The sequence below is a fragment of the Crassostrea angulata genome, chromosome 4, assembly GCF_025612915.1.
Source record: "Crassostrea angulata isolate pt1a10 chromosome 4, ASM2561291v2, whole genome shotgun sequence".
NCBI classification, from domain to species: Eukaryota; Metazoa; Mollusca; class Bivalvia; order Ostreida; family Ostreidae; genus Magallana; species Magallana angulata.
This window is the reverse complement of record NC_069114.1, coordinates 36,314,466-36,436,893: the sequence shown is the minus strand read 5'-3', so window position 1 is coordinate 36,436,893 and position 122,428 is coordinate 36,314,466. Positions and strand designations below refer to the sequence as shown.

General features: G+C 33.5%; 6 protein-coding genes, 1 long non-coding RNA gene and 3 pseudogenes across 10 annotated transcripts; 2 read left to right on the top strand and 8 right to left on the bottom strand.

Annotated features, from left to right (window-relative positions):
- Positions 1 to 4,349: 4,349 nt before the first annotated feature.
- Positions 4,350 to 43,021, top strand: LOC128180137 (uncharacterized). Of its 3 annotated transcripts, none has more exons than XR_008243191.1 (7): positions 4,350 to 4,682; positions 32,706 to 33,346; positions 33,662 to 34,213; positions 34,399 to 35,222; positions 41,903 to 42,005; positions 42,201 to 42,331; positions 42,700 to 43,021. XR_008243191.1 is itself a non-coding variant. In XM_052848020.1 (5 exons), the coding sequence occupies exons 2-4, from the start codon at positions 32,707 to 32,709 to the stop codon at positions 35,190 to 35,192; spliced, it is 1,986 nt and encodes a 661-aa protein (XP_052703980.1). In that variant the 5' UTR covers positions 4,350 to 4,682; position 32,706; the 3' UTR covers positions 35,193 to 35,222; positions 41,903 to 42,115. The 3 variants fall into 3 exon arrangements, 1 of the variants encoding a protein (XP_052703980.1); XR_008243190.1 differs by having other exon boundaries at positions 41,903 to 42,040; XM_052848020.1 differs by lacking the exons at positions 42,201 to 42,331; positions 42,700 to 43,021 and having other exon boundaries at positions 41,903 to 42,115.
- On the bottom strand, positions 35,199 to 41,148 carry LOC128180138 (uncharacterized). The gene is made up of 4 exons (XM_052848021.1): positions 39,891 to 41,148; positions 37,391 to 37,530; positions 37,104 to 37,150; positions 35,199 to 36,765 (listed from the first exon to the last, which is right to left on the bottom strand). Exons 1-4 carry the CDS (start codon positions 40,101 to 40,103, stop codon positions 36,734 to 36,736), a joined length of 432 nt encoding a protein of 143 aa, XP_052703981.1. The 5' UTR covers positions 40,104 to 41,148; the 3' UTR covers positions 35,199 to 36,733.
- Positions 43,022 to 44,144: 1,123 nt separating the features above from the next.
- LOC128180139 (uncharacterized) lies at positions 44,145 to 47,569 on the bottom strand (annotated as a pseudogene).
- A 3,284-nt stretch (positions 47,570 to 50,853) lies between these two features.
- Positions 50,854 to 61,931, top strand: LOC128181164 (uncharacterized; annotated as a pseudogene).
- Positions 53,836 to 54,369, bottom strand: LOC128181165 (uncharacterized). The gene has a single exon (XM_052849459.1). The coding sequence runs from the start codon at positions 54,367 to 54,369 to the stop codon at positions 53,836 to 53,838; it is 534 nt and encodes a 177-aa protein (XP_052705419.1).
- LOC128181163 (uncharacterized) lies at positions 55,137 to 57,818 on the bottom strand (annotated as a pseudogene).
- Positions 61,932 to 68,594: 6,663 nt separating the features above from the next.
- Positions 68,595 to 70,635, bottom strand: LOC128182566 (uncharacterized). The gene is made up of 3 exons (XR_008243436.1): positions 70,586 to 70,635; positions 70,340 to 70,405; positions 68,595 to 69,721 (listed from the first exon to the last, which is right to left on the bottom strand). It is a non-coding gene; the product is annotated as an uncharacterized LOC128182566 (long non-coding RNA).
- A 3,981-nt stretch (positions 70,636 to 74,616) lies between these two features.
- On the bottom strand, positions 74,617 to 86,042 carry LOC128182565 (uncharacterized). 2 transcript variants are annotated; one of them, XM_052851280.1, is made up of 6 exons: positions 85,982 to 86,042; positions 84,196 to 84,258; positions 79,917 to 80,118; positions 79,407 to 79,771; positions 79,106 to 79,296; positions 74,617 to 74,996 (listed from the first exon to the last, which is right to left on the bottom strand). In XM_052851280.1, exons 1-6 carry the CDS (start codon positions 85,986 to 85,988, stop codon positions 74,700 to 74,702), a joined length of 1,125 nt encoding a protein of 374 aa, XP_052707240.1. In that variant the 5' UTR covers positions 85,989 to 86,042; the 3' UTR covers positions 74,617 to 74,699. The 2 variants fall into 2 exon arrangements, with proteins under 2 accessions (XP_052707240.1, XP_052707241.1); XM_052851281.1 differs by having other exon boundaries at positions 74,968 to 78,939.
- Positions 86,043 to 91,323: 5,281 nt separating this feature from the next.
- Positions 91,324 to 102,116, bottom strand: LOC128181630 (uncharacterized). Its single transcript, XM_052850103.1, has 6 exons — positions 102,060 to 102,116; positions 97,361 to 97,423; positions 93,271 to 93,475; positions 92,725 to 93,071; positions 92,424 to 92,611; positions 91,324 to 92,200 (listed from the first exon to the last, which is right to left on the bottom strand). Exons 1-6 carry the CDS (start codon positions 102,064 to 102,066, stop codon positions 92,069 to 92,071), a joined length of 942 nt encoding a protein of 313 aa, XP_052706063.1. The 5' UTR covers positions 102,067 to 102,116; the 3' UTR covers positions 91,324 to 92,068.
- Positions 102,117 to 113,590: 11,474 nt separating this feature from the next.
- Positions 113,591 to 119,363, bottom strand: LOC128182250 (uncharacterized). The gene is made up of 3 exons (XM_052850841.1): positions 118,885 to 119,363; positions 116,131 to 118,551; positions 113,591 to 116,036 (listed from the first exon to the last, which is right to left on the bottom strand). The coding sequence occupies exons 1-3, from the start codon at positions 119,361 to 119,363 to the stop codon at positions 113,591 to 113,593; spliced, it is 5,346 nt and encodes a 1,781-aa protein (XP_052706801.1).
- Between the last annotated feature and the right edge of the window lie 3,065 nt (positions 119,364 to 122,428).

Genomic DNA, 122,428 nt, shown 5'->3' with positions numbered 1-122,428 from the left:
ATCTGCCAGTCTGTTTCCCACTGTAGTAAACTATTGAGATCTTCTTGTAGTTTAACAGTGTCTGTGTTGGTACAGATGTGGCGATAAAGTACGCAATCATCAGCGAAAAGTCTCACATTGGAGTGATGGACATATTCCGGGAGGTCATTTATGAAGAGGAGGAACATCAGCGGACCAAGAACGCTCCCTTGAGGGACTCCTGACTGGACGGGGGCATTGTTGGAGCTCTTCCCATCAACTATTACTCGCTGGTTCCTTCCACTAAGGAAGTCCCTAATCCATTGGAGTGTGGACCCTCTTACTCCGTAATACATTGCCTTGTATAGTAATCGCTCGTGAGGGACCTTGTCGAAGGCTTTGGAAAAGTCCAAAAGGATAAGGTCTGTCTGTTTTCCGAGATCCATACTCTTGGCTAGATCCTGGACTGTCAGGATCAATTGGGACTCGCATGATCTGTTCTTTCGAAATCCATGCTGGGCATCAGTGAGAAGTCCATGTTTTTCCAGATGTTTGGAGATGATACTGCAAATTATGTGCTCTAGGATCTTGCATGTGACTACTGTGAGAGAGACAGGTCTGTAGTTGGCAGCTTTACACTTTTCTCCTTTTTTAAAGATTGGAACTACGTTTGCCTCTTTCCAGTCTGATGGTAATTTTCTTTGTGTAATGGAGGCCTGAAAGAATGTTGTAAAAATTGGAGCTTGTTCTTTAATAAGTCGAGTTGGTATTTCATCTGGGCCACTTGCTTTATGGATGTTTAAGTTACGTAGCAGTTTGCACACTCCGTTCTCTGTCACTGTGATGTTATCCATGGCAGGGTGTGGACTTGGCCCTTTATTTGGAATGGTACTTACATCTTCATCACTGTTCAAGAATCGCTTTGGGTCGTTTGTTAGCTCAGGGCTGATCATGTCCTCGATGTAGTTCTTATAGGCTGTTTTACGCTCTTTTTCTGTTATTTTTTTAGGCGTTGGTATCTTTTGATGTCGGCCGTATTGTTGGTGTTACGTGCTTTGATGAAGCTCCTTTTCTTTCGTCTTGATAATCTCTTAATATCTCTCGTTATCCATGCCTGGTGAAATCTGGTTGACGAGAGTTTTGATGGTACACTATCCTCTAAGATATTTAGTAGGTTCTTTTTAATGAAATCCCACATTTCCTGGATAGGGCTCAATACTACAGACGGGAATACTACATTCTGTATCAATAACTATTGACAAATAATGTATATTATCATCATGTCCTTATCAAACTATGCAAAAACTCTTTTTTAGTTTATTCCAAGCTAAATCTAATATGATAATGTTAAATGATTGACATAGAGGAAATTCGAGCTCTAGCACCTGCATTTCCAGTCATGTAAGCGTGGCCCTGCCGATTTTTCGGTGATTTTGATTAGTGAATAGCTTAGGTAAACTTGTCAACTCATTTAGAAAGTTAAACCATCCTTGGTTAAATAATTATAGATCGATATTTAATTCGGGGGGTATGTAAACATTTCGTTTTGTTTCTATTTAGTTTCGCATTTAACAGGTACCACAAATGACGAAAAGAGTCAATAAAATTTTCACTTGCAAGATTACACGTATTTTCTCTAATACGCAAAAAACATTCATCAGTTCATAGGTCAAAAATTCACGTCACAATGAACATTGCGCGATCTTATTGATCGTCTGATAAAGAATATTCATGATTTTATTGAACATTTCAAATTGCTTTCTTAGAAAATGCAAAATGTTCGGAATAGGTGTGTGACAGTTTAACAGACTAACACACCTTTCTCAAGGGAAATAGTCTGTTTGGCAGGAAAATAGTCTTTTTTTCAGGAAATCAGCAAAATTTATCGATTTACTTTGATAAAGTGAAACATAAGTAGAGGTATAATAATATACAGTTAACGTATACTGGTGAGGGAGTCAGCAAGATTCCAGTTCCCAGAAAGCAAGTCTTTTTAATTTATAACATTGTTTCATTTTCTCATTTAATTAGAAAAGGAAATGTTGTGCAATACCCTTAACTGCAAATCGTAATCTGCAGACATGACCCTCATATCAAGACCCATCGTCGGAACCCACGGGTTTTCTATCCGTTACACTGTTGAAACCGTGGGTTCCGACGATGATCAAGACCCTACTTGGGTCAAATCCTTTATGAATGTGGTAATCTTTGAGATAAATTTTCTTTTTACCAAGGCATCTGTTCACAGATCTATTCGTTGTGAATTTATCTTAACTACCACCACAGAGGTGGGGGGGGGGGGTGTACCTGAACGTCTTTTACACGCAACATTATTCAATGAAGCCAGAAAAGTTTAATACAGTGATATCATTTTTTTATGCATAATTCACTCAATTATGCTAAGGTCGCCCCAACTTTATTTAATTTTACGTCAAATACCGATTGATGAGATGTACACTAACTGTGTCAACCATTGTTGTGGTGTCGTGTTGGGTACCGGATGATTTTGAAGTCGTCTGTGACACACAATACCATTTCAAAAAAGTGTTTAAATCATCATTGATTTTTTTTAAAAGGTAAATGTACGATGTATGCCTACTCGCATATCCTAGGTCGACTTGGGTCAGACGCCCACTGTGTCAATCATTGCTTATTGGGTTACTTGAATGTGTGCATTTAAAAATGTTAACCTCGAATTTACACATGTGCTTGAAAATCAATCCCGGGCCTTTAAATTTCACCTCCCTCCAGAAACGGTGTCTTCCCACTTAGCTAAAATTCTGAATTTTTTCTGGGTGACTGATTTTAGCTAAGTGGGAATGGTGCACAGGTAAGGGTGTCAAAGAACAAAGGAAATTAATTACAGGTGAACTATAGTCTGTTCAATTATTGACCTTAAATAAAAAAAAAATACCAGGCAATTTTTTAAGATTTTGTTCAAAATTTTAAAAACTTACATACATGTAATAGAAGTAAATTTTGATTATTAAAAGGGTTTGTTTTATGATGGATAGTAGCTAAATTTTATTGTATGTAAAATTACTCAATATTCATTCTTTTGAGGAGAGGGGAAACAGACATAGTTGCATCAAAGTTTATTTTAAATACATGTACAATCACAGTCAACAACAAACTCTGTTTAGCAGTTATAACTTATTTTGAATATCATATACATGTACATAAATATTTTAGCATGTTAGTTACTTATAATTTACTTTTTTATTGCAAATATCCTGGGGTGGATTGAAGCTTATCTTACCGATAGACAATTAACATAGAGTGAATTTAGAAGGTTTTTCATCTACTTATAAAACTATACATGCTGGGATAATTGTTATTTGATTAGAAAATCTCTTTTTTAGAAATGTTTATGTATTACATAGTCTCTTTATACCATTGTAAAGGGGTTTTGAGATTGAAATTAATGATATGGGATACCACAAGGGCCAGTATCAGTGCTTGACCCTTTTTTGATTTTGACATATATTAATGATACTGCTGATGGCATATTAAATAACATTAGATTTTTTGCTGATGATACATTTCTGTTTGCCATTGTTGATAATGACATTTTTACCCCTTCTATGCCCCTTAATATTGAGGATCTTGAAAAAAATAAAAATTATATGGTCCAAATTTTGGGGTGTTGATTCTAATAGCGGAAAAACAATTAATGTTAATTTTACAAGATAGCAGAGAAATTATCACATCATACAGGATACACCATGGCTACGGTGGTGATTATATAAAAAAAAATCAAATTCTCATGTACATTTAGGAATGCATTTTCAGGCTGATGGAACTTTGACTTATCATATACTATTGTAACAAATATACATGAAAAGGCTTGTAAGAGGCTGAATATACTTACAATACTGAAACGTGTCATAGATAGAAATTTGTTTATGAAAATCTATTTTGCTTTTATATATGCTTCAAAAAGATCATGTTTGTATGATGGACTGGGCTGGGAACCTTTACATTTTAGAAGAACACACATAAACTACATTTAATGTACATGTATGATAGTTAATGGTATAGCATTTAATGAAATTTAATGGCATTTAAATCAAGCATTAGTTTGATTGAAGTTTCATATGATCTAATTAAACCATCAATTTCTGTGGTGTGTTGTTTATTTACGCAATTGCTTGCCAGGCCTATAAAATTTATTTTATTTTTTCTTAAATTTATTCTATTTTTTCAATTTATAAATATTTAACCTTTCAATAATTGATAGATCTTAAATCAAAATTAATGTTTATTGTCAAGAATATATACATGTAACTATATATCACAGGTGATTTCTATACAGGTAGTTCACACCTAAAACAGACTATACACAATGCTCACTCAGGTGTGAAAATCACAATTTTAGCTAGGTGGGAATAAGAATTTCATATTTTTAGCTACGTGGGAATAAACCCCAGAAACAACACGCTTCAAAAATTCAAATGACCTCGCATTATTACAAAATCGGGATAGTTAAATTAGACCTCTTACACATTGTTTTTCATCTCATAAAAAAATCGGCTCCTCTCTCGAGCGGAAACGCCCCAAATTCAAAGGAAAATTCGGAATTATTTTGCCTCAGCCATACTGTAGTGACACATGTATCATAACCATTGCAAGTCAGCCATCTTATGCAAACAACGTATGCCAAAATGGCCGATTTGATATGAACTTTTGATTTGTTTCTTCTGATTTAGATTTACAAAAATAAGGTAAGTAGACATATAATTTATCTACAGTTATGAATGTCTGTTAATGCGAATATGTAAGAAGGTAGCATATTCAGAATGTCAGGAGTCATCGGTCCACTTGAAGCGTTTTCTAATTTTAGTGAAGTAAACGGGTGCGGTTAGAACAGTAAAAAAGGTTTTAAAAATCACATTTAGTCCAGCTTAACGAAAAAAGAATTGTATGGTGTAATTCTTTCTTTGTATTGTATAATTTTCCATTTGTATTGTAACAAGAGGCCCATGGGGCCACATCGCTCACCTGAGCAACAATGGGCGTTCAAAAGATATTGTGCCATATGGTTCATCGGTAGAATAACAAAAAATAAATATTGTAAAGTATTCGAATTTTACACTTATTTTTGCATACACGTAATCTGTGACATTGAACCTTCATAAAATACTAATTTTTACCAGAATAAGAAAATTCTACGCAAGATATAAAACTAAACATTTGGTAGGGGTACACTGTTAGGTTGTTAACTTCCAATTCCCTATATTTTCGTCCTGCCCCCCCCCCCCCACTTTGTAAAGCGATCAAAATATATGAGAGCATATAGGTACATTTTTTTCATCAACTACTTACTAGTTATTGTATTTAAAAAAATATATAATAGTTATTGTTTTTTTATTTTAAAAATCCTACATGTATAGATGTGAAGAAGAAAATTGTACCTCAATGTGTTCAATTCCTCAAATTAAAAACATTCAAAAATTTTATTTGTCTTCTCCATTATAATTAAATGACTGTTATTTACTTTGCGTTCAAACCAGGATAATTTTTCGCTGTGATATTTTCTTAGGAATAGCGATAATTACTTTATCCCCGCAACAGAAATGTGTCAGAACTATGAAAACTGTTTTAAAGATGTCGTTTTTATTTACTCGTGTATGAAAAACTATCAAAATTAATGTAGATTTCACATTATTTATTGTATAAAGAGGGGGCCCCAGAGAGTAGGTATATACAGAATATCATTCTTTTATTTTGTTTGTACAAGTATTTAACATACTCTAATTCATATAGAATTTCTAATGTTCAACCAAAATTTCAGCGTCAATCGTAGAATTATAAGCAAGATACAAAGCTCATAGTTCGCCTAGGTTTGAGTCATATTTTGTTCACATGAGTTTATTACATTCAGCTTAAGATTTTTAACTTGGTATTTCCTATTCAGCATTTAAAATGGAAAAAAAGAATGGCCTTAGATTTTCAATTCTTTTATTCACTCAAGACCATTTCACTGGTATTTGAGCTTCAAAATCAGTTTATACCAATGAACACAAACACAGTCAAGGATCACATGTACAGTAGGAGTAATAATGACGAAAAAAGGTTAAGTTTACAATACAATTAGTTTTTAAAGTTGGTTTCTGGAAGAACAGACTTTGAAAATTTTCTTAATAAATATTGACCAATTTTTTTACTTTTTTAATCTTTAGTTTTTAAGATCTGTGTACAAACATAGAATTGTGAGCAAATCTCTATATCTTGCTTATAATTCGAAGCTTAACACTCAAATATGGTTAGTAAATAGAAATTGTAAACAATTAAACACAAAAAACATGCACTATAAGAAATAAAGAACACAATTTATTTTTTCGAAATGAATCATATATATACATGTATATACCTACATATTTCCGTCAGCGATATCAAACTCTATTTAAACTGAATAAACTCGAGAAAATGCCGAGCATCTCAACAAAACCTACTGCATTAATCTACCATTACGCTAAAGATAATGCCGAATTACCGATAGTATTTCAGTACTTTTTTGATACATCAGATTTTGCTTAATTTGCGCAGGTAAACAGTTAACTGTTTGATTTACCGAAGTCTCTGTTTGATTTGATACGTAAAAATCACGAAATACAGACGATAGTTCCCAGGTTACAAAGCATAAATAATGAAAACGAAACGAAAATCAGAATTCGAACAAGCTAACACCAACGTCATGTGTGAAAACTGTCAACGCATTGAAATATTTAGCCTCAATTTACTTCACAAAATCGGCACCAATATATTTTGCATGTTTCAAAAATTTCCCTTCATACGCGAACTGTTGCATAGCAAGCGAATTCATCATAGTCAGATCGACCCTTTTTCGTTTAATGTCATGGCTGCTTTAAACAAAGAACCTCGTTTTAGAAGTATGGAATACGAGTCTTGGTAAAATGGGTATTCAAACCCGGGCCGTGGCAAAATAAAAGCCAGGGAAGATCGGCAATCGTCAATTCCAAATACGCATTATTTTGCAGCAATATTTACAGCGAATACAAATATACTGGTCCATCAAATATCCTGAAATTTTAATGAGATTGGCAGATTAATACCTGCCAATATTTTGTTTTGCTCAGGCCAAGTCTTGCCTACCCATTTTATCGTATGCCGAACCCGAAGCTATTAAACTGATTGAAACACGCCTTTCCTTTATTATTATTTTCGTAATAACTCAGATTTGAAACAGAATTAGCACTTAATTTGTGCAATTTATATTTTCCTTCCCATAAGGATAATTTATGCTAAACTACGTTGAATTAGACTCGGTAGTTCTTGAGAAGAAGATTTTTAAAAATGCACCCCCCTTTTTCTACAGTTTCAAGGTTTTCTCCGCTTTGAATACAGATCGGACTTTTAATATTTGCCCTCCCATAAGGATGCTTTGTGCCAAATTTGGTTGAAATTGGATAAGCGGTTTTAGAGAAGAAGTTCAAAATGTAAAAAGTTTACAGACGGACAGACAGACGGACGGACGGACGGACGACGGACAAAATGTGATCAGAATAGCTCACTTGAGCTTTCAGCTCAGGTGAGCTAAAAACTCTTAGTTGTATTCTATATTTTCCATTTGTATTGTATAATGCTTATTTGTATTGTATAATAATAATGAACGAAAATTCCTCAAAAAATTCCGGAAATCATTTATAATATTTTTGGATTTTACAATCTTGCGCATGCATTGGAATTTTTTTCATCTGTTCATCAAAGAAAATACGGGAGATAACTCTAACACAGGACATTTACTAAATAAAATCCTGAGAGTTTTGAATGTCAACATGGTCTGTAAACACTGGTAAAAACGTTGTTGAAGAAATATTGAATTCTGCAATTATAGAATTACACTTTTCGAAGAAAGGTATTTACAGCTTCAAAATGATTTTGTTATGAACAATTTGATTGTTATTTTAAATGCAACTTTATTAATTTTCTTCAAAATCGTTTAGGGGCGATTCTGCAATTTTCTGTTACATTACGGATACACATGAAAGGCATTTTAACTGTGGTGAAGGCCTTTCCCCAGACACAGTTACATTATTCAAACTCAGCAGAGTGTAGTGAAATTAGTAGATTATTGTAGGCTTAAAACTTGGTTCTGCAAATGTCGACAACATACGGTGTATCGATGTATAGATTTCGTAAATGTCTGATATCATATGCTATGTCAACCCGTGCACGCACGGGTTAAAATCTAGTACTAGCAAAGTTCTACAATGAAAAAGAAAATAACATTCCAATGCATATTTATGAAGGACTGCCATTATTACTGGATCTGAGAATGTGCGCGGCAAAGGTATTCAAGAGAGGAAAAGGGTACATAAAGGGCAAGCAGGTTTGATTTTAAAAAAGTCGTAGGAAATTATTTTCATATTATGTAAATATTTACTGTCATTTAAATATAAAACCTTACACCATTCAATACAAAAGGATTGGTAACAAAAAGAAAAAGAATATATATATATACCCGAGTTCATAAATTTTAAAACAAGATAAGATGTCGGACTAGCCAAAATTACCCTTTTCCTGGCCCCTCAACGACAGTCAACCAAATCCATTGTTGTGCGACTGACTTGTTTAGTAAGGAACTCGCGCCTAAATTAGATGGTCCATTGTTATGCTATCATTATTTTTTTGCTCGCACTACGTACACTGTCGTTTTCTTTCTTTTGTATCCCCGAATGCTGCTACCAACATTTCGTCCTTCTAAACTCAGGTCACGTGCTCATAAATAATTCAAGTAGGGGCATTTAGGTGGCAGGAGACATTTTTTTGGATACAATTCATTGTAGCCAAGGGGTGCATGTCTTCGGAACTCTGTAAATAGAATTTCCCCAGGTCCCATTCAGCACAAATATCTTTAATTCACTCTTTATAACGCCAATAACTAATTTCTGATAAAAATTACTAGTCAAAACCTGTAAAATTCTCTACATACTGGTTTTTATGAGATTTTGACCCTTTCATATTTTGCTAATATTTCATGATTTTTCAGCTTTTGAGACCTCCCCCAGTTAATTTCCTGCAGAGGGTTGACCTTCCGTACCACATGCATGTTGCACTATCACATGTCAGAAACTTACCGGTGTTGTATAGCAGTTTTTCCCCCATAGTAGCTTCTCCCCCCGGAAAACCTACTATATAGTAGCTTTTCCCCCATAGTAGGGTTTCTCCCTCACGTTTTTGGTTCAGATTTTATAAAAAAAAATATTGATGGAAATCCAGTAAGGATTATAATTAATGTTTCTACACTCCAAGGTTGCATACATGTATAACTGCATTCATCTATAAAGGTTAAGTTTCGTTTTGCCGATTTTTTATTTTTATAGGCTATGCTGAAAATTGAACATGTGTGTAATGGAATTACACATGAAACTTAATTTTAGTAATTAATTAAAAAAAAAATACTTATTTTACAAGTTAAACACTTATATGCATAATTCTGTGTTCTGAAATTGTACTAAGCGAAAATGTTTTAAGAATGTTTTGATAAATCTATCAGACTGTCTGCCTGTTTGTGAAAATTTCATCCAGGCTAAACCTCTGTTTTAGAGAGATTTTGTTTCCAATGTTTCAGAGCCCGATTTTTAAAATCCTATTATAATGATTATAGTGCATATTCTTAAGGGTTCAATGTCTCATAAACTAGAGATGACCATATCACCATATTTTCATAGTGGCAGTGGTTTACCACTTGTAGATGACTCTGAAAATTTCAGCCCTCAGGGTAGGGGCCCTTGATGTTTCAGGGCCCGATGTTTAAAACCTCATTATAATGATTGAATAGTGTTCTATAAGTGGGGATCCGAATCTCATATTCTAGAGATGACCACTTAACCATATTTTCACAGTGATAGTGTTATACCACTAGTAGATGACACTGAAAATTTTAGCCACCATGCAGGGTAGGGACCTTTGTTGTTTCCGAGTCCGATGTTTGAAATCCAATTATAAAGAAAATGTATTTTTTAGGGCCCCATGTCTCAAAAACTCAAGATGACCACATGAACATATTTTTACGGTCATTTAAAAGTAAAAACATCATTTAAAAATACACAATCGCTCATATATTTCCTTATCAAAATGATTGAAAATTACGTTTAATTCTGCTTTTCTTTTTTAAGAACTATATATAATATGATTTAAATTTGGCCCCCATAATTCGCAATTTTTGTGTTTCGGGTACAATAAAATGTTATGTTTTTTTTAGAACAGTTGATTTAAAATATATTTTTTACCTATTCATTGATTTATTTGCACTCACTTGCAGTATATGGCGTTAGAAGTTACGCTATTACTACAATTCAATCAAAATCGGTCAAAAATTGACATTTTTCTTATCCGTTTACGAATGGAAAATATAGAGCGCATGCTTGAACAAAGATATTTTTTTGTTACTTATTAGTCTTGGCTATATATATATCTCTGATTAATCTATTTTGTTTGTTCAAGCATGCGCTCTATGTTTTCTGAGAGAAAAACTACTTGAAAAGAAGCTGTTTTATGCTAAAATTGCAAAATTGGCGGGAAAAGGTTGTCTTTACGATGTCATATTTCTTAAATGTGAGCACTTGAATCAAAATGAACATTATGTATAAACATCACATATAAATCTGTACAAAGAAAAAAAAGAATTGAAGTAAAACGACGATGTAGGGGACCATCTTAGGCGCCCATATCATATATAGTCCAAAGTTTACGAACAAAATTTTTTAAAAAGGTACGCGGGTAAATTCATTATTTTTCAAAACATTTAATCAATTCATAAGATGACTAATGATATAATAGATAACTAGATAAATAAATCAATAAACTTTTATTCATAAAAGGAGCAACCGAAAATCAAAAATAAATAACCAACCTAAGCGCATACATGTATACGACTTTTTTTACTTGTTAGTTGATTAGAAGACCAAGCTTATATTTAAAAAAAAAATAAGTCAGCTCATCACAATAGATGTGTTGGTTTTTTGGGGGTTTTGGTTTTTTTTAAATAACCCTTGTTTCATTGTTCGAAGCAATAATATGGTACACAAGTAAATCTTTATTGCAAAAATATGAAACAAATAGAATTATACGATTTTTAGGTAAGTGAATCGTATATCTTGATTTATATGGCATCGTTTTCAAAATTGTATATTTATAAATCACGTTGCAAACTTAAAATGAAAAAATTAGCAAATAGTGAGTGTAAATATATACATAAGGTTAGTTCAGGCTCCATTTCACATTTTCCAAAGTAACCAGCAAAGATACCGACATTGTTCTGGTTGTGAAGACATTTCATATTTTTAAACAAAATGTTTACATCATAAAATCTCGAGTTTCGTAAAAAATGTGCTAAAAATATGAATATGCGTAACTTTAAAACAAAATTTTAAAACTTTTCACAGGCTTTTAATATATAATCAATTAAAATACCCTTACCCATGATTTAGAACCCCACACTGGATGAAATATCTGGTTTCAGCGCTGCGGAAACCCTTTGGAAACTCTGTGGAAACTTAAGGTTACTTTAAGTTTCCGACAGGTTTCAGCACGGAAACTTCAAGTTTCATTAAGTTTCCGCAGTGCTGAAACTTAGGCTGTCCATGAATCCAAATGGTTTCCGCAACGGAAACTTACTGAAACTTGAAGTTTCTGCATAGTTTCAATCTCCATATACGTTTGGGATACATATTGTTTACAAATGGTTTCCGCAACGGAAACTTACTGAAACTTGAAGTTTCTGCATAGTTTCAACGTCCATATTCAATTGGGAAACATATTGTTTACACAGGGTTTCCGCAACTGAAACTTACTGAAACTTTTCTATATGTTTGCTTTCACAAAAGCTGAGCAAGGTTTCTACTTTATGTAAAAACAAAACAATTTCAAACAGTTCCAAATTTATTTTGTTCAAAAATCTGAAATTGTTTCCAATAATAAATAAAATACAGCCAAGATACAATAATGGAGAAACATCCATATGGCAATTCCCTTATTATGGACTTTTATTTAAAAAATGATAAAATTGCACAAGAAAAAAAAACTCCCATAGAAATCTTTACATTTGTATTTTTTTTCATCTCGATTAAATGCCTATCAAATCTCCCTTTGAAAATGCAACAAAGATCTTACTTTTTTAAAAATATGAATGCAATTTACAAAATAACTGCACGTACATGAATAAACAAAGAAAACTTCACTGTTACATGAACATGATACACTTGTCTCAATTTCTTTTGAACTACAATGAATATGTACACCATAAAATATTTTTGAAAAGTCTAAAGTATCTATCTTTAAAAAAAAAAAAAATACACTACAAGATAGTAGTTGACTATAAAGGTATGACCAAGATTTGATTTGAATATGTATGTCATAAATTCCAAAATGAGGTCAAAGTGATCCACTTACAAGTTGGGATAAACCTTTTCTTTGTTAGTAATATAATCTAATTTTTACAATAGAACAGGATTTGATATCATTTTTTTGATAATCCATTAAGTCCAAAGTGAACTTTTCATTTCCACCCATGATGTACCAACTGATCAGATTTTAATATCATAAGCCTGTCAGTATTTAATAGATGACCCAGAGGGAGATATGAAAAGCTTGTTGGCCAATAAAAAGCTAACAATGGAGCAGTCTGTCAAATCATGTGCAAAAATATGATGTACACATTTAATTAATTATGCTGATTGCAACACACTTCATTCCTGATGAATATTCTTCTTTACACACGGTTTACCTTCCTACATTTCACTACTTTACCTACATTAATATTTTTAAATCCAAGACATGAAGTAAAATATACATTGTTTATATATGACAAGTATTACTACATGTACATGTACTTGCTTTTTGTAGCATGAATGTATAAAATACAAAGTATCACACAGATCATTCACCTTACAATTCTCATCAATACCAGCATTTTACTTATGATATAAAAGCTAATTCCAATTATATATTAGTTACATAACACAGATTAAAATAAAACCTACATGGAAACAACTTTCCATCCAAGTAATGTTGTTATATAAAAATTGTAATACATGGGGTATATGTTGTCTTTATATATTTTCATATATGACATAATTGAATATTGTTTGGTGTATTTTATCATTTCTATGACCCATGCATTCATCTCCTAATGCAGTGTTTTTACATTTAAGATTGGTTTCTTAATTTTCCATATATTGCTGCAAATAAAAACTAAGTTATCAATAAATGTTTAAACAAAGAAAATGGAAAAAAAAGTAGATAACACTTATCAACTTGGAGGTGTGAGGATATATGTTACATGGAGTCTACTATTTTATGCAATATTTGCAAATATAACAAATTATTTAAGAAAATGAAAGTTAATATCTGCAAGGTCTAATCAATCATTTAATAAGTCTAAACCATGTGATTTTCTAAGATTCTAGCTTACAGACAGACATTGTAATATACTGGTATTTGATCATATAAGAAAAGTACTTTTATAGTTTATAGGTTTTTTGAAATGAGAATACTTTACAGTTAAAAAGTCTTGTTCTGCAGAGGTTTAGTCGGGTCGTAGAGATGTGTCCATTCGAATCAATAAGGAGTGTCCTAAATAGCTGTTGTTGGTGTAACCCGAGTCGTAGTTTATGGAAATAGGCCTTTTGGGGGGACTTTCGAGCATTGTCCAGACCGGTTAAGCACTCATATGATCACATCATGGCTACAGCAGACTTAGTAGTTCTGGACAGTGGTAGCATTAAAGTTCTTCTTCTTGCGATGAACTTGTTCCTTTCACTGGGCTGTACTTTATGTCTGTTCTATTTATCTTAAACATGAATAATAAAGTTTCATTTAGATTTTTAAATAATTAACATAAGTCATTCAGCCTAACATGTAATAAAAGCATCCTGAATAAAATTCTGAATACAGAAGCTACTATGCAGTTGCCAGTTGCTGTTTAAGCTATGTCATATAATGACTACAGTAGTATCTGGTCTAAAATGTTTCATTTTATGTTTGAAGCTATGTTATTTTCATTTTGATTCAATTATTGTTTGTTGAACAATGGAAAAACTTATCAACAATAAGTGTGTCCCACACCCCCCCCCCCCCCCCCCCATCAACCTCCTTTTCAAAAACTTAGACCTGGATTTCCCAAAAATTACTACAGTAAATTATAGCGAGCGCAGCTCGCCGGCGCGCAGCGCCGGCGAGCGAAGCGAGCTCTAAGAACCAGTGTGCGCGGGAAAAAGAACGAGCTAAACCTACAGTTCATCAAACAAAATTTTTTGTCTACGTCCCATAATGCTCTCTAATGTTTTCACCCGTGGTGCTATGCCAAAAATGGCCGACTTTTAACTCGTAATTTACAGTGACTTAAAGTTTGAAGACACGTTTTGAGTACCGCATATGCTTTGGCGAGACTCAAAAGATTTGTTACATGCTTCCATACCTCCGTAATGAGTCGAGAAACGTAAACAAAGACGAACAAAGTCATGGATGACGTCACAGTGCACTCGCGCTATATTTCCCGCGATAAATTTAGAGGTGGATCAAACATCTGTAATGCGTGTACTAGCTATTTCAGTACAGACTGCGATACCTGCCTCATTGACGTATGATTTGTTTTTAATTTTTTTTAATATAGAGATTTTATGTATATATATTAGCAAGAGCCATACTTTACTGTCATATCGATCCATTTTTAAGCTAATTGTGCATGAATGAGTAGGGAGGAAATAAACAATAGGACATTTTGAAATAAATCAAAAAGGAATAAAATAAAAAAAATAAACAGTTAAAAAAATTATGTAGATATGGGATATAGTCAGACCATTAAATTTAAAAGTGGGAAATTACACACCTACAAACAGGTACCGGTCTTTCTCTCTCTCTCTCTCTCTCTCTCTCTCTCTCTCTCTCTCTCTCTCTCTCTCTCTCTCTCTGGGAAGTGGGTTGCGCTGTATGTATCATAACCATTAAAATTAGTACCTTTGGCATACTTATTGTAGAGCAATATACTCTCTCAAAAATTCTTTGACGTTCGTTGATACCTAAATAAAACTTTATAAGTTGACAATGATGCAAGGTATGTGTATAATTCTTGCTGCGCTCGCCAGAACGGTAGCACCGTAAAACATAATATATAAACGGTGTGACCGTTGGATCGAGCGCAGATTTAACACAGTGCAGATAAAATCTATTTAAAACGCAAAAAGTAGGATCCGCCAGCATGGTTGCCTACTCAAATCATTCGTCAAAGTTTAACTAAACGTCGCGTGCTAGTCTACATTATGACGTCATATTTCAGACGTAAAAGGTTCAAGTTTTGTCTTCGGAAATAGCCGAAGAGAGTTACGTGATTCCGATTTTTTTTATTTCTTCTTTTATTGTTCATCAATTTAATTCATATGAATGCCAATGTAATAAAATTGAATACTTTATTTAGTATCAAAAAGATCAGTTCCTTGACGTTAATGTTTTTATTTTCCATCTGATATTTTGATAAGACATACATAGATCAAGTCGTGTTTACCTTATTGAAGCGCTACTGAAACTTATCTGGTTTCCTTTTTAATTTCTTTTAATTCAAATTACCTTCTATTGAAACACTGGAACTTATTTAATCGAATTTAGGGGCAATAAACATCGATAAGTTCCAGTCAATCAATGATCAAACTAACTTTTTAAAAACAAAATGGCTGCCAATATGGCGGCGCCCAGGGCTGGAAGAAATTTTTTTTGGCCTTAGTACCCCTGATTTAACTTTCATTTATCACTGATTTTCTTATATATATACGTGTTACCATTAATCCTCGCTTCGCGAGGCGGGCTTCGCCCGCCTCTCGCTGCGCTCGGTATTACCGAGCGCAGCGAGAGGCGGGCGAAGCCCGCCTCGCGAAGCGAGGATTAATGGTAACACGTATATATGAAAAAATCAGTGAAAAATGAAAGTTGAATCAGGGGTACTAAGGCCAAAAAAAAATTCTTCCAGCTCTGGGCGCCGCCATCTTGGCAGCCATTTTGTTTTTAAAAAGTTAGTTCGATCATTGATTGAGTGGTACTTATCGATGTTTATTGCCCCATAACTCGATTAAATAAGTCCAGTGCTTCAATAGAAGGTAATTTGAATTAAAAGAAATTAAAAAGGATACCAGAAAAGTTCCAATAGTGCTTCAATCAAGAAACACGACTTGTTCTATGTATGTCTTATCAAATTATCAGATGGAAAATAAAAACATTAAACGTCAAGAAACGGATCTTTTAGATTCTGAATAAAGTATTAAATTTTATTACATTGGCATTCATATGAATTAAATTGATGAACAATGAAAGAAGAAATTTAAAAAAATTCGGAATCACGTTACTCTCTTCGGCTATTTCCGAAGACAAAACTCGAACGTTTTACGTCTGAAATATGACGTCATAATGTAGACTGAGCACGCGACGTTTAGTTTAACTTTGACGAATGATTTGAGTAGGCAACCATGCTGGCGGATCCTACTTTGTGCGTTTTAAATAGATTTTATTATACAAAAATCAAACTGCACTGTGTTAAATCTGCGCTCGGTCCAACGGTCACACCGTTTACATATTAAACATCCAACACATGTATAAGTTAATGGTGAAAATAATCAATTTCAAAGCAATACCTTGCGTTCACATCGTCCAGCTGGTCAAAACATTCACCCGAATCACCGAACAGAGGATGCAACTAATCACCGGAAACATTGACTTTGTATGCTGTCAATGCTGAAAAAGAAAAACGTATAAGATTTCATTTTCCGGATTTAATTAATAAATTTTGTTCGTTACATTTAGAGTTTGTAAATTGTATAATGTGCGAAAGATTCATTGTTCGTCTTGTTTACCAACCAAGCATTCATATATTAGGGACGTTTATATAATTATATATGTGTATACCCTGGATAATCTTGATTATCATGCATATAAAGTTGGTTAATGGTTAACTTGGTCAAAACGTATATTTAAAAGAGATACGGTAATAAAAATTAAAACGCCGAACCAAGTTTGAAAAAATGACGCCATCTTGATTTGATGGCGCCAGATCTCGTTTACAAAAGAGAGATAAATTAAAGCCTTGAAAATGTTATTGGGAGTATCTATATTGTGAATTAAGTTACCTTGACATGAGTTCTTCGTTCCTGCATTATCTCCTTGTTGTAGAGGCTATTAATGCTTCTCAATTCTCCATTTTACAACAGCACCTTCTTGTCCATTTTAAACTTCGCTCGGAATCATAAAGTGCGCCAATACTGACCAATCAGAGCCCGCTAAATCTTGGAAAAGTGCATCTTGGGATAGTTTAAAATGAATAATGTTTAATTAAAATTATCATTTTTTACCGAAAAGTATACTTTTTACATGTATATTTATTTAAAATAAGAACTGTCGGAGTCAGTATTTCCTGGTTAAATACGACAAAGTATTGGAATTGTATTTGTAACACGTGATTAACAAAAAAAAAAAAAATGGCCGACCGTTTGTTTACAAATTTTTTATGAAATTAAACAAGTTTTAATGAGACATATGTATCAGATTTTGTCTTTAACTATATTTTATATGCATGTACTGATGATTTTGCCAAACTAAATATGATATAGCCATATATAGTTTTCTGACAAGTTAGTCTTGACTTGTCCAATTTTCACCGCGATTCTAAGCACGGTCATATTCTTATTCAAAATAAAGACGTGTGAAAATATTATGTTCATCATAGAGCAGGTTCTGCATGAACACACAGAAATCACAAATATAATTAGAAGCCGATCAATTAACGGGGTCCGGTGTTATATAGTGCCTTTTCCCCCTAGCCATCTTTCCCCCCGGAAAAATGGCTATATAGCAGTTCTTCCCCCCGGAAAAATGGCTATATAGCAGTTTTTCCCCCAGGGAAAGCTGACTATATAGTGGGCTTTCCCCCTTTTTATAGCCAGATTACCCCTACGGAAAACCTACTATATAGTGGATTTTCCCCCATTTTTTACATTCCGGCCATGTATATGGCGGACCATTCGTGGTAATAACTTGCAATAATTGATATGATATTAATTTCTCATGAAAAGGATAGTTATGGCATTTATTAATACATAGACTAAAATAGTATTACATGGTTTTTTAACCCCAAAAAAGAACTAAGGCACGCGCCTCCATAACATTCATGTGTCATCATCGTTTATTTCACCTGTTCTTACACCTTTTTGGAACACCTTTTACACGGATTTCGGAATACCTCGAATCATTTTCATCTAATCGATGCTGATCTACAGTTTCGACTTCGACGTTAAGAACACGTGAGAATACATTTGAGTAAAAATATGCTGGTTTGGAACTTTAATTTTCCAATGTATTACCATCTCTGTATAAGCTTCTCCGAGGGAACTAACTGACCAATCTTGACTTAATCTTGTAGAGGAAGGGAATAAAAGTGGAAATGTATTACTCCCTTCGTCAAAAAGGCTATCAATTTTAAATTAATACCGTTCGAATTGACGATCTTAAAAACAATTATATATTTCTTCTTCTAAATATCAAATGGGAGACAGGGTGCAATGATATGATGAGAACTGAAATGTTTTAGTTTTATTTTGATTGATGGGGTTCTAAATCATGGGTAAGGGGTATTTTAATTGATTATATATTAAAAGCAAGTGAAAAGTTTTACAATTTTGTTTTAAAGTTACGCATATTCATATTTTTAGCACATTTTTTACGAAACTCGAGATTTTATGATGTAAACATTTTGTTTAAAAAAATGAAATGTCTTCACAACCAGAATAATGTCGGTATCTTTGCTGGTTACTTTGGAAAATGTGAAATGGAGCCTGAACTAACCTTATGTATATATTTACACTCACTATTTGCTAATTTTTCCACTTTTAAGTTTGCAACGTGATTTATAAATATACAATTTTGAAAACGATGCCATATAAATCAAGATATACGATTCACTTACCTAAAATCGTATAATTCTATTTGTTTCATATTTTTGCAATAAAGATTTACTTGTGTACCATATTATTTCTTTGAACAATGAAACAAGGGTTATTTAAAAAAAACCAAAACCCCCCCAAAACCAACACATCTATTGTGATGAGCTGACTTATTTTTTTTTTAAATATAAGCTTGGTCTTCTAATCAACTAACAAGTAAAAAAAGTTGTATACATGTATGCGCTTAGGTTGGTTATTTATTTTTGATTTTCGGTTGCTCCTTTTATGAATAAAAGTTTATTGATTTATTTATCTAGTTATCTATTATATCATTAGTCATCTTATGAATTGATTAAATGTTTTGAAGAATAATGAATTTACCCGCGTACCTTTTTAAAATATTTTATTCGTAAACTTTGGACTATATATGATATGGGCGCCTAAGATGGTCCCCTAAAATGAACATCGTCGTTTTACTTCAATTCTTTTTTTTCTTTGTACAGATTTATATCTGATGTTAATACATAATGTTCATTTTGATTCAAGTGCTCACATTTAAGAAATATGACATCGTAAAGACAACCTTTTCCCGCCAATTTTGGAATTTTAGCATAAAACAGCTTGTTTTCAAGCAGTTTTTCTTTCAGAAAACATAGAGCGCATGTTTGAACAAACAAAATAGTTTAATCAGATATAAATATATATAGCCAAGACTAATAAGTAACAAAAAAATATCTTTGTTCAAACATGCGCTCTATATTTCCTATTCGTAAACGGATAAGAAAAATGTCAATTTTTGACCGATTTTGATTGAATTGTAGTAATAGCGTAACTTCTGACGTCATATACTGCAAGTGAGTGCAAATAAATCAAATGAATAGGTAAAAAATATATTTTAAATCAACTCTTCTAAAAAATAACATAACATTTTATTGTACCCGAAACACAAAAATTGCAAATTATGGGGGCCAAATTTAAATCATATTATATATAGTTCTTAAAAAAGAAAAGCAGAATTAAACGTAATTTTCAATCATTTTGATAAGGAAATATATGAGCGATTGTGTGTTTTTAAATTATGTTTTTACTTTTAAATGACCGTAAAAATATGTTCATGTGGTCATCTTTAGTTTTTGAGATATGGGGCCCTAAAAATACATTTTCTTTATAATTGGATTCAAACATCGGACTCGAAAACAACAAAGGTCCCTACCCTGCATGGGGGCTAAAATTTTCAGTGTCATCTACTAGTGGTATAACACTATCACTGTGAAAATATGGTTAAGTGGTCATCTCTAGAATATGAGATCGGATCACCACTTATAGAACACTATTCAATCATTATAGTGAGGTTTTAAACATCGGGCCCTGAAACATCAAGGGCCCCTACCCTGAGGGCTGAAATTTTCAGAGTCATCTACAAGTGGTAAACCACTGCCACTATGAAAATATGGTGATATGGTCATCTCTAGTTTATGAGACATTGGATCCTAAAGAATATGCACTATAATCATTATAATAGGATTTTAAAAATCGGGCTCTGAAACATTGGAAACAAAATCTCTCTAAAACAGAGGTTTAGCCTGGATGAAATTTTCACAAACAGGCAGACAGTCTGATAGATTTATCAAAAATTTTCTAAAACATTCTCGCTTAGTACAATTTCAGAACACAGAATTATGCATATAAGTGTATAACTTGTAAAACAAGTATTTTTTTTTTCAATTAATTACTAAAATTAAGTTTCATGTGTAATTCCATTACACACATGTTCAATTTTCAGCATAGCCTATAAAAATCGGCAAAACGAAACTTAACCTTTATAGATGAATGCAGTTATACATGTATGCAACCTGGGAGTGTAGAAACATTAATTATAATCCTTACTGGATTTCCATCAATATTTTTTATAAAATCTGAACCAAAAACGTGAGGGAGAAACCCTACTATGGGGGAAAAGCTACTATATAGTAGCTTTTCCCCCCAGGGGGAAAGGCTACTATATAGTAGGTTTTCCGGGGGGACAAGCTACTATGGGGGAAAAACTGCTATACAACACCGGTTAACAGCGTTCACCCGTACGGTGAATTTACAACTACGATGAATTGATGGCAATTATTTTACAGTTACACATGTGCACTGATTGGTCATGCGATGAACAGTACGTTAAGAATACTTATAAAATTAAAATACAAACGCGTTAAACAAGCCGGGAAGTAAGACGTACACGTCGGACTGATATATAAACAAAATATAATTTTAATTATTTGGTATACTTTCTACATCAAATGTATACGAATGTATAATCAAATTTTAAAAATGGGATTAAAATCACGTGCACCACATGGCTAGTGCTGGATTTTAAACTGATTTTGTAAATATACGTATAACTTCAGTAAAATTATAAATAATGCTTATTATCTTATAACAGAAACATGTGCATGTTTCATAAACATGTATCAATATCTGTGTTTACAGTACAGAAAGTAAATACAAAGTATAGAAATGCACGAATCACATAGGCGTCGAACCGGGGGGGGGGGGGGCGCTTAGTGCAAAGTTAGACTTAACCAATAGGCATATAGCCCCCCCCCCCCCCCCACTTTTTCTCGCCGGAAATGTAATTGTTCCTAAATTTACCTTGAAAGATTGAGAAGTTGGAGTAATAGGCATACTAGCCCCCCCCCCCCCCCCCCCCCGACACGGATTTGGAATTTCATGATTTTGGGAAAAAAAATTTGGGTAGGGAAATTTATTTTCGGAAGTATATAGTATAGGTATAACACCCCCCCCCCCCCGGATTAAGATTTTCATGATTTTGGGAATTAGGGTTTTTTAGGGTTTCTCCTCAATATTTCTGAGGATTAGTCTAGCCCCCCCCCCCCCACTTTCAATTTGCTTCCGACGCCAGTGAATCATGATACAGTCATACATGCAGTAAAGTCTGAAATGCATGTAAATAATTAAACAATTATTATATTAGACTCAAACTCCAAGTGGGTTTTACTTGTTATTATCAACTGTAGAATTTTAAAAAAAAAATTCCTGTGTACATGTGTTGGCGTGGTATTAAAAAAGAAATGAATTAGCTCTAATCTTCAGGTTGTACGAATATTTGGTACGATTTGTAAAAATTTACAACGACTTTACCTTAATTTGTTTGCTTAATTAGTTACTGTACCTCAAGGTTCATTCAAATGATAACTAAATGATTTAAGAAGGAGTCTTACAAAATAGGTATATTAATTTATTTTACTAAATAATTATAATTTACTTATCAGTTTTACTAACTCAGGTACACACATATTGAAAAAAAATTCCCGCCGGGCTCCAGTTACAAACTCACGCTTCGCACTGTGTATATGTTATGTAACAGTCTTTTGTTCACTCCTGACAGAAAAAACCCTGCAATCCACACAGAATATACAGGAAAATCACAGAGGAGGTCACCTGGACAAAGAATGTATACACATGTATACACGTGCCCGAGTACCTCAGATTTATGATTTCATCATATGCATTAAACAAGATCAGACATCAGTTTTTCTTTTCAAATTCAATTAATTACTTAGTAAGGTTCTTAATCGCCTTATTTGCCACATTTGAAGATAGTTACATGTATACATATAGTTTCAGTCACGCTGAAACCTTACTATACATTTTAGTATGTACGGATTCATTATCATTAGGCTAGAATTAAACTTAAACCTGTTGAAAATAAATGATATCACTATTAAACTCAAATTAATTTTAGTAATAGTTTCAGCAATGCGTAAACCATTTGGAATCTTAACTTAAAGTTTCAGCATACTGAAACCTAGCGGAAATGTTCTGAAACTGATTGATATTTCCATAATAATTTACACAACTTTTCACATGATTCAAATTTAGTTTCCGCATTGCGGAAACCATCAGGAATCTTAACTTAAAGTTTCAGCATACTGAAACCTAGCGGAAATGTTCTGAAACCGATTGATATTTCCATAATAATTTACACAACTATTCACACGATTCAAATTTAGTTTCCGCATTGCGGAAACCATCAGGAATCTTAGACTAAAGTTTCTGCTGACTGAAACCTAACGGATACTTGCTGAATCGATATAATGGTTTCCGCATTGCGGAAACTATACATGAAACTTCAACTTCAAGTTTCAGCAAGGTTTCCATATAGTTTCAGTTTTGCTGAAACTTGATTTTTCATCCAGTGCCATCAATCAAAATAAAACTTAAACATTTCAGTTATCATCATATCATTGCACCCTGTCTCCCGTTTGATATTTAGAAGAAGAAATATATAATTGTTTTTAAGATCGTCAATTCGAACGGTATTAATTTAAAATTGATAGCCTTTTGGACGAAGGGAGTAATACATTTCCACTTTTTATTCCCTTCCTCTACAAAATTAGGTCAAGATTGGTCAGTTAGTTCCCTCGGAGAAGCTTATACAGAGATGGTAATACATTGGAAAATTAAAGTTCCAAACCAGCGTATTTTTACTCAAATGTATTCTCACGTGTTCTTAACATCGAAGTCGGAACTGTAGATAAGCATCGATTAGATGAAAAAGATTCGAGGTATTCCGAAATCCGTGTAAAAGGTGTTCCAAAAAGGTGTAAGAACAGGTGAAATAAACGATGATGACACATGAATGTTATGGAGGCGCGTGCCTTAGTTCAAATTTGGGGTTAAAAAAACCATGTAATACTATTTTATTCTATGTATTAATAAATGCCATAACTATCCTTTTTATGAGAAATTAATATCATATCAATTATTGCAAATTATTACCACGAATGGTCCGCCATATGGGTATAGTCCACTAATGCATTTTCCATAGGCGGTAATGTAAACGTTAGGGTTCATAGCTCCGGCCCTAATTTTCGTTCAGCAACGAGGGACCTCTTGAATGAAAGCTCATCAAATTGTCTCTTTCCTGTTAAAATTTCGTGGTTTGAAGTCAGATTCGTTTTCCGGCAAATTGCGTCTGTATTGAAAAACTCAGTTTTGGAAAGGGTGTACATCAAACAATTTCAATTCTTTTCTTCAAATGATAATTCAGTTTTGACACTTGTTTTTTAAATTGAAAATCCTCTTTTCTGACATGTGTCAAGCATTCTGATTTAAAATGTCCCAATAAATGTATATACACTCTGCAAGTATAGGGACTATTTTGCTTAAAGGCACTACTTTGTTGTCCTACCGATTCTTAATATAGTTATAGTCTGTCCCAAGATATTTATGCTGCATATTTGAACGATTTTTAATAAAAATACACATACCTGTGACTGAAGTGCAATTAAAATCGATGAAAGGGAAAATTCCCAAGATAACTTCATTCACACATTATCATTTTTCCCTCGTAAAAATTCACAGGAACGAAAACAGATTTCCTACGGAGATTTATAATGGGGAATGTTGACATCTTTTCTCCATTCGGAAATACTCGGGACACCTCGTGCAATTTTTCAACGTTATCATCCGGGCGTCTTCATCTCCTTGGCAATGAAAAAACCTCGTAGACTTTTTATTTTTAGCCGTGTACTGATACCCGACAAGCTAGAGGGGGCATTTCAAAGGGGAAATCTTGGGATTTTTTCATACTATTTAATGAACATCGTCTGAACCAAGAGGTATTTTTAAATATTGAATAATTTAAGAAAATATGCGGCAAAAATATCTTGGGACAGACTACGAACTATACTCTGTCCCGAGTTTTTGCTTCCACCACTTTTTGCATGATATTTCAATAATAGTAAATACCTTTGTGCTCAAACTAAGTGCATCCACTAATATAAAAAATGTCCAGATTATCTGTTTTGAAACGCCCCCTCTACCGCTTCAGGTTTCAATACACATTCCGAAATTGAAAGTCTACGGAGATTTTGCATTGCAACAGCCATTAATAAGCCCGGATGATAACGTTAAAAAATTGCGCGATGTATTCCGAGTGTATTCCGAATGGAGAAAAGATGTAAACATTCCCCATTATAAATCTCCGTAAGGAATCTGTTTTCGTTCCTGTGAGTTTTTCTGAGTGGAAAGGGATAATTGTTCAATGAAGATATCTTGGATATATTCCCTTTTAACGATTTCAACTGTATTTCTTTCACAGGTATGTGTAATTTTATTAAAAATCATCAAAAAGCGATGGAAGCAATAACTTGGGACAGACTATAGAGGGATATACCCATATACATGGCCAGAATGTAAAAAAGGGGGAAAATCCACTATATAGTAGGTTTACCGTGGGGGTAATCTGGCTATAAAAAGGGGGGAGCCCACTATATAGTCAGCTTTCCCTGGGGGAAAAACTGCTATATAGCCATTTTTCCGGGGGGAAAGATGGCTAGGGCATGTAGGGGGAAAAGGCACTATATAACACCTCCCGTCTGTAACTTGCAATTTCATTGTGTAAAATCAACACAACAGTCATAGCCGCAGGTTTCGCATTGTACTTCGGATTCTCATGTACCTAAAATTTGGGGCCTACAGATTGCATATCAATTTCAACAAGAGACATCCCTCTAAGTAATGATAATCATTAAAAATCATTTCATGAATTTTAGCAACACTCATAAGCCTTTAAGTACAGCAACTCTAAATTTTACAAAAATATTGAAGCTGTCCCTTGCTACCTTTACTTGCCGACTCGGCAAATAAATAATTATTACCAATAAATCTTTCATTTCTTTTTAACGTGATTGATGGGAAATGTATAATTTACAGAGAGTTAATAACTTATATGGCTTGATTTAAAAACCGATATATTTCTCTGTTTGAAAATGCCAAAATAAATCGGACCATATAGCTTTAATCTAATCATATATCGAAATTGGTCATGCCCGAGGTGCTCCGGGAAATTTACACGTGTTACTCAGTCAATCGCTATCGACTATAAAAATATGACTGTGTTCGATAAGTAAATATGCTCTAAAAGTATATATGCTCTAGACGCCTTACGCCAAAACTGGAGGGTGTGCCACTAAGTTCCAGATTCCTGGGGAGGGGGGTGTCCCATCACGGACCCCATTCCGAAATCTGATCAACACCGTTTCATGGTGCAAGTAACGCCTATATAGTGCTGTATATGCTGTATTTCAATGTTAGGTAACATTATTTGGGGGGTAAATATTTAATTAATATTTAATATACTTTATTGTTTATCTCAATAGGAAGCCTACATCACAAAATGCACCACCTTAACGCTGTTATTTACCTAATAAAATAGTGCAAGTGGATTTGAAGAATTGGTCATGAAAATACATGCATGTTATAAATAACTGATCCTTGTCTGAAATTACGTACACAACACAGATCTGCGGGTCTCATCAGCGGGTACTAGTTTTACCCAGCTCTTCGATTAGATGGCCGGTTCACGTGTATACATATATGTATGTGTTTTCCATATGCAGAAAAGGATTTAAGTTAAGATCAGCTAAAGGAATTCATTATTGTGTTTTAATTGGATTATCATTATGATGTTGACCAATATAGGTAAGCATAATACATGTAGTAGCAGTAGCACAATATAATGAGATGCCAGCTAGCATACATAAGTTCTACTTTCACTTTCTAAATGTGATCTCCCTTTGACAGCATACTGTATCATCATCTTTTAATATTTAAATAAGCTTATCATCGTTACCTATCCTACCGCATTTGTAAAGTTTCTGTCATTTTAGTTGCAAAAGTTATTTTTTTCATTTAAATGTCAGACTTGCACTATTGAGTTGACCCCATATTGACCCGGTATAAATAATTACGTATTAAATTTGTATATTACATGTAAGTAAGTGTAGACACTTATCATTTTTATATGAGTTATAATAGGAAGGAAGGAGTATTTCTTTCTTAATGTATTATAATGCATCAAATACAATGTAGGTCATGACCCTATGGGACTGTTCTGACCCCACCAAACAGGAAAATACAAAATATCTTGTAATGTCATTTTGATGCATCATATGGTGTAAAATACATTAATGACCCCAAGGTGTTGTCTTTAACACCCCCCCCCCCCAGCCTTTATGAAATAGGAAATGATGATACACTGTATATTTTGTTAACTTCTGAGATCTGAGATCCTCATCCCTAATTAAACCATATCATTTATTCTTGCTCTTTGTGTCATTACACTTAAAATTGTATATAGATTATGCCCCCATGGAGACACTCTGACATTCTATAACTAGAAATAATAAAATATTTTATCTTATTCATATGTAGTGTTTGATCCATGTGGGTAATTCCTAGCCTAATGATGACACGGCTTTGTTTAGGAGACTTTACAATTGCCCCAAATAGGCGAATACACATGCATATAACATTTTGTTTATAAATCTTAAAAATTGAATTAAGCAATTTCCAAAATGTTAATGTGCATCAGGAGAGAAAAAGCAATCAAGAGATGATTTAAAATTTGCTACTGTACACATGTAAGAATGTATTAAGAAGACTGAATCTTTAGAACCAGGTTAGATGGGGGGGGGGGGGGTGAATGTTGAGTATAAACATTTATAATTTGAATCATTTATTGTTATTAATTTTAACTTGTCAATGAATACTAGTTATTGATCCCAAGGTAGAAATATGACCTCTGATCATATCTCAATAGATCATTTGTCAATTATGCAAGGTGTATATAATTTTTTTTTAAAAATAACATTTTTTACCGGTTTATGAAAGTTTTTAGACACGCTAATTATATTTTGATTTTAATAGATCATTCGACAATTAAGGGGGTGGGGGATGAACAGTTTATATTTGAGTTTGTTTGGGGGTGGGGGTTCCAAGTCATATATTTGACAATTTTTTTAATGTAATTTAAAATAAGACTAAGCCATACTACAGTCATGAACATGAATAGTATAGAACAAAACACAAACTTATACATGTATATATACATAGGAAGTATTACAAAACATAGTGATTGATCTATATCTGGGTTCTTAAATTGAATCATATATCATGTACATATTATATTATTGTTTCTTTGTTCAAGACATTTCAGATGGTATGTAGGTCATGATCCCAAGTGCACTTCCTGAAATTAACAAATATCATAAAAACCATTGAGATCCCCACCTCAATCCAAAGATATTATTCCTCCTTAGGTCATATCGCATCAGATCATTAGGCATGTAAGTCATGACCCTAAGGGGTCATCCTGACCCCCTTAGAATCAGAGATTGTCAATCATCTTTAAATTATTGATGTTTGATGATCCTATCTCTATTTAATCTTTATTATTAAGTCTCCCGAATGAAATTTTGAGACTTATTGTTTTTGTACGGTTCTTAATACATGTATTATTATTCTTCGTCTTCTTCTTTTTCTTCTTTCCTGCTCTGAACTTGTTTCTCAGAGATGGCTGACCAGAAGTGTACAAAACTCTAGGATATGATAGGCCTGCATATCTAGTTGTGCACCCTGGTTTGATTTTTCTCATTTTGAGGTTAGACAACCACTTTTCCGGGGGGGGGGGGGGGGGTCAAAAGGGGGGAGGGGTCTAACATTGAACCTTGTAGGAAGAATCGTAGACTTTATTGTAAATATATAAATATATGATGTGTCCTCCATTAAATCATAAGAGGAGCTCTTGGATCAATGTTTGATTTTTTAGTGATAAACGTCAATTTCCTGCTACTATTTGACTCTCTGGATGAAATTTAACTTTTTAAAACCTTATTGCACATCTATAGGACAGCCCAAATTATATCCTAAGAGATGACGTAGCTACTCCAAAAGCTGTAAGAGGAGTTTTTGGAACCATACTTTTTTTGCAAAAAAACATCACTTTTTGTTGCCCACTGATCCCCTTAATTAAAAAAAAAAAAATCTGGAACCTGATCACACTTCAATATGACACCACCAATTATATTCTAGAAGATCATTTGGCTAATGCCAAAAAAAAAAATGACATTTTTGAAACCAGTTTTTTTGTTAAAAAAACCGTCATTTTTCAGCCATTAAATGACCCCCTGGACAAAATTGAAAATTCCGAAATCTTACTGCGCATCTATAGGATACCCTAAAACATATTCCAAGAGATGATTTGTCTACTGTTGAAAATGTTCGAGGAAGAAGGGTTTTTTTTTTAAAAAACGTCATTTTTTACCAATTATTTGACCCCCAGGACTAACAGAGAATTTTTAAAACCTTTTTACAAAACAACATGATACCCCAAATATATCAAACACCAAGAGTTGAGTTTGCTTATTTATAAGATGTAAGAGCAGTTTGAGAAAGTAAAACGTGACAAACGGACGGACGGACAGACAGACGGATGGACGGAACAGGGTAATAACAATATACCCGAACTTTCTTTAGAAAGTGCGGGTATAATTATATCATAGAATTGAAAAATTATACAATACAAATCAAAAATATAAAATACAAATGAAAATTATACAATACAAATAAAAAATATAGAATACAATTTAAAATTATACAATACAAATCGAAAAGATAGAATATAAATAAAAAACTAGACACGATCTCGTTGCGAGCAACGAGGAGGTCTTCCGCCTGATTCTAGAACTTGAGATTTATGTTCGATCTTGATTTTGCTATTTAATAGCTAAATATGATTTAGAACAGGAAAACACGGTCTACATTCTAAGGACCAGATCCTATTTTGTTTCAGGTGTACGAGCTGTGCTCAAAATGTGTTTTAAAAAATCCGTCACCGTTTTTGAGATATCTGTGCAAAACGTGGTAGGGGTCGGTCCCTTATTTTCTTATTTGGGCCGCTGAACCAATATTAAAGGTTGCATGTTGTTAAGTACATCATTTTGAGCATCTTTTCTTTGATACTACATTTTTTTGAGATATAGGTGATCAAAGTTTTGGACTTTTGACCCCTAAAAATTCCTAATTACATAACACATAAGGAAATCATTATAGTACTGTTACTAAATATTCCTTGGTAAAGAACTATAGGAATAACAATTTAGAGCTCTCTAGGTCCCTAATTTTAGGGCCCAGCCCCTTTTTCTTGGTATCAAATGGAAGGTCGCTTGATTTTAAAGACATTTTGTTCAACAATTGTTTAATATTTTTTTTCCATTCTTGAGATATTTGAGAAAGAATGTTTTAGAGGCAAGTCCCTTTTCTCCTTATTGGGGCTGCTGAACCAAATTTTGAAGTCTGCATGTTGTTGAGTACATTATTTTGAACATCTTCTCTTCTATACTGCATTTCAAAATATTTTTCCTTTTTGAGATATAGGTGATCAAAGTTTTGGACTTTTGACCCCTAAAACCCCTAATTACGTTACACATGAGAAATTCATGATACTGATAGGCTACATAACTGTAAAATAAACATATTCGCTTCTGTAATCTATTACAAAATATCCCTCGATGAGAGCTAAAGGAAAAAGACTTTAGAGCCATCTAGATCCCTAATTTGAGGGGCCAGCCCCTTTTTCTTGTTATCAAATGGAAGGTCATTTGATTTTAAAGACATTTTGCTCAACAATTATTTAAAAATCCGTTACCATTCTTGAGATAACTGAGAAAGAATGTTTTAGGGGCCAGTCCCTTATCTCTTTATTGGAGCCGCTGAACCAAATTTTGAAGGTTGCATGTTGTTAAGTACATCATTTTGAGCATCTTTTCTTTGATACTGCATTTCAAAATATTTTCCTTTTTGAGATATAGGTGATATACGTTTTGGACTTTTGACCCCTAAAAAACCCTAATTACGTAACACATAAGAAAATCGTTATACTGTTGGGCTTCATAGCTGTAAGGTAAACATATTCGCTTCTATAATCTATTACAAAATATCCCTCGATGAAGAGCTATGGGTAAAAGACTTCAGAGCCCTTTAGGTCTCTAAATTGAGGGACCAGCCCCTTTTTCTTGATAAAAGCTGAAAAGTCTTTTAAATTTAAACTTTTTTACTTTACATGTTGTAAAAAATATTTTCCAGAAAAAATTAAAGAAAGAAAAGCACAAAAATTCATGACGCTTTTTTTAATCTCAATTTTCGAGCCCTAGCGAGCTTTGGCGCCAGTAGTGCTAGACATATAAGACCATAATCATGCAAAACTTCAATCTTTCCTTTAGCAACCGTAGATATTTTAGCTTAGGCTAACGAGACCGAGTTAAGAACGAGTACGCACGCTTTCGAACAGCGTTTCATTTGTATTGTGACGTCATCTTTTTGCTTTGTTGATGCCATGGCGTGAGAGTTTCAACTGCAGATATTCAGCGTAATTTGTTGAAAATAGCTCGTTTGATGCGTAAAACTGATATTATATTGTAGAATAAACATAAATGTCTCGAAGTATGAGCTATATTTGGGCTCGGGTTGAAAACGTGAAGAGGGTTCAGCAAGCCTAGCCCTCTGTCACGTTTTCTTTACCCGCCTAAATATAGCTTAATTCATATATTTCAAAACAGTCACCATGTATTTTATATAAATGACCTTAAATATGTGATGTTATATATTTATTTATTACTAAAATATGTCTTAATGTTTGAAAAATACTATAAAGATCACCATTTTTGTCTTTGTCAAATAAAAAATAGCCATTATCTGACAAACTGGGAAATTGGGCATACAAAAAACAACTTTGATAAGATCCCTGGAACAAACCAGGAGGTAAAAGGTTTATTTTTATTTGAACATTTGATGCATTTTAGCAAAAACTTTAATATGTAGAACAGAAAAAGAAATCCCTAGGGCATAAGTTTAAGAAAACTGTAAAAAAAAATGTGCAAAATTGATCCATATCAAGCAAAATCCTATAGGCTCCTATGTTGAAAATTAACAAACTTTGAGATGATCCCCTAAACAAACGGTGTGGTAAATGTTTTTTTTTTAATCTTAAAATAATAACTGTATCAGTAGAAATTCATGTAAAAAATTTCATCTTTAAAAAATCTAGGGCCGAAAAAATATGACCCGGCCTTGTCAATATCTTAATATTTTAGAATAATGACAGAAAACAAAATACCCATATAAAAATAAGAAAAATCTTAATATCTCAAAAACGGATGTGACGTCATCAATACAAAAAACTTGCTATCATGTTCAGACCAATATCTATCACATCTGAAAATTTAGTGGAGATCGGCTGAGCTGTTTCTAAGAAATCCCGTGCACAAAAATTGGTAGAAAAAACTAATTACAATAATAGGAAAAAAGGAAACATAGCAATAACAATAAGGTCTTCCGTTGGAAACAGAAGGCCTTAATTATACATTACAAATGGAAAAATAAAAACGTTTACAATACAAATGGAAATTTATACAATACAAATAAAGAGCATACAATACAAATGGAATATATAGAATACAAGTGGACAAATATACAATACAAATGGATTACTATACAATACAAATAGAAAAGATTGAATATTGCAACATTTGACATGCCATAATTTATTTATCAAAATACTTTTTTTCAAAGTATTGTAAAAATACCAAAATTTCGAGCATTATTATGAAACCCCAATCAGCATTATATGGTGACTTGTTTCTGCAATTTCTTCTTTTCGCCCCGAAAAAACGAAAAGACGGAACGACGCAAATTTGCTGCGATGCAAAAAAACGAAAACGCAGGTCGCAAAACTGCGAGCCAAAAAGACGAAAAGATGCAAAACTGCGAGGCGAAAGACGAAAAGACGAGATTTTACGTCGCAGTTTTGCGGCTTCTGTTTCTCATCTTTTCGCCTTCATTTTGTCGTCTTTTCCTGTCTTTTCGGGGCAAAATGACAAAAAAAAAAAACACACCAAAAAACCCTAAATTTAATTGTACCATTTCATTAGCTCTTTTTAATATTATCAGAATGGCCATGAGTAAAGCAGAACCTGATGAGGACAGAACAAGATTTTGCAGATTAAGTTTAGTTATTGTTGAAGAATTACCACTGATATTACAAGATGTACTGTATAGAGAAGTATCTCCTAATTTGTTACTTCATATGGTTATGAAACATAAAAAAGGTCTTGAACATTTAGGACCACATCAGATAATTCAAGTGAACAATGCAAAGGCCAGTGGTTACAGTGAGTTTGATATCACGCTGCTGTATACCCTTTTACGCAACTACTTCAAAAAAAGTATTCAACCTCCCACCAAGGGTTGGGGAAAACAAGAAATGCCAGAACAGGGACAGGAAACAGAAGGTGATGACATAGAGCGCATTCGTCTTATTAGAAACAAACATAACCACAGTGTGATGGTCTCCATTCCTGCAATATCCGAAACTGAATTTAATGAAAAATGGGGAATAATTCACGCTGTTTGTGCACGAATGCAGACTAGGTTACCAAATATTCAGCACAATTATGTCCAAATGCTGGAAGAGTCCAAAATAAGAACAATTGATTCAGACATGGAAAAAACATATATTGACAAGATTAAAGAACTTGCTAAAGAAGAAATGTCTGTCAAAACATTACTACTGGAACTTGTCAAAGAAAAAGGTAGTTCTTATTCTCATAGATTGTGAACATCCAACTATTATTAATTTTTAGGGTTTTTCCCCCATAATTACACAAATTATGTCATTTATATATGAATCATTGATGGAGTCACATTTGCTCATTAGAAATGACTATACAAAGCAAATAATTACCTCAACTTTGAAAATACAAGATTGTTTTCTTATGGAAATTATTGTTAACATTTTTAAATAATTGATATTAGAAAAGAACAGACGCCTTCAATACAAAAAGTTTGACCTATATAAAAGTTGTGTGTACAGACTAACTTTACAGTATATATTCTTCTTTAAATAGACCTTACATCTAAAGAGAAGATCACAATTCAAGCCAGGAAAGACCATAAGAAAGATGTTGTGAAATCATTTACTGATGTTTCTATTCGTATTTTTAATGAAATGGTGGATCCGACTTACAGATTGACATCAAAATCAGAATTAGAGAAACTATATAAAGCAACACAAAAATTCCTAAAGGAACACAAAAAGGACATTGAAGATGATCAACTACAAGTTTTGTTAAAAAGACTGGAAGAAAAAATTAAGGCTTATGCAAACCTGGATGAGAAGAACAGAACAAATATTTTGAGCAAATTTTTAAACTTTAACCTAAAAATGAAGAAAAAATACGGTGCCAGTATGTCTTGCTCAAATGGGAGCATTATCCTTTCAGTAACATTTTCCTCAAAGGAATGTTATAGCCACTACAAAAAAGACCTTGATAGAGGAATCATTGGAGAAGAAATTCTGCAGATCATTCTATATCCGCCTTATCTAGCCAGTTTTGATTTAACAGCCGAAGATTTGATTGTATGTTTGAATGACCATGAACTTACAGAGGATAACAGAGGTATGCAAGAAAAGATAGATTTTACAAACAAATAAATTCACAAAACAGAATAATTTTCAAACGTAATGCAAATTAATTTTTTGATGTTCACTTAGCGTTTAATTGCACACCCACTTTAACAGTATTTTTTTTAATCAGTTGTTTAAAAGACAGTTAACTTCGTAATTTAAAATCCATTGTTTCAGGTGACAAGTCAGCATACAGTTTATCATCTGACCTTGAGACATGTGCCAACCATCCAGACCAGTACTACACGTTGGCATGTCAGCAATGCCAACTTCCTGTCTGTGTGTTATGTATTGAAATATCTGAACACAAAAATCACAGCTTTATCGGCCTCAATGTTATGTTGCAGGACAAATTGTCCTGGATTAATGATGAAATCAAACGGGGTCACACATTTGAAGAACAAATGAAGTTGGAAAAAAGCACTTTAGTCAAACATATCAGCGATATAGAGTTAAGAATGAAAGTAAAACACCAATCTCTAAAAGATCAGCTTGATGACGTTTTAAAAAGGAATGTAGAAGGACTTAAGAAACATCAAGAATCACACGTGGATGTGATTGATGAACATCTTAATGATGCAGAGCAACATGTCTCTTTTTTAGAGAAAAATCTAATTGATGCCGCTAAATGCCAACCTGCACAGGCACTCATTCTTTTGAGTTCATCACGCAGCTCTCTTGAAAAGGATTTGTTCAAAACATACAAGGTCGACAAACCAAGTTTTGATGAAAGGAAAAAAGAATTCAGAACAATTAGCAACATTTTTGGAAAGCTCTCTGCCTTTTCTAGCGAAGAAAGCGGATCTAGTGATGATGAGGAAGATTCAGATTTTGAATATTCAAAACACACCAGGTCCAAAGATTCGGCTATTGTAATGGACGATCGGTTTATAAGGAGCAAAAGGTTTTCCGATCCCCTTTCTCCTTTTTCTTCCATGGTAGACAAACTAGACGATTCTTTTGACGATTAGAAGAGATTAGTTCAGAACGGGTTAGCTGAGGTCAGAAGCAGTGATGTAATTTAACAGAAATTCTAACATTGTCGAAAAATAACCTCACATTGTCTAAGAAGCTTTGAATCATTAAAATTACATTACTATTATTAATGATGTCAATCATGGGCACATTGAAAACTATGGCCTATCGTGCTAACATTGTCAATTTATGCATATAATAGTGCACAATGCTGCATGCATAATGTGTCTGAGTGCTTTTATGAATATTACGTATTTTATGTATTTTCATTTCTTAATTTTTAAAGGGAAGTTCCTTTCTGTAAACATATTTTGGTGGGTAGCAAGCAGGTAGCACGCAGCTAAACTCAGCGAGATTCGTCAAGACTGAAAATTCTAATCTGACGTCTCTCCGAATCTCAGACGAGTGTCACACAATGATTCGGAAAAATAATCACAAACTTCGCCCAGCGATTTTGATAAAAAAAAAAATTATTTACCTGCTTTACCCTTTCACATTAGACATCCTTCTAACATCCTAGCACAAACTTGATTTGTTCTTTTCTTGGTTAAATCCAACAATATGCATTGTATGAACGTTTTGATTTTTCAGTAATTTATTGTCGCCATTTTAACCTCCGATGCTAGGGGTTCCAGTTTAGTTGAATACTTTTGCATTGAAATTTTTATTTTTTTTTTACTTAATGAAAAATTTGTTTAATTTTATCCAATGAGATTTATGGTTTACTTTACTGACACTTTATGTGCAAAATACCATGAATATGTAAGAAAATGTGAACTGTTGTATTGATACTCTTTACCATCGGAGGTTACTGATTTTTATAAAGAGAAATTGACAAGCGCCTGCGTTCTACAACTGCGTTCATCTTACAGTTAATTTTACCTAAAAAGTTTACCGCGTTCATCAGATATTCTGGTCACTAGGGCTCGGGAGTAGGCGCACAGAATATACATAATATGTAACAGATGTTAATTCAATGTTTCTATAACCAAGACAAATTTAGTATTTTTTGTGTCGGGAGTGGGGTGGGTGGTTGCCAGACTGGGATATTAAATGCTTGATGTGGAACTTTGGATAGTTTTTTGTTTGATGATTTGCATTTGCAGATATTTCATTTAAAAGAAATAAATTTCCTGACTTTGAGATAACAATACAAATGTTTCTCAAATACATCAAAAGACTAGATCTCGTTACGAGTAACGAGTAGGTCTTCCGTCCGATTATGTTTTCATATGAGACGATGAAATTGAAGATTTTATGAAGGCGCTTTAGCGCCTAATATGAAATATAGATGTTACGAAGAAAAGTCATAAGATATAACAATGCAATAGCTTCCAATAATAGCTCTAAAAATAAGAAAATCAGCTGTTTGTAGCCTGTATACCCCTATAGAAAATTTAGACTCGCCCACTCTCAGGTAACACACCTGAGTGACCAAATCGATTGCTTTCAATTTTTTTTAATGAATAACATCGGAAATAAATCTTATACAACCATTTATTTTCAGTTTATATACAAAATAATTCCAGGAATCCTTTTAAGGCGGAAAACCGGCTGCATCCACATCATCTAAAAGCATACAAAAGTAATTGTTTTAAACTTATATATATATATATATATATATATATATATATATATATATATATATATATATATATATATATATGTATATATATATATATATATATATATATATATATATATATATATATATTGTATATTACAAAGTCAAGAGTGTATATAAGGGTTTGGGTGTGGCGGGATTGCAATGTTATATCTTATGACTTTTCTTCGTATAATCTATATTTTATATCAGGCGCTAAAGCGCCTTCATAAAATCTTCAGAAAAGTCATAAGATATAACATTGCACGTTCAAAGCTCACAATTTATAAATTTGTGCACTCACCACACGATAATACTGCATTCCCATATGAACCTGCAGATGAGACTGGTCTGCAATAAAAAAAAATTGAAAGATGATACATTTGTCCAATCAGCCATATCCAAAATCTCATTTAAAGAAACTCCTTTGTTATTAGCCTTACTAGTGGACGCCCCTCTCGCAGAGTGCGCCTGAAACTTTGCAGTATCTATTCCAGATAAAGTCATAATGTTTTTTATCCAGTTTGAAATTGTGTTTGGTGTTAATCCTTTATGAGGCTTGACTACTGCACGAAGCAAAGGATCGCTTACCTCAGCATTGTCCCCATTCCTGAAACCTTTTGTGGCTTCCAAATAGACACATAAACACTCCAGAACACAGATGCGTTCGTCAGAAAATCTGTGATAGGTGACTTCTTTAGCGTTGCAGTCCCTCTGGGTTTTTGATATACCTGGTAAACGAAAAACAACATACTCGGGTGTTAATTTCATAAAACGTATATCTAAACGTGCCAATTCAGAGACACGTTTTGGGGCTGCAATAGCTAACAATATAGCTAATTTTTTGGAGAATACTTTTAAAGATAAATCTTTGTTATCTGGCAAGTCCTTTAAATATGAAAGTACAAGATCTACATCCCACAAAACGGATGAAATAGCGGACCTATGAACGTTAATTGTACGATACTGATAACCGCTATGATGTAACCAGCTCAAGAATTCTAACACGGAACTTATAGATACCGAAAAGGGATCAGTTTGCCTTTCCAGACACCAGAGTGTCCACTTATTCCAGGCTGAGTCGTAAGAACTGTTTGTTCCTTTTGACCAGGAACTGAAAAGTAGTTTTTCAGTGTCCTCTGATAGCGAATACGATTTAAGATTATTCCTGAAACAACCCAGCCTACTAGTTGTAGGGATTCGTTCTGAAGAACTGGGTGAGTCTGACCGTCCGGGGCTATCAAAGTTTGCGGGTGGACCGGGAGGAGAACTGGGTCCTGTACAGACATCTCTAGGAGAGTTGCGTACCATGGTTGTGTTGTCCAAGCAGGGGCGATTAATAGAATCGTCGTCTTTTCCATTCTCGTCTTTTTGAGACAACGAGCTATAAGACAAAACGGGGGAAAGGCATATCCCTTGATATTGTTCCATGGATGGAGAAGAGCATCGTACGCTACTGCATGGGGATCTGGGAGCCAGCTCATGTAAGTCGGTAGTTGAGCGTTTGTTCGATCGGCAAAAAGGTCCACATTGCAATCTATGGTCATTTGACAAAGTGTCTGAAACAATTGTGGGTTCAACATCCAACTGCTCGAATCCAAATGATGCCTCGATTCCCAGTCTGCTATAAGATTTTGGTGACCTGGTATATTATCTGCTCTTATTATTATGTTTCTTTGAAGACACCATTCCCAGAGATAGAGGGCAATTTGATTGCATTGAGCGGATTGGGTTCCCCCCCATTTTGTTTATATACGTCATAGCGGTCTTGTTGTCGGTTTGAACTAGAACTTGCAGATCCGATTTTTCTTTTAAAAATGCTTTCACCGCGTACGTTACCGCTAAAAGTTCCAAAACGTTTATATGGTTTTGAGACTCCCCTGACAGCCAAATCCCTCCTATGCACATTTTCTCGCATACTGCACCCCACCCCTTTTTGCTTGCGTCGCTTTGAATTATAACTGCGGGATTGGGATTTATAAGGGACTTTCTGTTCCACACCTCTACCTGATTTACCCACCAGTTTACCTCTTTTATGGCTTGATCGGATAACGTCACAATTGTGTTGTATCCCCCACCCTGTCTTAGGACCATGTTCTTCTCTGATTGCAAGTGGCGATAATGCAACGAAGCCAGGAATATCGCTTGAATTGACGCAGTTAAATTCCCTATCAGTTTGGACAGAAAACGTATCGACACATGATTGCTTTGAATAACTTGTCGACTCAGCTCCTTTATCTTTTGAATTTTTTGCTTTGGAAGTGACAGAGTCATATCTATTGTATTTACTGTAAATCCTAGATATTCCATCACACTGGATGGGACTAACACTGACTTTTCGTAATTTACATCAAAACCCAGGCTTTCCAATACATTTATCGCGCACTTGCAATCGGTCAGAACTCCTTGTTTCGACTGATTCATAATGAGGATATCGTCCAGATAAACGACCAGACGAACACCCATTTTTCTCAAGCAACTGATTGGAACCTTCATCATTTTTGTGAAAACAAGGGGTGCTACCGATATTCCAAATGGAAGGCATGTAAATTCGTAAATTTCTTCTTTCCATCTGAATTGCAGAAAGTTCTGAAAATTTTTGTGAATCGGTATTGTGAAATATGCATCTTTTAGATCCAATTACACAAGCCAATCTTTCTCCTGTATTATATCCGGTCCTTTACTAAATGAATGCCTTCCATCTTGAAATGTTGGTATTTCAGAAACCCGTTTAATTCCTTTAGATTCACAACAGGGCGTTGCCCCCCCCCCCCCCTCCTTTTTTCTGTACCAGAAATAGATAGCTTAAGAAACCCTTTTGATCTTTTACTACTTTTATTGCTCTTTTCTCTAACATTGATTTTATTTCTTGGTCGACTAGATCCGTTTTGATCTGATTGAAAGATGGTTCAAAAGGGGGGTGGGTTTGAACTGGGGTTTGAACAAAGTCCAAAGTTAAGCCTTGGACTAAATGCAATACCCATTGGTCTCTCGTAAGAACTTTCCAATTCTGATAGAAATATTCTATTCTCCTTGCGATTGGCACTGATGATTGTTCTGGGTTTTGGGGAAATAAACAAGCTTTTCTTACCTGTATTAGTTCTTGATCGTTCTTGTCTGGTTCTGATCTCGTGGCCAATACTTTCTCTGATATCGGCCTCTGCTGGTCTGGCCCCCAAACCGAAAGTTGTTGCTTGGGGGCCCGTAACGAAAAAACTGCTGTTGTTGCTACTTGTTCTCTGAGCTGTAATGAGACTTTTGACCGAAATAAACATTTCTGTACCCGTTTGCGTTGGGGAATCATCTCGTACAGTTCTTTGTAATCTTTTCCATCATTTGTCAAAATCTTAATAATTTTTTGACTTTAATAAGGCTTTCTTAGCCATGCTGTCGTCAACTAAATCTACACAGTCTGGTAAGATTCTACTCAAAAGACCCTTTCTTCTATCGGTCATGAAAACAAAATGGGCATTCCCAATTAAAACTAAGGCACATTGAACAATATTGATGACATCAACGGGATCAACGCCTTTGTCCCGTTTTTTTAATTTTTCAGCTTCATTCCATAAAATCGCCAAAGGGCATGTTGCGTCTAAAATTCATGACTGAGTTTTGATAATAGTTCTTTCTTTCTTATCTGATAGAGGCTGATTAAACTTTTTTCTAAATATTTTCTTTACAAATCTGTCTGTTTGCTTAGGTTGTAATTGTTTACTATTTGGAATTCCACAGTTTTTAGTGACTTCCTGTCGGATCTTTTTTGAGATACCTTGATTTGCATACTTAGCAATGTATTTTGTGATTTTTTTTAGGAACCTTGGAACCTTTTTCTATAATGCTGGAAGGATCAAAATTAGTGTCCGAATCAAGACCCGAATTGGAGTCGCTAGAATTATTCGATTCTGATGATGATAAGTTATCTGAACTTTCGTCACTGGATTCCTTGTACTTACGTTTGCGTTTAGTTCTCAAACGTTCACGTTCTGGACTTTCAGACGAGCTTCTTACCCCAATGTCTGTATTGTTTCTAGTGCCCTGAACAGGCGATTTTCTCGTGCCCCGAAACGGCGTGTTTTTACTTGTGCCCATAACTGGCGAACGTGTTTTAGTGCCCTTTCTTGGCGTGTAAGTACTTTCGTTCCCTGAAATTTCATTTTCTGTCTCCATTTGTTCAGATTCAGAAACATCAACTCGTAATTGGTTCCGAGGAGTCTGCCTTCCCTCGGCGTATGGCGACGATAGCTGTGATTGAGCCATCAAACGCGCACGAAAAACACATCGACTTCACACCTCGAGAGCTAAAATTGAAAGCAATCGATTTGGTCACTCAGGTGTGTTACCTGAGAGTGGGTGAGTCTAAATTTTCTATAGGGGAATACAGGCTACAAACAGCTGATTTTCTAATTTTTAGAGCTATTATTGGAAGCTATTGCAATGTTATATCTTATGACTTTTCTGAAGTATAATATCGATATAGGGTCTGTAAGTCTCGTTTGGTTTCACTTTCGTTTTACAACTTCCGGGTACATCAGCGTTCGTAGTAACACAATGGTATACTGCTTCGCGACTTGTAGTTTGTTTAGATTCCCACCCGATGCCAAAGAAAAGAAAAAATGAATAGAACGATGCATGTAGGTAATAAAATTGTGATATTCATTAGATTAGAATGTTTATGTCACTGAATCTGCAATGTTTCTTTAGAGGTCACAGAGAGGATATGCTCGTAAACAAAGTTGTTGGCATATATTAAGTTTATTCAGGGAACATTTTTTTCTACAAATCTCTAGCAGCTTTATTTTGACCATATTTTATTGTACTGACATAATAATATCAGTCAAAATAGTTGTCCTTTTTTCGTTATATCATGTAACCCCCCCCCCCCCTTTTTTTGTCAACAAAATAATTATTCAACTTTTAAAAAAAGCCCCGGAACCCTGTTTATAAGATTTTCAAAAATTCAATGGCGAATATTATAAACACCAATTTTATGAAGTACCATTCATTTCTAAATTGTTAAATTTTTATTCTCTATTTAAGTAATTAAATAGCATGATACTACTTTTAAAATCTAAATTTCAAATGTTTAAAAAAATTGTATTTCAGACGAGCAGACAGGGAATGGAATACCAATGACAGGATATGTAGCTGCCATTTCCAAGATGGAAACAAGGAGTTGGGCCCTACTGTTTTTTCATACAGCAAGATTGTAGGTCATTTCCCAGAGATACTAACAACAAAAAGGTAGCTAAAAATCAAGTTTGTTAAAACCATCTCAATACAGTTTATAAAATAAATTAAATTGGTTTATCATTTTGTACGTTGAGACATATCTAAATTTTAAGATATTTGACACAACCAAAATAGTTTAAATTATATATATGTACTTGTAACATACTTTCAGGAAACGGTTAAGCAGTTCTTTAAACCCCCCTGAAACAACTACATGTACTCCCCTTGATCCAGTTCTAGATCACAGCTATTGTGACACAAGTGCTGACTGCCAAGCACACTCCAAGGATCAGTCTAAAGAAGGTAGTCAACATAAGTGTTTATCTTGTGACATTGTTTACATCATCTGTTGCCAATTGAAATTGTTTTATAACATTATGGCTCAGTGTTTGTGGATTTCCTTTAACTACAAATATCTTCCCTAAAATAATGAGACTAAGTTTTTATACAATATACTGAATGCATTGAAATCCCACAAAAGCACAAAAAAGTATTTAATACATAAAAACTGTTCTACATGAATTAATGACTTCACAGAACTTAGCCTTTAATACAATTTATCTTTAATACAATGAAATTTATTTAACATGTTCACATTCGATAATGAAACAATTAAAGGAGAAGAACCGACAACACATGATTACAATTATATGTAGAAATTAAAATTACAGTATCAGTCTTGGAGAAGCAGATTGCTAAGCTACAAGAAGAAGTTACACGATTAAAGCTACAGAAGCCAAAAATGTCGATTAGCGACATAATAGATCATACTGAAAAGGTGAGTTACATAAATGTGGATATATTAGTAAATATAGACTTTACAACATGTTCAATTAGTGTGCTGATAATGAAACATGTTATTATGCTTAATTAACACAATATCTCCTTGTACATAAATATTTGAACCTGAAGGGATACCAATACATTTAATCTTTGTTTTATATTAAATATAAAGATTTACAAATAAAGAAAGATAAAAACTCATATTTAGTGTTTTGTTTTTTGTCACATTTGTGGTGGAAATGATGAACTAGTTTAATAACAATAGGTTTATCTTCTATATTGATCACAGTTTCCTACTAAGTACCAATTTATGTATTAACACACTGGTCAAATGGAATGGTCAAGAAGTGTCTGGAATGTTTTTCTGCTTTGACATATGTAACAGGAAATGAAAGCGAACACACCGAACATTTTCCTATGTGCTTTAATTCAATTGTAGATGTTGCTCTACACCTCCTTCCCAGCTGATGTTTTCAATGTCATTGTCTGTATGCTCAGTAGAATGGCGCCGTTTAATTATTATGCTGGTTGGGCCGTGACCTGCTTTTCTATTGAGGACCAGCTCCTGATAACACTTATGAAGCTGAGGCTGAATTACCGTGACATGGATTTGGCAGTGAGGTTTGGGACAAGCCGTGCTACTGTTTCAAACATTATAAACACATATGTGTCAGTACTTCATGAAATCTTCTTTGACGGTGTTCTCAAAGAAGTAGGAATGCCTAGTCAGCTTAAATGTAAGGGGTCTTTGCCGAAGTCTTTTGAGGAGTTTGCTTCTGCCCGCATTGCTATGGATGCAACAGAGGTTATCCAGGACGTTCCCTCAGACATGAATTGCCAGTCGCTTTCATACAGCAGCTATAAAAGTAGACACACTGTGAAGGCTGTTACATGAGTGGCTCCAAATGGTGCTCTAGTGTTTTCCTCCGAGTTGTATCCAGGCTCAACATCTGACTCTGCTATTGTGGACCACTGTGGTGTGTTGAACCAGCTTCATGCAGGTGATTTGATATTAGCAGACAAAGGTTTTAATATCTTTGACAAGCTGCCGTCTGGTGTCTCCTTGAACATACCCCCATTCTTATCAAACAAGGCACATTTCACGAAGGAGGAGGCAAAGCTGTGCTACAAAATTGGAAAAGCAAGGATCCATGTAGAGAGGGCTAATGAGCGAATTAAAAACTATGACATACTAAATCACATTCCAGCTCAGTATAGACACTTGTCAACAAAAATTTTTCAGCTGTGTTGTTGTCTTATTAACCTTCAAGAAACTTTGTAAAGTAAAAGTCCAGAATGGTTGCAATGTTGCTGATCCAAGTCTTGTCCTTCAGTATTCTTATGATCTGAAGGTCCTTGGTGGTCCATACCACAAGATCACAGCACTCAGTTCCGGTGAGGAAAAGTTGACCCTGTATTTAGTGCCAGTAGTCATGTGTCATCTTTAAGGACAATCCTCCGACATCTTTTACTGAAAAATAATACCTAAGGGTTACACATCGGAGTTTCCACATGATATATTTCTTAATATTAAAAAGTTATTAATTTTATTTCACATGCAAATAATGGCTTTTACAAGTTAATACAAAAATATAAATTTGTTTGTCATATCTCTCTGAATTTACCATACCTAAGTAAAAGTCCTTGATAGATGAACAAGCCTCGGCAATTGTCAAGTCTTTTGCTGTGAAAGAACATTTCACCTCAATGATGGCTGGAAGTGTCGGGGGTTGATTCTTCTGCTGATGATGAACAATGGGAGATTTTAAAAAATCTCCCTGCACAAAACCATCAGGAGATGCTCCTAAGACACCAGATTCATGGAGCCATATACCTAATTATAGTAATGATATGTTTATAGATATACAGAAAACTTGATATAATAGCAATGATTTTTCTACACTTTCATATCGAACTATAAAAAGTAATAAGTATATAAATAACCAAAAGAAAGATCTATTTCTATATCCCAAAAGTTATTTTCCAGTGTCTTTAAGTGTTTAAAATAAAAAAGTTAACACATCAATGTAAATTTAATATACATGAACCTACATGTATTTGAATGAAGTACAAAAAATGCAAATGATACTGCCAAAAATAGCACCACTTGCCTGTTGGCAACACTGTTACTCCACCTGCTTTACAGTATTCACTCACACCAACTCTCTCATGTGTAATGCCCCATTGTATCAGCGTTCTTCTCTCTAAATTGTAGGTACTCAAAATTCTCTTCTTCAAAGACTCTGTCAATCTACAGAAATATTAAATTTATATAGTTTTATATGTAAAGATTGGATGTAATACTTTAATAGCACTGCATATTAAAATTTCCTGAAAAATTAAGTAAATGTCATTAAAAATTACAGAAAATTACTTTTTAGCCAGGTAAAAAGTCTTTGAATTTTTTCAGGTTTTTTTTAACAAGAAAGATGAAATTTTATATCTTAGTTAACACTTGAAATAATTTATTCAATATTTGGATATGGAAATACCTATTGCGTTTTGCAGCTCCAATAATCTGCCCAAAGTTGGATGCTGTAAACCTAAGTTTTCTAATGGCAGCCCACAAAGCATTTTCCCTCTGTCCAGAAGAGATAAACGCAGCTTCCAGTATCATTTCTGGAGAAAGAATGAGGTTCTTCCGCAGCCATGTGTTTGGGTCTTCACTTGAGATGTACTCTGTACTCATGAGCAAGTCCTCAATCAGAGGCACTGGACTAGTCTGTGCTTTCGGTTCTTCAGAGAGAATCCAATGTAAAGCTGTAATCAATAATAAATACATAATATATAGGGTCTCTCATGATTTGCAATGGTATATGATTTTCATCTAAAAAGTTGTGTGTTCTCTATCCCCGAGCCTTGGTGTGGGGATAGAAAACACACGAGTTGGATAAAAATCATATATTGAAGATAACAACTAACCAATTCATTTTCAAACATATTTTTATCAAATCATGAAAAATAATAAAACAGCACAAAATGCATTACAATTACAACATCACACTTTTTAACTTAATTATATTTGTACTTTTTCATTCTACATCCATCAACAGCCTAAAACTAGGTAATGTTTAATTATGTTGTAATGTTGAATAACAATACACAGTGTAATATCAAAATTCGATTACATGAGTGATAATGACATCCACCGCATATTGAATTAACATGTGATCAATAACAAGAATGTTTGTTAACAACACTAATATTAATTATAAAATTTCTTAAGTAAATACTCTTGAACATGTAACAAGAAATGTTCAAATATAAACAACAACAATAATGCTCGGATCTAAAGGGGGGGGGGGTCTGGATCACCCCTGAAAATTAAAGCATTAGTTAAATTCATGAAATAGGCCTTGAACCACCCAACCCCCATCCTCCCACAGAAGACAAAATTATGCGTCAGACACCAACCCCCTGAAAATATTTCTGGATCCTTGCATGACAACAAGATCAACATCTTGAATTTTGAAATCTAGAACATCAACAAAGAATCAGAGTTCAATCTCCAACAATACAATGCATATTGCAAACAACGCAGAACTGTTAAAAATAAACTCCACAGAAGAGCAACCTGTGAAGCGTCCTAATTGTCCCAGCTGGTTATATAAAAATGCTCTGTCATCATCTGTTACTTTCCTCGTGAGTGCTCTAAACATGTTTATTCACTTTATATTATTAAAAAAAAACCTACTGTCCACGGTAAAGAAATTTTCATCGAAATATAATGATGGGGTGTCACTTTGAGAGACATAACTGTACTCCTGCTGTTTAGGAGGATAAAGATCAGACATTGTTACAGTTGATTTGGGGGGTGCTGACTTGGGGTGTTTCAGCCAAGAGCATTTGACATCCGTTTTACTTGCACGTTTGTACCTAGAATAAAACAATATACATGTTCGAGTTCATGTTTGTTGATTAATATAGACAATAAGTATTATAATTTCTCAAACGACAAGTTTTTTTTCTTTACCCAAACAATAAATGCTGCAGCCATATGGTGGCATCTAAACTGTCCCATAGGGCACTGACATGTGAAATCTTTCACAATGCCGTTGTCTTCAGCGTCCAAAAATATCTACAATAGTTACATCAAACAATGATACAAGCACTTGATAAAAATTTATTCCACAATCTTACCTCCAAGGGAAATAAACAAAATTCATATGAACAATCTTCACATCACATCCGAAAGGCATGTGTATGCAACAATATGTACCTGTACTTTGTACGATGTATCTTTCATTGATGCCTGTACACACGCTGTTATGACACGTAATTCGTCATAACAAACCGAAGCACTCGTCCGCTTTCTACCGCTGCCTCGCTTTTTCTAGTTAACTTCGTGTGTCCCTCCACAAACTTCGCCCAGTATACAATCGATAACGCCATTGTGAAGCGATGTACCCGGAAGTCGATTTTCACGCAATATCTCGGCAGTCACGTAACGAGACTTACAGACCCTATTGTCTGCCAAATCTGCGATCTTGGTGAATCTACGTTTTTTGTCTCGAGACCGGAAACGGACGAACAAAAGAGGTGTATGAAAATAAAAGCTGGTTTTTTTTTATACATTTGTTTAGTGTACACCACTGTTAATCATGGAAGATGAAACACCAAAGATAATCAGTTAAACTTGTGAAAAAATGAATTGTTTGAACTCTTCTGGTGAGTACCGGAAGAGACGGTTGACAAAAGAAAACCCGTCAAACGTATCTTCAATTGATTGTCTATCATTTATAAAAGTTCGTGTCTCAATCACTTACAGTGACTAAAATCTTTTTCTTGGTATCAAATGGAAGGGCATTTGATTTTAAAACCATTTTGTTCAACAATTGTTTAAAAACCCGTTACCATTCTTGTGATATCTGAGAAAGAATGATTTAGGGGCCAGTCCCTTATCTCTTAATTGGAGTCGCTGAACCAAATTTTGAAGGTTGCATGTTGTTAAGTACATCATTTTGAGCATCTTTTCTTTTATACTGCATTTCAAAATATTTTCATTTTTGAGATATAGGTGATCAAAGTTTTGGACTTTTGACCCCTAAAAACCCTAATTATGTAACACATAAGAAAATCGTTATACTGTTGGGCTTCATAACTGTAAGGTAAACATATTCGCTTATATAATCTATAACAAAATATCCCTCGATGAAGAGCTATGGGTAAAAGACTTCAGAGCCCTCTAGGTCCCTAAATTGAGGGACGAGCCCCTTTTTCTTGATATACGCTGAAAGGTCTTGTAAATTTAAACTTTTTTTACTTTACATGTTGTAACACAATATTTTCCAGAAAAAAGTAAAGAAAGAAAAGCACAAAAATTCACGACGCTTTTTTAATCTCAATTTTCGAGTCCTAGCGAGCTTTGGCGCCAGTAGTGCTAGACATATAAGACCATAATCATGCAAAACTTCAATCTTTCCTTTAGCAACCGTAGATATTTTAGCTTAACGAGGCCGAGTTAAGAACGAGTACGCACGCTTTTGCGCAGCGTTTCATTTGTATTGTGACGTCATCTTTTCGCTTTGTTGATGCCATGGCGTGAGAGTTTCAACTGCAGATATTCAGCGTAATTTGTTGAAAATAGCTCGTTTGATGCGTAAAATTGATATTATATTGTAGAATAAACATAAAATGTCTCGAAGTATAAGCTATATTTGGGCTCGGGTTGAAAACGTGAAGAGGGTTCAGCAAGCCTAGCCCTCTGTCACGTTTTCTTTACAAGCCTAAATATAGCTTAATTCATGTATTTCAAAACAGTAACCATGTATTTTATATTAATGACCTTAAATATGTGATGTTATATATTAATTTATTACTAAAATATGTCTAAATGTTTTATTAATACTATAAAGGTCACCATTTTTGTCTTTGTCAAATAAAAAACAGCCATCATCTGACAAACTGGGAAACTGGGCATACAAAAAACAACTTTGATAAGATCCCTGGAACAAACCAGGAGGTAAAAGGTTTATTTTTATTTGACTATTTGATGCATTTTAGCAAAAACTTTAATATGTTGAACAGAAAAAGAAATCCCTAGGGCATAAGTTTAAGAAAACTGTAAAAAAAAAAAAATGTGCAAAATTGATTCATTTCAAGCAAAATCCCATAGGCTCCTATGTTAAAAATTAACAAACTTTGAGATGATCCCCTAAACAAACGGTGTGGTAAATGTCTTTTTTTATCTAAAGATAATAATTGTATCAATAGAAATTCATGTAAAAAATTTCATTCAAAAATCTAGGGCAGAAAAAATAAGACCCGGCCTTGTCAATTTCCTAATATATTAGAAGAATGACAGAAGACAAAATACCCATATAAAAATAAGAAAAATCTCAATATCTCAAAAATGGATGTGACGTCATCAATACAAAAAACTTGCTATCATGTTCAGACCAATATCGATCACATCTAAAAATATAGTGGAGATCGGCCGAGCCATTTCTGAGAAATCGCGTGCACAAAAATCAGTAGAAAAAAATTAATTATAATAATAGGGAAAAAGAAAGAAAGCAATAAGAATAAGGTCTTCCGTTGGAAACAGAAAGCCTAAATTATACAATACAAATGGAAAAATAAAAACGTTTACAATACAAATGGAAAATTTTACAATCCAAATAAAGAGCATATAATACAAATGGAATATATAGAATACAAGTGGACAAATATACAATACAAATGGATTACTATACAATACAAATAGAATGATTGAATATTGCAACATTTGACATGCCATAATTTATTCATTATTAAAATACTTGTTTTCAAAGTATTGTAAAATAACCAAGTTTTCGAGCATTATTATGAAACCCCAATCAGCATTATATGGTGGCTTGTTTCTGCAATTTCGTCTTTTCGCCCCGAAAAAACGAAAAGACGAAAAGACGCAAATTTGCTGCGGTGCAAAAAGACGAAAAAACGAAAACGTAGGTCGCAAATTTGCTGCGAGCCAAAAAAGACGAAAAAATGCAAAACTGCGAGGTGAAAGACGAAAAGACGAGATTTTAGGTCGCAGTTTTGCGGCTTGTGTTTCTCATCTTTTCGCCTTCATTTTGTCGTTTGTTCCCGTCTTTTCGGGACAAAATGACAAAAAAAACCCAAAAAACAAAAAACCCTAAATTTTATTGTACCATTTTATTAGCTCTTTTTAATATTATCAGAATGGCCATGAGTAAAGCAGTACCTGATGAGGACAGGACAAGATTTTGCATATTAAGTTTAGTTATTGTTGAAGAATTACCACTGTTATTACAAGATGTACTGTATAGAGAAGTATCTCCAAATATGTTACTTCAAAAGGTTATTAAACATTAAAAAGGTCTTGAACATTTAGTACCACATCAGATAATTCAAGTGAACAATGCAAAGGCCAGTGGTTACAGTGAGTTTGATATCACGCTGCTGTATACCCTTTTACGCAACTACTTTAAAAAAAAAGTATTCAACCTCCCACCAAGGGTTGGGGAAAACAAGAAATGCCAGAAAAGGGACAGGAAACAGAAGGTGATGACATAGATCGCATTCGTCTTATTAGAAACAAACATAACCACAGTGTGATGGTCTCTATTCCTGCAATATCCGAAACCGAATTTAATGAAAAATGGGGAATAATTCACGCTGTTTGTGCACGAATGCAGACTAGGTTACCAAATATTCAGCACAATTATGTCCAAATGCTGGAAGAGTCCAAAATAAGAACAATAGATTCAGACATGGAAAAAACATATATTGACAAGATTAAAGAACTTGCTAAAGAAGAAATGTCTGTCAAAACATTACTACTGGAAATTGTCCAAAAAAAAGGTAGTACTTATTCTCATATATTGTGAACATCCAACTATTATTAATTATTACCCCCCCCCCCCCCACAAAAAACAATATTTATGTCATTTATATATGAATCATTGATGGATTCACATTTGCTCATTAGAAATGAATATACAAACCAAATAATTACCTTAACTTTGAAAATACAAGAATGTATTCTTATTGAAATTATTGTTAACATTTGGAATAATTGATATTAGAAAGAGCAGACGCCTTGTTTATAAAAAAGTTCGACCTATTAAAAAGTTATGTATGCCGAATAAGTTTACAGCTGAAATATTATTGCCAAATAATATGTTTTATGTCATCATTGTATCGCTAATTCTATTTTTAGAAATTCTAATTTAAGTTCCGGTTTTTAATGGTTATTTTTAGCTAATTTGTCCATCATGTACCTATTTATAAATGCCTGTGCTTGTACCTTGTCATTAGCCAATGACATGAGAGTATTTCGATCACGTGTATATAACTTTTGTTTTAAACTCAAGTGTGAGAAGGACGTGTTTTCGTAACCTAAGATATTGATCGCTTTGTTAAGTTTAAATTTACGGCCATGTACTTTCCGATAGTTTGAGAAGTATTGGACGCGGGAGGATTTGCTTTGGAACTTTATTATTTAGTTAAAGTAAGTGTAAAAATTGGTGTACTGTGTAAGTTTTTACCATCGGCGCCCGGGGTATTTAAACAGTCAAAATGGCGGATCGAACATCAGTGTGCATTATTGGGCATTCGTATGTAAAACGATTGGAACGATTTATTTTACAAAACCCTGTGTATGAAAACTTGGGTCTCGATGAAGAACAAATTAATGTGTATTTTCGGAGCCAAGGGGGTTTGTCTATTTACGGACTTGCTAACTCGTCAAGATTGTGCGCGTTTTCGGCAGTTCCTACTTTATGTGTTCTTGAGATAGGGGGTAACGATGCGACGACCTGACCAGCACATGTCATTGCACAAGACATATTTTCATTTGCGAACTATTTGATACAGTGATATGGTGTAAAATCCGTGATCATTGGTCAACTGTTGCGCCGCGACCCTCGAAAATCACCGATTGGATATAACGAGGAGGTCATCAGTATAAACAAACACTTGGAACATTTGACAAGTAGTGAGGAGCATGTCCATTTCTGGAAACATAGAGGATTTTGGACTAATTTGGCATACCTTGGGCGCGATGGAGTTCACCTTGGGGTAGATTCGGATGGATGTTATCCAGCACCCATGGTCAAATACTTGAGGAGCATAAAATATGCAGTGCATAATAGAGTTCAAAAACTCAAGGCCAGTAAATTAACATTACTTTGTCAAAGAAAATTTAAAGAAGATATTTCAAGAAAGTTTTTAATGAGTATAACTTGAGTTATTTTCTTAGAAATTGAGTATGCATACTTAACATGGTAAAGAACTTGAGTCAAAAAGTACTAAAAATGGCCCAGTTTAAAAACTTTTAAATGTGTATCTTATTAATATCTTGAGACTTTGTATTTTCTAGAAATACCTTTCTTTTTTAAATAACCTCAAAAATGAGCGTGTTACATGAGTTTGAACTACACATATCCATTTCTTATTGTCACCTGAAAGTTACGTCATTTCTAGGAAAAACGCAATGTCTTGAAAGTTTTCCTCCAAAATAAAGATATAAACTTGATCAATAAACATAGGATTTTTTTTGTTCATAGAGTTTTGTTTTGGGAGTTTTGTTTATAATGAACAATGTTAAAAAAATATTTTGATAAAACATCCGGGTTCGAGTTACCCATGGTGCGATGCTATTTGGGCACCGTTCAATTAAATGGTGTCACCACCGTGGTGACCACGGATTATGTGGATGACAGAAGTCGTGAAAAGACTAAAAGGTAAGTGTTTAAAATTCATTCAAATTATTTAATACATGTTTTAGCATTTATGTTAGCTAATTCATGTATTTTAGTTATTAATATAGCCATAGAAATTAAAGATCTGATGCACCACTCGTAACCTACTTTCACTTTTGTCTTCTGTCAACATTACGCAATAAAAACAAACAACTCAAATCAATCAATTGTCATTTATATAATAACTAATCAAATTATTTGAAGAATATTTATAATCTAGGATTGTTGTAAAGTTGTAAACAGACACACACACATTCACCACCCCTCTCTCTCTCTCTCTCTCTCTCTCTCTCTCTCTCTCTCTCTCTCTCTCTCTCTGCATTTTCCTTATACATGTAATCTTCACATTCAGTCCATGAAATCAAACAAACAAAACAACCATCAACAACAACAAATCTAAGATATGAACTCTCTTAACAAAAACTGAAATTTATCTTATTATGAATTATACATCTGTACTTAAATTATGCCCGTCAGCAAAATGCAGTGTGTATACAGACTGTATATATGTGTATATCAGATTTTTTCCCAAAATGATAAGATTTCTTCATATCTCTCTCTCTCTCTCTCTCTCTCTCTCTCTCTCTCTCTCTCTCTCTCTCTCTCTGCATTTTCCTTATAATTCAGTCCATAGTTCAGTGATATCACTCACTCACTCACTCAGTAATAGCATATTGCTAAAATTAGTAAAGCATTTAAACTTTTAAACTGCAATCAAGTTTATCTTAATTAAAATGTAATTCATTAACATTTACAACAATTAAAATTATTATTTTTCTGAACACCGTTAAAACAGTTCAGTGTTTAAGCTCCTTTAAACCAGACATTAATATTCTTATTGTAAAAAAAAATTCCAATGCTATGAAATTCACTCTACAAAGTAGCAAATTAAAATATAAAATTCTTGTTAGAAATAAAAATGAGAGAGCAACATAAAATTTTTTATCTAATCACATCATCATAAAAAAATTATTGCAAAAAAAATCAAAATATACAATATATTCATCAATAATGAAACATCTAACACTAACAGTCTAGTTTAGGTCATTGGGAATAACATTGGAACACAAGGACATATGAATGCTGACATAAAAAAGTACATGTAATTGTTAATATGATTAAATGCTTGGTCAATGGTCATGTAAATAGAAGAAAATTCTTGTGATAAAATCATACTTTGTCTCTACAGAATACAAAATACCAATATATTAATGTTATGAATGTTTTCCATACATATTAATTAATCATTTTTGTAGAAAACTGAACTAGAATTTTTAAATACCGTACCTAAAACTAAGACTGCATAAGAAAATGAAATTATTCCTCTACAGGACTTTCATCACCTGAACTGTCGCTTTCTTCAGACTCGTCCACGGCTGTGGCATCCTCCAAGAACTCTCCCCAGTCACGCACTCCAATTCTGCCTGGGTTACATCTGTGCCGCGCATACCCAAGGTACCATACAATGGATGCTGTGTGAGCGCACATGCCAACAACCCGCGCACCAGCTCTACACTTGCAATACCATGCAACAATGTCACCATCCTTGTACCTAATCCAGAGTTGGTAGGTCTTTGAAGAAATATGCCTGCTCTGAATACGTATCCTCAATAGTCCCTCCTCCTCCTTGTGCATGTGGATGGTACAGCCCCCTTCTATGTGCTCTTGAGCATAGCTGGGGGATAGACGGAGCTGGTAACTTCCACACGTCAGTTCACGCAGCCTCTCCTCATCCAACTGTGGGAAGTCAACCATCTCGCTCACTTCTCTCCAACATACAGTCCGGCGGTCTAGATGCTGTTCCTCCACTTGCTCCTTCAGCTGGTTGACCTGTTTGGACAGGAACAGCATCTTAGCTCCAAGAGCCTGGTCCTCTTCAACACTCCCACTGGCAAGGGGTTTCAAATACCTGCAAAAATTGAATTTTTTTTAAACATTTACCCATAATAAAAGTATAATTAAAATATTATAAATGTATTAGAACTGTTTCAAGTCTTCAACGAAAAAAAAATAGGTTAAAAGTAAATTTTTAATTACCTGTTGCAAATGCTGCATACAATTCTGACGTAATCCCCTATAAAGGGGATCTGGCTGGATGGCAAAATGTAACTGAGGTATTTCCATTGTTTTATTCTTGCATTTGCGCTCTCAACAACCCATCTTATCTGTAAAGTAAATTGAGGTATGCAGAGATAAAATAAAAATGTAATTAACATTTACATGATCCATGTAATGGCACACATATTAATACCTTTAAACATCTATTTATCAATTTTTAAATTTATTTTTAATTGATGTTTTTTGTTTGGAATTGATATTTTACTGACTTTTTGAGTGTGAATACACTGTAAAGTGTTTCAAGTTGTTTTAGCCAATTTCTATGATCTTTTTAAAATTTATACATGTATTTTAGTTTGGAATTTTGATAATACTGGTATTTAAAATATCTATTTTGCAGATAAATAACTTTTTAATTACATTATTATATATTTTACAATTGTTTTTTTTTACCTTTGTTACTAAACGACTTGTATTGGCTGCATCTGTAGACAACTGTTTATCCCCTTTTTCCATAAATGAGGGCATTTTGACTTGAATTCCAAGTTCCTCCAAGTACGTCAGAGAGTCTCTGAACCCTCTATCCACAATGAAGACGTCATCCTCTTCAACCCAATTGCGGATATCTTCAAGGTTGCTTCTCATTATGTGGGTCAAGATGCTTGCATCATTGTCTTTGGCAAAATAGGGCCCCAAAACTGAAAGAAAGTACCCTGAAGTGGAAACAATGACCATGGGTTTGACAAGTTGTCGCCCTTTATGAAAGCTGAAGGATTGTCTTTGAAATTTAAAATTGCTGCTTTTGTTGATATAGATATATGTGTCATCCAAGACGAGTATAACTTGTGGCTGTGTGTTGTCTCCGAAGAGGGTCTGTGCAAGTGGACGAGTGTGTTGATGTATGATCTCTTCTCTGGTGATGTGCTGGAACCCAAGGTTTTCTTTAACAAAGTTTCCATCAATGAGAGCAGAGCGAATGACCTTAATGCTTCTTTTTATCCCAGACTTTGAAATGTTGAATAGAGTAGAAAGAACCTTGTTGGAATCTCCTCCTCTCAGCTTCATGAGAAAAATGGCCAGACTTGTCCTGACAGTTCTTGATGGTGTACTTTTCACTCTGCCGTCCACATATTTCAGGAGATCATCATTTAGCAGCTTTCGGAATTCCTAGAAGATCAACATAGTCGCTGTCAATGAGGTGACTTGAATTGTCGAAGCTCAGCCTGGTCTTCTCAGTTTTCAGTACTTCTGTTCTTAGAAATCTTATGAGCTGAGATATATAGGATCTGTTCACTGTAGTGGTTTCTGCTGAAGGGCTGATTTTCTCTATGTTTCTCTGTAGATGATTGGGACAACAACGGGCTCCAGCTGGTATGACAATTTCATGGGAAATGAAAATTCTGTGTCGAACGTCAACGGGCACCACTACTAGCTTTGGACCAGGTCTCTTGCATAGGCAACATGAAGAATGACCTCTGGTGGTACAGGGAAATGGAAGGGTAACCGAAGGCGGACTGAATGGAGCCTGTTGTGAGGGGTGAAGGACCTTTTCCTCAGGTTGCTGCAGTGATGTGCTGCTCTTTTTCTTGTCATCCTTCCTTCGCAGAATAGAGTCAAACATGTGGCGACATCTGTTGCATAAAGAGTCTGTTTCACATGGTGTCCTACCAGTAGGTTTGTACAGAAGAGACTTGTATTTCTTGTGGATAGGGTATCTGTCTTTCTGGCGAGTTCTCCTTTGGCAGTTAAAACAACTGTATGATTTAGGTCCACAGCTTTTTGAACGAGGCATCTAAAATTTTAAGTAAAACACAAAATTAGGCCTTACTTTTAATGCTATGTTTTATTTGAAATTTCATTAATTATTTTTCATTGAAAGAAATTATTCTATTACCAGTGAAGCATCTATGTCAATACAGATGTATATATATAATTTCTTAAACATGTTAATTTTCATGGTTTTCATTTTCCATTTTTTTCCAGTGTGTTAACTTTTTGTTTTCTAAATCTGATTTTAAAATGTTTGCTTGTCTAGAGTTACATGTTTTGTATTTGAGTTGTTTCCCTTGTTGGATTATATTTTTTTTTTGTAATATTATTTCTCTTAAAATCATAAAATATTGAATATTGTTGTGGGTTTTTTTTTTTTAGACAAGACATTATTTCTTTGTATATACACTGCATGAGTAAGTGTAGTAAATCTTTAGAAGTTGTGACGCGGTTCAATACGACCTTCGCCTCACATGTGTAGATCTAGTTTATCTGGAACATAGCGTATGTGTGAAACATGGACGAAATACTTTAAACCAAGGCTTAAATGTAAAATGAAGGAGATTTATTTCGACAAAACCATTTTATACTAACTGTACGGATAATTATTGTGTGTGGCTGTAAAGTTTTGGATAACGACTCGAGATGGAGTTACAAGTTGAGGAATTTCGGAAAGCACTGGTAAGGGTTAACCTACTTTATATTTACTGTTTAATTTATAAATCGGGAATGTTTACGATTACTGTTTCATGCGTATTGAAACACATTTTTTGTTGATCTAAAAAACGTCTTTTGTAAAAAAAATTTAGAGAAAAAACAACGCATAACGTTATATGTGAAATGCATTCAGACGACAAAATGGGCATCGCAGACATGAATGTTGATTTCTGCAATAAAAACTCCACAAAACCGCCATGGAAGGAAACAATGCGTGAAAATTTAATGTGTGTCTGTGTTTATATAAGTAAAAGAAGAAAATAGTAAATGTCTCCAATTTGTTTTTGTTTTTCTCGATTGACACGATTGTAACGGTGCTACTTGATCAGTTCGATGTGCGAGCACCGATACGATTTCTCTGCTTAGTGATACTGTTGTGACCTTTAACCTGTCAATTAATTATTAAATGATTTTTTTTTAATTTGGTATGTTTATAAGGCAAATGTATTACAAATGCAAACATAATTTCAAAAATGGGGATTTCCAGATCTGTCTTTATCTGCAGTTATCAATGAAATACATCGTGTCAGAATATGTTGCAGAAAGAATTTTGTTCTTCATGTATAAAAGTTTAGTCTAACGTGAAATTTTTTATCATATCAGTTCAGATAGATAGAAAATAATTTTCTTACCTTGAATAATGAGAAATTCTTATAGCACAACTGTCAAATCGATAACTATGACACAAGCGGATGTCAACACTGTCATCTTGGAAAGTTGCAAACGCCAGCTGATCAGACGATAATTACGTTTTATTTTTTTTCACATGGGGCGCATTCCTCGCGGAAAAAAAAATTGGTACAGAATTGTTTATTTTATATTGGTGTTTTTTATTGTATTTTTATTTTTTTCCGCGAGGAATGCGCCCCATGTTAAAATAAGAAAATTGTTCGTAAATATGAAGAAAATTCCGGAAAGCTCACAACCAAGATAGGTTTCAACAGTTGTTAAAACCATATCAACATCCGGTGTGACAAAAATGACACACAGGTAAACAGGCCACGTGGAGTAGATGGAATAAACACAATAAAACTTTTATATATTGTACACTGTATTTTCATGAATTTAATAGGCCATATATAGCACTTTGCTGACTCAAGTTCTTTTTGTTTACATAAGCATATGGAATAACATTTTGGAAATATTCTATAAAGATATTTAAAGAATATTCAATTCAATCTGTACAGTTTAAGTACAGTACTGTAATCCTGTTTCAATGTAATGCAGGAATAGAAAGAATTTTTAGATTGATACAGCAATAATTGCGAGAGTGACCAAAAAATTTAAGTTCATGTCTATGATACACACCTTTATCAAAGCTGAGACATGATTGGATGGGCTATATCTAAGTATGTCATCATCTGTTTTAATGGATATATATGTATTTGAAGAAATAAGAATTTAAAATACATGATTTCTGCTTATGGGAAAGTTGTCAGAATTCTAAGTTATATTCTGATTAAAGCCCTTTCTAAGTTGAAGCATGAGCAGATTGGCTATATCTAAGTAAGCCATCATCTGTTTTATGTATGTGTTTATATCAAAAGAAATAAGAAAACATACACAAAGTCTAAGATTTCTAAGTTACTAATTGGATACAAAGGTGTATCACAGAAGTCAAGTCATGCAAGTCTTTAAAGATGGTTACATGTTTTGTAAATATAAGTTACAACCATCCATGAAAAGAAACAAATTGTCAATTAGCCCTCAAGGGCTAATACTCTGGTAGTAAGCATGTCTGTTAATAAGTATAAAAATTTCACTTCAGAAAACCATGCCTAAGCGGGCTTTAGAGGGGCGGTCAACAAAAAGGAGGAGACCGGCAAAAGTACCACGAAATGATGACTTAAGTCTTCAAGCAGAACCAGTGTCTGATGAACCAGTTACTCATGCAGAACCAGTGTCGAGTGATGCTATTAATTATGACTTATTAGCTGCAGCAATCTTAAGACAATCCCAATCTTTGTCTCAAAACCAGACAAATTCGAGTGATACCACCATGGAATCCTGCAGCCATGTGTTCAAAACCAGGGTGATATCGACGCCCACGCTCATCCAATGACAAGTCAGCAAACAACAACATCAACAGTTAGTGACAACCAGCCTCAGCAAAATATTGCAGACTTAGTGCGTTATTACAACAAGACGGTCAAGGAAGCTTTTCAAGAAACACCTCATTTACACAGACAACAAACAAACATCCCAGTGGATCTTCTTTACATTTGAAAAACTCTGCAAAAAGACTTCTACAGGCTTCCTTAGCCCCTGCAACAAGGAAAGCATATCTACATTCATGGCATATTTTCCTTGAATTGGTAGGCTCCATATCCTTACCTGTACATTACATTACAATATGTAATTTTATAGGTCATTTATTCGAAATTGGTTATTCACCAAGCTCAATAGCATCCCACATTTCGGCTTAAACATATATTCATAAGATGTTAAAATTTCCAGATCCTGCTCAGTGTTTCCTAGTACAAAAGCTGCTAAGAGTTTGTTACAAATTAGGTCCATCGGTAGATACCCGTCTTCCAATTAAAGGTGAAATTTTGAAAAAACTTGTGAATTCACTAGATCAATCTGTTTCAACTAGGGCACATTCATTGTTACTTAAGGCATTGTTTTTGATGGCATTTCATGGGTTTTTTAGGTTAGGGGAATTGGTTATAAAATCAAAGACTCAGTCAGATAAGGTCATTCAGAGATCGGATGTCCATTTTGATACAGCTCATGGAAAGCTAAAGCAGGTGCAAGTGGTGTTGAAACATTTCAAAACAGTCAGTTATGGACAGCCAAAGATTATTACATTAGAAGCATCAAAAAACACTAAGTCATGTCCAGTACATGCATTGTTTTACTATTTAAAACATTATCGCCATTCTGGTGGCCCCCTTTTCCAGTTTTTAGATGGTTGTCCGGTGCCTTATTCCTTTGTGGCAAAAAAGTTAAATGAAGTGATCAAAAATATTGGTTTGGATCCAAAACAATATAAGGGTCACAGCTTCAGAATTGGTGCTGCAACTCATGCATCTAAGGTTGGTTTCTCTGAAAATGCGATTCAGAATATGGGTAGATGGAAGTCTGATGCTGTTAAATGATACATTCGATTGGGTTCATTTAATGTTGCACTTGACTTAAAATTAATCTATATCATTCCTGGGTATAAGTTGTTATCAGCAAGATAACGTTATATAACTAGTTCAGATGATGTCTGCTATAGATCTGCTCTGTTGTTTGCCTGTGAGTGATTTTTATTACTACCTCTTCAAAGTGGTAGGATTGTCTAGAGTTCAGATCAAGTCTGCTACCATAATTATGATATATACAACTTACATTGATAGTAGTTCAGATCAGGTCTGCTACTATGTCTGTCATCTTGGAATTAGATCATGGCATTTACTTTTCCCCACTGCTTTCATTGTTCTAGATTAGATATGTTAGTGTACCCCCCCCCCCTTTTTTTGCATGTAGTTCAGATAAATGTCTGCTACCACTCTGTCCTTAGAAAACATAGTTTTGTTTTTTAGTATTGTATTTTAGTGTTTGTATTAATAGGGTATGTTGCTGGCCATCCGTCAAAATCAGTTAATCATATTTCATATATATTCTGTCATATCAAAAACGTCAATTATTATAATTACATCTCAGTAGGCCATACTATTACACATTGTTCTAAGTTTTACTAAAACAATGCATAATACAGTTATTAAAGTCTCCAGTTCCATATATTTCCTTTGGGTGGCGGGAATCCAATACCGGCGGGAATCCAATGGGTATTGGATTTATGGCAGAACTTTGTATATGCCACCTTAATTTTTTTACATGTTTATATTAAGGGAGATCACCCTGTCATTGTTGTTTACTATTTTTGGTTATATTTTACCGGGTGATCTCAATATTTGTTCAGGTGTTTTTTAACTAATAAGGGAGATCCCACAGTACCTGTTACATAAGTCATTTTAATAAGTTTAAGTATTGACTTTGTCAGGGATCTCCCTGTTTGTGATGTGGTTTATTTGTACAAGTTTTTGATTCGTCATTAATAAATGACATTATTTCGTCAATGACCATTTTGTTGTTTTTTAAGGTAAAAAATTAACAAGCTGCAGTTCATAGATGGAACGAAAGATTTAAGTATATCAATGGAATAAGCTTTATTGGTAACTGTTAAGATCAATGCATTGGCATAATGAAATATTATTGCCAAATAATATGTTTTATGTCATCATTGTATCGCTAATTCTATTTTTAGAAATTCTAATTTAAGTTCCGGTTTTTAATGGTTATTTTTAGCTAATTTGTCCATCATGTACCTATTTATAAATGCCTGTGCTTGTACCGTGTCATTAGCCAATGAAATGAGAGTATTTCGATCACGTGTATATAACTTTTGTTTTAAACTCAAGTGTGAGAAGGACGTGTTTTCGTAACCTAAGATATTGATCGATTTGTAAAGTTTAACCCACCACCATCCCCATCTAACCGTCCAAATAATTTTATAATTTAAAACAGTCATAATAGCTTGTGCCAATATCAGAAATCCATTCTAATGTTTACATTGTGTGCATCATGGTTTTATTAGATTTATGGCAGAACTTTGTATATGCCACCTTAATTTTTTACATGTTTATATTAAGGGAGATCACCCTGCCATTGTTGTTTACTATTTTTGGTTATATTTTACCGGGTGATCTCAATATTTGTTCAGGTGTTTTTTAACTAATAAGGGAGATCCCACAGTACCTGTTACATAAGTCATTTTAATAAGTTTAAGTATTGACTTTGTCAGGGATCTCCCTGTTTGTGATGTGGTTTATTTGTACAAGTTTTTGATTCGTCATTAATAAATGACATTATTTCGTCAATGACCATTTTGTTGTTTTTTAAGGTAAAAAATTAACAAGCTGCAGTTCATAGATGGAACAAAAGATTTAAGTATATTAATGGAATAAGCTTTATTGGTAACTGTAAAGATCAATGCATGGGCATAAATATATTTTTCTTTAAATATACCTTACATCTAAAGAGGAGATCACAATTCAAGCTAGGAAAGACCATAAGAAATATATTGTGAAATCATTTACTGATGTATATATTCGTATTTTTAATAAAATGGTGGATCCGACTTACAGATTGACATCAAAATCAGAATTAAATAAAATATATAAAGCAACAAAAAAATTCCTAAAGGAACACAAAAAAGACATTGAAGATGATCAACTACAAGTTTTGTTAAAAAGACTGGAAGAAAAAATTAAGGCTTATGCAAACCTGGTTGAGAAGAACAGAATAAATATTTTTAAACAAATTTTTAAACTTTAACCTAAAAATGAAGAAAAAATACGGTGCCAGTATGGGAGCATCATCCTTTCAGTAACATTTTCCTCAAAGGAATTTTATAGCCACTACAAAAAAGACCTTGATAGAGGAATCATTGGAGAAGAAATTCTGCAGATCATTCTATATCCGCCTTATCTAGCCAGTTTTGATTTCACAGCCGAAGATTTGATTGTATGTTTGAATGACCAAGAACTTACAGAGGATAACAAAGGTATGCAATAAAAGATAGATTTTACAAACAAATAAATTCACAAAACAGAATGATTTTCAAACGTAATGCAAATTAATATAAGATAAGAATGAGAGTAAAACACCAATCTCTAAAAGATAAGCTTGATGACGTTTTAAAGGAGAATGTAAAAATACTTAAGAAACATCACGAATCACACATTAATGTGATTGATCAAAAACTTCATGATGCAGAGCAACATGTCTCTCCTTTAGAGAAAAATCTTAATGAAGCCGCTAAATGCCAACCTGCACAGGCGCTAATTCTTTTGCAGAGTTCATCACACAGCTCTCTAAAGTTTGTTGATAGTAAAACAAAATTCACAACAATTAGCAAATTTTTTGGAAAGCCCTATGTCCCTTCTATCGCAGTCAGCAGGTTAAGTGATGATTATTATTTTCATTTGAGATCAAATGTTAAACCCATGTCCAAAGATTTGGCTATTGAAATGGACGATCGGCGAGATGATATCACTCTAGTAGATGGGCGTTACTCTGACACTTATCCTTCTTATTCCATGCTAGACGAACTAGACGATTCTTTTGAAGATTAGAAGAGATTAGTTCAGATCACGTTAGCTGAGGTCAAAAGCAGTAATGTAATTTAACAGAAATTCAAACATTGTCGAAAAATAACCTCAGATTGGTTAAGAAGATTTGAATTATTAAAAATATATTACTTTTATCAATGATGTCAATCATGGGCGCATTAAAAACTATGGCCTATCGTGCTAACATTGTCAATGTATGCATTTAATAGTGCACAATGCTGCATGCATAATGTGTCTGAGTGCTTTCATGAATATTATGTATTTTATGTATTTTCATTTCTTAATTTTTAAAGGAAAGTTCCTTTCTGTAAACATATTTTGGCGGGTAGCAAGCAGGTAGCACGCAGCTAAACTCAGCGAGATTCGTCAAGACTGAAAATTCAAATCTGACGTCTCTCCGAATCTCCGACGAGTGTCACACAATGATCCGGAAAAATAATCCCAAACTTCGCCCAGCGATTTTGATAAAAAAAAAATTTTTTACCCGCTCTACCCTTTCACATTAGACATCCTTCTAACATCCTAGCACAAACTTGATTTGTTCTTTTTATTGGTTAATCCAACAATATACATTGTATGAACTTTTTGATTTTTCAATGATTTATTGTCGCCATTTTAACCTCCGATGCTAGGGGTTCCAGTTTAGTTGAATACTTGTGCATTGAAATGTTTTACTGTTTTTTTTACTTAGTGAAAATTTGTTAAATTTTATCTAATGAGATTTATGGTTTACTTTACTGATACTTTATCAGTAAAGTAAAGTACTAAAAATACCATGAATATGTAAGAAACTGTGGACTGTTTTGATACTCTTTAGCATCGGAGGTTACTGATTTTTTATAAAGAGAAATTGACAAGCGCCTGCGTTCTACAACTGCGTTCATCTTACAGTTGCTTTTACCTAAAAATTTTACCGAGTGTATCAGATATTCTGGTCACTAGGGCTCCGGAGTAGGCGCATAGAATAAACATAATATGTAACAAATGTTTATTCAATGTTTTTATAAACCAGACAAAGAGGTATAGCGCACTTAATATACCATTTGGCCTCAAATATAGCCTTTTGCAAACATCAGACATTTTCCATATTAAACAATATTTAGTTTAAATATATTCAAAGAAACGCAATTTACACAATCACCATGCTCTAAGAGTCTTAATTATCTTACACGACATCATTAAAATATTCAGGTTTTGTTAGGGATATATAGGAAAGTAGTTTGTATACGATAAAGAATTGGATATTTGACTATTTGAACCACTATAAACCAAAAACATCCGATATGAATTATGTTCTACAGGTATTGTAGTACACGTTTACATTGAATTAGCTTTGGTTTAACGTGGTCTTCGTACTGAAAATAAGACAAATATTTCAGTTAGTGTCTTTTTTAATACAATCATGTATAAAGCAATATATATTGAAAATGCATCTGACGAAAATGTAATATGCGTGGCCTAGTGGTAACGCGTAGGTGTTTATGATTTTGTGGCCGCTGGATCGAATCCACTAAGTAGTAATTTTTTTCACTTAAATTAAAACATGAACAGAATAGAGAGGTTAAGTTACATGTATCTATTCTTCTGGTTTAAAAAAAAATATCTTGTTTAAAGTAGTCCGAGTATCGCACTACGTCATAATACGGATTTTACAATATTGGTTCGACTTTTACAAAGCGTTTTTTATACCCGGTATTGATTTTGCTCTACATCGCTGTTGTAAACAATGGCAATAATAAGCAATTAGAACGGTAATATATGTATTCTATGAGAGATAGAAATGATTAATGTTGAGAAACTCGATTCTGTTAAAGTAAAATGAAAAACGAAGTCTGATTAACCAGGATCTCAGGTATGCTTATATCTTCTTTGTTTTGACCCCCCCCCCCCCCGGAATTTTTCTTTTTCTTTTACTAAAACCGGTTTAAATTTAGAGACAGAAGCTATTTCGAATTTAATGAATTGTCAATTAATTAATGTTTAAATGATATCTACCATTGTTGACAGATCTAGGCAGAAAACTGTAGCAAAATGTGATTTTTACGGATGTTTTCGTCAGGGTCTACTTGGTTTAGAGCTTATAGCGTGAAAAGTAATCCGTCAACATTTAATTTATTTTACCAAATCTTTTTTCTAAGCTGTCAATCTATAGAATAAACACCATGAATTTAAGTTTGAGTCCATAAATAGTAAAAAAAATTACCAAACGCGATACTAGCATTGCATTTTTTGTATTCTATTTTGATACATCAGGTCCATAAAGCGTACTTACTTACAAAAATTTGCGCAAAATTATTGATGAGATATGGCTTAGATAAATATTTATACTCTATTTTGTATGTTCAGTTCTAATTTTCCCAAAATTGGTAATTATTTATAGGAAAAACAGACGTCTGGCAAATGTCATAATTGTAAATAATTTTTGCAAGGGGGTACACCCGTCTGAGAGGTGATAACAAACAAACTAGCATGTAAACATATATATTTTCTTTTGTATATGTATTGCTAGAATGTATATTTATCATTTAAAGCTAAGCTTTTAATGATTGAGCCCATTTAATGCCGAGTATAGGACTACCTTAATTCATTCTGAGTATGAGCACACCCAATATATATAGATCTCTTCTTTAACACTATGTTCATGTACTCTATTTACACTTAGATCTATTCTATTTTGCTTAAACTTATCACGGTTTAGAATACCAACTACTTTTATACACAGAAGATTTTCCCGATATTATGACAAATCAGTTATTACAGACACCATCCAGGTTTGCAACAGCTAGGTACTTGAAGCTATTTTTAGTAACAGGTACTTCCCGTCCAAATACAAGGTGTAGGCGAAATAATGGGAAAAGGCGCTATACCTCTTTAGTATTTTTTGTGTCGGGAGTGGGGGTGGGGGTTGCCAGACTGGGATATTAAATGCTTGATGTGGAATTTTAGATAGTTTTATGTTTGATGATTTGCCCGATATTTCATTAACCACTTCTGTGCCACAGGGCCGATTTTGGGCCGATCACGCAGTTGCGTAGCTGCAGGACTCTAGCTCCCGGTATGAAAAAATTCGGACGGACGAGCTGCACGACTGTAGCTCCCGGTCTGAAAAAATTCGGATGGACGACCTGGGAGCTACAGTGCCTCCCATAGTAAAAAAACTGCAATGTACTGCGCACAAAAAAATGCGCTAGTTTTGGACCGATTAATCTCATTTACGATCATATTCTGTACAAATATTTGATCCCCAAAAATTCCTCGGACATTTTACTACAGATATCGTCACTTCACTTGCATCTGATATTCTTTTAAACACCATCAGCAGCCCTGTAAATTAAAGTGGTGCAAGTTTGTTTACATTTAAAAATGGCGACTCCCGATCTCGACGTAAATTAACATACTTCATTTTCTGAGGTCGGTTATCATTTTTAAGAGAAAGTCTGAGGCATGTAACGTGACGATATCAGTAGTAAATTGGCTGAAGAAATTAATGGTACTAATTCTTTTTACAGAATTTGTGTGAAAATAAGGTTAATAAGTCCAAACTAGCGCAATTTTTTGTGCGCCGTAAATTGCAGATTTTTCCTATGGTAGGCACTGTAGCTCCCATTTAAACATAAGATATTTTATACATCTTTTATGATTTAAAACATTACAGTAATGAAATTTTTGCACATTTAAAATATTATAGATTGCAATTTATGTCGATTATATATGATTTTTTCATAAATTGACAATAATTTTTTTTTATGTACACATGCCCTACATGTAATATTTTAGCGAGCCGCGCCGGCGCGAATCAAGCTCTACCGGCAAGGCGTGTGTGAATAAAAATATTCGTACTAGTTGCACATTCATTTAACGGATTTTTTGGCTTCAGTAAATCAGACCAGTAATGCATTGTTTTAATCGTTCCAGTAGTTCCCTGTAATCATGGCAATTTTCACCACTTCACACTCTCACGAGAATCAGTAAGACAATAAAAACAACAAGCATTCTGAGAGTATTGCATAAGCAATACACATCCCCTACCTGTTTATAACAATGCACTGTTATGCAGAATATCGAACCCGAACATTAAAAAATTGGAATATAGAAAATAAATTTTCTCGAAAATATGTCAACCAGACGCTACAAAAGTGTAAACTTGATCTGTAGTTTGATATTTTGAAGCTGTTCAACAAATTTCATATTATTCCTTAAACGCATAAAGAACAAAAGTGTGGAATACTGAAGTGAGACAGACAGACGGACGGACAAACGGGCAGACAGACGGACTGACACACATTAGGCTATTTATTGGGTTCGTCGAGTCCAAGTTCTGTTGGATATTGCTTATTGGATATCAAAAAACCCGTACACACGAAAGTGCAGTTATTGGGTTGTAACTGTTTAAAACTTATTGGTCATCTATATTTAAGTGTCTACACTTATTGGATTTTTCATTTTATTCTTGATGCATACCAAATTTACGGTTGATTAATTGTTTGTATGTTTATTAAGACAAAACTGCATACCTTTTATTTGAGACAAACTTCTTTTTGTGAGGTAGTTTTGCTAAGATCAAAAATATTATTTCCCTATACAATGCACATGACGAATTAGCATTTATAAACCGCCTCCTAATGGAAGGCAAGTTTACCTTACTGTAAATACAAATACTTATTTTAGTCATGATTTCGGATACATAGAAACATTCATTACAAACAAAAACCCAACAAGTCTTCTAATAAAGTCCCATTCATATTGGATACATAAAGGAGCCAACAGGTATTCTACTCCAGTCCAAATCCTCTTGGTTATCTGTCAATGGAATACAACTCAACAAGAATTGGACACCTGTCCAAATCCTCTTGGCTCCCTATCTTCCTAAAGTGGAATACAACTCAACAAAAATCGGATGCCTGTCCAAATCCTCTTGGCTACCTATCTCCCTAAACTGGAATACAACTCAATAAGAATTGGACATCTGTCCAAATCTTCTTGGCTACCTTTCTTTCTTAACTGGAATACAACTTAACAAGAATTGGGCATCTGTCCAAATCCTCTTGGCTACCTATCTCCCTAAACTGGAATACAACTCAACAAGAATTGGACACCTGTCCAAATCCTCTTGGCTACCTATTTCCCTAATCTGGAATACAACTCAACAAGAACTGGACACCTGTCCAAATTTTCTTGGCTACCTTTCTTTCTTCACTGAAATACAACCCAACAGATATTTGGAACATCTGAGTGTCTGTATTTTTCTTGAATATCTGTTCTCCTGTATTAAAATACAACCCAATCAGTAGAAGGCATTTGTATTATATCTAGGTACATGTATTATTATTTTGCATCTAAACAACCTGGCTGTATGCAAATGAAACCAATTCTTCTAAGCATGGTTTTGAAATTAAATTATTGCAACATGGCCGTAGTTCATAAAATTCAAGCAAATATAATGAAAAGATTTTATCCACAAACTTTCATTTTATCTACCATTAAGTATATGTAACTACCAAACTATTGAGGAATCAATATTATTTATTTTTGTCTTCAGAAACACAGAAAAATATTTTTCTAAGCTTTGATCCAAAGATATATTTAATGACAAATGGCACAAGAAATATTAAATAAATCAAGTCCATTACAAATTTGGCTATCAGTTCATTTAGTAAAAGAAATTCTCATCAAATGAAGAAAATCCATGAAGACGCTACAAATAATTTTATACAACCATACTGCTAAATAAATTGCAATCTTGCAATAATTTGACTTGATCATAGGAAATTCTCATCAAATGTCCAGGTAAATGAATATGTATACTTTCGTATGATACAATTCTCAAACTGATTACATCCTACTAAACAGATACAATGCATGTGTTTCACACAATAAAAGAAATTACCATTGACTAAAGTTCAGTGACAAGTAAATGATTATGAACATTTTGTCTCAAACTAGAAAGAAGAGCAAAGGAAAAGAACAATACAAACATCATTACATAACAAACATTTGATGCAAAAATTCAAAATGGGTTTTATTTTTGTTTTTGGATCAGATTCCACACTTTCTTCCCATGGCCTATACTGTATGGAATCTCCATCATCCCTGCTTTTCTATATTGCCATATTACAAGTTATTCTTCCTGGAGTGGTGTGTATGTGTTAAGACATTCTCTGAAATATTATTTAACGTCATCCAGTTCAGCCTAAGTCCATTTTATTCGTGATACAATGAAACAAATTTGTACATCTTATAAAAATGTGTTATAATCTAAATCTGCACCACCTCTATCTTATCATATCTAAACATGGACTGAAACTCACACTTGACCTCTTTTACAATGAGTTACTCTGCACACAAAGTTTGACTGATATTATCCAGTTTGTTTGAGTTTAAAATCAGAAAAGTTCAATTGAAATATTAAATAACTTACTCAAATAAGTCGTGGGGTATAATATAAAGAAAAAAACATTTAATAAATGAAGAGGATTTCTTTCTTCGAAGTGATGTCTCCTCTTCTTCCTCTTCCTGTTGGTCTGCTTCCTCTGCCACTACAAGAAAGTTTTATTCAATTAATTGTAACTGAAAAGTGCTCAATTTCCAATTTATCAAGTTCCAGGAACCAAATTTTCAGACACCTTTACAACAAACGATTTACATCCAACTGAAGCAATGTTTGTCAAAGGAATATATTTATGATGGTGAAAACAAGCAAGCAGTAAATAATGTTCATCACAATATTCTTAATTAAAATATAAATATGAAAAGTTTTGATTTAGACACAGTATATAGCAAAATCTCTTCTATATTTTAGTGTAAACAAGCGAAAATCGATAGTTATCTAAATATTGTGTGCACATCCTGTTGGTTTTCAAGAAGAAAAGCATGTCTCCAAACACTAATGGTTAACATTGATAATTCCTGGGCTGCGTTTTACAAAAGAACTTACGACGTATGACCAAATTAATGAATGATAATTAATCACGAACTAATTAATGTTTATTCTAATGGCTGTTAAATACGATTATGGAAGTAATAACAGTTGTAAATAAATGATTTTATGTATATTTTATTCCTTTAAGATCAATCCATGAAACATAAAATATTTACGACATGTAAGTTCTTTTGTAAAATGCAGCCCTGAGTTGTATTTTTTATTGCTTACTTACAATTGTCTAATTCTGATGGGACATCTTCTTTAAGTGTGTTTTCTGCTATGTTTACAGCTGAAGTCCCTAAAATATATTTCAAACAATATGTATACAATTATCAATATAATACAACAAATGGATGATTATACAATAGCATGAATTAATAATAGCAGATCTATACTGATTTCAGTATTGTTAATTCACAAAAATAATGAAGTTAAAAAAAAATCAAGCATTGTCAAAAGAGTTGGAAAGTGTGAATACCTTCATCCAAAGGTTCAGAAGGACCTGACATGATCTCAGCATAAATTTCTGAAAGAAAAAAGAATAATTTGAAAAGCCTTAAAATGAAAAAGACAAATAATATTATTTATGTTTACAGTGTTGGACTCCTTCCCTGAGGTTAGAAGCAAATTATTATAGAATGTTATAGTTATTCCTTTTCGTATTTGGTGGGTAGAAAATAAGACCCAAAACACTTGAAAAATTCAACATCATTACCTTCCAGTGTAATATCTGTTAATTTTTTGCCTGCATATTTCCCAGTCAGGCCATATTCTGTTAACAGCATAAGTTTGGAAATATCCATACGCTCGATGATTCTTGAGGTCTGCCTATAATGTATTCTATGGATGTCTAATGTATGTCCCTAGTGATTTGTCAGCCATTGTTGTTGTTGAGGTGATATGTCAAAGACCTGAAAACACAAAAGCAGCCTCAATAAGAAACTTTTTGAGCCAAAAAAACTTACTGAACCTTTGTAAATTCTCCAAGGACCAAGGTGAACAACAAAATTATATATTATAGAGTCAAAAACAGGCATGAAATGTTTTCATTTGTCAATGAAATGACGTAAAAAGCTGGCATGTAAAATTTTGACTGTTTGTTGAACTTTAACAAAGATTAAATTTTAACATCAATTGCGTGCTTGTTTTGTTTAGTTTCAATGCAAATGATTTAAACGCTTTCTCAACAAAGCACGTAAAATATATCATTTTCAAACATCAGTATCAGTTCCCTTACTTGTACTATTGTGGCTGTGCACTTCCTCAGGTTGACAGAGGTTATTTTTTCTGGTTTCTTCAGACAGCACGTGTCACAGAATGCTTTTAAACTGTCATAAGCACGCAAAACTCCAAACCAACCCTATGAAAAGGAAATGTCCATGATAACTAAAGTAAAAACTGCTCTATGTTTATGTGTGTTTAAAGCTATCAGTGAAAATGAAGTTTGTGATTGTAATGACTGCACTGAATACTTGGTTTCATCATTTTACTCTCAACATGTAGTTTCATATTGCTGAATTTTTTCCCCCAGAAATAGGCCATTTTGAATTGAAAACAAGATGATACTGTTAGGTGTGAAGTGTAAAAAATATATTATTCTTACTTGTATTGGAGAAGAAAAAGTCATTACTGGGCTGTATCCCTGCCTTTACTCAAACATCTGCACTTGCTAAGTACTCCAGAATTCTTTTTGTATCGTTAGGAACAATCATCGGAACACCACGACCGAGCTTAAAAAATATGCAGATTATAAGTGACATTGACTATATTCGATTTCATGGCCTACATTGAATAATGACAGAATTAAGAACTATAACAATTTCTTAGGTCATCTAAGAAATAATCTACATGTAGATTAAATATAATATTTAATGCAATTAAGGTAGTCAAAGAATACGTTTACATTCTAACATGTTACTGTAATTGAATGCCCCACTGGCAAGATACTGATGTAGCAATATTTTACAAATAACTTATGAATAACCACTCAGATGACTTATTAAATAATAGAAATAAACAATGAAAGAATCTAAGTGAGTTACTTTATTCTCTATTGATATATACCTTGCCACGAACTTCTATTAAATCTTGAGATTCCAGTAGTTTTTGTTCTAGAACTGAAAGTTCTGCTCTCATAGACCTTATCATATTAGTTATACTTTGCTGCCTTCTCACATAGTCCTTCACCCTATTTGAAAAACATTAAAATAAATATATTTATATCAAGCTCAACAAATAAAGCATTTTATTTTGTTCAATGTTTTATCATGAAATTCAAAAGAAAGATGGGTGTGATCCATATCAAAATGATTAAAAAAGAAAGTAAAGTTGAATATACCTGATACTACTCTATTTCGCCACGTCGACATTTGTTATACAGCAACAATCTAGCCTGAGAAACTTCTGCAGTAAATCTAAAGTTCTGGGGCGTTGTGTCCTTTTCATCGAAGTTCTTGATGTCATTACGGATCTTTTCTTGAATTTTGATAATGTCCTCTGGCTCAGGGAGTCTTTTTTCTTTGTTGAAGCTACTAACTTGAAGTGTGAATGTTGCTAATTTTGTGACTTTCGTGGACCATTCTAATTTCATCAACTTGACGAAGCTCTTACTGTCATTAGCTGCTGCTTCACCTTTGCTTTTGATTCCCTCTGCCCATTTTGCACCTAACATCCGTTTTATCTTATAGCCTAGCCTTTTAACTGTTGAGGGGGCTTGCATGTCTTCTTCATCATCAAAACCAGATGAGGCAGTTATCAATGCTCCCATTGCAACATTGTCAAAATTTTCTGGGAGCAACAAGTCAGGCATAGATAAATTAGAGTCCAACAAGTCTCTGGCGTTTAACAACAGTCTTGCAGCTTCTCTCATCCTGGAGGAAGTATAATATTTTCTTTTTAATTTATTTCCAATGTTTCTGCACATCCACGTATTTCCAAGGCATATAATAAGAGGATCTTGTTGAGCAGTTTTAGAAATAATATCATTAGTCATTATGGGAAAGACTTTGTTTATTAAGGCTTTGCTGGCTTTGCTTTGCAAAGTACTTGGTCATAAATGTTTGTTTTGGACAACTCTCTGACATAAATGCCTTCACCATCTTCTGCACATAGGTTCTCTTCAGAAGACATGTCTGACTTCTCATCACCATCCTCATTACAAGAGAGTTCTTTTCGTCTATTGAAATTCTTCACAAGTTTGGAGTCAAGTGTTCCTCCATCTGTGTTAGGCATACTCAAACATGGATAGACATCACTCATCGCATTCTCACCTTCTGAAGACTTCCTGTCACTTACGACCTCCTCAATAATAACTTTTCTTTTCTTTGCAATTACTCAATTTTGTCCTTTTCTTTTCTTTGTGCTATTCCTCTGTTTATTGTTAGGAATCCAAACGTCTGATTCATTGTGATCTCCTGATGAGACAAAAGGGTCATGACCACTGTCCTTATATGAATTGTTGCACGAGATTTCCTTCTGGTTTAATGCCAAGGATCGTTTTCTTTTTTTCTGTCTGACTGTCAATATTTTGTTAGAATGATCTGTATCATATTCATCTTCACATGGAATGTAAGAAAGATCATCAGATACTGAGCTGCTAGAACTGATATCGTCAAGACCCAAAATTGAATTGATGAGTTCTAAATCCTCCTTGTTATCCAGCTCCTCAATAATTAAAGAATTACTAACTTCCTGTTCGAGAGCACTACCAGTATGCTCATTAATTAAGCAAAGGATGATTCTGATGAACTTCATCATTTAGATCTTTTTGGTCTGAAGTATGTTGGCCAAGTTCTAAGTCACCACCACCCTCATCCTCGTCACAAGAAGCACATTGGCTAAGTTTCTTGCCATTGGAAGCAGATGTGCACATTTCTTGTTGCAGAGAGCAGGTGTGCTAAGTTCCTTGTCACTAGGAGCAGATGTGCTGAGCTTCTTGTCCCTTGAAACAGACGCGCTGAGTTCCTTGTCGCTAGAAGCAGACATGATGAGTTTCTTGTCCAGAGGAGCAGATATGCCGAATTCCTCATCGCTGGGAACTGGTGTGTTCAGTTCCATGTCGCTAGGAATAGACGTGCTGAGGTCCTTGTCGCTAGGAGCAGGTGTGCTGAATTCGTTTTAACTGGAAGAAGGTGTGCCGAGTTCCTTGACATTAAGGGCAGGTGTGATGAGATCCTTGAGGCTAGGAGCAGGTGTGATGAGGACCTTGATGCAAGGAGAAGGTGTGCCAAGTTTCTTGTTGCTAGGAGCAGGTGTGCCAAGTTCCTTATCACTAGGGGCAGATGTGCTGAGCTCCTTGTCGCAAGGAGCAGGTATCCTCATCGCTGGGAACGGATGTGCCCAGTTCCATATCGCTAGGAGCAGATGTGCCAAGTTTCTTGTGGCTAGGAGCAGACGTGCTGAGTTCTTTGTGGCTAGGAGCAGGTGTGCCGAATTCCTTGTCGCTGAAAGCAGGTGTGCCGAGTTCCTTGACATTAAGGGCAGGTTTGCCGAGTTCCTTGATGCTAGGAGAAGGTGTGCTGAGATCCTTAATGCTTGGAGCAGGTATGCTGAGGACCTTGATGCAAGGAGCAGGTGTGCCAAGTTTCTTGTTGCTAGGAGCCGAGTTCCTTATCACTAGGGACAGATGTGCTGAGCTTCTTGTCGCTAGGAGCAGGTGTGCCCTGTTTCTTGACATTAAGGGCAGGTTTGCCAAGTTCCTTGATGCTTGGAGCAGGTGTGCTGAGGACCTTGATGCAAGGAGCAGGTGTGCCAAGTTTCTTGTTGCTAGGGGCAGGTGTGCCGAGTTCCTTATCACTAGGGGCAGATGTGCTGAGCTTCTTGTCGCTAGAAGCAAACGTGCTGAGTTCCTCATCGCTGGGAACAGGTGTGCTCAGTTTCATGTCGCAAGGCTTTAAAAAGCTTATAAAATTTAATTTGATAGGCAAATCATATTTTAAAAACATATTCTAAAACCCAAGTATCTTATCATTAGTTCACATTAGTTAAAATTTCGAACATTATTGTTAATTTAAAAAAATGCTATTACAGATTCATTAATTTACAGCAATTCTGAATTGCGTAACATGTGATATTTTCCTACGCCAATATACCGCTAAAAATATAGTCGTTGTTAGATTCTATTCGTTGATTACTTTTTCTATGCCAAGTTGTATGTGAGTAAAAAAGAAAGAAAATATACTATTTTAATTTCTTTTCATCTTCTTTGGATGAACAATTTATCGAATTTACGTTTGACAAGTCGAAAACCAGAAAAGATTCCTTCCTTAAAGTCAATATATATTTTTTTGTCGAAATAATACTAGAACTTTCAAGATATATGATTGTTCCAATTTTAACTTATGGTTCAGAAATTTGGATTGCAGACAACAAATAGGATTTATTATCAGTTGAAAAAACTCAGCTCTAGATAATTAAAGACACTCTGGATGTTCATAGAAAATCATTTATCATTGCTGTTTTATATGAGTTTGAACAATTCGCACTATTTTATTTGTGCTGTGAAAATATGTTTGTATTTTAAGATTTAAAAAGAATAAGCATAATAATCAATCCGTTGCCTACATTTAAGTAAACAAAACACTAGAGTCTGTAGGATCCTGGCAACAGAAATTGTCTTAATATTCATTGGACATAACAAGTAAAACTTAAAGAGAAAACCTAAAGGAGCGTTATCGTTACAAAATATGTGAGCAATCAAAGAACATTTAAAAACGGATTCCGAAAAATATAACTTTTTTGCATTAATGCAATAAATTGAAATGAATATAAATTACAAAACTATCTACAATTTCAAGTAAAAAAAACTGTAAGAACAACCTTACCAAAGCTAAGAATTTATGTTCGTACACATATATCGAAAAAGGGAGATACTCAAGGAAACCTATTCTTAGAAAAAAAAATCGTGTATGTCATTCTTGTAAACTTTCATTGAAAATGAAAAACATCTTCCCGTTATTGTCCTAGATATGACCAATGTAGATTACAATATTGCAATATATTTATTGTTCAATGTTACATGTAGGAAAACTTGTGTTTGTAATGTCTATAGATGTATGCGTTTTGAGCAGTTGTGATTTGTATTTGTTTGCAAAGCAATGCGTAATAAGTTAATGTTATTTTGGATCTATCTACCTAAACAAAAATCTAATTTATGTATAAAACAAATTTTTAAAAAAAATTAATTTGTTAGACACATCAAATAATGATTTATACAATTTGTGCTTGTTTATTCATTCGCCATTTTATAATAAAAAAAATTCTAAAAATTACTAGTATTTACATGAATTGGATGAAAATATGACTAAGCTTGTGCAGCAGTGTATGAATGATAGTCGTCTTACATCCATGATACATGTACACACGAACGCACGCGAACACATGCTTGTATGTTGGACTAATATCTAAAGTTTTACACGTTAACATGTGATTGGTAATTGTTATTTCCAAAACCGGGCCTTGTATACGGATTTTTGGGCTTTTTGTCATGTTTGATCCGATATTTCTACTAAAGCTGCATTCAAGTTCATGCAACAAAATTTCATAGTAGTACAATTTTAACTTGCTTATTAAAAAGAATATTGAAGAATATTTACAAGACTGCAACCACTTTTGTTTTTAATTATTTTCTATTTTCAAGATGATATAAAATTGATGTTTTATTGGGTAGTTACGTACTGTATGAAAAAAATTCTGCATTATGAAAAACTTTGAATAAATCTGTAAATATAAAAATAGACTTTTAATATTGACAATCGACTTAAATAAGTGAAAAAAACCTTTTATATACAAAAACGGAAGCATTTTTTTCAGTTTAAAAGTACTTATACACATCATATTTAATCTACTCACAATAATATGCCGAATATTGCAGATCAAAAGGTCAAAAGTGTTATGTAGTAATTTCAAAAAATACGATATTGTTTTTATAAATAATATAAGAGGAATAATTCTATAAAAAACCTCAAAATTTTATAGACATGAATGTCTATCTTATAATATATATAACATTATCTGTGTACCGTTATACTCTACTAGATAAATCACGTAACAGGTGTAAACAAATGACGTCATAAAGTACCTTCGATGACTTTTATACTGTAACAATACCTAAAATATCCGAGAGAGAAAAAGAGAAGTAGTCAGATTCAAGACACAATATAGTTGTTAAGATTTATTTTATCTCGAAAAATGATTTACTACAAAGTTATAAAAAAAATTCTAAATCAGTTTTATCGACCCTGTAGGCCTAAAAACTACCCTTTCACAAGTAAAAAAAAATAATCATCCTAATCCCATGTGCGCGTATTTAGCGTTCAGTCTATTTACTAGTACTTCTTAAGTATATAGTGTAACTTGGTTGATGACTATTTCAAGGCGGATCAATTACAATTCCAAATAAAAATTCAGGTTCAAGCATTTCAGTGTTCAGATTAGTTGACCTGTGTCGAGAGAGTAAGCTATTCTACCCAACTTCCTTAAATTTTGTTCTTCATCTAATGTTTGGATACTTTTATTATAATATACGCATGTTATATGTATCTTTATGTTATAAAAGTTAGGAGACCCTTGCATTTTGCTGTAGATATGACAAACTTAACACAAGATTGTTTTAGTAAGGAAATAAAATATAGGCCAACCAAATTTTGTAAAATGTTCAGTTAATATTGCACAAGTATGCATTTATATATCTGAGATATTCTTTATACATGTACCTCTCTATTAATTACCTAAATTAAATTAAATTCTACAGTAATATCAAACATGTAAAATTTATTCCATAAGAACGTTAGAATTCTATACTTAGGTTTAGAGTTACGATTAATTATTTAATCGTTCATGTATGTCTTCTTTGTACTTTTGCTGTAGACTTTTGCGTGCTTTTATTCTTGATTGATCGAAACTAAAGAGAAAGTGGGTTACGCATTTTTTTCTGTAATTTTAGCTACTGGTACTTGTTGTGATTTAATCAAGAGATAAGACTAATACCACGTATGTCTTATCCAATAATTAGATGGAAAATTATTTTCCATCTAATTATTGGATAAGCCATAGGTGAAACTAGTTTTATCTCCTGGTTATAGCACTGTTAAAACGTATCTGATTTGCAGTCAATTAATTTCATTTAAATCCTTTTCTATTGAAAACTTCAAAAGTTTTGAAAAAATTAATGGTCAATAAACATAGAAAAGCACCACTAAATTTATATTGAGTTTACTTCCAAGAGCTGAAAGAAAGTTTTTCATCCCTTAATACCTTAGTTAAATTTTAAACTGTTACAGTGCAAGTTTGGATAACGCTATCAACACATTTCATGACATAATGACATTCTTGCTTGATAGCTTTGCACAACTCTACTTTTAGATAACTATAATACGAAAACCTTAAACGATATATACCAAAATCAAACGCTTTTGAAACTGGTTAATTCTCCAAATATTTAAATCAAAATAAGTTATATTTAAAATTTCATCAATTATGAAATCAGGGCTGATTTTGCTGTCTACCGTACCCAGTTCTTTACTGACTAAACATAAAAATGCATTCAATGTAAGCAAAATTATAATAAGCTTAAAAAATCCAAAAAAGTCAAAACTAAATTTTTGTTGAATTTGTTGCAGCAATTTCGAAAGAAAACCGTCCTTTGTAATAATATGAATGAACACCCCGATTAGAATTGCAACTACAAAAAAAAGTCACCGACATCATTTGAGAACAGTCTTTTGTCGGTGAAGTGGGGTTCGTGTTAGGAGTATCTGTATCCGATGTGGTTGCTAACTTTTTCTTAAACTCTGGTTTCTGTAGTTTCACAGCTTTGAAACATGGATCACAGGACTGAGCCATAGAAAAAATATTATAAAAACGTACGGCACTCTGCATATAGGATTAAAGAAATAATAATGAATGTTTTACATAATCTAAATCATGTTTTCATTAACACATTATTTTGCTTTATTCCACCAAATAAAGAAAGGATAGATTCAGAGCTAGATTTGTGTACCTTTGTCAAAAACTCTAATATTTCAACATCTCTTGAGTCGGGATTTTGATTCTGTTGGTAATTTTCGCATATTAGAATTTTATTAGCTGCAATGCTCATTGCTTCAGCAATATCTTTCTTCTTCTTCTCCAACCCTTTTTGAGATAAATCGCATTTATCCCTTTTTGTCAACACGGAAAAGACCGGGATCTCTAAAAATTGAATTTTACTTTATTAAAATGTATAAACTTAAATTATCTTAAATGACATTTTCAGACTCATTTTGATTACAAATTTTCTAACTAAATTAATACTAACTTACGTCTTGTTCTAACGTTAGCTTCTGCGTAGATTTCCTCTAGCAGGGCATGTGGGATGTTGTTATCTTCCAGTGATATGACAACAATAATTATGTCTATAGCAAGCGACTCATCTTCCGATCTATCCACTAATTCCATTCCTTCTTTCCTTTCATTTCCTTCTTTCAGTTTCTTTCCCAAATCCAGAAGGTCGTAGTCTTCTGATAGTTTACCGTTGATAATCAGTCTCATTATCTGGCTGTTAACCGTATCCTCTTCCTTTTGATTTGACAGCTGAACATCTAATCCAATGATGTCTATGAAATTGGGAAGATTTAGTGCTTCATCTTCTTCATTTTCATGGTCCCAGTACTCTTTGCAGGAAATCCTAGAATGATTCATAAGCAAACCAGATCAACTGCACTGTCTTTGATATTTTAGCTTTTGAAATGTTTGAATTGCAATTGTTGACAAAATAGATAGATGTGTATGCGTTTGCTTATTTCCAAAGTCAATACGAAATGATTCCTTACTTGTGTAATCTTGTAGTGTTGTGCTTACTTCCGCAGCCAATGTCTGCATAAGGTTTGTATCTTCCCGTCAATGCTGTTATGACGGTGTTTATAAATGATGATTTACCAGTACCCAAAATGCCCAATAAATTCTCTAATTTCTTTACATTAGCTTTTAGCTCATTCAAAACGTCTATTCTTCGTCCGTCTTTTATGTTTTTCTCTACAAACATTTTAAAGTTGCCATCTGAATATATTTCATTATTTTACTGATATTATTATTTTAACACCGTACAGTGATGTCTCTGACAGCAGCGCGCTATGTTCTTTACTAAATGTTCTATTACTGCGGGGGCTGATAAAACTAAAAAGTTGAACACTACGAAAAATTCAAGAAATTAGTAATAGAAAAGTATAGTTATAATTATGTAACAGAAAATGGAATGCATATCAATTAATACAAATGATTAATATTTTTTAAGAATCATCTTAAAGCTGATTTTCTTAAAAAAAAATTTGGATTTCAAATACTAATTGTTTTATATATCAGTACTCCTTATCAGGAAGAAATATACAATTTAAAAATCTAGATCTATGTTAAAGTTTATTCTTGTAGGGTTTCGTTTTTCAAACGCCTCTATTTTTTCTTAGAACTTATATGCACGCAAACAACGCCTAGAAGATGAGAGTTTCGAAACATAGAAGAACAAAGAGCAATGTGCTATATGTAAACAATGTACTGTCTTGATAAAAACGATACCTGTCATTTGAGCCGGAGAATTATGTCAATGAAAAGCTATGGTTTTTTTTGTATCTTTTTTTCTATAATAATTCATAAATTAATATTTCTCGTAAAAAGTGGGTTTTCTTTACAATTCAGAATGGGTGAGAGAGAGAGAGAGAGAGAGAGAGAGAGAGAGAGAGAGAGAGAGAGAGAGAGAGAGAGAGAGAGAGACAGAGACAGAGAGAGAGAGATACAGACAGAGAGAGAGAGACAGACAGACAGACAGACAGACAGACAGACTTTTTTCCTGAGATACTAGTATATAGTCAGTTTGACACGCATTGATTTGAGTATTTGTATAATGAGAAAGGATCATTAAATCGTATGATATCAAATTAAATTAAATTGTACATCCCAGCTGAATTGATATTTCTACTAAGTTTTAATCGAGGTTAACATTATATCAATTGAAAATGAAATCTAATTTTACCCCCTGTACATATACATGCATTTCTCTCTCTCTCTCTCTCTCTCTCTCTCTCTCTCTCTCTCTCTCTCAATAAACATCATACTAACAATGTTAAACACTATAGTTAAACTAAAGTAAGAAAAGAAATAAAATAAGTGCGATTAAACGCACAAATTTTCATATACAAGGTATTTTTGCATTGTCACTATCTGGGTACCGGTATAAATTATCAAAGAAAGCATTTTATTGCTTAATTGAACTGTCATTAAGTCTTTTAAATAATTATTTCAAGTTTTATAAAATATCCGTAGTGTATTTTTGTTTTTTTTTCATTTTCTTTTAAATTCAATGGCTATAAATACATATACCACAACTTCATGTAAATCTTACTGGATACTGTGGTTTCATTAATATTAATGGGTATCAATTTTCGTGGATTAGTGAAAATCACAGTTTCAACGGGAGACAGCTTCATCCAAAACTTCTTAACAAGCAATTTAAAAAAAAGAAGGGTAACCCCCCCCCCCCCACAATGTTTTGTTCCCTGTTATGTGTACACACGGTTTCCTCTGTAGTATTCTCATGATCCCAGTTTGGACTCTTCCACTAATCGGCCCGCAAAATTATGAATTAGGCGTATTATGGCGCGAAATCCTGCTTAATATAGCATTTTCATAAACTGTGAATGAAAATGCTGACACATTAAACATTAAGGTATACGTTTACTCAGAATGAAAAAAAATCCACTGATGATTATGAAAAACCATCTATTGTGTGTTAAAGACCTATCATTGTGTTGCTATTTTTCACTTTCACAAAAGTAGGTCAATGACCTACTTTTTGAGATAATGGCCACTGAATAATTTTTGAAAATTAAAGAAAAGTCCCTAAAAAAATTTTACACTATGATTGGAATTTTCTTAATTGTGAAAATAATACAAATTGCTAAACTTTTTTAAAAATGAAATATGGTTTATGAATGGCAGTGACACTAAACAGACACAAAGCATTAAGTTTTCATTTACAATTTTTATGAATATTCCAGTCCGAATTTCCTCTCTCAGTTTTCAAATTCCTACCATTTTTTTATTCAATTTTACAAAAAATTGAGTGATGATAATACTAAAACATTCATAGCTTTAAACTAGGTATATTGACCTTACTCTGCTGGCATAAAAGTTATATGAGGTCAATGATTAAAATTTTGAAAATATGGTGTCTTTTTTCGTTTTTAAGCATTTTTCAATATTTTTGTAGTGTGAGCTATTCGAATATCTAAACGAAAAAGTGAGATAAAACCAACAGAAAATATGCAAAATTATTTTCACTGACAAATAAAATATTAACTTTGAATATAACAGTACTACCAAAAACATTTCAGTGAAAAACAAAATCTGAAAATTTTAGTCCGAATTTCCTCTGTTTTGTTAAAAGTCCAACTTTGTTTGAGCCTAATTCCATAATATTGTAAAAATATCGAATGGTTTGTTAATAATAATTCATTTCATAAATACTTTTAGTGTTTAGAACAAATTTTACTCATGACATTGAACTTTATAACAATCCGAATTTGAGAACTCAAACCCTGAGTAAACGACGTCCTTAATCTTTTTATGAAAAATCTTGATATTGCTTGCTCCCATTGCCTGCACTGTTTCGGAGAACGCAACTTTTTAACCTTAGATATGCCAGACGAATTGGTCCAAAAAAGCAATCTGGATCAATAGAGAATATGCAACATATACACAGCAGTATACAGCCTCTACTTAATGGTTTGAATGGAAATTTCAGTTCATTGATCGGTCAGATATTGCATGTCTAAGTAAAAAATACATTTCTGAAAAACACGCTCTTATATTTTGCGGGAAAAATAATTCACCATTTTGATAACTATAGTTACAGGTTTTCAAGGCAAATGTTTTTAAGAAGATGAAGGTTAAAACGGACTTTTCCCTAAATTTTATATGTAAAACTTCGACTTCTCTTCCCCCGCCCCATTTTTATCTCACCCTAAAAACAAAACTTGCTTTTTCAGCTTTTCTGGCCAAGTGGTTTTTGCAAGAGTTTTTAAAAATACCAACAAATTATCATTTATTCTTAACAATGATCTCCCTTTGATAGAAAGTCATGCCCTTCATCTTAACAACCTTCTATCTTCCATGACCCAATTATGTATTGTGCCAAGTTTGGTTAAAATTGTCGAAGAAGTCGAAAATGTGAAAACTTTTCAAACGGACAGATAGACGGGCAGACTTACAGAAAGTCACCGACAGTCAGATGGACAAAAAGTGTCAAAAAAGCTAAGTTGTGCTTTCAGCTTAAATAAGTTATAAACATCAAAAGGTAATAATCCCAAAAATGGCAACAGGAAATCATACAAACCAATCAGCGAAAATGTCACAAATATTTAAGATGTCACAGACTTTGTGTTCTAATGGGGGGGGGGGGGGTATGTAGGGATTCGATTAAAGGTAAACTAGGTCGAATAAATCAGAGAAGCATTAAGGAGAATCTAAAGATCAGCAAATGCAGACGCAAAAATAAAGATTTCTGAGCCTAAGGTGAACTTACACCATTATATTGTATCTCAGGTAGAACATACGAAAAAATAGCAATGGGTAGTATAGAGTAGAGTGGATCGATCTTAAATTCCAAGGGTAGCAATAAAGTGGACATCAACCGGTACGAGGGCGAACAATAGAGATCAGAAGTAGAAAAAGAAGGAAAGAAAAACAACTGGAAATGTGGAAAGTTCGAAAAATGCACACAAGACAGACCAGCACGGAAGTCTCTGGTGACGGACTTATGGTTTGATCAGTACGAAGTGGACAAATTAAATAAGTAAGTTAAGTTGATAATTCTATATTATACGTCAGTCATGGGCGTAGTGAGGCAGCATGTAATGAACTGTTGACAAGATACTTGCACGAAATTTCTTTCGTTTACATGTAAATTAAATGGCCACAGTATTTTCATTGATGTGAATGACTAAAAATAACTTGTTTGAATTTTTTTCAATTTGATAATTCTTCGTAGGTTTTATATTTCGAATGTGACGTTTAAAATAGAAAACAACTTTGGATATCCAACAACCATTTCTGTTGTACCTCTCTGATTTGTCCCTGGAACTTGCCAAACATCTCCTCTTGTTTCATTTGGATGACTTTTCTCTACAAGCAAACCAAACTTGTCATCTCAAACTTATTTCAACAGATTACTGCATGGCTTGGCCAACATTTTGTTGAACAAGTAATATAACAAAATTATAATTGTTCGAACCTAATACCACGGTCACATGGCTCAACTAAACATCGATGGTCATAACTTTAATCGAAGCGCTTTGTACTACCGGTATAAATAAGAGTATACATGTATCTTGTTTAAAGTGATTACATTTTCCTCCACATTGTTCTATGGTAAACATGTTTGGGCCCCACTAAATATTACTAGTATTTAATCAACATTAAAACTGTCATTTTAAAAAAATTCAGGGAACATTACTAGATTTTTTTGGAGCTATATAAATATATCAAGAGTTTTCCTTAAAATCGCATGCAATATGCATTTGAATGCTTATAAACAATGTCATATATTTTTAATTGAATGCTTTAAATTTAAATATAGATTTTATATTTAAGTAAAAATTTTAGTCTACAAAGTGTCTGGCACTATATTTTTCGTCGTGAAAGCGAACTAGATAACATGTTAATATGGCAATTCCATGTATGTTTCATATCCCTGGCTGAGAGCGAATATTGTAGTTTTACAGCGACGATACACATATATTTTATAGAAACATACATCAGTGTGAATATAAATATATAAGCATTGAAGGCTTATTTTTGGATGTCGTTGGTCCTTTAACACACCAAGCGGTGCATACAAATTAAATACCGCGCGCAATGGACATCCAAAAATAAACATTCACTGCTTAATTAAAGCTCCTGTAATGAAATTTAGTGTTTATTGTCCCAGATTCGTTATCATCTTGTACATTACAAAATACTAGGTCATGTTTTTAAATATAAAATGGGATGCATCATATATTACTCATATTATTTCTTTATTACAGGTCTACTTTTTAGGCCTGGTTTTGATGGATCCCACAACATAGAAGTCTACCTGTTGTTGTTTTAAGTTTAGATATTGAACTTGTATATTTATAGTGTAGACTCTCCCGGTCAATCGATCGATTAAATCACAAGATCAAGTCTAGTTTACAGCTGCATTCTCTCACAACAGTTGATCCGGGTATGTCTACGATAACTATAATAGTCCTTTTTGTTTACTTACTATTGCAAGTATCTTACTGATGCAATGAATTATGGTGGTATAGGACACCTGTCGATATTAATAAGTAAAAAAGTAGATTGTTATCAAAATACTTTCACCGGTTTAAAATTTTCAAATTTTACAATATTGGACAACAAAAAAGTAAATATTTAATAAAACCCTAGTGGGATTGGAACTGATAAGTTAACCCTCTAACCCATTGCGCAACGGTAACAGTTATAAGAAAGAAAAAGATTTTAAAATTATGCGAATTTTTTTTGTTGATTTCGATCTGAAGTACGTCACAATATGGAGGTGTCAAATACAATCCTAATTTAGGGATTTAACACAAAAACAATGAAATCTGAACGACAACAGCTAAATATTTTAGGTAGGTCCTAGCAATCGCATCACTCTAAACATCATTGCGTCCTTCTTACAATGATAATCGGTATTTGAAAAACTTTGTTAAAATACCTTGTAAGTGTCCAAACACATTAAAATGAAAGTAAAAAGTTTGTTGTTGAATCTTATAAAATGTTAAATTATTATCATAAACACATAATAAAGACCTAACTTTTGTTATGAAATACATATCATATAAACCATCTAAAACCTTACCGGTCATAATGAAAAACTATGGTAACTTTGTTCACTTTATATAACGAAAGTAGACTTAACCAACTTGTCTTGCAGATAAGTGTTTTGTTATCTCTTATCAAATTCTTATCACATACGATATTAAAGGCATTTTTTATACAAAGAAGTTCTGACTCTGACCCAAAAAGACATTTCTAATGAAAAAAAAACCACTAGACATGATCTCGTTGCGAGCAACGATGAGGTATTCCGTCTGATTTTAGAATTTGAGATATATGTTCGATCTTGATTTTGCTATTTAACAGCTAAACATGATTTAGAATAGAAAAATAGGTCTACATTCTAAGGGCCAGATACTATTTTGTTTCAGGGATAAAAATTTGTTCCACAAGTGTTTAGAAATTCGTCAAAGTTCTTGAGATATCTGAGAAAAACAACGTTTCAGGGGACAGTCCATTATCTCCTTATTGGAGCCGCTGAACCAAATTTTGAAGGTTGCATTTTGTAAAGTACATCATTTTGAGCATCTTTTCTTCTATACTGCATTTCAAAATATTTTCCTTTTTGAGATATAGGTGGTCATAGTTTTGGACTCTTGACGCCTAAAAAATCCTTCTTACATAACACATGAATAAACCATTACATTACTTGGATACATAACTGTATAAAACATATTTGCTTCTATAGCCTTTCATTAAATTGCCCTCAGTGAAGAGCTACAGATAAAAGATTTTAGAGCACTTTGGTCCCCTAATTTTTTTTTCTTGATCTCAAATAAAAGGTCATTTAAATCTCAACACATTTTGTTCAACAACTGTTTATAAATTCGTTACCGTTCTTGAGATACATGGGAAAGAACATTTTAGGGGCCAATCCCTTCACTCCTTATAGGGGCAGTGTAACGAAATTTCGAAACTTGCATATTATTAAATACATCATTCTGAGCATCTTTTCTTCTTTACTGCATTTCAAAATATTTTTCCTTTCTGAGATGTATGTGATCAAAATTCTGGACTCTTGGCCCCTAAAAACCCCTTATTACATAACACATGATAAAATCATTACATTGCTTGGATACATAACTATAATAAACATATTTGCTTCTTTAACTGTTCACAAAATATCCCTCAGTAAAGGGCTACAGATGAAAGACTTTAGAGCCCTTTGGTCCCCTAATTTGAGGGGCCAGCCCATTTTTATTGATATCAATTGAAAGGTCTTGTAAATATAAACTTTTTTTTGCATTACATGTGTTAACAAAATATTTTTCAGAAAAGAGATAAACTAAGAAAACCATGAAAAATTACGACGTTTTTTTAGTCTCAATTTTCGGGACCAGGCGAGCTTTAGTGCCTTTTGAGCAAATATAATTGAACTCAATATCTTTTACCGTTTAGGAGGAGATCTCTGGACAAGCCGACCCTCTGAAAATCGCTAAAACGTCATTTTCTCAAGAACGGAAATGACGTTATCAAATTAAAAGGGGGTATATTAAGTTCGGATTAATATCTATTAGATCTGAAAGTTTCATGAAAATCGGCTTAGCCACTTCCGAGAAATCGCCTGCACAAATTTTGTAAGAAAAAAAAAAGATAGGAAAAAAGAAACCGAACGAAAACATTTAGGTCTTCCGTTGGAAACGGAAGACTTTATTCATACAAATATGTCAACCTGTTCAAACATTTTTTTCTTTAAGTATTAGATCTGTTCATATGTTTATTGTTTTCAACTGTTAAATTTTTAGACACGTCGATATATTTTTTTTATTGGTCATTATATTTATTTGACCTAAGACCTAATGCCATGCGGTTCGCAATTACTTTTTTGAAACACTTTTTGCAAAATATGTCTTGCAATTTTGAATGTAAACAGTAGGGATGTGAACCTTAAAATAAGGAAGATGATTGGGGAAATAAAAACAATTAAAGTAATTCTTGGAAGAATTTCTTCTCAAGAGTAACTTAATGAAATATTACAAAGCCTACACATGAGACAGAGGATGTTTTTGCAAATTAAAAATTGTTTAAGGTATCGCCATTAGGTTCTCATTGTTAATTCCAATTGCGCTTGACTAAGCTGCTAGTTTGGCTTAGCTGAGCTGAGCTGAGTTAGATACCACATCTTGATAACACTTTGATATTTTTGCCCATTGCATTGAAGGTAAACGAACGCAGGACGAATATAAGAAATAAGGGCTCCAGTGAGTTTAATTCATCTTATTATAATAATTTGCTATTTGAATGACCCCAAAAAATGTATGATTTTGAAAGTTGTATTATCAAATTTGTATTTGAAACAAGTAATTGAAGACTCTTATTTGGTCATAATCGCAATTGCATTATTGTCATCCGTGACAAAATTTATTTTTGATATATGTTATACATTCAACAGTACAATTTATTTTCTTGGGATATAATCAAACGCCTTTTAAACTTTATTCAATGTTACCGTATGTTTCAGTCTCATGTAGTTTTTAAATATCATCTATTTTTTATGAATGCAACTTATATTGCTCAATTCATTCATCGTATACATGTATATATAAGACAACTTTACTTAGTCGGTGTTATTACTATTAACTCAATAAGATATTGAAACCTAAAATTCTATCTCCTTAATTAAGTACATTTATAACATTTATTGAACCTATACCCGGTGTGCTTCATCTTTTGATGGAACCATTCTCTGTAGGCGCTTAAGTATTTTTATTGGCAAGCATAAATATCGATTTTGCTCAAATTTATCTAACATTTAAACCATAATGAAATATTTACATGTTTAATTACCTATCAATGAGTCAGCTTTCATGCATTTTTATTTTTCATAACAATTTGCCTTTTTGCTGCAATTTTGTTAAAAAGGCTTTTCATCCCACATGCATAAAACAAAGATGTTTACCAATCTGATTGATCTCGTAACAGCTCAAAAGTGTTTACCGATCCAGTTCTTACAGCAACCTCTAAACAGCAGTAAGTTATGAAAGAAATTTCGATTCTTTTTTATATGAATCTTTTTTACACTGAGTATCAACATGGAATCCAATGTTGTTTGATAAAATCTAGTATAGTAGGGAAATAAATATCTCAGGTAGGGTCGTATTATTTTAGTAAAACAAAGTTAATATCACTGTATTCTGCAAAATCTGTTTTCCGTATCAATTCTCATCGGTAGTATTTGTATAGAAATACAAAAGAAAAATAACAAATCTCTTTCATACAGCTATTAGAATACTATTATAGATTCAATAATAGAATAAGATTATAGAATAAAAATATTGCTTTACATGTTAAAGCATTAATTTATATAATGTTTTCGTTTGCTCTCTTTTTAATAAATTGTCGTAGGTAAACTAAATTATCATACAATTATCTTTTTTGCACCGAACAGCATTTCAATCAATGGGGGAAAAAATGTAAACATTTTCTCATCATGTGTTTTCTACCAATCACAAAGGAGAGATGGTGCACAATCCAGAAAATATTTTTTTAAACCTCTAAAACGTCTTCCAAAGAAGGTTATTTTAGACCTGTAGTTATAAATTTGCATTCATATTACACATGGTCTACATTCATTAAAAATTTCATATGAACATATCAAAGTATTAACCTAAAACAGACGTCATCATTTTATTAGTTTGTTCATCATATCATAGTAATATGATATCTCTAAAAGCAGTACAAAATGTTATTACAAAACAATGAATAATTTTCTGGGGCCGATAAACTAGTAATTACAGTTTTTGAGGAATGCCAGATAAATTTATAACTGACATGTATACATGAAGTACAAAGACTTTAAATAATAAACAACTGTCAGAAACAGCAGAACATATTTCGCAGGACATCAATTACACCAAAACTAAGATCATGAATTTCAACAGGAAATCTTTCACCTATTACTTTAAGTGGTAAAACTATTGGAAATGCCACATACTTTGTCTAGTTCAAAAATAAGATCACCACAGGGAGGGATTCGAAGTCAGGTATGCATGCTCGGATAACTAAAGCCACCGGAGTGTATGAACCGCCGAGAAAAATCTCTTAAGATCAGCAAATATTAGCATGTATGCCACAGGAGTTTTGAAAGCAATGTGCCTTTGGTCCTTCAACAATTCCTCCCATGCTTGTGCTTTTTTCTCTGATGTCAAAAAGACGAAAACTTCCCTTTTATGTTTTATGACACCGATTCGATCGCCGATACCTTCAACGAGGACAGAGAGAAAAGAGAAAAACCACAGGAAATCCAATGTAGGAAAAAATAAAACAACTACCGGTAAATATAATGACAGTTCAAAAAAAATGACCAAGACATAAGACAGAGCACGACAGAACAGCATTAAAATCTCTGTTGACGGCCTTATGTGTTGACCAGCACGAGTAGGACTAAGTAAGGAAATAAAGTTATTCATGTTAAACGCCACTTGTGTGTGTATGTTTAGGGACACATGGTGATTTTTTAGGTGGAATATTCACACAGAAAGTCTAAATAATTTTTGAAATGATATTACAGCTATTAAGCTTGCATATAATTTGAATAATTTAAGTGTTGATGTTGATGAATAAAAATTAATTGTTTCAAAATATCAAAATCTCTATGTATAATGTCTACCTGTAGGTCATAGCTGATAAAGTAATAGTGCAAAACTCTCCCTGTCGATCGATCAATTGATCGAAGCACGAGATAACGTCTAGTGTAATTTCTTTCTACATATGTTTGGTGTAAAGACAACTTTAAAGATGTCATAACACCAAGTTTTATTTTTAAATAAACTATTGTGTGAAGACAATACAGTAGCAAACGGTCAAATCAGTTGATCAGTGTCAGTCCCAGTATTTAGAGTCCTATTTTTATACATTTTTGGCTCACTTTCCTAATAAGTTGGTTAAAAAGCCAGCGCTCGGTGATTTCTGCCTCATAATGGTAAGAGGAGCCGACATCGAAGGATAAAAAAGCAACGTCGCTATAAACGATTGGCTGTGACAAGCCAGTTATGTAGCAGTTATCTAATTATGTAATGAATTAAGAGGAAAACCAAACCACTATGAACCCTGTCATTTCTTGATACAACAATAAATTAAAATATGTATACCCTGTCCTTCGCAACACTTCTTAAATTACTTAATCCTACTAACAATTATACAGTCGTTAGTTTTAGATAAAGGTACAATTCTACAAGAAAAGATAATGATAAGAAAGCTGACTCCTACTGTTTTAACTAAAAAACCCTAATAGTCATAAATGTTTTAGAATAAAAGCAAACACTTTATTAACTCATCTTATTATCAGATTAAGCGTTATTTAAGCATTATTATTTATATATTATTTAGAATTTTTTAAAATAAGATTTTCCTATCAAATTTCATTTAATAAGCTTTTTAAAGCGCCCATTCTATACATTGATTTGTGTGAAAAATCACTTTAATCAGTTTTTCTCTCTTATCAAATGGTCATATATTAGCTTTTCTAATAACTATGTTGATAAAGATGTTTGCATTATTTCTAAAAACAATAAAAAACAAAAAATTTAAAGACTTAATTTTTACTACATTTATGGGGTCAAAATTTGACAAATTATTATTCATGTGATACTTGTTCATACATGTACATCGTAACGGCCACAATTAAAATTCACGAAAAAAATGGATGTTCCTATGTCGAGATTTCTCAAAATTCTTTCAAGAAGACATTCTTGTGAAAAAATGTTTAGTTTACAAAACTTTGGATATGCTGCTTTGCAGTTGTAGAAATATAAAAAGATACAATGTAGTGGGGGACAAGTTCTCAATAAGTAGAATATCTTATTTTATAATTTTTTAGTCTCTGGAACATTTTTATCAAAATACGCAGTAAAGTTTGACATAATTCCAAAAGTGATATTGACAAAAAATAAGTTTAAATATTAACCTTCACCTTTGGTCAGGAAGGGGTCTTACAACAGGTGTGTAAAGAACTCAATTCTCCAAAAAATATCTGACTTTCAACATTTTTGTTATTGTAGGCAATATAAGCTTTAAAAATTCAAACTAATAAATTCTTATTTTTCTCAAAATTGTTGAAAATTATTTCGAAAGTAGTCTTTTTGGACAATATGACAAATTCCAAATAAAACTACATTAGAGAACAGCCATTTGTAGGTGGAATGGGAGTCGAAGTTGGAGCAACTGTATCCGGTAGCGTTGCTTGTTCCTCCTCAACTTCTACTTTATGTAGTTTTACAGCTTTCAAACAAGGATCACAAAGCTGAAGCATATAAAGGTTTCGGAAAAGTAGGATACAATGCATGTAATAAAACAAAAGACTTCAGTTCGGAGGAATTCACACTGAGACAATTTTACATTATCTAAATTATGTGTTTATAAGAAAGCTTATTGTGTATCACTTAATTCAAAAAAATTTATTAAATCTAAACTTAAAATGATCAAATTTATAAAAAAAAAATTGACTCAAACCTAGATTTGTGTACCTTTGTCAAAAATTCTAATATTTCAACATCTCTTGAATCTGGGTTTTGACCTGCATGGTAATTTTTGCATATCAGAATTTTTCTAACATCAATGCTGATTTCCTCAGCTATATATTTCTTCTTCTTTTCCAACTTTTCTTGATCATTGCATTTATCACTTTTTGTCAACACGGCAAAAACTGGGAATTCTTTAAAAAAAAAATAGAATTTTAGTTTTTTAATGTATAAACCCGGATTATCTGGGGTAAAAATAAGACATATCTTGATAAAAAGTTGTTTAACAGAATAAAAAATAATTTACGTCTTGATCTTTTCTTGGATTCTGCGTAAATCTCATCGAGCAGGGTGTGTGGAATTTTATCATCTTCCAATGATACGACAATAACAATTATGTCTATGACAAGCGACTCATCTTCCGATTTTTCCACTATTTTCTTTCCTTCTTTCAATTTCATGCCCAAATCCAAAAGATCGGTATCTTCTGATAGTTTACCGTTGAGAATCAGATTCATAATCTGGCTGTTCACTGTATCCCTTTCATATGGATTTGACAGCTGAACATCTAGTCCGATGATGTCGATAAAATTTGGAAGATTTAGTGCTCTATCCTCTTCATTTTCAGGGTTCCAATACTCTTTGCACGATATTCTAAAAATGTAAGAAAACAATGTCATCAAAACAATGCACTCTTTTCGACATTTTTTCGCACTTCAAAGAAATGTAATTACTTGAGACAAAGTGTGTGTGTGTGTGTGTGTGTGTGTGTGTGTGTGTGTGTGTGTGTGTGTGTGTGTGTGTGTGTGTGTGTGTGTGTGTGTGTGTGTGTTCTTAAGTACTGGTTCCTCACTTGTGTAATCTAGTAGTGCTGTGCAGATTACCAGAGCCAATGTCCGCATAATATCTATATTTCCCCGTCAATGCTGTGATGACGGTGTTTATGAACGATGATTTACCAGTACCATATTCGCCTAGTAAAAGCACATTCTTCGGTTTTTTAATTTCTTTTAGATTAGCTTTCAGTTCATTCCAAACCTCTATCCTTCTTTCGTCTTCTGAAATTTTTCAACGATCATATCAGAGTATTCACCTAAAACACACCATCATTTTACTGGTCATATTTTTTTCGTACAATGATGTCTCTAAAAGAAGTAAAAAATGGTATTTCAAAAACATTGTATAATTTTTCTTGAGCTGATATACTAGTAAATACTTTTGTTTGTTGTACAATACGAAATTGAACTTTAAAAATTGATAGTATAAATATAAAGTTTAACTATTCTAAGAATTTATTATATACTCTACGTACATTTACTTTTAATCGATTTATGGATAGTGCTAAATAAGACAACTCTATTTTTTAAAGAAATATATGTCCCTAGGTGAGCCACGAAATTTTTCTCTCTCTCAGATAATAACTATATAAACTGATATGTAGGCAATGGCCTGTGATTTTCATGTTCTTTGTATGTTTAGATACACACAAAATTCCTAGAACGCTGACATTCAAAGAAAAGGGCAATCCTCTAATGAAAACCGGTTCTGCGAGGCTTGGAGATTACTTAGTATTAAGGATTCTTAGGGTTAGCAACTTTTACATGTCAAAAAATATACATGTATAAATGATGCTTAAGAACAGAATGATGGAAGGATTGATACCATCCAATATATTGGAGGTATGACGGGTAAAAGAATTGAGAGAATAACCCTGTCAAGTTATCTTGTGTCAAGACACAATACCCCATATATAGATCATTGTAGAATAGATGTAGCCATAATTAAAGTAAGAGATGGTCATGCAAAATAATTTATTTAAAACGTGTCAATTTTTCATTTTTCAAACTTACTATATAAGTTTGCTGTGTACTAACAGTGGATTCAGAAGATAACACTAAAGTCTTTTTCTATAAACGCCTAAAAATTGATTTAGACTAAATACCATAAAAAGAACATAAGCAACCAAGATAGAGAAAAGGTGACCTGCGAGAGCAATGAAGATATGCTGATCACTTTCCGTCCAGAAAAAAAACCCCAAATAATTGGCGGATTTTTTTAAGCACAAAGATATCCATATTGCAACATGGAACTCCCAATATGATTAAACCACAATCTGATTGACCATTACATTGTTTACGATGATTAAATGAAAGCGTTCTGTGTTTGGTTGCAAAACAAGATGTGCAATTTGAATGCAACGGGAAAGTTTACCAGTATATCATACAATTTACCAATGAAAGATTAAAAAGAAAATGAAATATATTATTATAAAATAAACATCCTTAAAAGCTGAAAAGATTATTTTGAAGAATTGTTTAGTTTACATACTCCAGAGAACGACGCACTGATAACACCAGCTATTGACACCATAAACACTAAGACAATTTCATCTAATCCATAAGAGATAAAATAGACTATAACAGAGCTAAAATGTAGAAAACCAGCAGGTACTGAACAGATAAATACAGAGCTTCTAAAGTCTGAAGATTAAATACATCGTACATCTTGACAAATACATATATTCTACAGGAACTATGAAAATAAGTAAAGACACCGACGTGAAAGAATTGATCTCATTCTGAACTACTACAACTATAGAGGTACAGTGTTACTCTCGGGCATCATGAACGTTCTAAGCAGAGTGACAATTATCAAAATCGCTGAAAAAAGAGCCCCTCCTGCAGAGAGAACAAGCAGATTTTTTGAAAAAGATCATGCGCTCATCAGCTTTTCACTATTGTTTAGAAAAATTCTAGAGTAGAGGTATACCAAAGCTTTTCACAGTGTAAATCGCCAAACCTTAGAAGACTTTTTTTAGTCAAAATTAAATGCCAGATACATTTATATCTGACATATGTACAAGGATAACACAGACTTTGAAAACAGACACCTATCAAAAACGGCAGATAATATTTACAAGGACATCAACGTCACCAAAAGTAAGATCGTGAATTTCACCAAGAAATATTATAAATCTATCACCATGAATGAAATACATGTTGGAAATGTCCCATACTTTGTCTACTAAGGAAGTAAGATTTCTGCAGAAGAAGATTCGATGACAGGTTTGAAGCTCGAATAACTCAAGCCACAAGAGTGTATGATGCACTGCTGAGAAAAATCTCTAAGATCAGCAAATATCAGCACACAAACACACAAATCAGGAAATTTAAATGAAAAGTGTTTTGGGACCTCAGATATTATGCTGAATCTTGGAAAGTGACAAAACAAGATAAATACCAAGAAAAATACGAGTGTTTAGGTTTAATTAGGGACACATTATGAATTTCTATGGAATACTCACGCGGAAATTCTTACACAGTTATTAAGTCACATTTAACTTGAATGCTTTCAATATTGGTATTAAAGAATAAAAAAAACTTTGAACAGAATGTATAGGATTGATACCATTCAATTTTTTTTTCAATTTAATCAATCTTCTGTGTACGTTTTGTATTTTGAATGTAATTTTTAACATATTAGTAACTCTGGATAGCCAGAAGACTCCGTCAAGTATTTACTAAATGCACCCATAATTTTCCAACTTGTCTACTAATCTTTGGAATGATCAAATAAAGAATCAAATGATCAAATAATGATGCATTGATTATCATATCATGTAAAAAAAAAAAAACCTATGTATACTAACGTACAAGTTTATTAAAACATATTAGAAAAATCACCTGAATGAACACTGTTTAGTTTTTGATGTTTTGAACATGATCACAAAAGATGTGAATGATCGACAGCTTAAAAAAAGAATATTTTTGTTAGTATGGAGCATTTTAATTTACCTAATGCTTTTAATGAATTATAAAATCACACACTTGGGAACCGCTAAACGGAGCATCCCCTCGAAACATGACTTATTGTAGGGAGAAATGCATTATTTAGGAAAATACATTTTCATTTATCAGATCAATATAAAAATGACACAAGTATTTTTTAAAACCACTTTGTATTCATAATATCTATTTTGATTTTTATCCAAATTCCCAAGCTTTATGGTGTATAAATATGGGGGGGGGGGGGGTTACAATTACGTGGTTGTAGTTTTCCTATTCCTAGCAGAAACTCAACACATGTGCTTTAAAGTTTAATAATTTAGTGACATTCATTTTTAAATAAGCATACATTAACGATCCGTACACATTATGAAACGTAGCTGAAGATCTAGCCATCGGTAGTCTGCTCTGATGGGTAATTCTAATTGCTTGTCGTATGTCAACCCATAGTAGTAGATATGCATCTATTATTAATATAAAACAATTTTCGCGTGAAAAATGTGCGATATCTGTCAAGGTCTCTTTTGAATTTTGGATTAGTTCTATTGTAAGTAATACGGGAGAATTTGTCCGAAAGTCAACTGTTCGTTTCGATGTAAATCGGACGACATTAATCTCTTGCCCGCTTCAACTTTTAACTATGGGCAAACATCAAACTCACCAATACTTCAAACTGTTCTTTTTTACCTTTACTAGATTTAAATCCCAAAAAATGTCAAATTGTTGATTTGAACTGCATACGGTAGCGATTTACTTCAAGTCGTACATAAAAGTACCGAAAATGTCTATTGTCAAGTTGTACATAATATTTCTGTTTTAACTTCGTTTTTTACGATAATTTGGGAAAAATATTTAATCAAATGACTTGGAAATTATTAAAATTTGTCCTTTTACCTTGCCAAAGAAGTGTACAAAGTTTGATGAATATTCATGAGAGGGTTTACTTGGAATTTTGCTAAAGAGATGACAATGGACGCACATACATACAAACACACACACGCACAGCAGCGATGCTATATCCCGCTCGCAACAAGTTGCGCGAGGGGATAATTATAAATTTAAGCATTAAATACAAGCCTTCAAACTCTGAAGCAAAAAAGGTATTTTAAATGTCATGTCTCTTGGTACATACAGACACATCACTCGGTTTGTCTTTACCTTTCGAATTTGCCAGTGATCCCTGATATTCATCCACTTTTGTTTCATTTTCAGGATTTGTCTCTACAAGTATAACATATTTTGTCATCCTAAACATACCTCATCATTTCCCTGCATGGTATGATCATTTTTTGTTGAACAGTTTTTGTACTCTCTCAGCAGTTTCATTTACGTAAGAATTACACGCATTTTAATTTGCAGCTGCTGTTAAGGATTACGTTTACTCAGGGTTTGAGATTTCAAAGAATATTTTTACAAAGTTCAATATCTGAAGTCCAAAGTTGTTTTAAAAACACAAAATAACAGCGCTATTAACAAATATTGATATTGATATTGATGATTTGTTTATCTAAGGAAGATATCTTCGACAAAGGTAGATTAATATTGAAACAGAGGAAATTCGGACTAATTTTTCATTTTCTTATTTTCTCTTAAAAACTTTCTGTTGCAACGTTATTGCAAAAGTTAAGTGTCTATATGTTTTTTCATATCATTTTACATAATTTATGTTTGTATTTACTCATCTATAAATTTATATCACTGGCTGGCACGCGATCGGAAAAATCTTTAAAATGCATAAAATCGATTCAACATAAAATATCTCGAAATTTTGATCATTGACCTTATATAATGTTAATGTCAACATAATACAGACTGTGATGAAGTTGTATTCAGTTTATGTCAGTTTTGTATTTGTTTGTGTAAATAGTTGTAGTTTTGGACCAAGTTGTGTTCCATATTTGTTAATCGAGAGTGTTCGGTATTAGGGCTATTTTTAGTATAACCGGTTTGGTGAGTTAGAGCAGTGGCTGCTTGTCAAGTGTGCGGCCACGTTGTTGAAATCGTCCTCCAGTTTGTTAATTTTGGCGAAGTCTGGTAGACGGGTAGCCTTAAATTACTGTAAATCTGTTTGGGCATTTGATTTTCTCCAGCCGGTAAGTTTTTGTATATATTTTCTCAGTTTCATGGTATATTTACGAGGGTGTGGTCTTTGTTATTTTCGTTGTATAAATGAGTATGTCTATAGGTTTTAGAATAGGTTATTATTGTTAGTGCAGGGATAGTTATATCGTTAAAGCCGGTGGGTCAGTGGTGCGTAGCATTTGTGGGGCAGGACTTTGACTGAGGGCAGTTGACGGAGCGACGCGTGACGCAAGTGGGACGCACGGGAGCTCGTGTTTGAACGTTTATTGTCAGGAGGCCCTGTGTGGATAGTTTCCAGTGAGAGACCTTCGAGTCCGGGACTGGATACGGAACGTTCTGTTTATGTGTTTTGTGTGCTATGGAGGCCCAGTGGTGACTATTTTAGGGTGGCTTTTGCATTTATTTGAAGCCAAACTTTCAATTCTATTCAATGATTAAATGATTTATCAGTTTACCTAGTGATAAAAGTTGATTGTTTGATTACAGATACCATTCCAATTTACTTTTTCTGTGAAATTACATATAACAGTATTGGTAATTTTGATTTGTTAGTTTATTCCTTTACATACTGTTATAGCTATATTTAGCCAACGTTTAAAGCATTTGTTTCATATATATATATATACTGACAATTGAATGTGTTAAAGATTAATTCACTGTTGTTTCATTGTCAGTGTCGATTGATTAACTTTTTAAAGTTATATTTTCTTTCTTAGTGAGAGAGTGAGAGTGTGTGTTTGTGAGTGTGAATCTCTTCATATTCTATTATTTTAATTTGTTTTGTTGATAAATAAATTCATTTTGTTTTGTTTATTTTACTGTTTGTCGTTTTCGCTATCACCTCCACAAAATCCAAAAAGAACTTCATTACACAGACAATAAAAACAGTTTAAGGCAATCCATGGTTTGGAGCTCCTATTAGTCAGTTTTTTGTAAAACTCGGTCAAAAATGGGTACAATTTTGGAAATTGATAGAGGAAATTCGGACTAAATTAAACTTAAAATATGAGCTTCAAACGATTCATTCAAATATAAAATTAGTAAAGCTACTCGTATTTTATTATTTCCCAACCTACAAATTGTTTTATCATTTCTAATAATTACAAAATAAAGAAAACCTTGAAAATGGTATATAATTTTGACAAATTTTGACAATTTTTTCAAAAAACATTCAGAGGTCACTAGCAGAAAAAGTAGGTCATTGACCTAGTTATTTGAAAGTGAAAAATAGCACCACAATAGTGGGGCTACAATGTAGAATAAGTAGTTTTTCGCTCCTATTAGTGGATTTTTTTTCGCCCCTGAGTAAACGTAATCCTTAACTTTGAGTTATCGTTAATAACACAAGTTATCTCTTCATTGGAGAAGGTATATCGTTATGTAACCAGGGTTAACAAATGGTTTAAGAGACGTTTTAATTTTGCCTCGTATAATCGGTTGTTGTTGGCAGTGTGCAATTAGGGATGCTGTAATACTTAAATAATACTAGGAAGATTTGACGATCGCGTTTATTTGTACCATCTGCCAATAGTAAATGCAGTTGCTGACGGCAAAGCGCGTGGCTTCGCGGTCTATAAAGAATAAACTTCCCCAAGTTATGTTAAATCGTATAACATACGTCAAAGTTAAATTCATCCCTTAAATAGTTCATTCCATTCTTAAATTTTCTTGAAATGTTTATTTAAAATACATTTTTGATGTGCATGGCTAATCAATATTAATTTGGTTCCCGTGCATTTCTATTCAAATTTGAGTAAGCTTTCATATTCTCTCACGCTTTGCCATATATATTTGTGTGCTATAGATGGTACGTATGTAATGTAAATGAGATAAATGATAAAAGTAATAAAGGTAAAAAAAGTCAAACGAACAACCACAAATAAGGACAAATATGTATAAACAGTCTTCTCAAAGGCTTTAAAAGAAAAATATTTTTGTTTTTAAACCGAAAACAAATTCTAAAACCGATGAAATCTATATCATAAAGCAATGAGATCTCATTACAACGCTGGCAATATCTATTTACTTGTAATACAACGAATCTGTTTTCAATTGAAACGGTTGTCAGTAGTTAAACATTCTGCATGACAGGTACGGCTGCCTGATCTGATGACCATCTTCCTGTATTTTTATTTACATGAAAGCATGACATTTTAAACGAATGCAGCTCAACGGGCTAGCGCAAATATCGTATTTTGAAAATAGAGGGGGAAGCAGACCGTCTGAAAATCTTGACGAACAACAATAAAAAAAAAAATATATCACTATGTCGCTTCACAATTTCCTAATATCAATATCCTGTATAGTCTGTAAAGTGAGTGTGTGTGTGTGTGGGGGGGGGGGGGGGGGCTCGTGCATGTATCAGTATATATTTACTTTCCCTTTATTATTTTTTGTTGTCACTCGAAAAAAAGATAGAGACAGTTCTTTGGAAATTTATATTTCAATATTTGATCTCTAGAAGCCAGTTTTTAACTCCAGCCTTCTCAAATATTTACGTTATAACATCTTTAAGTTCTGCGCAATAGGTGGGTGTATTTTATCAGAGAATGACTAAACCATCAGTCATCCGTTAGGTCTGAAATTGACAAAAGGAGGAATTGTTCAAAAAATAAAAATTCAAATGCCTTTTATTCGCAATGGTTACCGTTTGATCAACAAAATGTATTTGTAACGTTATACATAATATTATTTGTAATCAAACTTATTTTTTCCACTCTTGTTATGATATGCTAACTTTTGAACGATTTTTGTTGACTATAGATAAATTTTAAATTTTCCTGTTTGATAATTTAAATATTACAAAATATTGTTGGAAAACGAAAACTCGTATTTGTAAACTCCCGCACTGATTACTTTTTTCGACCAACCGGAAATGAATAAATTTATTTTTGTACGATTAAATAAATCTTACCTAACTATTTTGATATGTACTTTTGGTAAATATTTGATCGTAAATTCATTCATTTTCGATTAAAAAAAAATCGGCAAAGTTTCGGGTACCATACTACACACTTAACAGCATATTTTATGGCTGTTCCGTCAATTATTCGTATCCCTGACAAAGAACTTATATGTAATAACTATGTAAATAAATCATATCATATATAATAAATATGTAAATGCAGTGATAAATAAAAGCAATTCAATGCTTAAATATTGCCAGGGTGTCACCGTTAAGAATGTCTACCTGCAGATCTTGGACTGTTAAAGTAATAGTTTAAATACATGTATCTTTTGGTCTATCGATCGATCGAAACACCAGATAACGTCTACTGTACAGTCGCAAACTATCGAGCCAGCTGATTAGTACATGTCTACTGTGGCAAAAGTCCTATTTGTATACTATACGTATAACAGTTATCTAATTAAATAATTATTATTAAAGATTAAATCAAACAGAGTTATCGGACATTGACTTTAACATTAGAGGTGTTCCGACTTTAAAAACGAGAGAAATCGAATGCCGACGGTGAGTAGTTTTGATGACTATTCAACATGGACAGTTATCACGGAGACTTTATCACGGTTAGATAAAATAGCATGTATATTTGCTGTACTTTTAAATAGAAAATATCTACAGAGGTATGATACACTAATATATCTTAAAAAGTTTATTCCCAGTGTTCAAACTTTAAAAGTATTAGTAGAATTTTTCATACTTATTTAAAAATAAAAGTAAACAATTTAATATAAAATCTAATAATTTGAATATCAATGTAATGTTCTTTTAGTTATGAAAAATGAATTCATCAAAAACAATTTGAAATCTTACCGGTCATGCTTAAAAACTATGTTAGTTCGTTGTCACTCTTTATAACGAAAGTAGAAACATAAATTGGTTTTCTTCCAGATAAGCGTTTCGTTATCTTTTATCTTGCCATTTTTAGGGACATTTATTTGTACGTATTTGTATAGACAAAGGACTTTGTACCAAATATCTCAACCTAAAAAAATGTTTCATCTTTAACCTAAGAAATCAAATGAAAATACATAAAGCTATCGTAGAAATTTTATATCAACTGTTTTAAACATATTTGTTTTATAAATTTGAAAGCTGTAAAAAATCAGACGTGTAATTTTGCTTACGTTGATTTTTGAATCGATAACAATTGCGTTAATTTTCAATTTCCAGTTTTTTAAAATAGTTTTTTTTGTTACCCAAATAGCTAATGCAATGACTATGTGACCGTGGTTCCTTATGCAACGTATGTAAAGTTTTTCATATGTGGACCATGTTACAAAAACTAACTATATATAGTTGGTCATTTTTTCACAGTATCAACACAGAGTATCTTTGGCACGAGGTTTTTATTTTTGTAAAAAAAAAAAAAGAATGGATGGGACACTTAAAATTAAAAAGATAAGGGAAATCTAAAAACAAAAAAGTTGTTGCTAATAAAGAACTTCTGAAGCATCTCCAGAACCACTTATGTCTTGTTGATATAATTTAACCAAACTTTTTACTAATATTTTGTTAATTAAAAATGTTTTACACATCACCTGAGCGCAAATGACATATTTACAGTGTAAGTTGAGCTAGAACTACGGAAGATGTTTCCATTCTTATTCATCTAGAAAAGCTCTTAAGCCTATGTCATACATAACCATCCACAATTGTTTCTGTTTACAAAACTGGTTGTTTTGGACATTGATATGAGTGTATTACAGGTATAGAAGCTGACCTGACTTTTATAAAAAGTATGCATATGTATATTCAAATTATGTCTATGACTTTGTCATCATTATCATGATGACAGTTGTTGATGATGAATATTGTTCATGATGGTTATAAGAATATAGAAATGTTTCTCAAACATATATAGGTCTGAGAAAATAGAAAATACACCATTTATAGCAATGCCTACAACTTTAAATGTAAATTTAGATTGATAGGTAAATGCATTCGGAATAATATATAAAAGTTTACAAATGCAGTTGTTTTGGACAACTTTACGAGAGTTGTTCGGAAATTATTAAGACATTTACTCCAACCCACTTTTGAATTTCACCAGAAAGTAAACCAGGGTGCCTTTTTGTAAGGTAAAAATAATGAAATAAATGACATCATTTGTTCATTCCTGGTAAGATAACAAACTTGTCTACATCCAATGACCCGGCGCAACCACAAACCCACCGCAGCGTCGTTTTAACGTTTTTCCTCACTCCTTTCCTTGGTCCTTCATTTTTCATTTTTTACTTTTTATTTTAAAATGATAACAGTTACAGATTCTCTCCATTCTTTACTTTAAGTGAAAATATCGAGTTATTTCTTCCCAAAAGTCGACTTACTGTGACACTTCTCTTACATGCATACTTCTTTATATTTCTTTGAAATATTAAATAATTTTTGTTGTGTGTAAAAAGTACTTGATATATATTTAACCCCTTTGTTTTAATTCTAGTGAAACAATCAGTAAATAAACCACGATTTACCAAAGCTTTTGACACTTTTCCATCGTACAGTTTTTCTATATGCAATTTCTTGGCCAAAAAAGGTCTTCTTTGTAGATTCACACCAATTTTATTAATATTTTCTGCGCCGCCTTGACGTCAAAATTCATTAACCGTTTAAGTCAGATCTTCGTATTTCAACTCGAACACTAGTTAAACTTACACATTTGTGTTGTCTCAATTATTTCCTAACAAACCTCGTAAGATTATAAGATGTCAAGCAAAGTCATGATGTCATGAGAAAGTTAAGAAAACAATTGGAGTTGAGCTTATTTAATCTGCTTTCATAATGCACAGTCTAGTATACATTCATTAACAATTTCGTAAATTGGTAATATAATATTTTAATAAAATAATACAAGATTGTATGTACTTCCTCTAGTTATTAAATTTAAGATTTTATGCAATTTGCAAATTTGTTTTCCTTCAATAAAGAGTGGGCGTATTTAAGATTCATCCAATCAAGACTTTCCAGTCTAAATAGTTACAGTTTTATGTTATCTAGTGCCAGTGAGTGCAAATTAATAAGACAAATGCATGAAATATACTTTTTTTTATTTGAAAAAATAATTAAACAATGTGTGACAAATTTATATTTATCAAAAAGCATGTGATAAAAATATTTGTTAAGAAATGCGACAAATCAAAATTTAAATAAAACTGTATTCAAATGCTGACATAGTCTTAAAGCTTCATAAAGAAGATATAATGGTGCAAAATGATGTTACAGTTACTAAAATATGCTGATTTTAAGTGCCAGAATTATAAAAAAAATATCATGTTTTGGGTTCATCTTTTTATTTAAAAAAAAGTTTTATGATCACACAATACATTTTTCTTGTTTTAATACACTGCTTTAGAAATGCAACCAAATTCTGAGTGCCAGTCGAAAATTTAAAAGCAACTACAGATCTTACAATTGTTTGTCAGGTAAACAAGGCGACCGCCTTGTTTTTGTTAACATTGGCTCAATTACCTGATAAAAGTTCTTTTTCGAGATGAATTCTCTCTCTCTCTCTCTCTCTCTCTCTCTCTCTCTCTCTCTCTCTCTCTCTCTCTCTCTCTCTCTTCTTCTTCTTCTTCTTCCTAGCGCTTATCACATTCATTTAGGTATAAAACTGGAATGTTCACTTCAACATTCAAAACGTAAACAAAAACATGGCGCAAGCATTGTTTACATGACAAAGAATTATGAGCTCTGTTTCTCGCTTATGACAATAACTGACAAACTCAAACTTTGGTTGACTATTAGAAATGTCTTACTAAAGCACTGTACACATTAACAACGGAAAAATAATTTTTGAATAAAAGTGTGACCATACCCCTTTAAAAGAAGAAAAAAGGAAGTCAGCTGCTGTTATAATAAACTTTGGTGCATACCTCTGCTGTTCACATTATTTTATGCGTTGGAGGGTTTCCTTCGCTTTTATTTTCATTTGTGAAGCAATGGCGGTATAAACTCGAGTTTTAGATGAAGTCGCCCACTAAGTATATTTAAGGCCAGCTCCTCTTGAACTGCGTCAAAAAAAATTATGAAGCGCTAAGAAACCCTAACGGAAGAAAAATATAATGATAGAAGAAATATTGATATCATAGATAACGGAGGAATGTCAAGTAAATTTTTTTACTAAAATGGAGAAGCCCTTCGTTCAAAATGCTTGGAGAAGAAAATGGAGCGTTGCCAAATTTAGCTCCTTGGAAAATATAGATCAAAATAGACAGGGAAAACCGGTCAGATCAACTTGTGTCAGGACATAAAATACTCCACTCAGTAAAAGGTTTTCGTAAAATTAATTTAAAATTGAAACATATTAGTGAGCGAATAAAAGCAGCAAAATACAATTCAGCCTTTGCCAAAATGACTGAAGTGGTAAAATTTTACCAACACGACGAGAAAATTTATTCAATGAACGCTCATATAGTTAAGTGTCAAATTAGTCAATATACCGCCATTTTTAAATATTTAAAATACATATGTAAAGAAAAGCAACCAAGGGAAAAATCAAGGGTAAGCAAGTACTATTTGATTGCAATAACACTGAAAAAATATCATTCTTTTTCTGTAGAAAAAAATTATTGATGCAACCATATTTATGCAAAGATGTCCATAAGACAACACGAAACTTCTAAGAAGATTTTAACAAAACCTCAGATTAAGTGTCCTTTTTAACAAGAAATTGTGAAGTAGTACGCTTGATGTTGTTGCAAAACATCGGTTTGACCTTCGCATTAGGACTGGCACAAACGCTAAACACTAAAATTATATAATCTTTATTAACTAAAAGTTCAAAACATGTTCTTGCCTCTAAGTGCAAACTCGTTAGAAATGACATGAAAATAATGAAGTATTTAAAACATAGTCAACAATGTATATTTATGTCTTAAACTAACTGCATGAATATTCTTTTCAGTTCTGTGTATAATTGCTGCCTGTGAATACGTTTTCAGAAGCTAGTCTTGTAAACTATCTGTGTTATTCTGTATAAGTACAAGGCATTATTATACCTCTCATGACATGGACCAGACACCAATATATTATAGACCTTTAACTGCCAAAGAAAACTACATAAACTATAATGGTGCATTTATAATGCTGCATTCGCTCTACAGTTCTCAACAGTGCTGGTTAAAATGAAATAAAAATATAACATTCTTTCTTGCGGAAAGAGGAGGTAGTTTTGTGTGTGTTTTTTTAAAGAGAAAATCCTGCGCTGATCAGGTTTTCACTTTACGACAAATACTTAAAACGAACAAAAAACGGAACTACTCACTATAAATAAATTAATTGACTTTAGAAAAGCTTTTGAAAGTGGGCAATGACTTAACCATAGATAGCCTGAATAAAGTCAAAACGGAACGCCAGCTAAAGTTATCTTCATCATTAGGATGATGTGAACATGCTTACATAAAACAACTTGCAGAAACAGCAGAAAAGATTGAACGGGAAATCAATAACACTAAAACTAAGATCATGAATCTATCACTCGATATGTTACAAATACAATGTAATAAAAATGTCACAAACTTTGTCTTCTTAGAAAATAAGGTCATCCCAGAAAATCATTCTAGGTTTACTTGTTCTGATAACTAAAACCACAGAAGCGTATGATGAACTAAGAAAAAACTGAAGATCGGCAAATACATGTATCCGCATACACGCCAAATTAAGGAATTTCAAAAGTAATGTGCTTTTGGTCCTCAAAAATAGTACTGCATATGAAAAGGAACTTAAAAAATCTTAAGCAAAATATATACTTTTCAGACGACCCATTGTTTCCACAGAACATTACCCATATTCTGGTCAAATTAAGGCTTCTTGAATGATACGCTGTACATAAATACACACTTACTCGTGAAATGACAGTTGATAATACAGTGTAGAATGTATCCGACCCCAATCTAAGAGTAGCAATGAAGTGGACACCAACCGGTAAAAAAAAAGACCAAAAGAGATCTAGAGTAGAAAAAGAATTGACAGAAAAAGACCGGCGTCGGAATCTGTGGTGATGGTCTATTGAGCTCACCGCACGAAGGGGACAAAGTAAGTAATTAAGGTCTTCCGTTTCCAACGGAAGACCTTATTGTTTTCGTACAGTTTCTTATTATTAAGGTCTTCCGTTTCCAACGGAAGACCTTATTGTTTTCGTTCGGTTTCTTTTTCCCTATTATTATTATTATTATTTTTCTTTTTTTTTCTTACAAATTTTGTGCACGCGATTTCTCAGAAACGGCTCGACCGATTTTCATGAAACTTTCAGATATGATAGATAGTGATCTAAACCTTATAGGTTTTTTATGATATTGATGACGTCACTTCCGTTTTTGAAATTTTGACGTTTTAGCGATTTTTAGAGGGGTGGCTTGTTCCTTTAACTCCTCCTAAACTATAAAAGATATTGAGTTCAAATTTTCATGGAATGGTAGACAACAGATTGTAGATTTGCAATTTTATTTTCATTTTGAACTGGATTGAAAGGCGCCGGAGCTCGCCTGGACCCGAAAATTTAGTTTAAAAAAATGTCGTATTTTTTTCTTGTTTTCTTTGTTTATCTCTTTTCTGAAAAATATTTTGTTAAGACATGTAATGTAAGAAAGGTGAATATTTACAGGACCTTTCATTTGATATCAAGAAAAAGGGGCTGGCCCCTCAAATTAGGGGACCAATGGGCTTTAAAGTCTTTTATCTGTAGCCCTTTACTGAGAATTTTTTTGTGAAATGTTATAGAAGCAAATATGTTTATCTTACAGTAATGTATCCAAGTAATGTAATGATTTTATCATATATTACGTAATTAAGGGTTTTGAAGGGCCAAAAGTCTAAAATTTTGATCACCCATATCTCAGAAAGAAAAAATATTTTGTAATGCAATACAGAAGAGAAGTTGTTTCAAATGATGTTCCTAACAAAATGCAACCTTCAAAATTTCGTTAAACGGCCCCTAAAAGGAGTTGAGGGACCGGCCCCTAAAACCTTCTTTCTCATATATCTCCAAAACGGTAACGATATTTTAAACACTTGTTGAACAAAATTTGTGTAGAATTAAATGACCTTTTATTTGATACCAAGAAAAAGGGGCTGGCCCCTTAAATGAGGGATCCAAAGGCCTCTAAAGTCTTTAATCTGTAGCCCTTTATTGAGAGATATTTTGTGAAATGATGTAGAAGGAAATGTGTTTATTTTATAGTTAAGTATTCAAGCAACGAAATGATGTTATCATGTGTTACGTAATTAAGGGGTTTTAGGGGCCAAAAGTCTAAAATTTTGATCACCCATATCTCAGAAAGGAAAATATTTTGTAATGCAGTACAGACGAAAAGTTGTTCAAAATGATGTTCTCAACAAAATGCAACCGTCAAAATTTAGTTAAACGGCCCCTTTTAGGAGTTAAGGGACCGGCCCCTAAAACCTTCTTTCTCATATATCTCCAAAACGGTAACGGTATTTTAAACACTTGTTGAACAAAATTTGTGTAGAATTAAATGACCTTTTATTTGATACCAATAAAAAAAGGGGCTGGCCCCTTAAATTAGGGGACCAAAGGCCTCTAAAGTCTTTAATCTGTAGCCCTTTACTGAGGGATATTTTGTGAACGGTTATAGAAGCAAATATGTTTATCTTACAGTTATGTATCCAAGCAATGTAATGTATCATCGCCAATATCTCAGAAAGGAAAAATATTTTTAAATGCAGTAAAGAAAAGATACTCAGAAAGATGTACTTAATAAGATGCAATTTTCAAAATTTCGTTAAATGGCCCCTATAAGGAGTTAAGGGATCAGCCCCTCAAACGTTCTTTCCCATATATCTCATGAACGGTAACGAATTTCTAAACAGTTGTTGAACAAAATGTGTTGAGATTCAATTGACCTTTTATTTGATATCAAAAAAGGGGCTGGCCCCTAAAATTAGGAAACTAAAGGGCTCTAAAATGTTTCATCTGTAGCTCTTTACTGAGGGAAATTTAATGAAAGGCTATAGAAGCAAATATGTTTATCTTACAGTTCTGTATCCAAGTAATGTAATGATATTTTCATGTGTTATGGAATAAGGATTTTTTAGGGGTCAAGGGTCCATAAACTATGACCAGCTATATCTCAAAAAGGAAAATGTTTTGAAATGCAGTGTAGAAGAAAAGATACTCAAAATGATGTACTTTACAAAATGCAACCTTCAAAATTTGGTTCAGCGGCTCCAATAAGGAGGTAGGGGACTCGCCCCTAAAACTTTTTTTTCTCAGATATCTCAAGAACGGTGACGAATTTCTAAACACTTGTTGAACAAAGCTCTTATCCCTGAAACAAAATAGTATCCGGCCCTTAAAATGTAGACCCCGTTTTTCTATTCTAAATCATGTTTAGCAATATCAAGATCTAACATATATCTCAAATTCTAAAATCAGACGGAAGACCTCCTCGTTGCTCGCAACGAGATCGTGTCTAGTTATGATTATTATTTTTTTTTCCAAATTTTGTGCACGCGATTTCTCGAAAACTATTCAGCCGATTTCAGTCATTTTTTCAGAGATGATGAGTCATGATCTAAATTTTATATGTTTTTGAAATTTTTGTTGTCGTCACTTCCGGTACCGATTTATCGGCCATTTTGTAGTTTTTTACGACCTATTTTGTGCAGAGCTGATCTCAGAAACTATCAGAGATATGACTATGAAATTTTCAGGATAGGTAGTCTATAGTCTGAAGTTGTGCACTATTATTTTGTTTTACGCCAGTGGCGCCATTTCTTGGAGCTCGCCTGGGCACGAAAATTGGGTACGAATTTTTATCCAAAATTTTTATACGTTTTGATCTGTATCTTTTTATCAGTTGGTATTTTGTTAAGACATATATAACAAAAGTGGTAGAAAATCAAAAGTTCTTTTCAACGAAATCAAGAAAAAGGGGCTGGCCCCTAAAATTAGGGGCCAAGACACTCGTAAACTCTATTAGAAATAACTTAAAAATGATAAAGATTTTGTAATGCATTATAGAAGCAAAGTTGTTGATCGTTACAAAATCTATCAGAAAAAATCATTGCCACGCCCATTTATGACGTAATTAGGGTTTTTTAGGGGACAGAGTACTTAAACTTTGTCACGATATATCTAGAGAAGGAGACATATTTTCTTAAGTATTGTAGAAGAGAAAATGTCTGTCTTAATAATAATAATCAATTCCACTAATCAAAACACCAATCTCTGTCCCCATTAAGGATCTATAGGGCTGGCCCCTAAAATATTCAGTCATTTGTATCTCAAAAATGAAAAACAATTTTAGATAGGTGTTAGAACAAAAATGTTATTATTCGTGAGACCTTGCGAATGAACTTAAGAAAAAGGGGCTGGCCCCTTAAATTAGGGGCCAAGAAACTCGTAAAATCTATCACAGATAACGAAAAAACGATAAAGATTTTGTAATGCATTATAGAAGCAAAGTTGTTGATCGTTACAATATATATCAGAAAAAATCATTACCACGTCCATTTATTACGTAATTAGGGATTTTTAGGGGCCAAAGTGCTAAAGCTTTGACGCAATATATCTAGAGAAGAAGACATATTTTGTCAAGCATTGTAGAAGAGAAAATATCTGTATTGATGATTCTAATCGATTCCATTCATCAAAACACCAATGTCTGTCCCCATTAAGGATCTAGAGGACTGGCCCCTAAAATATTCTATCATTTGTAATTATAAAATGAACAACAATTCTAGATAAGTGTAAGAACAAAAAATGTTATAATTCGTGAGACCTTTCGAATGAACTCAAGAAAAAGGGGCTGGCCCCTTTATTTAGGGGCCAAGACTGTCGTAAACTCTATTACAGATAACTTAAAAACGATACAGATTTTGTAATGCATTGTAGGAACAAAGTTATTGATCGTAACAATATCAGTTTGTAGAACTCCTTTCCAAAGCCATTGATGACGTAATTAGGGATTTTAGGGGACAAAAATCTTACATCTTTAATGTTCTGTATGAGAAAAAGCAAAACTTTTTGTTAAGCATTTTAAAGGATAATGACAATCGCTTACATTTTCTGAAAGGGAGTGGTTGAGGGGAATTCTGAAATTTCATTGATATTTTAATGCTATCGTTTAAAAATTGAACGGAAGACCTACTCGTTACTCGTAACGAGATCGTATCTAGTTATTATTATTATTTTTTTTTTCCAAATTTTGTGCACGCGATTTCTCGAAAACTATTCGGCCAATTTCAACCATTTTTTCACAGATGATGAGTCATGATCTGAATTTTATATGTTTTTGAAATTTTTATTGTCCTCACTTCCGGTACCGATTTATCGGCCATTTTGTATTTTTTTACGACCCATTTTGTGCAGAGCTGATCTCAGAAACTATCAGAGATATGACTATGAAATTTTCAGGATAGGTAGTCTATAGTCTGAAGTTGTGCACTATTATTTGGTTTTACGCCAGTGGCGCCATTTCTTGGAGCTCGCCTAGGCACGAAAATTGGGTACGAATTTTGATTCAAAACTTTCATACGTTTTGATCTGTATCTTTTTATCAGTTGATATTTTGTTTAGACATATATAATAAAAGTGGTAGAAAATCAAAAGTTCTTTTCAAGAAAATCAAGAAAAAGGGGCTGGCCCCTAAAATTAGGGGCCAAGACACTTGTAAACTCTATTACAAATAACTTAAAAATGATCAAGATTTTGTAATGCATTATAGAAGCAAAGTTGTTGATCGTAACAATATCTATAAGAAAAACCCATTGCCACGCCAATTTATGACGTAATTAGGGTTTTTTAGGGGCCAGAGTACTTAAACTTTGACATGATATATCTAGAAAAGTAGACATATTTTCTTAAGTATTGTAGAAGAGAAAATGTCTGTATTAATGATTAAAATCAATTCCACTATTCAAAACACCAAAGTCTGTCCCTATTAAGGATCTATAGGGCTGGCCCCTAAAATATTCAATCATTTGAATTTCAAAAATGAACAACAATTTTAGATATGTGTAAGAACATAAAATGTTAGTATTCGTGAGACCATTTCAAGAAAATCAAGAAAAAGGGGCTGGTCCCTAAAATTAGGGGCCAAGACACTCGTAAACTCTATTACAGATAACTTAAAAATGATCAAGATTTTGTAATGCATTATAGAAGCAAAGTTGTTGATCGTAACAATATCTATAAGAAAAAACCATTGCCACGCCCATTTATGACGTAATTAAGGTTTTTTAGGGGCCAGAGTACTTAAACTTTGACACGATATATCTAGAAAAGGAGACATATTTTCTTAAGTATTGTAGAAGAGAAAATGTCTGTATTAATAATTAAAATCAATTCCACTAATCAAAACACCAATGTCTGTCCCTATTAAGGTTGTATAGGGCTGGCCCCTAAAATATTCAATCATTTGTATTTCAAAAATGAACAACAATTTTAACTAGGTGTAAGGACAAAAAAATTTAGTATTCGTGAGACCATTTCAACAAAATCAAGAAAAAGGGACTGACCCCTAAAATTAGGGGCCAAGACTCTCGTACACAGCGCAAACTATAATAAAAGGTTTGTACATCATACCGAGGTTGATTTATGAAACAAAACAATGATAAGGTATGCTTAATATTTTTATACGATCAGATAAATCAAAACTTATACCTAACATAAATTCATTAAAGCATTTGATCGACATATTAGTCTTGATCGCTCCTCAACTGTGACTAGGATATATATACCGTCGAGAAAGTTACAGTTGGTTGCTTTTCGATCGAGGCATTTAGGTTGCACGGACTTCTAAGTGCATGATCTACACATTGTAGTATAATGTTTGAAAAAAAATTAAAGAACTACAATCAATAAACATACGGTAAAATATGATATATTCTTTGAAATAATTTCCACAGTATCCTTATTATTTTGGACTGATTTTGGTGCCTTATTCTCTTGCACATCGAACAAGGGTGTTGTTCAGAGTGCATAACGTCAGAATGATTTTAAAGACCCCATCGGTACTACATTCATCACACTAGACAAAGGATAGTAAATCCAAGAAAGTAACATCGTTTTCATCGATCAGTCTCTACAAAAATACTCCTGCGGTCATTCAGCATGGTTTGCGCATTTGCGATGTTATAATAAACACAGGAAAACGTTCTACAATTATCGAGGATTTTTTAAATACATGTGCCTGGATTTCAGTCCGTTCTGTTTTGTCGTTTATTGGATATTCCCTACCAGTGTATTGGTTGTTATATATGTCATCAAAATAATGAAAAGATATTTTGTTTTAATCTGAGCAAATATTGAAAAAAAAATTGAAAGTAAAAAAAATATATCTTCTTTATTATATGGTTCTTTTATTTAGTCTTTATTTAGTCGACTACCGCTGAATATTTTGGAAGTACACCTTGATAGCATCGTGATAACTGAAGTAAACAGGAACTTTCACAACCTTAACGGACAATCCTTCAGTAACATAAATATGATCTAGGATAGTCCCACTTTCAGTTGTGGAAAAGTCAACTCTTTGTTTAAACCCCTTTGACTGAAGAAAACTCGTAATTGGTCCATTTGTCCTGGCATCTTCGTTGAAATCTCCAATTACAACACACTGAAATCCACGTTCTTGGTAAACTATTACAACTTTCTGAAGGGCATCTAGAAAAAAGCTGACGTTAATGATGCATGGTCGGTAGATCACTATTATGATGATGTTCTCTTTGCAAAGCTCTAACGTCATTCCTTCAATATTCTTAAGGGGAAGTTCATGAACTCTGATATTTTCCTCTTTTCTTTGAAACACACCTATTCCCCCGCCTCTGGCTTGGCTTAATTTACAAAAAGTGTTTGATGAATCATCATAACACATTCCCCTTGAAATGCTGTAAAAATTAAAGCCCGGAATTTCATATTCTGACAAATCATCCTGATCTTTGAGCCACGTCTCTGTTAAACATATAAAATCTGCTTTGCTGAGTCTGTTGTCTGATTTGATGTCCTGTATATGTGCCCTTAGACTTTGTACATTAAGAAGAATAATTGTCTTGCATTCCTCAGTCTGTATTTGTCCAATGTCACCTACTGCGTTTGGTACAAATTTTTCCATGATGCTCAATGATGTTTTAACATCTGGATCAGCGTAGATTTTCTTCTTAAGTTTATCCTCATCTGTTGTCTCTATAAATAACCCATCCTTTGAGGTTACTCTACTAATAGCTACATAAGCCTGACCAGCAGCAAAAGTACGATCCAAATTGACCACTACCTTTTCTGTTGTCATTCCTTGCACTTTGTGTGCTGTGCATGCCCAAGATAGTTTCAGAGGAAATTGCTGTCGAACTACATTTTTAGTATTCTTTTCCTTGATTTCTTCCTGCATTCTTTGAATCACGATCTGATTTCCGTATAATGTCGTTGTTCCATGTAGTTTACCGATTTGTTTACTGTCAAATATTACTCCAACTCCTTGAATGTTTTTTCTCTGATGATCTCTTGCAAACTCAAAATGCGATATGTAACCCATTGCACCATTCACAAGTCCATCTTCGACATTTACATTTCTTGTAAGCATAACCCTTGCATTAACGGCTAAAAGCAGTGAAGATGACAGTCCATCTGTTTTGGTTGTGACCAGTGGTTTCTCACGTAATTTTAACCTTCCTGTTGTCTTGTCTTTTTGGTAATCCTCTGCATCTACCTCTATCAAATCTACACAGCATGTTTGCAACTTTTCAAGATTGAAATCGTTTACCTCTTCGTTTGTAGAATAAACGTGCAACACGTCATCTGGACCTTCCCTGATGCAATCTCTTAGTAACGTCAAAGCTTCGTTCGATATTTGTTCATCAATTGTTCTAACACGCAAAGAATTCAAAACGGCAGCAAATTCAACATCCTCCTTCTGACGCATTATTTCGTCTAGCTCAATGATTTTGAAGAAATCTAACCAATAGTCAACAGGGTATGCGTCATTTACCTTATACAACCTTTCGTCTTTTCGTTGTTTTACAGGCGGAAGTTGGTAGAAATCACCTACAGCAATAACAGAGATACCACCAAATGGTTCCTTGCATTTTTTAATTTGGACGAGTCGTTCATGTATGTAATACATCAGACGTTTAAAGACCATGGATACTTCATCTATGATCAATATTTGCACGTTTTCTAATTTGGACCTAATTGCATTTAAAGTTTGCTCCTTCAAAGGCTCATATGGAATGGGAAGCGCTTTTGTCAGTGAGAAAACATGATGTATTGTGCTTCCTCCAATGTTAAAGGCAGCCGTTCCCGTGAAAGCAGTTAGCAGAATTGATATGGCGTTGGGTGTGGGCAATGTCTTTCCAAGAAGTCTTGAGGCTTCGAAATGAATGGCTTTGATCAAGTGACTTTTTCCTGTTCCTGCTCCGCCCGTAATAAAAATATGAAAAGGTTCTGGTTTTCCTTGTGATATTTTCTTCAGACACCATTCGCGCACTGAATAAAAGACCTCTTTCTGTTTATCGTTTAAGCTTTGCAGTAAAGGTAAAATCTCTTGCCTTGAATTCGAAGCTTCCCTGATATGATATATAAAATCTGAAGGATATTCTTCTTCAACTTCTTCGGTTACTTCCTTCATTGTATTGTCTTCTGTGTCTAATTTTGATTTCTGAATTAAACACTCTTCCCGCTTCATTTCGGTATCGGGACAAAGACTTGCCCATGCATCTTCAGGCTCGCCGATCATTTCAAATATCTCTACGGCATTTTCAATTGCTTCTTCGTCTTTTGAAAATTGATTTCGATGCTCATTGACTACATTCTTCACTGCCTGCAAATCGCCACCTACTCTGACAAACCCATTGTTATAGAATGACTCATGGTGGTTTTAGTTGATTTTGATTAATATAGGGCAGAAAGAGTTGAAGTATTGATTGAAAATACTTCTCTGGTGCACTTTCAGCATTGAATCTTGGGTATCTTATGACAGCTGGTTTACCCCTTGTTCTTTTCTGGATAACACCTTTTCCATTTCGCAATTCGTATACTCCTTCCTTTTCAATCTGTGGAATTTGAGATTTTGCAAGTACCCTGAACTCGGAGCAGAACTCTGCAAGGCACATCTGAATGAAATAGTCAGTCTGTGGGCGATTTTCATATCTTTCTACAATATTCGTCATCCAAATGTCTTCCTCGTCTTCATCGCCTTCACATTCGTCCGACTGTGATCGTCGTTTTCTTTTCAACTGTGAAAGAGGTTTGCTTAAACGCGTTGGATTTTCCCCAACAGGAATAAACATTACTTTCCTTGAGCACTCTTTCATTTTTAAATTGCATACTCTGTACACTGCCTCTTGTGCACTGACTTCTCTATGGTTTAAATAAGCCGATCCTATTTTCTTAATAGTTTGTTTAGCACTAAGATTTCCTTCAGTTGCCTCGATCTTTGTTTGTTTTAATAACATGCCCATTTCCCGTTCTGATTTTGAGATGTACGAAATAATGTACACAATGCAGCTAAATGGGTCAAGAACATACTGAATGTCCATATTGGCATCCCAGCATTTGAGGAGACATTCGTTGTATTGATTTGTCCACATTTCCTCTGGGTCCCTCTTCAAAATTGTTGTTGTTCTTGATGTCAGTGCTCTATGTGCGATCTCGTACTCTTCTTGCGACAGAGATAAATCTGTGAATATCTCCTCTGTTGTCTGAAATTCGCTGTTATTGTCGAGAACTTTATTCCAAACCTTCAGTAAAGTATCCTTAGCTTGTGATGTATTCATTTGCGTGTTCGTTTGAAGATTCTCTGGATCTTCCTCACATCGTTCAGCGATAAAAGTTCTTTCTGATGGCGGTCTTGGAAAGTTGAACCTGCATTCTGTTCCCTTTTTTCTACACGATTTAGAGTGAGTTTTGCTATGTTGTTGTACACTTAACACAGACTGTCTTAATTCTTTTTCATCATCTTCGGATGGTAGGGAACATGTCACATACTTGTCAATGAATTCACATACACGTTCGTCACTATCCTTCCCAAATTTTGGTGCGTCATCAACCCAATATAAGCAATGCATGTGTGGGGAACCTCTTTGTTGGAATTCAACTCTTACAAAGTAGTCAACAACATTACCTATAGGATTGGCTGGTGACATAATGACTTCTCTTTGGAATACATGAAATCTGTGTTCAAACATTCTGGCAACAGTGACTGGATTTCTTCTAAGAATATCACTTTTTTCAGACCAGTCTAATTCAGAAGGATTTCTATTGTCATCCTCATGATGCAAAATGCAACCGACTATTTCATTCCATCTGAATTCAGCAGCCGAAAACGAACAAAACCAAGTAGGGATCCCTAATTGTCGGAGCATTGCAAAAAGATCTTTCTGTGTTGTAGACCAATACGCAGGTGTTCCTCTTATTGGTTGCATGAATCGCAAAGCTTCGTCATTTCTGAGAAGTTTTGAGAGCACGTCTGGGTCTTGTAGCATATGTGATGTCACCATCTTTCCATCGTTAGTTTTAGACAAAGACTTCCGAATTGAGATTTGTGTTTTCTCTATCACCTGTTTCAATTCTGACATAAATTGCGCAAAAAATATGTAATTTGTATCCTTTGCGAATCTATTGTCTGTATTCATAAGTCTGTTGTTGAAATATCTGGAAAGTGTGATCCTTTCATCTCTCTCCTCATTCCACGAGAATCTGCCAGATGGAAATAAATGTGGGAATGACTTCGCTTCATTTCCTTCGTCTTGTAACATTCTAACAGGATTTTTTCCTTCACCTGGTGCAATATTATAGACCTCGTCAAAGTAATGATCAAGGACTTCTTGCGCTATGTCAACAGGTTGTAAACATGTATCCGTTGCGACTTCTTGGTCATGATTTTTCTCCATTTCTGACTTTTCTTGATTGCTTTCACTAATTTCAATAGTATCGTTTAACAAACAATGATCGTCATTGTCAGTCCAATTACTGTTAATAGAAACGTCTTGGTACCATTTATTGTTTTCTTTCAAAAAGTCAAGAGCAGCCTTAATGTGTCGTGGAGTTACGAATTGGTATTCAAAGTATCTTTTGTACGATAGCTTGCGTTTGAGTTTCACCCTCAGTAAAAGATTGTCATCAACGTTCAGTGGTAAACTGGTTGTTTTCTTTAAGTTTGACGGCACGCACACTACAGGTCCGTGTACATTTCTTTGTCCACCTTGTGGAAGAGCCATGACTTTCATAAAAGGAATGTGTAGAGCAATGAGGTGTTGTTCTAAGGAATTCAAATCACTTAGCTCTGTTGGAATTTCCTCAAGTGACATTTTATTAATTGCAGCTTCTTGTGGGATTTTTCCACTCATGATTTTTCTGTGACATGTAAAACATACCCACATAGAAGATCTGTGACAAAAGGTTGTACACGACACGCCACACTGGTGAACATATTTGTCATTTATACACTGATTGGCCACATCTTTTGCTTGCTGGTTTATTGTATACATTTCATGTGTACATCCACGAACTTGGTTTTCGAACAGCAAACGATGACAACAACAACATGTGTACTCTGGTCCTTGTTTTACGATATGTTTAAACAAGTTCACTACTTCACGTTCACCTTTCAATTTCTCCATCCGTTCTTGTCTTTTTTTCAAAACGTTTTCTTTTTTTCGTCTTTTTGCCTCTGAACTCAAATGATACCTCGCTTTGCTTGCAACTTTCACTTTTTCTCTATGGTTTTCATCCAATTTGTACTTTTCTGTACTCCTTTTTCTGGCGTTTTGTTTATGCAGCTCATTCAATTTGTACTTTTCTGTACTTCTTGTTTTGACATTTTGTCTATGCATCTCATTTGATTTGTACTTTTCTGTACTTCTTTTTTTAACCTTTTCTTTGTGCATGTCATCTAATTTGTATTTCTGTGTACTCATACGTTTCACGTTCTCTTTATGTACGATATCTGTTTTATACTTAATTTTGCTTCTACTTATCACGTCCTGTCTGTGTGACTCATCTGTCTTGTACTTCGTAATGCTTTTTTGCTTCATCGTCACTCTATGTTCAGCATCCAGTGCATATTTCTGCACACCTTTCTCTATCAAATTTTTCCTGTAATGTTCGTCACTCAGATACTTTTCTTTAACCCTTGACCTAAACGCCTCGTCATTCATGTACCGCATTTTTTTCTTAGCAAGTAAATCTCCACTTTGCATTTTAACGAACTGTTTGCGCTTCGATCTCATTCTTTCTCGATTGTTTAATCTTTTGTTATATTCAGTCATGCCCTCACCACTTGCAACTGGTTGGTGTTGTGAAATAGTTGACCTACTCGACACCATTGTAACAACATCATAATGAGTCTGATCTTTATGGTGCAAATAAATTGACCCTGATTGATCAATAGCTAAATCTGGATCTACCATTCGACCAGAAAAAAGAACCCATCGATTATCTGAATATGTATAGATATCGGTCTTAAGCAAATGAGAAAGTCCCAAAATTTCTATTTCAGTTGCCCATGTTCCATTTTCAACCATACGAGTGTTTGAAATATGGTTCTCAACCGAGTCTTCTCCATGTCTTAAAAAATTTTTAAAACACAATTGGTTCTGAAGTAAATGATGACAAACCGCTAAACGAATTTCCTCATGAAAGTCTTGTGCTTCCGTCAAACTAAATGAAATTGCCTTAAACAAACAATTTCCATCCTGATCTATGCGTTTTATTCCAACTGGCTTTTCCATGTTTGATATCTTGTCTTTTGAATTGTCAACACATGAACAACAAATTCCAAATGACTCACACAACTGCCGTTTCTTCACACCTGATAGTGGCATAAAATCAAAACCGACATTTTCACTAGAAACATACTCAATGTCATCATGTCTAAATGAAGGACTGTTTGATGTGCCATTGCAACTTTCTCCCACATGTCCTTCTGTAATATTTTCATTTTCCACAACATTTTCTGACTCTGTGCTTTGCTGCATTTGAACAGATATTTCCCTACACTGAAATTGCTTTAATGAGCAGTGCACTCCAGTTATTTCACATTGTACAGTATCAGAATACCCCATTGACCTGGCTAAAGTCACAATATGATTGAATAATTCATGGATTGTAATGTACAGAACCTGTGTACTCTTTCCACTTTCACTCAGAAACCCCTCCATAGATCTAGAATGGGAATCAAAAGTAAAATACCCTTTCATTCTCCTTCCTATCAAAAACGTATTTCCACCAAAGCAAACAAAGCATCCATCTGTGTCAGCAAGAGCAATCTGAAGAGCCTCTAAAAGTGGAAATGCATTAAAGTCCTCATATTGAAGTTCAACTCCAGATAGATTGATTAAAGTTGGTAATGATTCATTTGCTTTGAACTCAAATGTCTGACTGAAACACTCAAAAAACTGAGGCAATTCATGTACCAACAGATATCTACTAGCAATTGTTGAACTGTGCTGCAAGTAAGTATAGAGCTCATTTCCTGTAAACAAAACAGTGTTCATGTCTCTTCTATCCCATTGACTAGCATCCTTGATCCTTTGAAATGTAACTGCGGCAAGACAGTTTGCTACACATTGTGTTCCTGCATTATCGCCAAAAATGATGTCAGCTTGATGATATGATCCTTGAACAGAAAAACATACCTCATTTGTTGTAAATTTGCTATCGTCATTGGTTTCATCATGATCATCACCACCATTTTCATCATCATCAATATCATCTTTAACATCATCATCATCATCATCATCATTTTGCATATATACAGTGTTTTCATATGATTTCCTTTCAGTATACTTTTTAGTTCTCGTCAAGTTTCTGGGTGCATCAATTGATATCCTGCTGGACTCATCCCCACTTAAGGAGGATGACATATCCAGCTGCGCCTGTCCTGCTGAGCCAGACACGTGCACGGTGTCCGGCTCAGGTACCCTCGGTGAGGTACAAACCCACGGTGGGGAGTCAGGGGACGGTGCCATGCCGCCGTTTTGGGCACACAGACGACTTCCCTGAGAAGATGCAGAACTCAGGGCATTTGGATGCATTTTCTCACGAAGAGAGGCCTGCATCCTGGCCAGGGGTTTTTCTTCCTTCAGAGGAAACCCCATGGAAACCTGCCCCGGAACACAACCGAGGGGAGCTGAAACAGCTCCTTCTACTTCCCCGCGTGAGGTAGCAGAATTTTCAAAAGGCTGATCTGATTCATCTGAAGAGATCTGCTCCTGCTGCCTTGTGTTTCTCATTCTCTGCCTGTTCTTCAGGCGTCTGTCCCTTTCACTCATGCCCTTTCGTTTTCTTTTAGGCATCTAAAAAACACAAACAATAAACATTTTCATACCCTGCAATAGCTAATGAAATGTTTATTTTTGTACACAATTTTAAACTTAACATTATTGAGATATTACAATCTGAAAAGGCCCATTCTAACAATGAACAATAGAATGAAAAGAATTTCAGAGAAATGTTCCTTCACCTTAACAGACATCATAACCATACTAATTAAGCTGTATAAAAAATATAATATCGGAGTAGAGAAGATCTAATTTATTTTTACTATATGGACATATTGGTCCCATCCTAAGGCCTGACCCCCTGTCCACGGGGTCATGGATTAAACAATCTAGGTAGAAGGCTTCATGGACATCATAACCATGCATTTAGCTTTTCTCAAATTAATATGGGAGTAGTAAAGAAGATTTGTTAAAATTAAAAACACTTTTACAAGACCCCAACCAATAGCTTTAATACTTGCCCCAAGGGCCATGAATTTGACAATTTTGGAAGAGGAAATTGTTACAATGCATTTTTTTTTCCAACACGTGATTTGAAGTAGAGAAAAAGACTTTTGAAAACTTGGCTTTTTTGTATATTTGGACAATCTATGGCACCGCAGGGGTGGTAGTGCCATAAATTTCACAATTTTATTCCTTTTACCATTGAAATGCTTCATAACAAAAATGGTAACGATTGGCCTTGTAGTTTTTAAGGAAAAGTTAACAAGAGGCCAATAGGCCTTGACGGTCATCCGACTACCATAGCCCATACACAAACCTGAGGATGATTCCTCATTAGTTTGAGAATTTCTGGCTGAATGGATTTTTAGAACATTTTTAAAGATTTTCTCTATATTTTCCTTTGTAAAACTTCATTCCACCCTCCCCATTGCAACCCCACCCTAATCCTGGGGACCATGATTTGGACAATCTTGAATCTACACTACTTGACATTCCTTCAAAACAAC

What these genes read in the sequence shown, in the direction of transcription:
- LOC128181165 (XM_052849459.1), bottom strand. Translation starts at nt 54,369, where the DNA reads ATGCTGTTCCTGTCCAAACAGGTCAACCAGCTGAAGGAGCAAGTGGAG.
- LOC128182565 (XM_052851280.1), bottom strand. An exon ending in AACACTACAAGATTACACAA is followed by an intron (nt 79,772 to 79,916) that starts GTAAGGAATCAT and finishes GAATCATTCTAG; the next exon opens with GATTTCCTGCAAAGAGTACT. An exon ending in TATTAGAGTTTTTGACAAAG is followed by an intron (nt 74,997 to 79,105) that starts GTACACAAATCT and finishes AGCTTTTTAAAG; the next exon opens with CCTTGCGACATGAAACTGAG.
- LOC128180138 (XM_052848021.1), bottom strand. Translation starts at nt 40,103, where the DNA reads ATGATTCCCCAACGCAAACGGGTACAGAAATGTTTATTTCGGTCAAAA. An exon ending in ACGATCAAGAACTAATACAG is followed by an intron (nt 37,531 to 39,890) that starts GTAAGAAAAGCT and finishes TTCGTTTACCAG; the next exon opens with GTATATCAAAAACCCAGAGG. An exon ending in GAATGCAGTATTATCGTGTG is followed by an intron (nt 36,766 to 37,103) that starts GTGAGTGCACAA and finishes GTATGCTTTTAG; the next exon opens with ATGATGTGGATGCAGCCGGT.
- LOC128180137 (XM_052848020.1), top strand. Translation starts at nt 32,707, where the DNA reads ATGGCCATGAGTAAAGCAGAACCTGATGAGGACAGAACAAGATTTTGC. An exon ending in GGAACTTGTCAAAGAAAAAG is followed by an intron (nt 33,347 to 33,661) that starts GTAGTTCTTATT and finishes TTCTTTAAATAG; the next exon opens with ACCTTACATCTAAAGAGAAG. An exon ending in ACTTACAGAGGATAACAGAG is followed by an intron (nt 34,214 to 34,398) that starts GTATGCAAGAAA and finishes CCATTGTTTCAG; the next exon opens with GTGACAAGTCAGCATACAGT.
- LOC128182250 (XM_052850841.1), bottom strand. Translation starts at nt 119,363, where the DNA reads ATGCGGTACATGAATGACGAGGCGTTTAGGTCAAGGGTTAAAGAAAAG. An exon ending in AAAGTTGCAAGCAAAGCGAG is followed by an intron (nt 118,552 to 118,884) that starts GTATCATTTGAG and finishes TACATGTCACAG; the next exon opens with AAAAATCATGAGTGGAAAAA. An exon ending in GCTGAAAGTGCACCAGAGAA is followed by an intron (nt 116,037 to 116,130) that starts GTATTTTCAATC and finishes TGGGTTTGTCAG; the next exon opens with AGTAGGTGGCGATTTGCAGG.
- LOC128181630 (XM_052850103.1), bottom strand. An exon ending in ATCACTGGCAAATTCGAAAG is followed by an intron (nt 93,476 to 97,360) that starts GTAAAGACAAAC and finishes GAAAAATTTCAG; the next exon opens with AAGACGAAAGAAGGATAGAG. An exon ending in AGCACTACTAGATTACACAA is followed by an intron (nt 93,072 to 93,270) that starts GTGAGGAACCAG and finishes TTACATTTTTAG; the next exon opens with AATATCGTGCAAAGAGTATT.